This window comes from Pygocentrus nattereri, chromosome 28, assembly GCF_015220715.1.
Source record: "Pygocentrus nattereri isolate fPygNat1 chromosome 28, fPygNat1.pri, whole genome shotgun sequence".
NCBI lineage: Eukaryota > Metazoa > Chordata > Actinopteri > Characiformes > Serrasalmidae > Pygocentrus > Pygocentrus nattereri.
The window spans coordinates 12,004,963-12,118,181 of record NC_051238.1 but is presented as its reverse complement, the minus strand read 5'-3'; the positions used below and the strand labels follow the sequence as shown (position 1 = coordinate 12,118,181).

The following is a 113,219-nucleotide window of genomic DNA, read 5'->3' as shown; positions in this document are numbered from 1 at the left end:
CAGTCCATCGTAGACGTCAAGACTAATGGCTCAGAATTAGATTCAAAATTAAGTGTTCAAAATGAAATGATCATATATAAATTACACAATTTACCTCACCCGCCAGACACGTGCATTGTGCAAACGTTAGTTATTGAGTGCAAAGACAGACTTCTGCATGTGTGATAGCAGGGCTTTAACCCCACACACTGAGTGGCTGTGGTATAATTTTATTCAGCTAACTTCATGGCAGTGACCTGCCATAAACCATGAGTGACTGTTGTTTTGAAATATAGTCTTAGGAATCTGCACTAAGCTTGTGACTGAGAAAAGAAGAGTGTCGTCTTCTACAAATTAGCCTATGTTGGATATGAATTGCGACTAGTAAGAAGTCAGTTTTGGACATCTGGGATTGAATTTAGTCCATAGCAGTTTAACCTCACCCATTCATGCAGAAGTTAGAAGGAGTGTGTCAACCTGGACTGCTTTTTGAATGAGGCAGTGATACAGAACAGTCTATCAGAGTATGTTTATATATATTAGCCTAAAAATAAGTAAAAAAAATAGCCTAAGGGATAAAGAGACATTTCATTCAGTATCATTGCCACAAGCAAGCACCTAGCCATGTGGTCTGCCTTTACAAACACTAGTGAAAAAATGGTTCATTCTAAAGAGCCCACTGAATTCGAGCTTGGTGCTGTAATAGGACGCCACCATTGCAACAAGCCAGTTAGCAAAATTTCTTCCCTGCTAGATCTTCATGATCAACTGTGACTAAAGAATGCAAAGTTACAGAGCGGGTTGCAGAGAAGGCACATAGTGCATCAAAGTCACCAATGCTCTGCTGACTCAATAACACTATTACAGCAATGAGGATGTGTGTATATGTTTAATGAAGCAGTGTGTCATATTAATCTGGGAATCAATTCTAAATGAATGTCCCCATAAAGTAGACTAGGCTCATTATTTTGTCAGTTTCCTGACCTCAACCTCAATAACACCTTTGGGACTAAGTGATGTATGTATGTATATAATCTGATGAATTAAAGAATTTTGTACAAAGTATTGTACAAAACAGCTATTTAAAAACAAAACAGTTCAGTGATTTTTACTCTTCTTATTCTTTTTATTTTTCTTCTCCTTACCACCCTCATCTGCTTTTTTGGTGCCCTCTTCTGGAAGCTGGCTAAATATAGCCCATTTACAACGTCTCCGGTCTACCAGATTTGACTATATCCTTCCTATTATGTTCTATTAATTAATTCAGTGTCTTTTAAAAAATGGTCAGTACTCTATCTCTTCCTTCAAGATGGCTGTCAGAGCCAGGGCCTTTGTGTTATGTCTCCTACACTAAAGTGATTCCACCCCCATTTTCTCAATGTGTTATGCTCCTGTGTGTAGTCAAGGAGTCACTTGAGGACACACCCAGTTAAATAGTCTACACTTTTACTCTCATATCTACCAGAGTTGCATAGACTTTGAATTCCGCTGCAGAAGGTGGGCGTAAGGAAAACAAACAAGGAGAAACCACAAATGGTCATAGAACTAAGTTAAATTTTCCCGGTTGTGTGTGTTATTCGGAATAAGAATGAACAGCCCATGCTGTTTGGCTTACATTGTTTAAGTAGCTGAAGTAACATCAAGCAGCAAGTGACGAAAGTTCAAGAACACGGAGCCCTGCTGGTGACATCCCCTATAAATAACAATAATGCATGGGCGTGGCATAGTAACTCATAGGAACGAGATCTTAATGCATGGCCATGGATTAGTAAGGCATGGGAATGAGATAATTAAGTTGTGGCCACGATTTAGTAAAGTGTGGCAGTGAGATGCCTTATTAAACTGTGGTGAAGGATTAATTATCTCCTTCCTATGCCTTACTAAGCCATGCCGTGCGTGAGGATCTCATTCCATGCCTCCAGGGCTCCATCCAGGACACTTTATGAAGATGTTTTTCATTTCTCTCTGATTCACTTGTCATCAGTAAATTTCACCTCAGCTACAAAGCGTCTGTGTTTTGCCGGGACGCTGCTCGTCAGCGATTGCACCACTGACACCAACACCACCTGCATACCGTGCCCCAGAGGAACGTACATGAGTAAACCCAATGCCCTACACAGGTGTTTTCTGTGTAAAATCTGTAACAAGGGTGAGAATCTTTAATATGAGTGTTTATGTATGTTTTCACATCTTTATTATTATAAACTCACTGAAGCTTTTCTAATGTAATATTTTAGAAGAAGGTCTTTATGATTCACTCCCCTGCACCACAACGAGTGATACACTGTGTGAGATTCTGGATGGCTATCACTGTAAGGAATATTCTGGCAGTGAATGCACTTTTGCCATGAAGCACAGACAGTGTGACCCAGGACAAAACATGAAACTTCCAAGTGGGAACTAATGTTTCAGCCTTGTCCCTGTTCAGGGCCAGGCTTGGACTGTTATTCAGGCTGGGAATGTAGATCCAACCTAGGCCACAAGCACACACACACACACATATATGTATACTTACACATAATGTAAATAAACTATGTACACTAAGGTGAGTACACCCCTCACATTTCTGCAAATATTTTATTATATCTTTTTATGGGACAACACTATAGAAATGAAACTTGAATATAACTGAAAGTAGTCAGTGTACAGCTTGTATAGCAGTAGAGATTTACTGTCCTCTGAAAAAAAAAAGCACAGCCATTAACTTTAAAAATGTCCTTCTTCACAACATAATTTATGAAATGAAATGATGCACTTATATTTGTTCACCATGAAAATAACTAGGAGTGCAAAGGAAACATTTTCTTTAAATTTCTGTATTAAGTCTACGAATATAGGCCTATTTTGCTATCTTATCATGTACTTTTGCACATGAAACAGTAAAGGGGCCATAATTACTCATACTGAAATAATCAGTCTTCTTTGTGGAAAGATTAAAAATAAGAAAAAAAAACAATACACTTTACTTAGAAGTACTGTACCAATACTTCTTTTACCCATCTTTTGCATCTTGACCAAATAAATTTCCAAATAACTAGAAGTTATTTTTAGTAATTGCAAATAAATAGCAGAACTCCTGCAGGACACAGTACATTTATAGCTGCTGTTCGTGCTTCTGTCCACCAGGTGTCACTACAGGCAACGCTTTTTAAACTGAGCGTAATGAACTATTTCCCGATACTGTTTTTTAAAAACGCTTCAGGGCTTCAGAAAGTTTCGGTTTGCCGTTACTGAAACAAAATGAGATTTTTTTTTACATTTAGTGAAATTCATTGATACGTTGTGGTTTTGCAAAAGCACACGCGATCATTTCACCAAGCAAAACGTAGGAACTGTCAGAAGGAGTCTGTGCGCTAGTGGGAGCTTTGTGCGAGTCACTCCAGTTTCAGCGTATCGTGTGTGCTTGGCTGTGAAAAGTCGAGCTAAATAGTAAAGAAAGCCGTAAGTTGCTGTTTTTGTGTGAAGCATGATGTGGAGGTGGTGTTGTGAAGTCGTGTTTGATTGAGTTGGATTCCTGTTCTCCAGCTTCTTGTTCGAATTTCCCCGTTTCGGTAACTGCTGCACCATTTAAGGTGGAACCGGGCAGTTCGGACAAGCAGCGGCTTCTCCGTCTCCGTGTTTCGTCTTCAGCTTCTCCGGGGTTCGGTTTCGGCTTCTCCGGGGTTCGGCTTCAGCTTCTCCGGGGTTCGGCTTCAGCTTCTCCGGGGTTCGGTTTCTCCGGGGTTCGGCTTCGGCTTCTCCGTGTTTCGTCTTCAGCTTCTCCGGGGTTCGGCTTCGGCTTCTCCGGGGTTCGGCTTCGGCTTCTCCGGGGTTCGGCTTCGGCTTCTCCGGGGTTCGGCTTCAGCTTCTCCGGGGTTCGGCTTCGGCTTCTCTGGGGTTCGTGCTTCGGCTTCTCCGGGGTTCGGCTTTAGCTTCTCCGGGTTTCGTCTTCAGCTTCTCCGGGGTTCGGCTTTAGCTTCTCCGGGGTTCGGCTTTAGCTTCTCCGGGTTTCGTCTTCAGCTTCTCCGGGGTTCGGAGTTCGGCTTCTCCGGGGTTCGGCTTTAGCTTCTCCGGGTTTCGTCTTCAGCTTCTCCGGGGTTCGGCTTTAGCTTCTCCGGGTTTCGTCTTCAGCTTCTGCGGGGTTCGGGTTCGGCTTCTCCGGGGTTCGGGTTCGGCTTCTCCGTGTTTCGTCTTCAGCTTCTCCGGGGTTCGGTTTCTCCGGGGTTCGGCTTCGGCTTCTCCGGGGTTCGGGTTCGGTTTCTCCGGGGTTCGGCTTCGGCTTCTCCGGGGTTCGGGTTCAGCTTCTCCGGGGTTCGGCTTCTCCGGGGTTCGGGTTCAGCTTCTCCGGGGTTCGGCTTCTCCGGGGTTCGGGTTCAGCTTCTCCGGGGTTCGGCTTCTCCGGGGTTCGTGCTTCGGCTTCTCCGGGGTTCGTGCTTCGGCTTCTCCGGGGTTCGGCTTTAGCTTCTCCGCGGTTCGTGCTTCGGCTTCTCCGGGGTTCGTGCTTCGGCTTCTCCGGGGTTCGGCTTCAGCTTCTACGGGTTTCGGCTTTAGCTTCTCCGGGGTTCGGCTTTAGCTTCTCCGGGGTTCGGCTTTAGCTTCTCCGGGGTTCGGCTTCGGTTTCTCCGGGGTTCGGCTTCTCTGGCCATCTCCGCTCACTCGGTCAGTCAGGATGAGAGCTGTGACCGGCTGGTTTCACGTTGTGGTGAAATACGTGAATTCGTTCGTTTTCCTTTCAGACAGACGTGAACAGACGAGGCTCTCATGCTGAGAACAGAAGTCCTAAATGCAGTAATTACTCCTGTAGAATTAACGTTTACAGTTGCTCCCAAAACTCGATATGAAATGGTTGCCTGTAGACACCATGTAGACCTACCGCCTCTCACCTTCTGCGCAGTGGTGCTGATAGGAACCAGGGGTCACGATGTCTCCACAACACAAATATAGCCATTTTACTCTGTCAAAACCACCCATGTTAGCCTACTGGTTTAATGCGCAGTGTTGATAATGGTGAAACACTGATAAAATAGGGAAATAAGGTTTCTTTGGGACTGTTTTGCCTTACATGACAATGAAAAGGGTAAGCTTGAAGCTAAAAGCTGATCTTAAGACTGATATTAAAACAGTGCCTCTGGCCTCAGGCAGCATTTGCACAATCATTTCATGTAATAACTTGATGTGAGGGAGCTTCAAGGCATCAGCATCTTACCCCACTGTGTACTGTCTGTTCTGACTGTAAGATTCTCTAGAATACAGCGTTTCACATCAAATCGCTCAGAATTGCTTCTTTAATTATGGAAACATTTAGAAAAATGGGTGGAGTTCCCCTTTTTGTTCTCTTTTTGGAGTCATTTGGTAAAATAAACACCAGAGCTTGAAAGTGAGAGCTGTGAGCATCAGCAGAGCAGTCCAAGCGAAAATAGCGAACTGCTATCCATCACTGATGAGTGGAGCCGCATGTTGGGCCGTTTAATGTCAGTTTATGTGTTTTGAAGGTCCTGATGGATGAGGAGGATGACTGTCCAGAATTGGTTCCTATTGAGGAAAAGAGCACCACACCTGCAGCCCAAATACCAGTGACCATCATCACAGGATACCTGGGTGAGGTTGAGCATGACAGTACTTCACAGTAGCTTTCCAGCAACAGGATCCAATATTAATGATAATTCAGTCTGATGTCGGTGCTTTATGAAAATATGATTGGTCCTTAAGTTCATTTTCATGTCAGGTTTTCTTTTATGGCGTCAGGCTTCATAGCGTTTGCACACATTCACAATAAATCAAGTTTTTGTAATCTTCCTAGTCCGCTGCCGAGATGGGAATGATTTTCATGTGTGGAAGTAAAGTGTGATGTTCAGCTCCTTAAATGGAAGTTCTTGTGCCAGAAAAGTGCTCAAGCTGGTCCTTTCTTATTTGTTGACAATGCAACAGACTTGGCCACATCAAAGTAATGACTAAAACACTTTCACCGCTGAGTAAAAGTCCAGATAAAGCGTGGTATTTCTCTTACTGAAAACCACTTTCAAATCTAAAACCCATTCTTGACTCAACCTGACATTATAAATTTGAATGTTATGTTGACGTTTTGTTGTATCAGGTTCTAACATTAATTTGATCTTCCTGTTTTTCTTAAATATGTGGTTTCTTTTTTACAGGTGCAGGAAAGACAACTCTTTTGAACTACATACTGACGGAGCAGCATAATAAAAGAATAGCAGTCATACTCAATGAATTTGGTGAAGGCAAGTTATCTAACAAATCTGCTGAAGAGTAGAGGATTTGGAATTGTTGATTTCTAGACTGAGAGCAGGGGTCAATGAAAGGAACTAATTTCATAGTAATTGCCATCTGAATTGCTGTTTTTGTCCAGAAGAGGGCAGCCGAGCCCATACTTTCTTCAAAACGGAGTACTCCTTTAGACTGTGTTTTGTTTAGACCTGCAGAGATCTTTGAATGACCTGTGCAGTTAACGTATTATGTGTAATCATCTATTCAGTCCTCTGGATAGTCAAACTTTGCTGTGAACTAGCCATTGCTAGCAGTATAGTTTAATTGCTCTAGTCCTTATTTCTGACATGCGTGTGGTGTTGTACAGGCAGTGCACTGGAGAAATCTCTGGCAGTGAGTCAGGCAGGAGAGCTGTATGAAGAGTGGCTGGAACTCAGGAACGGCTGCCTGTGCTGCTCAGTGAAGTATGAAGTATTCTACTTAAGACATTTTATGAATTAAGTGATGCAGCACATTTTTAAAAGCTTAGAAATGTCAATTATATGCAGAATATACACTGGCACTCAAAAAGAATTGCTCATATGCACATAGACTGAGTTTGTTAGGTACTCCTGTCTCTGTACTTTTGAGTTATTTAGAAGTCTACCTTATAGGTGTGCACTGTGTAATTACAGGCTGATTTTTTTTTCTACCTTATTCATCACTGGTTAGTTTCTGACTAAACTACAGTGCATTAGAAATAATGTTAACACAATAAGTAGTAACCTTGTCTCAGAATGCTGTATATAGTGTTGCTGTATATAGTGTTGCTGTACATACTGTCGCAAAAACCTTTTCCGAAAACATTCTGCGTTACCGTTTCTGCATTTTTAAATGTTTTTCTCTGCAAAATTTGAATCTGAAGACCTTATGAAATCTGACAAGTTTATAAGTATGCATTATATGAACAGAATACTGTGCAAATGTTTTAACCAGATGAGAATATTTATAGGTACAAATTATTTATTTTAGTTAATTACTTAAGTTGCTGTTTTTGGTCAGTGACAATGTATATGCAAAAAAATCTAGCACTAAATAGTAAAAGTACTATGGCTAGCTCTTAAGTTCTTGTGGACTACCAGCCACCCGAACCAGATAATAAGGTCTTTCAATGTTTTTTTGTCATGTTATTTTGTAAGATAATATAAGATAATCCTTTATTAGTCCCACAGCGGGGAATTTCACAGTATTACAGCAGCAGAGTGATAGAAGTAAGGCACTCAGTAATAGAAACAGGAAATAGTATAAACATTATAAATAATAAGTTAAAGTTAAATCTCTAGACTATTTACAACAAAATAAGAATAAAAATAGGAGTTGCATAAGATCTGTGTTGCATTTATGAACATATAAACATTTTTTCATTGTGCAATATTCTGAATATAAGTGTATATTGTATGTGTGTATGGACTACTGGGAGCAGTGTTAGTGTGCTGTGACTAGAGACCTGTGAGAATTGGGTAAAGAACCTCTGTTTTAATGTACTTTAAATGGCACATATTACTTAAATTAACTCCTAATACTTACTTACAGCGTAACAGAAATACTGAAATGAAAATGACATTTATTGTTTTAATATTATTAACAATTAAAATTAACAAATAATATTAACAATATTATTTATTGTTTATGTGGCCTGTTTTCATTTGGAATTCCATGTGCAGGGATAATGGGCTGAAAGCGATTGAAAATCTAATGGAGAAGAAAGGAAAGTTTGACTACATTCTTCTTGAGACAACGGGGTTGGCAGATCCTGGTAATTTACACATTTTTGCACCTTTTTGAATTTACTTATTTATTATTATTTTTCCCGCATATTTTATCTTGCTTGATATTTCAATAAGTTAGTACCCAAAGCCCCGTCATCAAGACAGTGCGTTTATTCTCAGAAACAAAATATTTGTTTACCATGTGCATGTATTGTTGTTTAACTTTTAATTTGTTTTACATATTTTTGCATCATTCTGGTCCAATTATGTGATTGTTAAGGTCTTTTTTGCAAACTAAAAATTAACTGCTTATGGCTGCAACACAACAAGTAGACCCAACTTGTGAGCTCAGAGTAGACCTGTCCCCAACTCTTCAGATGGGTGGTGGTTTGATGGAATAGAAATGAATAGGGAAGTCATAGGGGGCAGCACCTCTGCCACACAGACTGAGCAAATGATTGACAGGCGTCTGGGGCCAACGCCTGGCTAGGTCTAGCAGACAATTTAGCGTCTGAGGCTGACAGAATGTGCTCAGGCCAGGTCTCTTCTCATTGCTGTGGCTTGTCATTGGCTGAGACAGGCCTGTCACTCTGTGGGGGTCTCATGGGAATAAGCCCCTCCCTTTTCCAAAAAAGGTGGTTGTAGCCTAAATGGGTTATGCATCCAATGTCTGTTTAAGAGCATTGCTTTCATTACTAACCTATCAAATATTTATGGCGCTTTCTTATTCTACCCTGACAGCCTGACAAAAGTCCATTATGTGAACAAGATAGGCCCACATTGTCACATGAATCTGTAAAATAACTTAAACCAGAAAAGTTGAATAGCATGGAAACAAGCAAAACGGAGCTTGTAGTTGAAAAAGTCAAACCACCCGTGAAATTCAGTAATGCATTTTAAAGTACACAATACAGTAAGCTTCCAGTTTAAGCCTTTCCTTTTAATATTATACTACAAGGAAATTATTTTTGTTTTGGTTATTTCTGTTTTTATTTCACTTCACCCACAGTGATAACCCAGTACACTGTTATATTAAAAGTGTAGCGGTGATGTTTGAATTATTTGGGTTTTTTTTCTCCATATTAGGCGCTGTTGCCTCTATGTTTTGGGTTGATGCTGAATTAGGAAGTGATCTTTATCTGGATGGTAAGAATTTTGTTCGACAGATGAAGGTCAAAATGAACCTTATTTAGGAAGTTTTTGGAATAAACTGAAACATTTCTTAAAAACTCTGCAAAACTGATAACAAGGAATTAGTCAATCTTGCTTAGAGCCATGAACCATGAGCAGTATCATTTGTTCATGTTGTGTAATGCAATAATGTTATTTTATTATTTTTCATATTTATTTCTACATTATGTAGGGGAGCTACACAAGTATGCATTTCAGTATACTTGTTGCACAAAAGTCTATCTGATCTATCTTTTTCGTTTCCATTTCAGGCATTATTACTGTTATTGATGCAAAATATGGAATGCAGGTGAGTGAAGCACTAATACAAACATGAATTATTTGTAGGTATTACAACTAAGGGTGTTACAGGATGCCAATGAGAGATGGTATGAGTTAAATCTTAAAAAAAAAAACATTTTCTTTAGGGGAATTTTATATTTAAAATGTATTTTAAAAATGTTTTAGGCCAAAGCTATCAAAAAATATTCCCTCAGGCATAAGGCAGTGTGTTCATAAGCATTGAATGTAATAGCTTACTGCTAGAGAGCTTTTAGAGGCATTAAATGCTTTAGACGTCTAGTTAGCATTTCACATTAAACCACTATGAATGTCGTCGTTTACATCTTTATTGTGCAGACATTTATAAAAATCAGTGGAATACACATTTAAGATTTACACACAGACACACGTGTGTGTGTGTATGTATGTATGTATTTATTTATAATACAGAAAACCTTGTTTCCAAAAAAGTTGAGATGCTGTGTAAAATAAAAACAATGCAAAGATGTATCGAAACAGTACAAATACAGCATATCAAATGTTGAAACTGAAATTGTTTTTAGTTTTACAAAAATATATACAATGTTATGTTTTTTTTTTTTTAATTTAATGCCAGTAATACATTTCAGAAAAGTTGGGACATTTTTTACTACCCTAACCCTTGTTACAAACATTTGAATTCATTCTGTAGAGTTCAGATTACCTGGATGGACTACAGCTACTATAAACACTCCCATAAACCTTAACCTACCATCACAGTTCACACAACTGCACTTGAGGAGAGTCTTTGGACAGTGCAGAATTGTTGTGCACACTACGGGTTGAGAATGTTGTGCAGCTGGTAATCATGAATGATGTTACAGTTTTATTTAAAGTTTTATTTTCATTCTTTTCTGAGGGTTTCTCATTTGCCATCTTTGATGCACAAAGTCTCAAATGACTGGGCTTTTTTTAAATTATTTTTTAAAGTTACTCAAAGTTAGCCAAAGCAATCTCAACCAAACCAGTTGGTGTAGTGTGTAAATAGAGCTTTGTGGAATCAAGACATTTCAAATACATGATACTAATGGAAATAGGACAACCTTTTCGAAAAGCTGCGTTGATTCTTGTCTTTTGATTGTGTGAGAAAATTAACAATCACTGATTAATCATGCAGCTGCACACTGTGGCTGCAGTGCTCTTTTAAATTAAGGCCATTTGAACGTGACCTATTGGTATTACTTTAGTCCTATCACCTCTCTTTGTGCCGAAGTGGTGCAGTGTCCATTCTTCAGCGGCCCTCCTCACACCTCGCTTCCTCCAATGCAGTATTGGAGAAGGACAGTGATAGTGACACCTGAATAATAGTGCGTCATTTAAAGGGTGTCAGACCTGGCAGGTCTGCCTGTTTACGGTCCTGCTGGCACCTCAGCCCGTTCAGGCCCTCTGGGGAGCTGAGGGGAGGGAAGAGCGGATAACAACTGAAGAAACTGTGGGAATCAGAGCAGATCACTCTAATGGGCCTGTCACCTTTGCGCCCACCCACACACTGAAGCCTGATGTGCTCATCAGAAAGGGTGAGGTGTGTGCATGTGCTCGTGGTAGGATAGGGGTCAGATGAGACCTGATCTCCCGCTTCTGCTCCATCCAGAGCTGACTGTGGTGGACGTTTTCTGGTTTTATTTCATTGCTGTCATTGAGACTGAGTGCTGGTGTCCAGCGCTCGATGGACAGGCAAGATGGGGTCTCATAGATGACATCAGCCCTGTCCCCAGGGTCAGTGTTATTACAGTTTAAACATAGCCAATGAAATGTCCCCTATCCTCTACTACTTGTCCTCCAAGCCTGAGAGAAAAGCAAGAATAGATTATCTTTTCAATAAGCAAACTGTTTGGAAGTTATGATAGTTTGGTGATTGGACCCCTGCATCAAGTTTGCATCATTCTCTTTTCATTTCAGGCTTGTCACTTTCCTTCAGGTGATGGATAAGGCCTTTGTCAGGAGTCTAGATTGAAATTACCCAGACTTTATTTAAACTGAGCCACAGAAGTGTGGAAAAGCCTATAGAGATAGGAGCACATTACAATTCCAGGAAGAACATAACACCTATCAGGCATAACATTATGTCCTTGTTTCTACGCTCTTTGCCCATTTTATCAGCTCCATTTATTATATGGTAGCACTTTGTAGTTCTACAATTACAGACTGTAGTCCATCTGTTTCTCTGATACTTTGTTAGCCCCCTTGTACCCTGTCCCTCAGTGGTCAGGACCCCCATGCACCCTCACAGAGCAGGTACTATTTGGGTTTTGGATCACACTAACACACCATCACGGCAGTGTTACTGCAGTGCTGAGAATGATCCACCACCTAGTGGAGCTGATAAAATGGACAGTGAGCATAGAAACAGGGAGGTGGTCATAATGTTATGCCTGGTCTGTGTATTTCCTTTTCATTACAACTGTGATAGAAGGAAGATAGGGTCACTAGGGTTGTCAGGATGTCCATTTGTAGTTTGTTTTTCATTACAGTATTTTGTTTGAAAAGCTACAGCCGTGTACAAAAGTTTGGGCACCATAATCAAATGATATATTTAGTTGATTTTAGTGAAATAAGTGAATATATCCTCTACAGAGAACACAGTTCTGCACATTATAATGCACCATTGCTGTTCATTTGCCCAGTTTAGCATAATGGGGATAAAAAAAATGTGACCTGTACAGCGGTTATGGCAGATTGTATATTAGGGCTGGGCAATGTGACAATAATTATTGTGATAAATCATGGATAAAGTCATGGATATCGACAGTACTTACAAAAAACAATTCCCAGGTTTTGATTTGGCACTACTTGATCTATTCCAACTTACAAGATATCAAAAATGTGTGTTGTGAAAAAATCTTGAAATCACAATATTACATTTTAACATATTGGCCATGTTATGTTTTATTCTTTAAAAAAAATATGATTAGCAAACAATTTTATTTGTTTAAGTGTTCAGAAAAGTGCCATAATAAAATCTGTTTTCTGTTGATGAGATGTGAACTTTATTTCACATAGAAAATCAAAAACATGTCCTTTTATGAGAAGAGGGCAATTACTCTTACATATGCTTGGTTAATTATTGTTTACTCAAGAATTTTTGCCCTTTTCAAAAACAGATTACTTCATTAATCGTCCAAATAATCTGTAGATTACTCAATTACAGATATAGTCAGTTGTGCTAGCACTTGTTTTCGCACACTTACAGCTTAAATTTTAATTAGCTCTGGGGCTTATTACTACACAAAGGAAAAATATTATTTTTAGCTGTTTGGATAGTTAAGTATTGATTTGCTCAGAAAAAAACACTAATATTACATTATATGCAAAACGTATTAATTCACAAAGCAGTGATTTTATATCAGTGTGTGTTTAACCATTTTCCCAACTCTCCTCGTGGCAGCCCAGTACTTTTGTAGGTATCATCCAGTATCTGGCTTGGTTAATCAATGTTTCATTAAATTAACTCATGTGTGACAGAAAATCTGTTTACTATCAACTACTTTTTGAAAACAAAAGTGTTGTTGCTTTTTGCTGTATTTATTTTTATTTGTGTTTATCCTACTGTGATGTAGTCTTTTTACTGGGGTTACTGCCAAGATATGTAGTTTTAAGTAATCTGCTTTTGCACAGTACTATATAAGGTAGATTACTCAATTACTTATGTAATAAATGTAAACTTATGTAAGAGCTCCCTGGTGATCTCACACGTACTGATTTCCAGCTTTCCTTTTTATAGCATTTAGTTCTAAGTCACAGTCACTTATAAAGTAATATGTGCAATTTTTGTTGTGTTAATGTACAATTACCATAGGAGTATACATTCATCAAACATATTAAAGCCTTCATTCATTATACATGTTCATTCTTTTCCTGTTTTCACCTCTTTTTTCCTTTTGTCTATTTTGTAGCACCTTACAGAAGAGAAACCAGATGGTCTTATTAATGAAGCTGCAAGGTAAAGGCTATATAATGTTAAAACAGTAGATCAGTCCCTGCAGGGAAGCAAACTGGTCTTGAAAGGAGGTGGTTTGTCAATGTTTCATATAGAGATGGATCTCTTTTTGTCTTACATCACTCATGTGTTAAAGGAGGTGCTGTAATCTATTTTTTATTTGACTCTAAAAGAAAAGCAATCAGATATTTTACTACATCTGCACGTCCCACACCAGACCCCCTTATCAGGGTCATGTAGACATTCCTGAGGTCCTTAGAGGAGTATTTTAGAGCTGTAATATGTGATTAACAATCCATATGTCTTTAACCCTTAGAAGTCTAAAGTTATTGGTGTAGTCTTTTTGTAATATTTCAATGCAATTACACGAACTTTTAAAAGTCTGTAATCACTTGTCATACTTTTAACTGATACAGTGTAGCGTGAAACACTGTTAACTAGACACCAGAAGGTTTTTCAAGATATTTCAAGAAGTTTTTTTGAAAAAGTTGAATCCAAAGTAACTTGCTGTCATTGTTTATCCATTTCCATATGTTATCTGCTGTAAGATTTGATCATATCATAATAGAATAATTTCACGCATATATCTGTAACAGATTTTTGACATTAAAAACAGTGATCCCAATCTATTAAATTTTCATTTCAAACATATGAACACCAGTGTAAATAAATACATAATGGATTGCAGACGTCTTTTTTCAGTTGAGCATGTTAATCTTCTATTATGACATGTTCAACAGGTTTGGCTTCCAGACTTTTTTCTTTTGGTTTCACTCTCAGAAAATGTGAAAACATGGCAAAAAAGGATGCATGTTTTTTCTGCAACACTGTACGAGTTATGAGTAAGAAAATCATAGTGAATTATAACATGTTTATATCACCATTTACTGCAACTTCTAATGGTGAAATGTCCTACTTAAGAAAACAGAAAGAAAACCAAAATCAAGGGTCAGTTATCAGTGTATCACTGTAACACCAGTAGCATTTAGTCTGTCTTGCTTTGAAGTCCCATGTCAAGAGATTTTCCTCTTAGATTCTTACACACTTTAACAAGACTGCATTCCATAACAACTCTGTGATGTCATTAGTGACTGAGTAATTCATAGCAGGCTTTCTTTGTTAAAGTTGGAAGTTTTGACCTTTAACCAGAAAAATGGCAAGCGGTATTTCCCATTAATCACCCATGTGGTTGCTGGAGGCCTGTAAGCATTAAACACCACTTCTGAGCTGTCTGCCTCACCTGCTGTAGCTGGAGTTGTTGGAAGTTTCTGAGGCATGCTGGAATGCTCACAAGTGTCTGAGACTGTTGTCATTGCTTCTGTTCTCTGTTTATGTTTTCCTTCTGAACAAATTGGTCCCTCCTTTTGAGCATGGCTCATCCCATGCCACCCACATAACAGTGAGCTTAACAAAGAATATGTGTTTGTGCTTGTAGACACACACACACACTCTTCTGCACACATTAGTGGATAGAGTTCCTAGCAGAGACCATGAAAAGTGGTCTCTCTCTCTCTCTCATTCACTCACACAATGGCTGAACAATTTATGGAAAATGTATGATGTAAATAAAGTTCCAGGCCAGTTTTTAAATGTAGTGTGCCAGACTGACAGTTAACATGATCTATTAGTTAAGTTTTGCTAATTATAGTTCTGTGGAACAGTATTTGCCTTTAGTGATTTCCTCTATTTTTTGCATATTTGTGGCACTAAATGATTTCAGGTCCTCATACAAAATGATAGACAAGAAGACAGCAAGGAAACAGAAAACACATTTTTATATTATCATTCAATGCATTCTTTTCACTCATGGTAAAAAGTAGTTACTTAGTAGTTGTTCCACTTTTAAACTGCAACCTGATGCTTCCTATATCTTTCACATCACTGTGGAGGAGTTTTGACCTGCTTTTCTTTGCAGAATTATTTGTAATTGAACCACACTGAAGGGCTTTTGGGCATTAACTACCCGTTTATGGTCCTGCCACAGTATCTCAGAGAGGTTTATGGCTTTGTCTAGGCAACTCCAGAACCTTAATTTTGTTTCTTTTGAGCCATTCTGAGGTGGACTTTTGTGCTTTGGATCGTTGTCTTGCTGCATAACCCAGTTGCGCTTGAGCTTCAGATCACAGACTGTAGGGTGTACTTGGGTGACATTGGTTTTGTCCCAATTTAGCAACTTTCAAAATATTTTTCAGAACATTTTGCTGAACATAACATATAATGCAATTTCAGCTGCTAGTCTTTCTGTGTATTTCTGTGGCTCAGTGCTGTATGCTCCACATATTTCTTTAATTCCAAACCATAAATGCCTTATTCGAATACCCAGTTAAAAATAATACTGAGATAAGGTGATAACTTCGTATATTAGAGTAGCTCACAAAACCTAACAAACGCAACCGCTTGAATTCATTTTACAACAACTTTAAAACAGGGTTTTGATTCTCAAGCTGTTAATCCTCTTGCGCAGGGAAGTTTGATGTTTATGACGAACAGCCAGTCACATTAAATGTGATGAGGAGTGGAGTGAATTATTTTTTGAAGAAGGAAAAATAAATCATACCTTGTAAATATGTTAAAAGTAAAAAGCAGTGCTGTCAGCCCTGCTACCATGTTGGTGTTTACTGTGTAATAATTGCTTTGTGTTATTTATATCTATTTGTTTCATTCATATAAAAGCAATATTTTTCAAATGACTGATGGCTCAAACATCACAAAGCAAAAAAAGTGATAACCATCAGAAGGCTGTCCCAGATTGGTCAGGAGCCTGGCCACTATTGCCCTGGAGCAGGTTAGATGTGCAGCATAAGCTGCTATAGTTATGTATCCCAGTAGAAATTGATCCACGGTCATCAGACAGAAAATCCAGGGTAAGAATTAATTAGCTAAGCAAGAAGTCCTGCTTTGTGATAAAGAACCCTGATAAACACATTTAAAGATGCACATACAGGCACAGGAGAAGCATACTGCTTTTGAGCTGCTTGTACTGATACTGCTCTTTCTCTCCTTCAGGCAGATTGCTCTTGCTGATCTAACTATTATAAATAAGACAGATCTGGTTAAAGAGACTGAACTGAGTCAACTCCGAGACACCGTCAGGTACGAAATCAGAGCTTCACCCTCACTGTTTTATTTATGCTTTCATATAAGATAATCTCTATGTTTAGTCGTCATTCATTCCTACCTACAGATTTGGCTCAGTATTAATAAATGGCTTCTAGATTGTCTGATTTTAAGTGTCTACAGAACTTTCACTATTAATAAAAATCTTAAAACTTCATTATGATTAACATGAGTGTCTTCTGTTATCTCTGCTCTCCAGATCCATTAATGGCCTTGTCAGAATTCTGGAAACGCAGAGGTCCAGGTGAGCAGCTCAACAACTGCTAGTGATGTTTGTTCTGCTATGAAACTAAACATTTAAACCTTTACAAGATGTGTGTCTATGGGATGAGGAAAAAAGAGTAGATTTTTTTTTTTTTTATCCTAACCAGTCATTGAAACACCACACACACACCGTTTTCTGTCCTGTCTTGTTCTGGTAAGAAAGATGAAACACATCAAGTGTGATATTACACAAGCAGCTTTATCCATTCATCTTTGCTGCTCCTGACTGCTCAGTGAATCAGCTGGCAGAGCTGACGCTGTCTTCACAGCTGAGCAGTCAGTGTTCTTTTAGAGACAGTGACCTGATGAGCTAACTTGAGTGTTGTTTCACCCTTTTTGTTTTATTCAACAAGCTGTTGTGAAACACTTGGCATGGTGCGATTATTTATTTTAGATTCATTATGATTTTATTCTTAAATAAGTGGCATAAAAGTGTTTTTATTAAAGAAAACAAATTGATATTTCTCTTTCTAGGGTCGATTTGTCTCAGGTATTAGATCTGCATTCCTTCGACACAAAAGATGGCATAAGGTATGTCTGTTTATAGCTTTATTGATCAAATCATTTATATCATTTAGCTTTATTTGAGGGTCTGCAGCATTTTAAGCTGGGTGTTAGTAATTACTAGAAATACTGCAAACCAGGGTACAGTGTAAATACTGGTGTAGTATTTTCTGATGCTGCCATATAAGAATGATGTAATTTGTACATCACGTGCATCATTGTTAAATTAACTTGAAGCATTTTGATGCTTTTTATGTGACAATGTATTATATGTACATATGTTTATCATTCTTAGTAAAAAATCTACATGCTTCATTGGTAATCATATCTGTGTTACTAATGACTAGAAGGAAAAGATTCAGATATTGAGCAGCGAAGAGTTCGGCTCTATAGTTCTATAGATCTATAGTTATATAGTTATATAGAAAAATAACAATATAACAGGTGTACTAGTATTTTTATGTATGTATCGGCCAATGCCAGTACATAAACATTTATAAAATGTAAAAACTGAGATTACATAAACCTGGATTCACGTCACAGAAAAATGTAACACTCGTTTGTATACTGTTACAGGGCCTAAACAAACCTTCTGCTTTTCTGGAATACAATAAATGTCATTAAATGTCAGACTGAAATATCGGTCATATATAAACATCTGTCTCATATTTTTAAGCAAATATCTGTTGATACTAGTATGATTCTGATATGTAGCCCAAACCATATCATACTGTTGTATTGTGACTATCGTGTCAGCTTTTGGCTAATGTGATTAGGGCTACATTAGCTTAGGGCTAATGTAGGCTTGAGGCTCGAGCTGGACACTGTAAAGCACAGCTTTTCTTTGTATAATGCTAAAATGCTTTAATAAACTGAAATTGGAAACTTTACCATATTAATGTTTCAGTTAACATATTAACTGAAAGTCAGTAAGTGAATTATCTTCTGTTTTCATATCTTCATTACTGTAATGTTGATTTTGCATTTGAAACCTCAAGCCAGACCTTCTTTTTGAGCCTGTGTGTGTGATTTTTAATTTAAAGAACACAAAATGTAAACCTACACCTTATAAAATTGTTATTTCAGGTTTTATAGTGACTCACAGCAGCTTACAGGCACCATATTTGAGTGTGTTTTCCTTCTGCCTGGCTATTAATGCTACTTCTTTTAATTTTTTAACAAAAAAACTTTAGTGCAGCTTTAAGCTTTTTTTTTTTTTTTTTTTTTTTGCTTTTGTTTTTTTTTTTTTCTGGGTTTTCTTTTATTCCTCTATGACACTGTATAAAGCAGTCTGTTGCAATGTTTTAAACTGTAGAAATATATTTTACTAATTTTCTAATAAATAGTGTATATTGTTATTAAAGCCACAGAGGGGGTTAAAAATGATCATTAAAATGAAAAAATGTCAGTGTTTAATGGCTTCAACACGGACATGCAGATGTAATAGTTTCGCTTGTGTTATCCGCAACAATGGCAAACTCTGGGAGCAAAAGATAGATTACTTGTTCCTCCCCACAAAGCAGTCCTTTAATGAGATGACCCGCGTTACAACACAAGACAGTCGCTGTACGGTGAGCAGAGTGAAGCGGTGTTAATGTGAATGGGACAGGCCAGCTGCGCAGGATTAAAGCCCTGGCTGCAGAGAAACACCAGAAAGGGGAGGACTCTTCAGACGCGTGTCCACACACACTGCCTTTCAGCCTCACCGTGCCCCATTTGCCCCCTGAGGAGTGGCCGCTTGTCTGAGGCGACCCCCCTCTGCTCCTCTTGTGTGGTACTCCCAGCAGAGAGAATAATCCAGAGGGCAACGTTTACCCTCCCATAGGGGTCATGGACTTATTTCTTTCTCTTTCTTTCTTACTCTCTCACATTCTACTCTTTTTTTCCCCCCACAAAAAAACCTGCTCTGCTTTTCTCTCATCAGCTTGTAGACAGGCGCTAATACAGGCGATTAAATGCCTTTGTAGGGATTTTCCTAAGACTGTACATCTGTAAGAAGGCATTGAGTTTTTGAGGGAATTGAACATCAATCACTACAGTTGCTTCATATTGAAATGTCCCTGAAATCTGGTGTTTTGTGTTATTCAGATTGACGGAGAAGCTGCAGCTAGTGAAAACAAGACAGCCGCATCTTGACAAGGTGAATTGAGCCTCATTTTGTGTGAAGATGTTTGCAACACTCTTTAAAATAAAGATGCTAAAGAGGAGCACGTTAGAGCCACGTCATAGAAGAACCACTCAGACCATTCAAATGAGTTTGAAACATCCATTGAGGGATTGTTTAGTGAACTAACTATTGCATTCTTCCAAATAATCTTTTTAGTGCCTTTATTTTTAAGAGTGTGTTTGAATGCTGTTTTAGAATGGAAATGAACCTCTACATAGACATTTCAGCACTCAATCCTCTGACCTGAATGTCAAATGCTTCTTCATTCCTTGGTCTTGTGGGCCATTCAATGCCTTTGAAAAGGGTCATTTGAGGTACTTTATTATTCTTCAGACTTTTTTGCCCTTGATAAGTGAATATTTGTAAAAAATTGCTTATTTGCCATGTAGGTAAAAAGAACATGGGCAGAATCTCAGAAATGTTACTGGATCAGTCTACCATTGAGGTGGCAAACAGATGTTGATATGTAATTCAGGTGGAAAACATAGTATGTTACATTGAACAACATCACTAAAGTAACACTAACTGTAACTGGCAAACTGTAACGCCACTGACTGTAACACCAGTGACAAAATTAGTCCATATAAATGAGTCTATTAAAATGTTGTTTTATTTTTCCAATATGTGAAACTTGATAAATAAAATAAGCAAGTAAATAGAAATTTATAGAATAATTAATTAACTATTACATTGGAAGTACCTGGAAGCTTCTCTGGGGTTAATTTAAATATGTTAATTTAGGTATACATCCTACTAAAATACATCAGTTAGCATATCATCACACTCCAATGGAAACCATGTATCTCCATTTTTGTTGATTTTTAGTTTTCTACATCATTTCAACACACCAGCCATCCTTTACATTGTGTAAGAATTTCATGATGAATGGGCCAATAGAAATACTTTAAAATCACTTAGAACAAATTCTCTTTACATTCACTTACATTAAATGTTAATATTTTGGAGATACTTGTCTTTCATTGGACAGCGACGATATGTAAACTTTTACAAAATATTATGGGCTAGAATGTTTTATGGGAAATTGTACACTAAAATGTATTAAAATGCAACTTATTTTCACTTAGAAAACAGATTTGAGTGAAAAATGTTTCCCTTTCCAATAGGGGATCTGTTTACTGCATTTAAACTGGAATGTAGCGTAAAACATTTGCTTTGTGCCTGTAAAACAATTTCTCTAAATCACTTCAAAGCTCACTGTAGTGTTGACTCTACTGCAGTTTCAAAGCCACTGATGTTAAACAAGGTGGGGGTGGGTTTGGCTTTTAAAGTAAGGATAATATGCACAACTCAGCTGTGCTTTGCTTCCTCCCTCTGAGCTAGGATTTACTCAAGGTTAAATTTCTTCCATTTCCTTATATCTCCTACCCACATTCACTCTAGGGGCTAATTGCGGGGGGCGTTGGGGTTGTTTTAGTATTAGCATGGGCTCTCTTTTCCCGCATCTAACCTGAACACCCCCTCCCCTCCCCTCACTGAGACGAGCCCCATTGCTCTTTTCATGCAAACGAGTGCTCTGTTTTCTGTTGTTATTCCAGATGAAAAAAGGAAGTGTGTAACTTCAACACTGTTAAACAATGGTTTAAATGTCTGCGAAGTGGCCTTGTAACGCCTCTGGGAAGTTCACAAGTTTGGGGGTGAAGAGAGACAAGTTGGCTCAAGTTTGTGCTAAAGCTGATACTGAGCTCTTGGGGAATTTAACCTTTTTAACACATTTGGTGATAAAACATTAACTGTGTTTGTGGTACAAGATGAAACCCTATTAATATTTCTCCTGCTAATGTTTTGTAATGAATAGTTGTATTTTGGAGGAAAAAATATTTGTAAAACTTTTTATTGCATTTTATTAAACTTTTACTTTTAAGCCCTAAGCTTCTGTAACAGTTCTGTGTTTTTAAGGTATAATGTTGGTCATATCAAAACTGTTTTACTCGTTTTTCATTTCATCATTTGAGTACAGCAGCTCCCCTTTACTTTGTGTAATCATTTGTTTAATAATCATTAACACTAAGAAAACACTAAGAATTTGCTTTTGTAAAAACAGTTGAAATAGTTCAAACATTTTCAACTATTCCAGATGCACTACTTTCAGGCAAATGCATTTTGATTTTGTGTTTGTACTTGTCATTTACAGAGTATACTAACTGTTACGTTTGAAGTACCTGGAAGTGTCTCTGAGGACCATTTAAATGTGTTTATTCAGGTATGAAAACTCCTAATAAAATACATTAATTAGCATTTATAACAAAACTTTACAAAGCATTAAGGGCCAGTTTCCTGGATAGGAATTAAGCCTGGTCATCGACAGTTTTTCTTTTCAATGGAAAATCTCCAGCTGAAATACTTTGTAGCCCAGGACTAGACTTAATCCCTGTCCTGGAAACCGGCCTTATGATATGCTGACTGTTCTGTTGTTCTGTCTGTGTTTTTTCTCTAGAACTTATTATGGGAAAAGATGTTTAAGAACAAGGAAGGACTGGCTATGAACGTCATTCGCTTAAAGGTGAGCATTTGTTGCCTTTCTAATAACAACCCTTGACAACATATTAGTAAGTTAAAGTAAGTTAAATATTATCCACCTTTAATACCTAACCTATCTAATGTACAAATGTATAAGAAACTGCCATTTTGTGTCTGTGCTTAATAGACTACTGGAAATTGGTAGCTACAACAGTTAAGTCATTAAGTCTGATTACTTCAGAATAATACTTTCAAACACTGGACATATTTTTACCAGCTTTTTGCGCTATTCTGTCATCCCATTAAATCCACAAAGTATACTGTGAAATGCTTGATTACACTGATCGCTTAGCACTGTGTGCTGTGCTGTGGCAGGGAATTGTGTCTCTCCAGGGGAAGCAGAAGAAGGCCATACTGCAGGGCGTTCACGAGCTTTACGAGCTGGATGAGACGCCTGAGGCTTGGGCAGATGGTGAGCCGAGTGTCAACCGACTGGTCTTCATCGGTGAGACAACTCTTCCTGCTGTCTGCCAGTACCTCACCATTTTTTATTTGTTCTCATAATCCCAGCTCACTTTTTATGTATTCTCTTCTAAGTTTACCCTCTTCATAGGCTTTGTTCAGTTTTCTGGGATGATTTAGAGCTGGTCTATGGATTGTCTTTGAAAATTGATCAGTCTGTGAAGTTTAATCTTGTTCTTTAAAGACTTATGTAATGTTTTGACTTGCAGTAGTGTTTAGTGTTTTTGTTAGTTTTTTTTAATAAGGATCTGTAAAAACTTTTAACAGTATCAATAATACTGGTTTGTTGACATTTACCATATTAATTACTTTCAGTAGTCAACATTAAATCAATTTTAAAAGAAATATAATTGCCAGTATCAATTCTTAAGAATGTTAAAATAAATACATATAAACATTTTAATTCTAATGTTAGTATTATTTAAACATATAATTGCTTACTGCCCAAATAAATGGGCTTTACAGATTGGTTTCCAAGATGTTCAACAAAATTATGATCCACAACTATATATGTGTCTGTTCTCTTCTTTTTAGGTCGTAATCTGGATGGAGACATTCTGAAGAAAGAATTTCTTTCGCTGGTCTCGAATGAGTAAAGCCTTCTAAAGTGGGAGCGCTGACGTAGGATCTGTGTTTCCCTGCATATCTTTATTTAATACAATAATGGGCAAGGTACAGCTGACCCCAGACCTGCACTGTTACTCTGAGGTGCATTTTGACTGATGTTCAAATCTGGGTTAGTCTGTGGTGTCCTGTGCAGAACTCTGGAACTGCACTCCAGCATTTATGTTCAGGACCATCACAGTGGTGTAAAAGCACATGGCTCACAAGTACAGAAAGGGTGTTGTAATAATGAACTGCAAAGATTACTGATGTACTGATGTTTTAGATTCTGGTGGCTTTGGATGTAAAGTCTAAACATTGTTTACTTACCTCAAATACTGCTGTCTGTCAAACATGCATTCAGCTAGACATCTTACACCAAGATAAACAGTCTGTGAGGCAATGATAGACAGACTGAGCAAAACAAAATTGTTGGATGGATTAATTGTTGGACTGTTCTCTGGACATGATTGTAAAATGTTTCAAAGGTAGCCCGATCCAAACAGTATAAATCACAAATAGACTGTATTTAATTAATAATGTTTGTGTGAGTTTTGTTAATAGTAACATTCACAGTTTGAATTTGAAATTCAGTTTAAGAACGGACGGTTACATCACAGTAAAATAAACTTAAACCTGAGATGGCGTGATTTGTCTTAACGTGTCACATTTTGTGTTTGCTACAGTGGGTGAGATCTTTAGCTCCTTAAAGCAGCCACTTAACACCCAGTTATTTAATATCGGAAAGCAAGAGAGGCTCATTTCTGCATGCAGGACTCTTAAGTATTGTGAACTGAATAAAGGGGGGGACATTTTAAGATCTTGACGTTTGCCAAGATCACTTTTCTGTTTATTGCTCAGCTGCAAACTGTGGGTTCAAGGTGGTTTATATGAGATGCTTTAGCCATAAGCTTGCTTGTGCCTGTTTGATAGTTGGCACAGTTTAACATGTTGGTTCGGGTATGATTCAGGCTTGAATTCACTAGCTTAGTTTTTTTTAATTTATATTTCTCAAATGACTGCATTATTTATTCTGTATATTAACACCTCAGTTAAAATTGATTTGTCAATCAGTATTAACTGAGAGAATATTAGGTGTTAGTTGTTAACACTGTTAAAAGCATGTGTGTTAATGTTTGAACTAAATTGTCTGTGTGGCGTCACAACAGTTACAGAAAGTTAACTGTGTGCGCAGGATACTACTTCATTTGAGGGCTCACAGCCAGCTTAATTTTCCTTAAAAATAAATAAATTCTTAAATATTAAGTATCCACTGAGTAAATCCATTGTTCCATGAGATCAATGCCAAATGGACGTGCTAATTTGATTTTTTTCCCATAGATTCAGTGACATATTGCTATTACCAGAATGCTAATTTACTTTATTTTTATATTTAATTATTTTTATTTTTAGTGAGAATTATAACCCCATCACATTGAACTTGAGAGGGGTTAATATTTCAGACTAAACTGGCTGCCACACTGCCTGTTGTCCTGCTTAGACCTTCTGACATCAGTTTTTCTACATTAGATGACTTTTCTGTCAGTAATGCAAAAAAGCGTAAAATACAGTTTCCTCTGTCTCCATTTTGTGCAGTGGGCTGGACTTGGACAGCCTTGTCAAGAATGAAGAAAACAGATTTCCAATACTGAATTAAACTTGGCAGCTTTTAAACTGCTGCTCTGAAGGCTTAAACGATGGTGTCACTTATTGTGACAGTGCATTATTATTACGGATGCATAAGTCAGCAGGACAGGGTGGAGAGCAAAACTCGAGGGCAGTGTAAAGTAAAAAAAAATTCCTTAAATTATTTTTTTATAATTTTTTAATATTAAATTTATGTGTACTAATAATGTGGAAACATACATTTGAGCATTGCCGTGTTTTTGTTACTACAAATTGTTTTGATATTTGAGGGGAACATACAGCATGACTGTCTAGGAAGATGTAAAAATGCTTGCATTCCTAAAATATTCTTCTGAAAAAATACTTGTAATAATAAAAATAAAACACTAGTTAATGAAGAATTTTGAGTTCCGGTTTCAATCTTGAACAACATTCAGTAGCCCTGGGTTCAAATGATCCTTTCATAGATGTATTATTGTTGTTGTTGTTGTTGTTGTTGTTGTTGTTTGTAATTTAGTAGTACTGTTGTAAATGATTATAAGCGGACAACGAATTGTGTTTCACGGGCGAACTAAATGCTTCATTGGACTCCGTGGTGCGTTTGCATGCCTCGTTCGCTCTGGATCATAAATGTGCATGGAGGCTCCCCCAGGTGAGGAAGCGCTTCTCTCATTTGCAGCTGAGATCAGATCAGTGTTGGTAGCACGTATCCGCGCCCTGCTGAGGCTCTCAGCGTTTCCTCCTCTATTCTCATGCTGATGGAGCCGTTCCGTGGCTCTGAGCTGCTGTGCTGAGGCTCAGCGGGGAGCTCAGTCACGGCCATTTTCACGGCCAGAGCCACCGCCTGCGGGCAGCATCAGCCCCGCCGCCAGCGGGCGCGGCTGAGCAGCACAGCGGGCCAATGGTGTTTAACACGCAGTGCTAATGAGCAAACAAGCTAACAGCGGTTTTTGTGTATAGCATATCTCCTTTAATCTGTCAGTATCGTTTAAACTCAGGATAGTGTCTATATTATTACTACTAATAACGTTTTATTTCAGTAGTGCCTTTATCAAACTCCAGGTCGCTTTACAGACTCCACGTAACAGAATAACAAACACAAAATGGCCTGTTTACTTTCCGTTTTTGATGTGATAACTGTGATAAAACGCTTTAAATGATCAGTTGTCCAGTTCTTCCATAGAACAAGGTACTTTTCTTGAGTTTATCTGACCACAATGAAAGCGAGACCATAATTATTTTCTTTTTAATATGTTTTTCTCCTTGTGCTAATTATTAGCATGTTAGCCTCTAAGCTTTAAGCATAAACGGGCTAACTTTACATACATCAGCTCTTTTAGAAGTCACTGAAGGAAGAAAAGCCGCAGTTTAGTTGTGTTTCATCATAACTAACTGCTACCTGCATTACCTTTAATGGAACCAAAGAAAACAAGCCTGATCTGTTCATCATTAATCGACTCATCGCCAGTGCACCGATTAATCAAGTCCAGTTAATGTTATTAATTGGTTAACATGGTGAATTATAATGGGGAGCCAACAACTTGAGCTGTATGAAGTTACAGCAGGTCAGAAGCCCCCCACACCTGGCTAAAGCTGTGACTCCCTGCGGTGGCTCCGTGCTCCCATTGGCCATTGTGCAGCTGGCTGGGCTGGATGAGCCTCATAAATAGGCCGCCCCTCCAAACTCCTGATAGACCACCAGCCACAGAGCCAACACAACACACAAGCTCAGAAAGGAGCCCGTGTCCCCAACTGGCCTGTGGAATGATGATCCTCTCCACGGACGAAGCAGCCAATTTCTCAGCCGAGGAAGAGTCCAGCATGGCTAGAGGAAACCTAACTGGGGTCTTCGTGGAGGTCTCATCAATGGAGCCCAGTGTGGAAGGAGGCAGCTCTGAAGAGGAGTCTTCTGCTGAAAGTGAGAGTAGCTTTGGCTCAGAGAGCCCAACCTCAGCCGAAAGCCCAAGCCAGCAGAAGAACAGCTCTGTCAAGCCTCCGTACTCTTACATCGCCCTCATCACCATGGCCATCCTCCAGAGCCCAATGAAGAAACTGACCCTGAGTGGCATCTGCCACTTCATCAGCGACAAGTTCCCTTATTACAGGGCCAAATTTCCAGCTTGGCAGAACTCCATCAGGCACAACCTGTCGCTCAATGACTGCTTCATTAAGATCCCAAGGGAACCTGGTAATCCAGGGAAGGGCAACTACTGGTCCCTCGACCCTGCTTCAGAGGACATGTTCGACAACGGCAGTTTCCTGCGCAGAAGGAAGAGGTTTAAGAGGAGCCAGCCAGAATACTCCAAAGATGGACTCTTACTTTACCCAAACATTGGTTATCGACCTTACGGGAGACCTTACTGTATGTCTGGACAGGTGTTAACACATGCTGCCCCCCTTGGATATGTGCCAGCCCAGGATGGAATGGTTTTGCCAACCCAAGACAGTGTGGTCCTGCCACCCCCATATTTTCAGTACCAGAATGTTTCCAACATTAAAGCCAGAGAACTTGGCCTCCCTGAGCAAAGGTCTGAAGGCCAAACTCAGAAGTGCTCTTTCAGTATCGACAGCATTATGGCTAAATCAAGCCCTGCAGGACACAAACCGTCCATCCCCCAACTTCCACCCGAGTACCTCTGTCCACGGCCACCACCATCCTGTGTGGTTCCACAGTGGCTCCCAGGGCCCAGGACTTCTTTTGCTCTAACCACGCTGCCATTTGCAGAAACACTCCGGGTGGCCTACTCCTAACTGCTGGACTGCTGGAAATGTCATTACTGCTGAAAGTCATTTGCTGTTGTACATGTGTGTAGTTTACAAATACAGTGCATTTCTTCTTTGTATCCAAACACATTTGTTTTTAAAACACAGTTTTAATGTAAATAGTTAAAATGATGTTAATATATATGTAAGTGGAACATGTTTTGTAATGCATTTGCATTGTGTTGGTAAAAATGGCTATTCTGTGTCCCCTTAAAATAAATGTGATTATTATATTATTTTTAAAGAATTGTGGATGTGATTGTTTTCACATGTGCTTCATTTGCAACCCAGTTTTACTTGTGTAATTAATTGCAATAGGAGGTCACAACACCCCTCCTCCTGCCTCCCAAAAGCCACAAGAAAGGCTTTTTTTTGGTTGGGGGCGGGGGGGGGGGGGGGGGGCTGTGCTGTGACCTTCTAGCTGTAAATAAATACATTCACAATTTATTTTTCATAACTTGTGAAAGGCACCCATTAAACTTTGTGTTGTGTTTTTTTTTTTTTTTAACTTTTTTTTTTAACAGTGGAGTGTTTTTGAAATGTCCACAAGATGGCGTACAAGCTGAAATTTGCAGTCTATGGGGCAGGAGTGGGGAACAAGCACAGGTTGGTGATGTGATTTCCCTGCTAGCACATCAGCTAAACCAGGTAATTAGTTGAGGAGGCAGGCAGTAATCTGGTGAGTTCACCACCCTGCCACAGAGAAATCATAAAATAATTTGGACAGGGGAGCCCAAGCCTCTTGTTTGTAGGGCCAATGGAATGTTTTTGGTGGGTCAAGGGCCAAAAAGACAAAATAATACATAAATAAAGGCAGGTGGGTTTCAAATCCAGTTTTAAAAAAAATATTCCATATCATTACACTACTGTATATTGTTATATAAAATAAAAAAATATTACAAATGTGGTACAATTTTAAAAGTAGAATAAGAACAAGAATTTTATGTTACACACAGTATAAAAATATCATTGCGTTAGGAGGTGAGGGCTTAATCAAACATTTGCCCACAGGTCACACTTTGGGCAGGACTTGGGGTGTACTGTTTGATATTTATTGGTTTGTGTAATAAAGGAACTGCATTTTCAGATTTTTTTTCAAATTTAATGTTTATTGCATTTTCATTAAGCTACAATCAATATACACAATCTGTGTAGGTTACCTCCTCTGAATGCAGGCCTGTATAACACTGTATAGACCAGCTACACTAAACATGACTCAAATATGTACATTATTTCCACATTAATAAAATATATTACATCAACACAGCTTTGTGTTTCAGTTTACTTACTTTTGGCAATGTGATGTAATACTATTTTAATAATGTGAAATATACACATTTTAATATATGAAAGCAATTCCAGTGTTCAAGTGAATTATTCAATGACCCCATTCAAAAAAGACAACAGTACGTCCACTTAAGACGTTTGTGTGGGTTTATGTGCCAAAAACAGTCACGACCCTTAGACAAATGGCACGTTTTTCACATGTGAAGTGTACAAAAACTACGTTGAAATTCATGGGAATGTTTTATATGCAGTCTAGGCTGAAACACTGCTTATAACTTCAGCGTGAGTGGGTGGGCCTAAAGTGATGACTAGGGAGACATAGCGCATATAAGAAAACACGACATGGTTTGAAAACGTGTGGTTTGGACAGGGGAGTGAACAGTGAATAGACGTTCAGCAGTGTTGACGTGTTTGCAGCAAAGCAGTGATAAAATCTGCCTTCCACGCTGGGAGCCCTTTAAAGTACACAACAGATCAGTCTGTTTTAATAAAAATGGGAGGGGGGGTAAAAATAACTCGTCTCCTTTTCCAGTTCTTTGTTCCTGATGGCTCCAGGTGAGAGTCCTTGAGCTCCATGGACAGTGGAGTCGTCACAGCAGCTGAGCTCCACACACACACACACCGCGCACGCACCTTGGGCTATTTCTGTCAGGGGTGAGGACTGAATGAGTTCTGTAGCCCCCCTGATTTTCCTCCTGACAGAAGACCGTGCCAGACACTGCTCGACAACGCAGGCACCGCTGAGCTCTAACAGACCGTCCTGTCAGACTTCTCTTCATCTTTTGTCTTCAGTTTGACACTTTCATGCACTTTTACGCCGCCCCTGCACATGCGCGCGCCGCTGCACAGTTCTTCATACTTTGGTGAAAACAAGACGCTTCCCCGCGTGCTGTCCGCGCTCGAGCCCCCCTCAGTCAAGCAGCAGCTCTTTTTTCAACAAGAGGAGATTCAGTTCTTTCACAAATCATCATGGAGACCAACCCTATACCCGTGCTGACGGTTCAGACGACCCCTTTCGATGACCAGAGACCCGGGACTAACGGGCTGAGGAAGAAAACGGCCGTGTTTGAGAGCAAAAAGAACTACCTCCAGAATTACATTCAGAGCGTCCTGTCCTCCATCGACCTGAGGGACCGTCAGGGATGTACCATGGTTGTAGGCAGCGACGGAAGATACTTCAGCCGAGCAGCTACTGAAGTTATCGTACAGATGTCTGCTGCCAATGGGGTAAGATTTCACAGAGGGAAGTTTTTAGAAAGTCATAAATACTGCCTGTAGATCAGTTTGTATAAGTTCGAGCTGCCCCTTCTCACTGAGGAAGAGTGTGAGCAGTTCCATCTCCTGCTGAGCTCCATCGCTTCAGTTGACGTCTGCGAACCCTTCATGGCAAAAACTTGGTCAGTCAATTTAGCTCAAACTAGTTTAAGACTTCAGCTATACGTCTATTTACATATGTCCTTTTTATTGTAACAAGCACTAGAGAGCGTTTGTTAGATGACTAATTGTAAATGCTAGCACTTTGCCAGGGCTTGTCAGGTTTTATGTTTAGCTAAAGTGCTGCCTCTGAGGCAGATCTCATTCATAGGTGTTTATATGTGATATTAAAGTGGAATGGCCAAATCACAGGGCATATTTGGCAGTGAAGGTGGTGGCGGCTGTATTTCATGCTTGGCTCATTCGTTTATCAACCAGAAGTCAAGTACAAAAATTCTGAGTTCTTTTACACACCATGGATTGAATTCCCAGTCAAAGATTAAGCCTAACTCTGGACTGTGTTTTCCTTTCAGTGGAGAATCCCCATTCAGAATGCTGTGTGGTCCAAGACTAGGCTTAATCCCTGTCCAGGGAAACTGACCTCACCTTGTAGTACATACATTTGTTCTGTGTGTGTATACTCTTAGCCATGTCAGAGGGGTTTGTTAGAAGCCTCAGTGGAGAGTGTTCATTTGCCTATATTTGGCCTTTTTGGGGCGCATTAGTGAAAAACAGCACAGAAAATGTGAGCATAGCTGAACTTTAATCTTCTATTTGGCAGCAGATCTAACACCATTCAAAATGATCGCATAATTGCAAAGAGTTCTGGGAGAGTACTTATTTTTCTGCTGGTCCAGCTAAGAGCATCATGTCTTATCTTGTGTGCCATCCCTCCTCCAGCCCTTTCCTGCCCACGCACTGCTTCCCTCTGGTTAACCTCCCTGGTCAGACCAGCGGCTGGGGGAAACCCGGAGAGATGGCTGGGAGCCAAGCCACTTTTACCCTTAAACACAGTCCCTCAAAACACATTCAACTGGTCTTAGGAAGTGTTTGTCAAATTTAGTCTGAGCGTTCCAATCCAAGTGCAGTATAATCTCATTTGTCATTTGTTAATCATGAGCATTTATTGTTAGTATGTTTAGCATTTGTGGATGTTACCCAACCACAATCGGCCTGGAATCTTTCTCCCTTTCTCTTTTTCTCTCTCACTCACTCATACATATAAACTCAGTAAGTCTCAGGGGCATGTAGTATTCAGGCTGTGATTTCCCCAGCAGTACGTGTATCCAGATCCAACACCTTATAAGGATACACTTCTCAAAGAGTTTGGTCGAATATTCTTCACGCTTCTCAGGCCCCAATCTGGCCAATACAGGCAGTAAGTTGCAGGCAGCAAGCTAAGCATTTAGCCTAATGAATAGCAGATAAGCTAAGTGTAACAGTGATGGCAGAAGAGTGACAGTGCGCTGGGTCATCATTAAAAATGCTTGCATGATACAGCAGATAACTGACTATTAATAGAAAGTGGCTGCTCTTGTAAAGCTTAATGAGTCAGTGGATTTTTGTGATGTCCATCCTGCTGCAGTCAAATGCTTTATTCAAGCTGTATAGTGTCTAGAAATGTGGTAACAAGCAGTCCTACTGAATGATTCATACCTAGAATTGATCACAAAGAACAGACCTTTGACTAAAATAAGTTCTTGGAGAATGTGCTTCAAAGCAGCTGACATGAGGTCAGGCCTCTCTGGTATCAGACAAGACCATCATCGCTCTGTTCTATGTAAAACACTTTTCTCAGGTCAGTTTAATCCCAGATCCAGAGTGCCAGTGTGTTTTGGGGTATGTGGTGGTCGCTCTGGTATGCAACAGTAGCTGTGGCTGGCGCCTCTGAAGGTTGCAAGTTTTACAGCCTACCTCAGACCCAGTTATGCTTGCTATGATAACCTCTGCATGCCAGGCCAATAGCCCCTTACTCACTGCTTTAGGTTCCTCAGTGTCATCCACTCCATTCCACTGTCTCTTAGCTATCTAGAAGACTCAACCAGTATATTGTTTGGAGACACAATCAGCCAGTATTAAGATTTAATACTGACAAGATAAGGAAAAACCCAAATATTGCACCAGCAATGTCTAGAAATGAATATATTGTATTATACCACATGAAACCTTTTTGTGGTGACTTGTGTATGAGCTCACTTAATTTTTGAGGTGCTTTTGTTAAACAGAACGAATGTAATTTAAATATGCTAATTTTCTAGAGCTCAACATTGTGAGATTTCATGTTATTTACCCATGTTAAGGTGTATATTGCTGCTGTCGGAGCAAAACCTCGTATCTCCATTTTTGTGGTTTTTCAGTTTTTGACCATTTCCTTTCCACTGTGTGTCAATTTCATGGTGAATGGACCGAAAGAAACCATCCAAATTTACTTAAAAAAAACTCTGGTTCCATTGACTTACATTAAAAGTAAAGGATGTTTTTTTCTTCTCCTGTTATCATTTTGGAGATACAAGGTTTTGTTCTGACAGTAGCGACATAAGTTTTTTAAGATTTATATGTGAGTTTCTGCTTTTTATTTGGACAGTTGGGTACTGAGATTCACATTTGCTTTGATCACACATGCATGATCAGTCAGTGAAGCACTGTTTAACTAAAAGTGTTATAAAATTACACTGGCTGTTGTTATTGCTTATCTGAATTTTCTGCTCCTTAAAGTCAGTATAAGCGTCACTGACAACATTTTACTATCAGTTGTGTCCTGCAATCTAAATATGCGTCAACAAATGAAAGCGTATCTAGATTGAAGAATTCTCGCAGTAGATGCTTGCTGGACAATATGTGAAAAAAATATAGCAGATAAATATATTGGTTGGTCAACCTTATAGTAGTAATGATGCTATTAAAACCGTATTATAAACCTGACAACTTCTGATGTCTGTTTCACAGATAGGGCGATTAGTGATTGGACACAATGGCATCCTGTCCACGCCAGCGGTGTCCTGCATCATCAGGAAGATAAAAGCCATTGGTGGGATCATTCTCACAGCCAGTCACAACCCAGGAGGCCCAGCTGGAGACTTTGGCATCAAATTCAATGTGGCTAATGGAGGTGAGAAACTGTTACTCATATATTTAACATGTGGAAGCAGACATTTGAGATCAAACACTTCTTGTTTGGATTAAAAGGTGAAAAATAAAAGCAGTACCAAAAATTACCCAGTGTTTTTGCTGTTCTCATATTTGCTGCCTCTGTGACTCCTGATTTGACTCTCCTGAGTTGATTTAGCTCTCTGAACATGCTATACTGATATAAGCTTTTGAGATATTGTTGTGTGACAAGAAAATTCATGAGGTATAATAACGTCTTTAAATGAGGTGTAATACAATCTTAGAATCGGCTGTCATTTAGAAATATTTCTGGGATCTGAGCACAATAAAGGCCCAGCCACACCCACAGCAGACTTCCTTTAAAAGGATTTTCTTTATCTTATAACCCTAATGGTTATAAAAAAAATTACCTGAAATTTATGTTAAATTTGTAATGGCATTAGACCAGGATGCTTAAGTACAGTCTTGTGAGCTACCTCTCTGGAGAATTCTACAATCTCCTCACTCTAATATTCAGATGTTCCTGAAGCCTGAGTATACTATATTAGAATTTGAACTAATCACTGCACGTTGGTAGATCTTCTGGGCCAGGCTTGAACACCCTTCGTCATTTAATCAGTCCTCATTTTTGGAAACTGTTTTTTATTTAAGTTTACTAAATGTTACTGTAGAGTAACTCTTAAAGGGCCCTTAAAGGGTCATCATACAACAGTTTAGCCTCACTCATTCACACAGAAGTTAGAAGGAGTGTTTCAGCCTGGACTGCTTTTTGAATAAGACACAATACAAGGCAGCTAATCAGTATACAGGTTTCAAAATGGTCATGTAAAAAACTTACAACTCTTTTCAGTACATAAAGCCACACAAGTTTCATAATAAATGAAACGCAAGACAGCTGAAATGTATAGGCCTACATTATTCTATTTAAGGCAGTCAAACATTTTTTATGGAATCTATTGCAGGCCCTTCTCCAGATACAGTGATGGACAGGATTTATCAAGTAAGCCGCACTCTGGAGGAGTACGCCATCTGCCCTGACCTGCACATTGACCTGTCACGTCTGGGGCGCCAGGACTTCGACCTGGAGAACAAGTTCAAGCCCTTCCGAGGTTTGATTTCAAATTTACTCCAAGCTCGTTTCAATTTATTATTTCTTATTAGATTCAGATTTGAGTGTAGATAGAATTTGCAACTGTCTTTTGTTGAGAGTGAAATAAGCAGTCTATATCTTTTTTTGAAGTTGAAATCGTGGATTCAGTTGAGATCTACCTGAACATGCTTCGTGGGATCTTTGATTTTGGTGCTATTAAGAGTCTGCTGACAGGTCCAGAACAGCTAAAGATCCGAATAGATGCAATGAATGGAGGTAAGAGTCTCTGTCACACATTACTTTTATTATGAACAGTCTTAGGTCATGGATAAATGCCAATTACTCCAATATACAGTTTGACCTCCGGAGTGTCTGATATGAAGCCATTGGTGTGTGTTGTTTCAGTGATGGGGCCCTACGTGAGGAGAATTTTGTGTGATGAGCTTGGGGCACCTGCAAACTCTGCGGTAAACTGTGTTCCTTTGGAGGACTTTGGGGGCCAATACCCCAACCCCAACCCTACATTCGCTGTTTCACTGATGGATTCCATGAAGGGCGGAGAGTTTGGTTTTGGTGCAGCGTTTGATGCAGATGGGGTGAGTGTTGTTGACCATCTGACACTGAAAAACATTCATAATTGCTGAATAAGATATTGACAACAGATTTATGAAGCACATTTGCATGCTTTTCTCTTTATCAAAAGGACAATGCAGCGCTAGCCAACACCACTAAACCCCTTTACAGCTTGATCATTGCCAGCTTTCACTTGTTGTGCCGGTTGATTTCGAGCTTTTTCAATGAAACATCTGAGTGTTATTTGATCAGGACGCTCTGTTCATTTTTTGTCATTCCATTGAGTTTTATTGTGGAAAGCCCTGCATTTTTGCCTGGAATTTCGAAAATATGGCTTTTAGAGATAAGTTAAAAATCTCTGGGGAATTGACACAGATTCATAGTATCAACATGTAGTTGCACTTTTTTAATTTAATTGACTAATTTTCATATCTGTCACCTCTTCAATAAAATGTCTACCATTTTATTGATGTTCCTGTATTCAAAACATCACCTTAAGAATTTCCTCTTTCTTCTGAATTTATGGTTCCTCTGTGTGCAGGATCGCTGTATGATCCTTGGTCAGAATGGATTCTTTGTGAACCCATCAGATTCGCTGGCAGTGATGGCTGCCAACTTGTCCTGCGTCCCCTATTTCAGGCAGGTGGGCATTCGTGGTTTTGCCCGCAGCATGCCCACTAGCACGGCCCTGGACAGGTGAGAGAAACTTGGATACTTAAAACCTTTGGCTAGCATCTGTTCAGTTGTTAACAAGTCTTAGAACAAACAGATAACACCAAAAGATAACACTGATTAACAAGGGCCACTGCCAAGACCATGGACTGTTCTAAAAATGTGCTATGTTAGTTTGTTTCCTCAGAAGTCATAAAGTCATAGCCCATCCTTCATTTGCTTGATTTTTATTCAAAATGGCTATAAAGTACAAGTTTTGCATTGTCAGAAAATTACAAAGACACCTCAACAGCTAAAAATATAGAAGGTTTCAGTATTTATTGTGTCAACTTTTTGCCTTTATTACAGCCTCCATTTTTCAGATTTGCTTTTAAGTTTTCTTTTTTCACAAAATCTGTAGATAAATTTTTCTGTGTAAAGACTTCAAGTTCAGTTTTAGAGGTTCATAGCATTTTCTACTTCTCATGATGCAAGTATTCCTAAACTCATGAGGAATGATGTTGAGATCTGGGCTCTGGCGTGGCCAGGCCAATGTTCTGAGAACACCAGCAGCTTATTTGTTTGGTAAGTGCGCCTTGATGTTCTCAGCAGTTTGCTTGCTGCAGAATGAATTTCATTTTTCAATATTGCCAGATATAGATATCAATATCAAGATTGCACTGATCCTCTACTATGTTAAACTGATGGTTGTATACAAGAGTTTTTCATTACTTGGGTAGCGTACATACTGTCTTCTGTTATTTCCAAAGAGCTTAAATTTTGGCTTGTTAGTCCATAAAATTTTAAGGAGGAAAAGGGTGCAGTAGGGTGCAAAAAAGTAAAGAGCGAACAGATTATACAGTAATATATTTTCATGGAATTTTCTGTTAAATATATTTTGCTGGCTTTTTTCCTGACACTAAACACTGCATAATTTGTATTTAATGGCCGTGTTGACTGAAACTTGAAGGAATAAAAGGTGGTCTTTGATTTTTGCACACTGCTGTACATGATAGTATTAATGTTAGCCTAGCACCCATGCAGGAAGAACAGTGGAACGAGCTGGCTCTAATTCATGCATGTGGGTAAGTAGATGTAGGAATGTAGTTACCATAACACCTCCCCCCAGAAAGAACAGTTGTTGAGCTACATCTTTCACTCAGTCTCTTTTGAGCCTTCAATTCTCAAATCAACAGGGAAGAAGTGCACTGGTTGAAAAGTAATGGCGCTGTTCATGAGATGGGAGGTATGAGGTCAATGAACTCATCTAGATAAGATATGTCACAGATTTGTTTTAAAAAGGAATAAAAATTATTCAGTGTGGTGTATGTTTAATCAATCACTCAGCTAGATAGTTCTTTTCAGTTGCGTTTTTCAATGTAAACTCAACTTAATAAATTCATTGATTAACTGACTGTTTGATGTGATGTCTTTGGAGACTAATTTTTGCTAACATGCCCACTGAGTAAAATACACTCAAATAAAAATAAAAAGTTTTAATAATGCTCAAGTAATAATGTCCATTAAGACTATTTCCAAGCATATTTGTGTATTACCAGAGGGTAGCAGCTAAATGGCTCTCTAATCTGGCAGATTTACTGGAATAATGATGGATGGATGGATGGATGGATGGATGGATGGATGGATGGATGGATGGATGGATGGATGGATGGACCATCCCCAGGGACTCTTTGTCCAAAGTGGGCAGTGACTAAAAGACCACTCTCCCAGTTACAGACCAGTAGAAGCAGTCAGAGGGCTTTAGATGCGTGAGATTGTTAGAGGGTGGTTGAAGCAGTCAAATGGCACTAGAGACAGTCTGAGGGCAGCAGAAACAGGGATGGGTCGAGAAGTCATGAAGTGGGGACTCACTCTCTATGAATAACAGAGTTAGCTCATCCCTGCGCTCCTAAACTCACCGCTCACCAGGCTAAAAATAACTCTGAGCTCTATTGCCCCAAAGACAAGCTTATGTAATGTTGCCCAACCCCAAGCTGACAGAAATTATGTGATTTGAGGAACCTTAACATATCCTTGAATGAGATTTGTTAAATAGCGAAAGAGATTTGTTAAAAAGATTGAATGCGAGTACTGTATGTGTCTGGTATATTAGGGCTGGAAACAGGGGGCCATGCTCCTTCAGCTGTAATTTTATTTGCTCTAATGTCCACTGACCCACTTTTCTGTCTCATACAAAAAAGTTTGGCATGTCCACTGATCTGACAGGAAACTGGCTGTAATGGAAGAATGCAACACCCTTATTAATACTGGCAGTTAAATGGGAAGTGATCTTATTCCTAGCCACCCACTCTTGTTGTATGTTAGAGAATTCCCTCCCATGGAATACCTCACTTATGTTTAATAACTCTTGACTAGGTTCAACTTACTATATGCTCAAACATCTTAAAAATATATTCCAGAATGTATACATTCTCTCTACATACCTTCTCTTAAGGAGATTCTTACTTATGTTTAATGATTAATGACTTGGTTCAAGTTACTTATATAGTATATGCTCAAACTTCTCAAAATTGTTTTCCAGAAAATATACATTAAGCCCAAACTTGTTGAAACAGGATTCTGGACAATTTCAAGATTCTCGAAATGGAATTTGGCAAAATCTCAGACTTCTTTAAAAAGGATTTTGGAAAATTGTAGTCCTCTCAAAATGGGTTTCTGGAAAATCTCAGACTTCTTAAAATGGGTTCATGGAAAATTTGCGAATACCAAAATTCTCGAAATGGGATTCTGGAAAATCTCAGACTTCTCAAACTGGGAATATCTTACATATTAGCTTCATAGTAGTTTCCAGATCCTATAGAATAGTTACTGAATTATAACATCTAATGTATAACTGAATAATAAAACTACAATGATAATTGCAGAAAAAATAGGAATAATTTTAGGTAAAATGAACCCAGAATGCCTATGCAGTAATGAACAGAAGCAGACTTCTCTGAGAATGTGCTTTGTCCTGAAGCTGTGATTTCTTGCGTTTCTGTGCATTCCCAAGCTAGAGATTATACAGAAGAGAGGGTTACTAATAAACAAACGTTTTTTTCTTTCTCATTGTGCGCAAAAGGTGTCTTGTTTCCACTCTTACGTCGCATTTTCCACGGGAAGCCAGACTTCTTCACATCAGCCTTAGCTGTCTTTGTAAAGTTAATCCAGCCATTGATTCAAATCAGCTATGTGGGTTCAGTGGCTTGGTGGGTCACCATTGTCCACTAGGGTCTGGAGTCTGTGTGTGGAACTGGACAGTTCCTGTTGCTAATCCCAGGCGGGACATTCACTGGTGCACTGTTGCACTTCTGCTGTGCCCTTGAACAAGGAGCCTAAAATAGAGTTACCCCAGAGGTGATGTAACATAACAAGCTGCTAATATCTTGAAAAAAATAGACTGCCCTGCTTCGGCATTATAAAGGGCAAAAATTACATTAGGAATGAAATTTATAATGTGCATGATTGTAATTTACTTTTAGACAGAAAATAAGTGTAAAGAAAAGAATAATACCTTTGTATAACATGATTCTTCATACTGAGGCACAATATAAGTTAGCTAATCAGAACAGAGCTCATTTACACATTTCAGTATCATTTTATTTGAAGGTTACCAAAGTAGAAACAATCGCAAAAGCATTGAATAACTTCTATGCTTAATAACTTCTATATCAGTACTCGAGTATGTTTGAACCGCTTATGCTATTAATCACAAGGTAACAACATGTTTTATGAAGTAAGTAATAAACTAAAGTGAGAGATATTTTCCATGTATAACACTTATGAAGAATCATTTTCAAATAATGTAACTTATAATGTAACTTATAAGTTTGAAGTGGTGCTATTAAGGCCTGTGTACATAAACAACTAGCTCTTTTTTTCATGTCCACAGCTCCACAGGCCTCCTTAATAGAACTTGTTCATCAAAACAATATAGAGTAATATCTGTAGTAACTCATAGTACAGGGTCATAGTACAGAGTCAAAAGTCACAGGACAGGTTTTTATTTTATTTTATTTTTTCTGTTATTATCAACTTTTATCTCTTGGGTCATCTCAAACAAATTGTGTATGCTGAGAAAATTCGCAACAAACACCACCTTCAGCATCGTGCAGGTTTGTGACAGCACATAAAATAAAACGGTGTCCTTTGACTTTTGACTCACCCTGTACTTTGACTCTTAAATACAATTTAAGTAATATAGGTGGGGAACTTGCACAGCTTTTGTATGGGAATATGTACATTCACACATATTGTAAAATATTCCTTAAGTGTAAGGGCATTGAAATCTTTCATAGACCCAATAAATGGAGTTTTTAACAAGGCCTAGGAGTTTTTAGAGGCTTCATTACTTCTTTACTGGAATGATGCTTCAGAACAATATTTTATCTGTCTGTCATTTTAGTTTAAGGCCCATTCATGTATATTATGTGATTTACTCCATGCATCATCTTGCTGATACTAATATAAGCTATTTATAAATATTCAAATATTTCTTGATAAATACTATGTTCAGTGCTTATGTATGTGCCATGAGGTCCCTATGTAGGTAGCCTCCAGGTGAAGCGTTACCGCATAATTTCACATTAGCCCTACTGTTATTGACCAGAAAATGCCTTGGTAAGCACTGCAAACTCTTCCATGTAAATGTGAAAACTCAATGGTGTAAACACGCTGATCTGTGTCGCTGGTGCTACTCTGATAAAAATTGTTTTATATTTTGAAATGTTTTGTATTGAATGTGCTGTTTTGGCATGCATCTGGCATCTAGGCATCTGGGGATGGAATGGTAAAGCTGTTTAAATCAGTCATCAAAATATTCCCTTAAACTGAAATAATTGCCTGTTGTTTTGAGTTCACTGGTTTTATGAATCATCTGTTCAGGATTGTTCTTAATCTGTAAACTGCATCTTCATTTGTAAAATTTGTGTAATTGATACTGTATGTTGCTGGCTGCTCAGAGGTTCTTTGTGATTCGCTGTTGCAGTCTAGAGGGCATAATACTTGGCTAAAAGTGAGTCGGACTACTTACATGATCTGTTATTCCTCTAAGGGCCCACTCTGTGTTTCTTGTGATTCACAATTGTAGCAGTTTAGCAATCCCTCAGCTGCAGCCCAGTACTACCTTTATGACATGGCCTGTTTATACAAGTACTAAAAAGCCCAGCATGAGAATGAAAAGAAAAAAACTAATAATAATATATAATAATAATATTGATAAATATAATCCATCCATCCATCCATTATCTTCCGCTTCTCCGGGGATTGGGTCACGGGGACAGCATCCTAAGCAATGAGGCCCAGACCTCCCTTTCCACCAGCCACTTCCACTAGCTCCCCGGGGGGATTCCGAGGCGCTCCCAGACCAGCTGGGCAATATAATCACGCCAGCGTGTCCTGGGTCTTCCCTGGGGTCTCCTCCTGGGTGGACTTGCCTGTGACACCTCCCGAGGGTCAGTGACTCTACTCCAAGTCTCTCCCGGATGACTGAACTTCTCACCCTATCTCTAAGGGAGAGTCCAGACACCCTGCAGAGGAAACTCATTTCGGCCGCTTGTATTCGTGATTTTATTCTATCTGTCATTACCCAAAGCTCATGACCATAGGTGAGGGTGGGAACGTAGATCGACTGGTAAATCGAGAGCTTTGCCTTGTGGCTCAGCTCTTTCTTTACCACAACAGACCGGTAAAGAGTCTGCATCACTGCTGACCCAGCACCAATCCGCCTGTCAATCTCCCGCTCCCTTGTACCATCACTCGTGAACAAGACCCCGAGATACTTAAACTCCTCCACTTGAGGCAAGAGCTCATCCTCGACCCAGAGAGGGCTCTCCACCATTTTCCGCGTGAGAACCATGGCCTAGGATTTGGAGGTACTGATTCTCATCCCGGCTGCTTCACATTTGGCTGCAAACCGATCCAGCGAAAGCTGAAGTTCACGGCCTGATGTCCCCAATAGGACCACATCATCTGCAAACAGCAGGGATGTGACCTTAAGGTCACCAAACCGGACACCCTCCATACCCTGACTGCGCCTAGAAATTCTATCCATAAAAATTATGAATAGAATCGGTGACAAAGGGCAGCCCTGACGGAGTCCAACTCTCACTGGGAACGAGTCTGACTTACTGCCGGCCTTGCCGGATCTCATCCACCCCTGGAGCCTTGCCACCAAGGAGCTTTTTAACTACCTTAATGACGTCTGCCTCAGTAATGGACAAGCCTGTTCCCGTGTCCCTAGACTCTGCCTCCTCACTGGAGAAAGTGTCGGAGGGATTGAGAAGGTCCTCAAAGTATTCCTTCCACCGCCCAATGACGTCCTCATTCGAAGTTAGCAGCACAGCATCTCCTCTATATACAGTGCTAGTGGCACACTGCTTTCCCCTTCCAAGTCGCCTGACGGTTTGCCAGAATCTTTTCGGACCCGACTTAAAGTCACTTTCCAAGGCCTCACTGAGCTCCTCCCACACCCGGGTTTTTGCCTTGGTGATGACTGAAGCCGCAGATCGCTTGGCCTGTTGATACCTGCCAGCTGCCTCTGGTGTCCCACAGGCCAACCATGCCCGGTAGGACGCCTTCTTCAGCTTGATGGCATCTCTCACCTGGGGTGTCCACTACCGGGTTCGAGGATTACCGCCCCGAAAGGCACCAACTACATTACGGCCACAGCTACAGTCAGCAGCTTCAACAATGGAGGAGCGGAACATGGCCCATTCTGAGTCAATGTCCCTCACCTCCCCCGATATTTGGTCAAAGTTCTGAGGAAGGTGTGAGTTGAAGATCAATCTGACAGGTTCTTCTGCCAGACGTTCCCAGCAAACCCTCACTATACGTTTGGGTTTGCCTGGTCTGACCGGCATCTTCCCCCACCACCTGATCCAACTCACCACCAGGTGGTGATCAGTTGACAACTCAGTTCCTCTCTTTACCCAAGTGTCCAAAACACATGGCCGCAACAACAGTATGTCTCACCATGACACCCAACTGTAAGCTTAAATATTAACCCCACGAGGGCCAAAACTGTTGAACTTTGCTTTATGAAACTGAATTTGGGTATTCACACTGAAGTTTGAATGGTTTTTGAATGAGGCACAATATAGGGCAACTAATCAGAACAGAGCTCATTTACATGTATCAGTCTTAAAGGCATAGTAACAAAAACAGCCTGTTTGATTCTAAGTTATAAGGAGAAGTTTGAAAATGGTCATGTAAAACTTAATTTTGACCATGTTTGTACATAACACCACACATGTTATGAGAGGACCACAAGCTGGAAAAAATGTAAAAAGAAAAACGTGCGATATGGGCCCTTTAAGAGAGTTTGAATTTTTGGTACTTGGGTGTATGACATGCCCATTTAAACCACCAAATTCACTTCCAAATATTTTAAATTAAAAAAAATAATTGCTTTAAAATCCCAAATTAAATTGATTTTCATTTTTCAAATTCAATTAATTGAATTGAACTGTGTTCCCCGGGGTATTCTGTGGGAGGTGCTTCGGGAGTACGGGGTACATGGCTCTTTGCTACGAGCCATTCAGGCCTTGTACAAACAAAGCAGGAGTTTGGTTCGCATGGCCGGCAGTAAGTCAGACTTTTTCCCAGTGAGAGTTGGACTCCGTCAGGGCTGCCCTTTGTCACCGATTCTATTCATAATTTTTATGGATAGAATTTCTAGGTGCAGTCAGGGGATGGAGGGTGTCCAGTTTGGTGACCTCAGGGTCACATCGCTGCTGTTTGCAGATGATGTGGTCCTATTGGGGACATCAGGCCGTCAACTTCAGCTTTCACTGGATCGGTTTGCAGCCGAGTGTGAAGCGGCTGGGATGAGGATCAGTACCTCCAAATCCGAGGCCATGGTTCTCACGCGGGAAAGGGTGGAGAACCCTCTCTGGGTCGGGGATGAGCTCTTGCCTCAAGTGGAGGAGTTTAAGTATCTCGGGGTCTTGTTCACGAGTGATGGTACAAGGGAGCGGGAGATTGACAGGCGGATTAGTGCTGGGTCAGCAGTGATGCGGGCTCTTTACCGGTCTGTTGTGGTAAAGAAAGAGCTGAGCCATAAGGCAAGGCTCTCGATTTACTGGTCGATCTACGTTCCCACCCTCACCTATGGTCATGAGCTTTGGGTAATGACAGATAGAACGAGATCGCGAATACAAGCGGCTGAAATGAGTTTCCTCCGCAGGGTGGCTGGACTCTCCCTCAGAGATAGGGTGAGAAGTTCGGTCATCCGGGAGAGACTCGGAGTAGAGCCGCTGCTTCTTCACGTCGAGAGGAGCCAGTTGAGGTGGTTCGGGCATCTTGTTAGGATGCCTCCTGGACGCCTCCCTTGGGAGGTGTCACAGGCAAGTCCACCGGGGAGGAGACCCCGGGGAAGACCCAGGACATGCTGACGTGACTATATCGCCCAGCTGGCCTGGGAGCGCCTCGGAATTCCTTCCAGGGAGCTAGTGGAAGTGGCTGGGGAAAGGGAGGTCTGGGCTTCATTGCTCAGGATGCTGCCCCCGCGACCCGAACCCCAGAGAAGCGGAAGATGATGGATGGATGGATGGATGGAAATTCAATTAATTGACCTTCACAGCAAACACATCCAATTTGAATATTAATAATGAATCATTTGTATTAATAATAATGTTTGTCTCTTTTTTACTTCCATACCTCCTAACTTGGGGAGAGTTCCTCAGACTAAGAGTAACCCTAGACTAAAAAGAATTTTCAGTGGAAACTCACTAGTGAGGCTGTAACTTATTTGAAGGCTGGGCTTAAATTGCGTTTCCAAAGCCTGCTCCTAGCATGATTAATCGCTGGAGTGAGAGCTGGCTTGGAGCTTGCTTTGAGGAACAGAAGGTGAGTTTGTGTGTGGAGATTCATGTTGTGTTAGCGTGTGGCCTGCATGGCCTCTCTGCTGCTGGAAGCCTTTTTAGGTGCTGAACAGCCGCTAGCGTAGCTGGGTGTTTTAAACACTCAGCCACTTAACAGTGTGTGTTTATGCAGTGGGGATAAGTGTGTGTGTATCTGTTGTTTGAGAAGATGAGCTTGTATGAGTGTGTGTGCCCATGCAGGCTTGAGAGTGTGTGTAAGTGTTTCTATCAGTGCGTTTCTGAGTATGTTCTTGTGTGCATGTTACTTTGTAGCAGCAGGACCTAGTATTTGATAAGTTGTGTTTATTGAGTGTGCGTGTGTGTGTGTGTGTGTGTGTGCATATGAGGGTGTATGGAGGGGTGAGTGTTATGAGAGGTGAAAATGGAGAGAGGAAACATCTGCCTCTTTGCTCCGGACGGCTGAAGGACTACAATCAGGCCAGCAGTGTGTTCAGGATGAGCTGCTCAGTACAGTTTAGTTTAGATCAGTTTAGTTTAGCTCTGCTGAGTTCATTGGAGTTCAAGTCTGTAATTGTGAGAGACGTTAAGCTGTAGTTCTGCAGATCAAGCCCGAGACTGAGCAAAGAGGGGCTGCTAGATACTGCTGGATATTTTAGAGCCTGAAAATCATTTTGTTGTGGTTTCTTCAAGGAATAGTCCAACATTTTTCAACCTAATGTGCTTTGTCTGAGGTAATTGACCTCAATTATCACAGGCAATGATTTCAAGCATTGTTCTTAGAAAAGACAAGAAAACTCAAATCACACTTGTAATAGAAGGCATTGGGCAGGGCAGTTGCAACAGTTGAAATGCAATACACCAGCAGAACTGAGTTGAGTGATTTTTTTTTTTTAACATTTTGTGTACTTTTACTATGTCTTATAAATCAAGACCAGTTATGTTCCCATGGACTTCCCGCATAGTCAGCAGGGTTAAGCCATAGACAGCCTTGCTACTTGACCTATAACTCCACACCACCTGTCTAAAATCCTTTTTACTGAAATATGCAGTTGGCCAGGGTTTTTCATGTACTGACATTTTGCACTATATGCTAACAAAAGCTTATAGTGATGTAATTTGTCATGGTAATGATGTTATAACCTCATATCTGTAATGTGTAACAGGGGTGAGATGAACGCGGAGGGACAGGCAAATCAGGTTTAATATCCGAAGGCAAAGAGTATGGTCAAAAAACAGGCTAGGGTTGGTATCTGAAATCACAGCAAACACAAAGCATACAATATCTCAGGAATAGACAGAATTCGTAGTCTACAAAAACTTCCAAGTCTAAACAGAGAAAAGCCAAAAACTGCCAGCAAAAGTACAAGAGGGTGAAACTAAAGACGAAGTCGGTATAAACGAGAAAAAAGGGTCATAACATGCAATCATAGGAAATCTAGATAACCGCTCAGTATGTTCTTGGTAGAGAAACAATACCTCGCACCAAACCCTACTATAGCCCAGTCTTAAATAGTGCCTAAGTAGGTCAACCTACACAGGTGCATCTGTTCAATAATTAGGAGACTGTGAGCGCGGGTAGTGACGCAGGTGTTTGTCCCGAGTCATGTGATCTCCCGATGCAGTCTGGGAGATGGAGTCCATCCGAGTTCGCCTGAGGCGTGACAGCATCCGCTACCCCTACATCACACAGACACATAAAGTGCAAATCTGACGATAGATGTGACAACACAATGCCTATGTAGTTGCTTGACCACAATTGGTTTCGACTGCTCAAAAACTAAGGAGTTTCTGTTTTTCACCTAAAAATAAATGAACAAAATTCAAACAATTGGAATGGATGCATTTGAAACATGTTATGCGTTAGCATTCCTCTGCTCCTGGCAACTCTTAGGCAGGGCTGTAGCCATCCTGTCCAGCAACTGTGTTTGTTTATTTGTTTACTCATTTGTCCGCGGTGGTGCATTGAAGAGGGATTACGAGGGAAGGCCATGGCAAACACCGCTGGAATGCACGTCCTCATTTTTGAGATGTTTCCCTGCACTTGGGAGTATTTGGATCTGACAAATGTTTCACAGGACATAAACGAGAACCATCTTAGGGCAATGGAAGAGGAAAGCATTTCCCTGAGAAACATAACAAGGCACAGCACTATTAGTGCACTTATCTGCCCATCTGTCACTTCTGCTATGGCGGTCATGGGCCACAGATCAAGCTCCTTTGCCAGCAGGTCAGAAGCAGCTGCTGCTAGTTCTAAAGAAGTACACCAGCATTTTAGTCTGATCTCTGTCTGCTGCATCTGTAGCATATGGTAGATTTACATGGGTAAAAACATTTCCATGTACCTAGTAAAGAAACAGAAAACCTGTTGGCTCAAAACTCATTTACAATAGGGCAGTGGGCAGATGTTGGAGCAGCTGCCTAGTGACTTATATTATAAGGAGTAATCAGGAGTTTTGTTCTTTTTAAAGTACAGGGACACATAAAAATGATCATACATGGTGATTGACTGTACAATGCAGACGTGGCAGGTAGAGATTAGGCTCAAAAACTTTGGAGTATACCTTTATTCATTCCTTTTTTCAAAGGGAAATTCAAGGAAAAGAAGTGTAAAAACAGGAATTTGCAAACTGGAGTTCAAAACATCATTTAAAAATACAGAGAAAGTGGGATGCTTAACAACCATGCAAGACCTGGTAAACCAATAGAACTTTCATGATCTGTTAAGCAATACTTACATCTTTGAGACAATCAGACTTGCTACAGATCTGAAAGAATGCAAAGGTGTTTTTGTTCATCCTTCCTCTGTGAGAAGACAGCTCAACACTATGGGTCTGAAAGGATGTGTAGCTGTCAAGAAGCCTCACTGAGAAAAATAAATAGACAACAAAGAAGAAAATTTGTTAATCAAATTTGCAAATTACTGGTGTTCTCAGAACAGTGGATGACCATCTCAGAGTCTAGACCTCAACATCACTGAATGCGTTTGGGGTTATTTGAATCTTAAGAAGCAGAGAAGGCAACTCCTAAGCAGTGGCATAACCATGGGTAGGTCTAGATGAGCCTGGGCCTGTACAGATTGGTCACAAGCCTGCCCAAACAGGGGCAGAATATTCATTAAGCCACATTTTTAAGATAATGCAGCAACATTTGTTTGCTGTGACTGCTGTAAATTTATTATGACCAATCGAAACTTCTTTTCCTTGAATTTCCCTTTGAAGAAAGGAATGAATTGAAGGTGATGCTCTCCCCCAAGCTCTGCCTTATTTATTCATCCCTCCAATCACTGCACAGCAATTCTTGCTATCTGCCATTGCATCAAGCCTACAGTTCGTTATCTTCAGCATGCCAATGTTTGAATTCGCAGCTCCTGCTGCAGTTAAAAGATTAGCTGAGAATGTTTAAAGTTGCGATTCTAGCCCATCTGCTCATTTAAAGGCAAAAAATGTTGTCATTGTTTTTCTTTTTAACCAAAAAGACTGAAATAGGCTAGTAAAAGTAACAAACCAAACATCTAATGATGTTACTTCAACTGATCAAAGATCAGGCAAGACGTGTAGACCTTACCCACCATGGCAGTATGTTTTTGGCTTCAGTTATTAGGTTTAGCTTTTTAAATTTGCTGTGTAGTTTTTCCTATAATTTACACATCTAAGCTGTCTGATTTTGTTTCAGACATGTCATCTTCCTCAAGCAAATGTGTCTATGACAAAAAGAAACATGCTTTATGGTCTTTACAGTAAAGGGTGCTTCACTGTTGGTTGTGTTTATGTGAATCCAGTGTTCTTGTTGATATCACAATAGGGAAAAATCATTGGAATAAACATACATATGACTGTACAGCTGTCAGGAACAGGTTATATAGCCTGATATAAAGACATTGTGGGACATTAGCACATTTGGAAATTGTCTTCCAGCCTGGCCTGCCTGCCTTTTTACAGGCCTGCCCAAAAATGTATTTCTGCCTAAGCCACTGCTTCTAAGACTTGGCTTTGGAGATGTGGAAAAACATGAAGAACTGAAGGAAAGTCTTATGTTCACAAAGTACTATATCTATATTTTCAGCTCTTTATACCATCCAAATGCACTTGCACAAACAGACTCTCCTAAATTTTTACTCTCGTTTGTCCTCACTTTTTGTTACTGTCTTACACACAAACACACACACACACATCAAACATTCACATACCCTGAAAACATGAAATATGTCGAAATCCTGTTAAGAAGCATTGGGCGTGCTGCTTGTGTTGGACTGAGACATGCGAATAAATCGTCAACAAGAAGTCAAGGGGTCAGAATTTTTTGTTCGCTGTCCCTGTGCCAAGCTTTCCATTCCAGGCCATGTCCCCCAGTGAATAACTCCGCTTTACTCTTATTTAGTAATTCCACCCAGGAGTAAACAGCTGTGGCCCAGCTCCACTCATTTACTGCTCCCCTCTCTCAGCAGCTCTCTACCCATAATGCCAAATTACAGTGTCTGAAAATAGTTATGCATGTAGCTCAGTATCCAAGAGCAACAAACAGTAGAGGGGATTGGTAATTAGTTTCTTTGACTTGTTCCTGTGCTTGGTTACAGCCAGTTGGGCCTAAATTAATGTAGATGCAGCAAGTGAATATAAATGAAACCGTACATATCATTTTGTGGCTAGTGACGAAAACATAAACTTCCACTTTATTAGAAACAGTTTTGCCTATAGGTCCAGTTTATGTGTACAACTACAGAGTATAGCCCACTTGTTGCAACACAGTTTGTTTGGTCAGGTTTTGATTCCAGAACCTCTATAGACCAGATATTCTTTGGAAGATGTGCTGATCTCAGTATAACAGTGACACTCCCAAGTCACCAGAGTTTAAGAGGCCTGACTACAAGCTTTTCATGTACTGCAGTTTATGCTTAAGCCGCTCTCTGGAATGATCTGGTATAATCAGAGTGTGTCCACTGACATGAATGCAAATTGTCTCAAAGAGAAGGATCAGCAGTTGGATTCGGACAGAGTCTTTCTTCTTTCTCAACAGATTGTTATTTTGCCTCACCTCCCATTCCTTTCTCTCCCTCGCTATTCTCTCTTTCACGCATCTCCTCTCTGGTTCTCCTTCATGTATGGCTCTAACCCTGGACTGAACTCAAAACAAACATTAGCCAAAAGGTTATCCCACTTTGTCCCTGCTCCATTTGCCTTATTAAGCTTGCACATTTGTTACCTGTATTATTGTATTATTCCAAACTCAAAAGGTCAGCTTTTGGTGCGCAACCAAAGATGTTATGTAAAACAGAAATGGCTTGTCCTGGAAAAGAGGATGTGTCTTCAGCCCTTGCTTTCGTGTATGATGTCTGGCAGTGCTCTTTTCATAATTTGTTTGATCGTGTTTGGCATTGTGTCACATTTTTTCTCAGTTTTTTCTTTTTCCTCCTTTTTCCTCCATCATCATCATCTTCTTTCCTTCATCTTCTTTGGTTTCTTCATTTTTCTGTCTTTAACACATGGTTTGTCTCGAGAGCTGTTCAGATTGAATACATTAAAAGGTCAAATATCAGAGAGTGAAGTATCTGAGTAAGCATCAAGCTTGTTGATTAATGATACAGCATTTTTCTCAGCTGAACTATGAGTCATAGATGCAGTTCAAACAGATTACAAACATCGCAACATTTGTTAATGTGGGACAGTGTTGTAACTAAGCCAAACTTCTGCTTAGTTATCAGTGGTTTGTTGTCTAACAAGGAAGGTGATGGTCATGTGTTCTCTTTGTGTACAGAGTGGCCAAGGCCATGAAGGTAGCTCTGTATGAAACTCCTGCAGGCTGGAGGTTCTTTGGGAACCTGATGGACTCGGGGAGGTGTTCTTTCTGTGGAGAAGAAAGCTTTGGAACTGGTGAGTGCTTTTTTCTGAGATGCTGTTAAAAGCACCATTTGAGCTGGATTGTTTTTACCATGGGAGGTTCTGCACTGAAAAAAAGTAATGTATTGATTTGATTTAAGTGTGCACATCATTTCCACATGAATAAAATATCCATCCATCCATCCATCCATCCATTTTCTAAGCCGCTTCTCCGTCAGGGTCGCGGGGGGTGCTGGAGCCTATCCCAGCAGTCTTCGGGCGGAAGGCAGGATACACGAAATATATTATATATATATATATATATATATATATATATATATATATATATATATATATATATATATATATTATATAATGAATAAAATATATTACATAAAATTATTGCCAAAAGTAAGTAAACCGAAAGATAAAATCGTGTCTGTGTAATATGTATGAATTATACAAAGTGATGTATATAATGACATACCACTGTAAGGGGCATTTACTACTGAGTCATATGGGATGCTATTATGCCACAGGTGTCACACTCGCCACACACATGTGGCCGTGTTGATTAGCAGATTTTATTCTTACATTATGAAGTTGTTGAGTATTAATAAAGGTGCTTCAGAGTAGAGAAGGTAATTTGGTGTACAGTTATTACTGTCAAACTGGTAAAAACTATGGACATTTCTGCAGGTTTGCATAGATCTTGTGATTAATCACTTAAATTATAGTATTTCCCCAAATAAAACAAATCCAGCTCATGTATGGCTAAAATATCACAGTGAGTGAGCTTATTCTGTCTTTAGTTTCACCTCTTATTCACTTTCTAAATTTGGTGAGGCCCCACAATAGGGTCTGTAAAGCCCACCAGTAGCTGTGACTGCACTTCTGTCAAAACACTGAACGTCACAGCACCATTGATTCATTCATCATAAGTGGCAGTGCCTCAGACAGCTCTGGCTGTTATGTTTTTAATGTGTGTTAGACTTCAGCTACAGCACAAACCTCTTCCATTCTTCTGCTATAAAAGGAAGACAGGCCAGTGAATCATTTAAGCTCTGGGAGAAAGAGAGAGTGCTCTCTGCTGGCAAACTCCTCCAGACTCCAAAAAACTCCTTTACTGATGAGTCATGAGAGAGCAAGATAGAGAGAGTGGGGAGTTAGTGAGAGAGAAAGAGAGGGAGAGAGTGAAATACAGTCATCGTTTATAGAAAGCTGCAGATTGTGCTTGTCCAAACCCATATATGGCTACCCCAACAAGGGAAATCTCACACAAACAATCATTTGTTTAGACTTCATCATTATTTCTATTTGGAACATTTGGAAGTTCTGTGGTATCAGTCACTGGCCTGTTATTGTTGTCTAGTGAATTACATAAGAATTAAGAAAATACATTTGTTTTTGCAAGTGACATCAGTGATGCTGCAGCAAACATCCTAATTCTGCTACCATGCATCTCTGTCTTCACAGGTTCAGACCACATTCGAGAGAAGGATGGCCTGTGGTCAGTACTAGTATGGCTGTCCATCATAGCTGTACGTAAACAAGGGGTGGAGGAAATAGTGCGGGACCACTGGGCCAAGCTAGGCCGCAACTATTATTGTAGGTAAGGTTGGATTTCTGTCAGACTGGTTAACTTAAAAGTCCATGATATACTGGTCATCTTTTAAGAAGTGGTGTGAAAATTAAAGTGTTAAGTGATACTTTATTAATCCCACAAACGGGGTAATTCAACCTCCGCATTTAACCCATCTGTGAAGTGAAACACCACATACACCCTAGTGAATAGACACACACACTAGGGGCAGTGAGCACACTTACCCAGAGCGGTGGGCAGCCCTATCCACGGCGCCCGGGGAGCAATTGGGGGTTAGGTGTCTTGCTCAAGGACACCTCAGTCATGTGCTGTCGGCCCTGGGGATTGAACCAGCAACCTTCCGGTCACAGGGCCAGTTCCCTAACCTCTAGCCCTCCAGCCTCCAACCTTTAGCATGATTTTTATCATGCTAAAAAATGTAATGCCACAGTTTCTTTAACACTGTTAACACATTTTCCTAGTTTGACTCTTCAGACCATCCATAGTTTGTGCTCAGTTGCAGTGGAGTATTTGGGAATGAGACAGTTTGTCTAAATTCACTTACTGTAAGCCAGTTATCACTAATAGAGAGCGTTTCAGATATTTCCCTCGACTCTGTTTGCAGTCCAATGATTCAAGTCTAGGTTCAGAAATACATCTGCCCTGCGCATTCAGTGTAGGTGAATAGCTGGTTAAAGTATGTTGGAGCAGGGAGAACATCATATAAAGGGGAAGACGCTATTTCTCTAGGAAAGCAAAATATTCCTCCTGAGAAGTGAACAGAAACCTTGCCGTTATCTGCATGCTCTGTTCTAGCTTGGATGATCCTTTATTTAGCTGCTCCCCCATGAGAGAGCCAGCAGAGCCAAGACTCTTCAGATAGCTCCCAATATTCCCTCATATTCATATTCCCCCAGCCAAATTCCCACAGCTCCAGTGACACAGAGTCAAAGGCTAGTGACCTGTTTACCCATCGCAGCTTCTTCCACTAACCCTGCCTACATGACATTGACAAGGTTGCTACATCTGGATAAACAATTCCCAGTTGAAGGTTTGGGGAAGTGAGGTTTTTAAATTTAAATTTAAAATTTAAAGTTTTGGTACGTTGGTATTACTTCTTGAATCAAATGCTTAGAGGGTAGAGCCACATTTTGACTGGATGTATGGCACCTTAAGATATCCTTGTGTTTGTGTGTCTAAAATGCTAGGTTTGATTATGAGGGAGTAGATCCCAGAGCAGCGTATTACCTCATGAGAGATCTGGAGGCTGTAATCACTGACAAGGCCTTTACGAATCAGAAATTTGCTGTGGGAAGCAACGTCTACAGTGTGGAGAAGACTGACAACTTTGAGTACATTGACCCAGTGGATGGGAGTGTTTCACGAAACCAGGTAAGCTCCAGGTTACTGTTTTAATCAATCGGTCAGGAATGCAAGAAATTTTAGCTGAGAAATTTCAAGATAACATTTTGTTCCTAATCTGATTAAAACTATTATTCAGTCACTCCAGGTTTTTCAGTGTTATACTAGTGTACATATATATTATTTTATACAGTCATGTTGCTTATATCTGCGTTGGTGGCTTGAAATCATCTTTCCCCAAAGAACTCAGCACTGGCAGTATTTGCTCATAGAGTTAGGGAGGATAACAACATAGCATGTGCACACAATCTGTGCACAATCAATGTTTATAGACAAAGTTTAAATAAGCATAATTGTTGTAGTAAAACAGGTATTTTCTGACATTTTCATCGGTCTTCCATTTCTCCTCAAACGGTATAATCGCTTATATAAAGAGTTGCCTGGGCTTTGTAAAACTTTACAGGCTTATATTTGTCAATTACATGCTATTCAGAAATGGTATGCTCTCCTTACCTAATTACAGACCACCCAAATGAGAGAGGCTCTTGGACAGAGTGTTATGTTTTAATCTCAAGTTGTAATCTCTAATGTAAAATTGCTGATGTTATGGCCTGAAGATTAAATGCGAATGCTTTGCATAGGTCTGTCACAATCATGACATTTCATTGTATGCATCTATTAAAGTAAAAGCCTGAAGTGGCCAGTTTGGCTGTTTATCTGTCTTGCTTCCTAGCCATAAACACTTCAAATGGCGATGGGCATACTATTTAGTATGGTAGTTTGCAGTTTTGGTTGCAGCTTTAGTGTCTACCAACTGATGACAGACACAGCTCGAGCTTAATAACAAATTACTTGCCGCTGCCCTCTAAGGGTGTTAAAGCACAAGTCAAAAGGTTTTGTCGTTTTTGTAAAACCTGCAATAGGTCTCTATACATGCAATTTCTGCTCATACTGCACGTATAAATGCAGGAAAAATGCTTGGAAAATGAAGCAGCCTGCCACTGACTAGATTTTAGCTACTTGTGCTAAATTGCAACTGTAAATACTGAGTTAATGTGGTATTTTTGTTCAGCACACAAAGTAACAGGGTGTTTAAAAGACACATTTGTTTAAAAGAATGGGTTTTGGATTGTGGAGGCAGTGGTGGAAAGATGTATGCTCAGTCACTAAGGTGGTTTGTGAACTAATAATGAAGTTGCTCTTAAGACGTATTTGCTGTGATCACATTGTTTAGTCACACCCTTTGTTGTTTTATTGGCATTCTGTTCTTTGATCCATGGAGTGGATATGTAGTCGTGTTCTAATACACCCTTTTGATAACAAGCTTATTAGTTGAATATACTTATACACTTTTATACTCATATGAACAACTCAGTAATAAAAAAAATTGTGATGATAAAAGTAACTTTTATGGTACAAAAACGGTCTTCAAGGTAAATCTTCAAGGTAAAATTTTACAGATTGCTACAAACATTACTTTGGGAATTATATTGATAAATAATAATAATAATAATAATAAAAGCCTATTGATAAATAATATTTAATATATTCAATATAAATAAAATTAGATGATGAGATCCTTAAACTGCTATCCAAAGATGAATAACAACCATGCATATTTACTGTTTATTGCATTGGAAACATATTTAGTCTTTTAACCCATGTAATATCATTAAAGGGGAATTCCACCAGTTTTTTTTTAAATTCTTCATAAATGAATGGTTAAGATGTAAACAAAGTCATTCCGAATGATTTGATATGCAATGCCTTATTCCAGAAAAAGAGAAAGAATTTTCACCTTGGTAGTGATAGGAACCAGATGGCTGAAGCATTTAATATGTCTAAAAGTTATTTCGCGAAAATGACATAAAATGGTTATGAATATGCTGCCTTATGCCTTAGACATTGTTTTACCTTAGTTCTGAGATACCATCTTAGCCTAAAACATAGCTTTGAAAAATTATTGCACATATAAAACTGAAGAAGATGAGCATAAGTTCACTAGTTGTTTTGGATAGTAAAAAAATCACATATTTATGTGGTAGATAATGTGACCCCTGGTTCTTTTCACCAATACTGTACAGTAAAATTCCTTAAAATGCAGTGTTTCACATCAGACCACTCTGAATGACTTCATGTTCATATCTCAGTGAGTATTGTAGAAATTTTGGAATATCTGACTTCTGCTTTAATTTGGGAAAAGCAAAAATAATCATACTTCAACAGTCTGCTGCTTTCATGTGTTGATGCAGGACTTACACTAGAATTGTTTTTTTAAATACAAGAAGCACAATACAATTAGAAGCACTAAATTTATTTACTAATTTTTACTAAATGACATTCAAACACACACACACACATTTAGCCTCTACCCCTTGTTTGAATTTATCCAGCTGACTCCCTCTGTTTCATCCAGGAATGTGTGGAAGTCCCCACCCAACCCTTCTGTAACATAACTGACAGCTCCCTCTCAGAAACATGCCTTCACTGATTCCCTCACTCTGTCACTACAGACAGTTTAGTGACTCTGACCCTTCACCTACACAATACACTTACCAGACCCTCAACTTCTGATCCCTGACCTCCGACCCCTGATCCTACACTGCCCCTTGTTCACATCACACATCATTTTGACTGAAATGGACCATGACACCCTCATTAGTATTGTGCTGTATAGGCAAGAACTAATATAGCAAACTGTATTAGGGATTGCTAGTTACTAGTGGTTTTGCTGAATGATGGGCAGAGTAGGATCTTTGTTTTTAACTGTACAAACTGCTGTTCGTGTAGTTTCTCCAGAGAGTGAAGAGAATCTGATACGTTTTGTTACGAGAGACTTGTAGTGATGTACATTGTTCACTAGAATTTATGAGTGTGTTTTGGGAGACTATAGTGCTCTCAGAATCATTCTGGAATTTGTACATATACACATAATGCCACCCTAAAATGCAGTTAGGATCCATTTCAGTCACAGACTTTCAAAAGAGTGATGTCTGTGAAGAACATACATTTGTATTTAAGGACATCAAACTCCGAATGACTGATCTGCCACTTCATGATTTGACAAAGTGACAACAGCAAGTCATGCACAAGTACTGTGGTATTACACACACACACACGCACGCACGCACACATACACACTCACACACACACACACACACAAACACACACACAGAGTAGCTTGGCCTTTGAGGTCGTACAGCCCAAATGTGCAGGCGTCTCAACACCTCGGCACGTACTGTATTATTCCAACAGACATTCCACTCCAGGCCGGATTGTGTCAGCTGTCCCAGCCCAGCGCCAGTGGGGGGCCAGCAAAGAGGCACTCAGCTGTTAGAGACAGCCACCCACACACACACACACACACAGTAGAAATGGGGCAATTACCATTTTTAATGATATACAACAACATAAAACTCTATTATAGTCATACCATTTCAAATATAATAATTTCAATAATGATTGCTATTTTAAAAAGACACAATGAAAGCAGCCTGCTGCTGTCGTTGCCCTGCAAAGCACATAACAGTATAATGAATGTTTACATATAACCTAGACAGATATTGGTAATGCTAACGATAGTTTTAAACTTACCCAAGTTGGGATTTTTTTTGGCTGTTATATGAAACGTTAAATTGTTCAAAACAAGTCAGTAAATATGACAGGGATATGCATTTCAGTCAAATTTGATATTCAAATTCATTACAAAAAAGTATAGGACTCTTTAGCCTATAGGATCACACTGAACATAACAGTGACATAACTCTTATAACTACTATTACATTACTGTAATAAAACATCTGTAACACTTTGCTGTAGGGTATTGTTCATAAGGCAGCATCATGACGACTAACACAACCCTACGTAAATGTTTTTAAAAGCTTGGATCAAGCATCATTTAATATATATTTGCCTGTTTTAATCAGTTACCTGAAGTTGTCATTATTCCTACTGGAATAAGCATTTATAAACATTTTTTAGTTATGTCAGTTGTCATGACAAGCTCATGTTTGTGTCATGTAGCCTTATGAACGGTGATGCTGAAGTCTAGATTGACTAACCCTGACAAAATGGCAGATCACCCATGAGACACTGCCTCATGACATCACATTCCCAAGCCCTATAGCTCAGAATCCCTGGCAGCACTTTGAACTATCTGCTGACGTTACCTGGTGCCAGAAACCCTATAGGATGGAGCTCCTCATCTGCTGTACAGTACCTTTAGCCCTCTACATGTAAGAAATTCTGACCAAAATGTAAGACACAGGTTCTGCATTGCTCTCAAGTGGAGTGTAGAGTTCATGGTTCTTCAATACATCGTATAAGGCTGGAGTGAAGCTAATTAGCATGTTAAAATTTTTAATTTCCTATTTGACTTTTTAAACTTTCGTGACTATTTCAGTATTCCACAATTTGACAAATTCCTACAAAATAATACTTTTAGTGAAACAACATCAAAATGTAGTAAAATTGGTGAAAACCATTATCATTTTGGTATAGTATATTTTCATGTCATCCCATTCCTAGGACATTAACACACTGCTGGTCTGGTGGATGCAATCTACGGCCCTGTTGGTACATCTTTCACTCTACACCAGCACTCAACAGCACTTACTAGCCGTCTGTCTATATGCTTGCCTTCTACTGACATCTAGTGGAGCATCTTCCCAACTGCACAACAGGAGTCTTTTTGATAATCAGATGTTAATTTGATTGGAACCAAAAGCTAAAATTAGCTTAGATTACGCTTAGTTTTAATCATTTCATTTCATTCACAGGGTTTATGTAGCTTATTTTGTATATTAAAATGTGCACAATTTAGGCTTATATTTAAACATTCAGATATTGCAACAGTCAGGTTTGCCAATTTTTCTCAGATAAGACTGTCACAAATTTTGTCATGATATTCATCAGAATAAACCTAGTTAGTCTGTTTATTAGTTTTCTGCTTTTTCTTTACACACACTCACACTATATATATATATATATTTGAAATGGTCAGATGTGCCCTCATGCGTACATCTTAGTGCCTTTAATCAGGGAACATAATTGTACCATAATACATTTTTTAAGTTGTACTGACTCATCATGTTTCAAAACATTAGTTTGTTTTTTGTTTTTTTTAAAAGACTTTCATGGTCGTTGTGCAATGAAATGTACTTTTATGTTGACTGCTACGTGATCAAGATTTTTCACAAAAAAAAAAACCAACATAAATCAGTGGTTAAGATGTGAACAAAGTCATTCAGAGTTGTTCACTGTGAAAGTCACAAATAAATGTAAATATATATATATATATATATATATATATATATATATATATATATATATATATATATATATAGTACTGTGCAAAAGACACATTTTCAAAATCTGTTTATTTGTGTAGTGTGTGTTTATTTGCTGAGAAAAGTGTTAATATTTGAATAAACTAAATTTACAGAATATTAAGGAAAATAGTCAGAAAAGGGTGGAATGCTCTGTCCAGGTTGGGAGTGAAGTCTTGACCCAAGTGGAGGAGTTTAAATATCTTGGGATTTTGTTCACGAGTGAAGGAAGGATGGAGCGAGAAGTTGACAGGCGGATTGGTGCGGCGTCTGCAGTAATGCAGACCCTATACCGGTCCGTCATGGTGAAGAGAGTGCTGAGTCAGAAGGCGAAGCTGTCAATTTATGACGGTGAATCTATGTTCTGACTGTCACCTATGGTCACGAGGTCTTTGGGTAGTAACCAAAAGAACGAGATCGCGGATACAAGCGGCCGAAATGAGCTTTCTCTGCAAGGTCGCTGGGCTCTCCCTTAGAGATAGGGTGAGAAGCTCAGCGATTCGGGAGAGGCTCGGAGTAGAGCCGCTGCTCCTCCACGTTCAGAGAAGCCAGTTGAGGTGGTTCAGGCATCTGGTAAGGATGGCCTCTGGACACCTCCCTAGGGAGGTGTTCCAGACATGTCCGACAGGGAGGAGACCCTGGGGAAAGACCCAGGACACGTTGGAGGGATTATATCTCTCAGTGCTTCATTAAATTGTTCTCATGATGTAATTGATGATATTAATAAGAAATTCTTGTTACTTTTTATTGTTTTTGTTTATTTGAATTATGAATATGACTTTATTCTAATGCATATTGTGATAAACTCACTGAGGTAAATTGTTTAAAAATTTGCTTAGATGCCTCAAACTTTCACACAGTACTGTATATATATCTATATGTCTTACAGGGTCTGAGGATCATCTTCACAGACTCGTCCCGCATTGTGTTCCGGCTAAGTGGTTCTGGAGCTGGAGTGGGGACTACCATCCGCATCTATGCTGAGAGCTACGAGAGAGATCCCGAGAGACATAGTAGAGAGACGCAGGTAACATGCATACACACTCATACCTCATGAACTGTTTCTTTGCTTTTGTAGCAACAAATATAGCAAGCTAATGATGACATTTTGTAAGTTGTTATGGTGATGCTCTTTGACAGCCCCCTTATATAAACAACATTGAGCAATCTTAAGCAGTCAGACCTTTATCACTACCGTAATATAATAAAGAACATGCTTTGATGTATGCTATCAGTGCTAATGACTGTTAATGATGGGGTGTCTTTTCAACACACAGCATGCAGTGCATATCAGTATGTGATAAGTATTTTTCTTGAGTATCTTTTTTACATCATGGTGTTATGTATTCATATCTTTACTGATACAGAGAACACATTTTAATACATGATTACTGTTCATTTGCTGAATTTAGTATAATGAAAAACATCATAAAATGTGGCGCTTGCAAAAGTTATGGCACATTTTATATTTTATGTTTTTCCAACATGTTAAATTCAGCAAAGAAATTAGAAATGTGCACTAAAATTATGATGCCATATTTAAGTGTGTTCCCTGTAGAGGATGTGTTACCTTATTTTCACTTCAAAATCAACAAAACGTAAATATTAAATCATGAATTAAATTGTAATCCAGCATTGCACCATATAGTACTGTGCAAAATGCATTTACTATTAAAAACTCTATATGATATATACAAATTATATACAATAAATACAAATTAAAACAAGCAGAATGAAGTTTATGAATTAAGAATTCTTACTGATTAGAAGAACACAGGTTAGTTTCCAGACATAACCTTCATGACCCCTATTTGTACTATTCCACAATAAACAAATCTGATTTACTGTAATGATGCACTCATTAAGCAACCAGTTATTAGACGCTAACTACACATATAATCAGGCTGTCATAAGGGGAGGTTTTGAAGTGTTTAAATAAACACATCAACATACATAAAATTACTATTTGTTGTATTGATGTTATTTCTGTTTATTCTAATATGCATGATTTTCTGAGTAAATAATGCCCAATTAAATAACCTTTCAAACAAAATTTCTAGGTGCCTAACATTACATGCAAACTTTTAGGCCAGTTGGGAAAATTATGTTTTCCATGCAGTGGCTGATGGGAAAAAACATGGAAGAGAAAATGAACCAAACCTGTTTTCTTCTGTAGTTTTTTAATCAATGCATTCTTGTTACATGAATGTAGAAAATACTTAAATTGCCCTCTTTTAAAGTCACGTAATTCTCTTACTCATCATGATCCAAATGTCAACAGGATCAACAGGCAGTTAAGTACAAATTACAAATTTATCTAAAATCATGAAAAATCTAGAAACATACAGTGCTGTGCAAAGGTTTTAGACACCTAATCACATTGTAGAAAATCTCTTTTCTTTGTGTCACATGTGTAAAACACCACACATCATCAGAAAAACACAGAGGAAATGGAAATGGTTAAACAATTTTTTGTATACAAATTGTTAAATATTATTTGTTTTTATTCTGATGTTAGTGCTTTACTGTGCAAATAAATGCTTAATTCTAATTTTCTCAAGTATGTAAAACCTTTGCACTGTACACAAAAGCCTCAACAGCTACATTTTTTTATTTAGTAGGTAGCGTTTTATTAACATTGTATTAAGTATTTAGCATGTCCACCTTTTTGCTTTATTACTTCCATTTTTTTGAGAGACTTCAAGGAAATTTGTAAGGATGTTTGTCCACCAGAGCCTCCACTTCAGTCTTAGAAGTTGCATTTTGCATTTTCTCCTTCTCACAATCAAGGTAATTCCAAAAACATTACTCATCGTCATCTATGTGTTTACATTTCTTTTACACTCAGACTTAAACAGACTGAACTGTAAGCCTTCTCAGAATCATGATGTGGACAGCTTCACAGACTCATGCAAGAAGGATTTTTAAAGTTATTCCCAGAAGTTTTAAACATTGTTTCTGCTTTTCATTAAAAAAAGCTTCTGCCCTGCATCCAAGCTTCTGAGTTTGGATGCTCAGATTAGTTCACAGGTAAAGACTGAGGTTGTAATGAATAACATTCCAATAAGATAAAATACAGTCATATATAATATCAGGAAGGACCATTAGGTGATAAACAGTGGAAGATAAAGGTTGTTGGTGACTTGTGAAAGAGTTAAGAAGCAGATACGTATCTCACTTTTATTTGTTATTTATTATTATTAACTGTTGCACAGACCTCTGCAGTCTATTATGAGCAGTTCTGCCTGAGAGTGGTTTTATACAAGATACAATATTTCATCAATATTATTCATTTGATGTGAATGTTTCATTAATTTTATGTGGTAAAAACCCAAGGGAAGTCATTGACTGCTTGTTTGGCGTATTGTTTGTCAGCCTGTTTTTTTTTGGCCTCCACTAAACCCCAACCAGCCATTAAATTATGCCTGCAGCCAGCATAAACCAGGATGATTGAAGAATAACCCTGAGCTTTTCTGTGACTGTGGTATGACTAAGCAATCAAAGGGCAATACCTAGTAGACACTTCTTGGCGATGTGTTTATAACTTCTATGTAGGTTAAACTGAGAGTCCTTACGCAGGGTCGACGATCTGAAGATAAAGATTAACTGTGTCTTTGTTATGAAGACTTTAATGATCCTGTTTTTCTTCTCACTTGAGTTTGAGTGTGTCTCGGGTACACACCGACATTCCTTTATTGTTAGTGCATTCTGACTAATAAAAAGAGAAATACAGAACAACCAGTTAAAAGGGCATGAATGAGTGTGTGCGATTCAGTATATTCACTTCTACACAGTGTGCAAAATACTCACTGATATTCGAGAGGTCTCATGTTAGCTAGTGAAAAAATAGGCATTTCTAAAACTGTATTTATATATTATATTTTATATATATATATATATATATATATATATATGTTACTAAAAGTTATTGAAACAGTGAGAACAGCCATGCAAGATCAGATCAGAGTTTCAACAGTTACCATCTCATCTCAATGTATCAAAGTTCAAAAATTTCAGACCTAGGAAAATTAATTCATGCATTTATCTCTAGCAGCCTGGACTACTGAAGTGATCTTTTTACTGGCCTTTCCAAGGCCATAGTCAGACATCATCATCATCTTCGTCATCGTCGTTAACCGCTTAATCCAGATAGGGTCGCAGTAGCAGTTGAGAGAGCAGAGAATCCCAGATGCACAGGCAGTGGGAGATTGCAGGGGGGCCCTTGGCGGCCTAGGCCCTTGTGCCTGAAACTGGCACAGTCAGACAGCTACAGCTTATTCAAAATGCAGCTGCTAGAATACTTACAAGAACTAAGAGATCCAAGCACGTTACTCCAATCCTCAAGACCTGACAAACAGAATTGATGTTAAAGTGCTCCTAATTATATTTAAACTGCTAAATGGCCTTGGATCAAAATATGTTACTGAGCTGCTTGAACCAGTCAGTTAGCAGTGCCTAGAATCAGAAACAAATCGGGTGAGACAACATTCAGTCATTATGCTGCCAACTGCTGGAACAAACTCTGGATATGCTCCAAATGTAGCTGTCTAAGTCCGTCTTGCTTTTAGGTTTTCTTTTTTTATTATATTTTATATCATTTTTATTGTCTCTTTTTGTCTGTGAGGTGTACTGTATGAAGCAAGTCTTCTTCTTATTATTATTTTTATTATTAGACCTTCTATTTTTTAGAGATAGGATAGTCAAACTCTGCTGTTGCTTCAGATCTTAATAAACACAAAAAAAAAATGCTGTTATTCAGAAAAAGACATTAAAAAAAGCAAAATTAAGAAAGTTTCCAAATCAAGTTCAGAAGCTGTTGGTGATCTCAGAACAATTAACTATTTACTATTTAAAATGGAGCCAACTTCTGAGAATGAACTTTGGAAGTGTGAGGAAATAACTGCAGATTTCTTTGAAAAACAAAGATTTTATGAAGTTAGTGGAAGCTGAGGCAGAGGTAAAGGCAGAGGGTGAACGCACTAAATACTGAAAATTGTTACTATATTTAGTTACTGAGCTTGTAATTTTGTTAAATATATTTTCTTTTTTTAATGCTGGAGAGGAAATAACTTTTACCTAATGGCTGTTTTGACTGGAAAGTAAATAAATGATGCAAGGTCTCTGACTTTTGCACAGTACTGCACAATACGGTAATAACCGTTTTACTGCAACACTGTAGATTCTACCTGACCACTCTACCTCATTACAGGTTGTGCTGGGTCCCCTCATTGCCATCGCTCTAAAGATTTCAGACATCCACGAGCGGACGGGACGCAGGGGCCCCACTGTGATCACCTGAGCTGGGCGCAGCGACGCACACCAGGGGCCAAAGCACCAGAAAGCCTTTCCTCTAGGATCTGGTCTCCACCATTTTCTTTACAGTCTTTCATAACCTAGCCATCACTTTCCCCATCCTGCAGCCATGACTGTGTACTTTTAGTCTGCAGAATGTCTCACTGTCCTATTTACACTGTTTATGATTCTGCTGCTGTTTCACAAACTAAACAACATCTCTTTCTTTGTCTTTCTATTTTTATCACTCCTTTATTTCCATGCCTCCTTTTCCCTTCAACTCTTTAGTCTCTCTAGCTCTCTCTTTAAGGATTGACCTATATGTTGCACAGTTGTATGTGAACCACAAAAATATCCAAAGGGAGCAGAAGGATTACGGTATAGTATTTGCCCACAATGCCTCTTTCACACTGCATTTTTCAGCCATGGTGTGCCATTGGTCCAGAGTTCATCAGAGCACTATGAGGTGAAAGGATTTCAGAATTTTTTTCAAATACTCTGTTTACACATTCACCATGATTGCACTCAAACATTTACTGCTGTTGTGTATTACTTTAGTATTTATTAAAATGTACTACTATTGCCTATAAACATTTACCACTGAAAACAATTATGATAATAATTATGATAATGCCAATATGATAAAGTGACCTGTCATTTAGAGCTCTGTTTGTGAATTTGAGGATGGGTCTGCAAAGCCTCCCATTAGTTTAGCAAATGGAGTAGCAGAATCTCCACTGCTGTTCCAAAACAATCACACAGTGCACCTTTCATTTTAAAGCGCAGCTTCATAAGAATGCATTTCTAAAACATTCAAGCGAAGAGTAAAAGTTTTGAGTGGTTGATCATGTAGTGTGAAAGGGGCATTCTCAGTAATGATAATGATGTGCACAACTGCAGCCAACGGATTGGATCAGTTTGATATATATGAGGTCAAAATATTTAGGGATGCACTATATCAGGAAAAATATCAATTATTTCACCAAATCTAAGTTGATGTAGTCCTAATATCTACATTTTATAAATGTAGAAGTTTGAAAACCCTGGTCACATTGCATATTTTGTTGATTTTCTAACTGAAAATAAGTCAACATATGCCATGTGCCTTATAATTGACAGTCTATTCATTTAAATTTTCTGCAGAGAATTTTACATATTTTAACTTAGAAAATCAACAAAACTAATAAAATCATGCCCAAATTTTTGTCATCACCATTGACAAATAAATGTGCATGAATGTGCATCCTTAAAAATATTGGCATATCTCCCTGTAAAGTAACTAGTTGTTACTGGAAAACTGCATTCAGTTGATATAAGGGAGCAAATTCATTCAGTCACTCCATGTGTATGAGCATATTTTAATACAATATTATAAGAAATATTGCAGAATCTAGAATTACGGTCCAAAATGCAAAGTGTTGTGTATGAAGCATGTTTTTTTTGACGATATATTACAGCTTGTGGCCTGCTAACACTGGTTTTGTTTTGCAAGTCTTTTTTAAAGACTACCACTACCACTTTTTGAAATGTGAAGTCTTGAACAATAGAACCATCTTTACAGATGGAAACTCCAAATAATCATTACTTCTGATCCAGTTTAGGAGATTTAAGTTTAACAACCGGAAAGAAACAGAGTTCAAATAGCAATGCCAATATATTTAATTTTGTATGCTATGTTTTACTTAAATAAACTGTCTTTTGTGTGACTTGGAATGCGGTATTGAGATGCATTAGATGCCTAGATTGTTTCAGAGGGAATTTCTTAAATGATGACTAAAGAAAAATGGTTTTCAAAGGTAATTTCCCATTGACGTGCAGTTTAATCCAAGATTGGTGCTTACTCTTCATCTACAAAGCCAATCCCAAATGCTGATATTAGATTTATTTACAGTGGTGGTGATAAGTACTAGGGGGTACTTCATTAAGGAGAACTTCTCAGTTAGTCAGCTAACTTAAGCTTCAAATAATATTAGCTCTGTTTTAATTGGACAAGCTTAACTCCAGGCTTAAGTTCAAATCATATCAAGTCAAATTTATTTGTATAGCAATTTTTACAACTGATGTTGTCACAAAACAGCTTCACAGAATTCCAGTAAAGACAAAGTTTTAACATGAAATGTAAAAACCCCCAGGTGAGCAAGACAATGGCAAGGAAAAACTCCCTCAGAGCTGAGGAAGAAACCTTGGGAGGAACCAAGTCGCACAAGGGCGGGGGACCTATCCTTCTCTGGTCAAGCTACCTACAAAGTTATTATACTACTAATATTAATAGTAGTAGTATTAGTAGTTAATAGCTAGGAGTCCATGAAAACTTCAATATAGTACCAAGTTAAACTGAAAAAGTCTGCTTTGTGAAATACACCCCAAGGTCATATGTTTCCAGTGCAAATGTAACCATTTTATTCACTATGCAAAATGGCCATGGAACATACAACTTTCATCTGAGCTTTCATATTACACACACACATGATGTTGATAATGGATGTAAATCTGGAAAAACTAGTTTTCTTTGGGTAATATTCTGATATACAATACCCTGCATGTAACATACCACCATGTATGTATTTAAAATATATTTTAGGCCAGAAGCTAAAATATATTTTAGGCCAGAAAACAATATATACTGCAGTGTGTTCTCAACCATTTCTTTGTGATAGCTTTCAAAGACATTAAACTCTTCAGATGTCTAGTTCCTATCACCATCACTTTAAACATTTATGACTCTGTCACTTTCTTTAGGACAAAGCATTTCACAGTAAACAGCTCTGAATGACTTTGTTCATATCTTAACCACTGATTTATGTTGAAAATCCCCCCCTAAATCTTGAACACATAACAGTAAATGTAAAAGCGCATTTGATTACACAACGACCATGAAAGTCTTATTGTAATTCTTTATTAATACCAACATATAAAACATGCTAGCTTGACCTATCAGTAAAGTTTGGGTACACTTTTATGTCTGTTTCAGCTGTTCGGTTTGACCAGTTCAGCTTCAAACATTTTTCATATATGTACAGATCATAAATTAGTAATCATTGTTTCACTGTTCAAACTGATACTTTACAACCTTAAAAATGAAGGTTCCTAAATGGCTGTTGGATAAAAGGATAATTAATTTAAATCTTTACATTATGTACATAATTTTTACATTCACATCTTGTTTAGGAAGTCAAGGAATCAAAAGTACTTCTTCTATGGCAGGGGTGTCCAAACATTATTAAAGGAGGCCATATTGGATTAATTCAATGTAATAGAGGAATCATGTAAAATATTAAATGTGCAAAAGTTAATGTTAGTTATATTTATTTTTTTGAAACAGATAGAAATTGTGAACTATAGTTTACAGGAAATGAGACATTTATGTATGTGACCTGTAGAGGATGTGTTAAATTATTTTCGATTAAAATAAATGAATAAATAAAATATAATCTGTTCAGGTGTATTCCAACTTTTGCATACTACCGTACTTGTTGTACACTGTACACTACTGTCTCAAATTATTATTTATAAAATATAAAAAAACAAGCATTCATTATAAGGAAAACACATAGAACAAACATTTATTGAACTGATAACAAACGTCGAGTATTCATTGTAAAATATATATTTTATTTCAGAATCTCTTTGGTATTAAATTCCTTATGGTTGCCATATGAGGCACACAATGCTGTGGCTTCTGATGAAAAGGTGTTCTGAGTTCCACTTCTCTTGAAATTCTCATTGTCACCTTTGTGCTTTTTGGCCTTCATCATGACTAAACATTATGAAGTATATTAAATTGTAGGTCTAGTCTGGAAGCTCTTACATTTAGCTAACTTTTTTAACGCAGTGTGGTGCAACACACTGTAAGTTTTGCGGCTCTGATACCACCCTGAACTGAAGCACACTGCCTGGCAGGCCACCTGTAATACATTGTAAGAGAGAAGCCACAGGCCAAATACAATCTGTCCGCAGGGCATGTTTTTGCCCGGGAGCCGGACCTTGGACACCCCTGTTCCATAGCACTCCAAATAACCCTACCACCATTGTGCTTTGATGCTTTGAAAACCAGGCCTAGAGCAATTACACAGACTGATCACATCATGTTCCTAGACAAAAACTATCCTCTTCTGGACCCTCAATACAACTACTGACTATGACAGCGTCCAGTCTTTTTCTCATCAGCAGTGGGTCTTATTTTCATGGTTGTTCAGAAGCAGTGCTACCACTTTCTTGCCCACATTCACTGCATCACACAGTCTGCATTTTCTCCAGTCTCTCCTCACAGACTGTTAAAATATCTCATACTTTTCAGTCATCATCCCAGAACAGGATGACTTTTCTGAATCGCATCACTCCTAAGGCAGCGAGGTGTGAAGCATCTTCTTCACTCACTTGGTGTGCTTCTCTCTCAATCCAGTCCAGAGAGAGCAACGTCTCACAGTGGCTCTGCAGAGCTGTTTGTTGGTAGACAGGTGGTTTGTGGAGCAGCTGGGCTATGGAGAACAGCTTGCTGGTATGTAGGTGGTTCTTCATAGCTGAAATTTTCAGTGCAAATCTCTAAGCTGCTCTCAGTGTACACTGGAGGGGCTAAGCCCAGCCATCGCCGAACAGTCCCCTCTTCAGCGTTATTTCTGACCTCGGATTCTTCATATGATGGAGGAAAGGTGCATGGCCTGAGAAACAAAGACAAAGTTTATATCATCCATTTTTTTCTTTTACTTCCACATTAATAATATCTAACATCAACAATTCTTTCTTCTATTTCTTAGTTTTGGCAACAATTGTGTTTATATAATGTATGTATTTATGTGTAAAAGATGTACCAATACAACATCGTTCATAGTCTGGTCAATTCTTTAGGTTTAATACCTTGCACTTGGAATTATTAGTACTGCTTGAAACAATCGTTTAGATAACGTGAGAAAAAATGAGTAATGGAAAGAATTTATGGATTCGTCATTGTGGATTCATCTTAACAGATTGCCGTTATCAACTAATATTGAATGTCAATTAGCTATCTGTGCCAACGCAAGACAGGGTTCTTCTAGACCAGTCCTGATATGGATATACCCAGGTATGGATACGTTATGCGCATTGCTCATTGTACTATGTCATTGTCGTCTATCTAAAATGATTCAAGCAGCGCAGGGAGTTTGGTTGATGGAATGTTTCATTCTACAAAATCCACTGAGATTAAAATTAAACTCTATCTGCTGCATTTGTTGAATTTAAAATACAATCCAGTGCCGAAAACACTGGATTATTCGTTTAACCCCTTGAATGGACAGGGCCCGCGGACAGGCCCAAAGTTTTATTACACACTTCTATAACCAAAGAATTGCTCAGCCAGTTTCCGCCGAAGTCTCTGTAGTTACTGCTTAATCAGCCTTAGTTTGTAGTAAGCCTGGGATTTTAATATAATATAGTGGCTGCATATATTCAATATATTGGATTAATGTAAAATCATATAAACCATGGAAAGTTTCAGCAGAATTCAGCTAGCTTTCCTGAGCTGTAGGAAGATTATTTAGACTGCACCGACTACTATAGCTGAGTTTATATGCTGTTTTTGTGCTCCACCACCACTCACTGCTGTTCGCAGCAAGATCAGGGGTACCAGATTTGGTACACTCTTAAAAAAGTGCTCAAGTGAGGTTTCTGCTTGGTGAAAGTTTAATTACAGTTTATAGTTTAATTCTATAAGCTAAGAATCACTCAATCCATTTGTACTGAAGTCCCTGTTGTCACTGAATAAGGCTTAGTATGTAAGTCTTGGCGTTTGGGTGATTAATAAATCTTTTAGAGTTCATGGTTCTATGTAGAACTATTGTTATCAACAAAGAACCCTTGTAAGCCCTTTTTTTTAAGAGGGAAAGATCCAGGCATGCAGTGAGAAATGAACATTTTAGGACTACAACTGCCAAAAACAATCATACAGATCTCTGAACTTTTTAATAATATAAGCTCAGCGAAAAGTAGTTTGTATTTTTTCATTTTTATTTATATATTTTCAACATCTTCAGTATCTGCACTGCAAGCCGAATCGCTTCCCTTGTCAAGAGCTGGCTGCTTTGTGGCTGCTGGTTGCTAAAACATACACAGGTTAGTGTGCAAAGAGAGAATATGTGTGCAGAACTGGAGGCAGTTCTGAACTCCAGAGCAGCATAATACTGTTTTTAAACTATTAAATAATCATCTAACGCAATAATAACATTTAACAACCATTGTATCTCCTGCTCATTGTGCATGCTTACTGCATGATTCTGGGTAGGACACAATTAGTTACTGCGCCACACATCAACAATCTGATTGGTCATCATTTCATTTCATTTGCAAAACGTTTGTTGAGAAAGAGAGCAGAAAATGATCAGTGCATTAGCATTCTGATGTGTCAGTTATATGTATATGTTGTTCTCTCTCGCCTCGTTTTACTGCAGTATGACACATTTTGTTTGATGTAAAGTATCAAAATTAAATTCAAATGGAAAAAAAATATTTGGCAAATATTTTAGCATGATGTCATTGTGCACATATATGTCACAATGTATGCTGCTTAAAAATTGCAGCAGCCTTAACTTAAAACATTCAATTAACCTTTAACTTAACTTTTAACTTAACTTTTCTATTCAATTATTACAATTAAATTTGTTTTTTTTATTATTATTATTATAGAATATAAAAATGCTTGAGGTGATATTGGACAGAATATTTGAAAATGAAAATATTAGGCAGTTGCAGCCCTAATTATTACCAATATTAACAGTTTAGAGCAGTAGTTCTTAACTGTGTAGAGCAATTCTCAAACTGCTCCTTACTGCCCCACAGGTCCACATTTTGGTTTCTCCCCAGCTCCAAGCACCTGTACCAGGTGTTCATTGTTTTTAATAGCTTACTTGCTGGGACAGAGGAAAAACACGAACCGTCCAGTGGGCTCTGAGGAACAGTTTGTGGTTTAGATCAGCTTTTAAGAGCCAACGCCGATGCTGCACATTAGTACATCTATTTATAGTCTAGTATTTTGTACACATGATTGTATTCGCCCTGCCGGTTTGGAACATATTTGCAAAATCGGCATCTAAAGCTGTTCTGAAATATGAGTTATATAAATTATATCCCTACATCAAAAGTGCATCTCCTATAGTTTCTGGAAAAACATATAGCAGTGAAAATCCAAGCCTACCTGTCTACAGTAAAAACATGGACATCATTGTTTTGGGTCCTCCTCCCCGACCACTTGACCAGCGCATTCTTCATTCCATGGCCAACAGACCACAGCAATCCGAAAACAAGGAAAATGAGGCCCAAGATGATGAGAATGTAAGTGAAGACATCTATTAGTGTCTTCACCTCTTCATTGTCGATGGATTTTATGTAGGCACCCACACAGATGAGACTTAAGCCAGTAGCAGGCATCACCAGGCGGGCTGCAGCCAGCAGGTATTTCCTTTTACACATGGTGTCAGTTAAATCTCTGTAAGGCTGAAGAGCAATGACAGGCAAGAACAACAACTGCAGAAGTTCCCGTGCTGGAGCAGCTGGCATCTGAATTTGAGGTTCTCTAGATCAGGGCTTATTAAGAACAGACTGAAGTTTGACCTCCCTGACGTGTCTCTATGGTAAGAGACACAAATCTGTGAATTAAGCAACACATTTCATTGCAGTGTTAGGAAGTTGTGTTGTGATAAAGCCTGTGTTAAGAGCCTGTGATAAGGCTTGTGTAAAAAAATAAGGTCTCACCCATGTCGGGTAATCTCCACCTCATCTTCAACTCTGTGCCAGCAGACTGACTACGTCATTCCAAAGGTGCCCAGACGCTTTTGTACCCACACGCTGTAGTGCTTTGGCCAAACGTTCCGAGAACATAATCTCATTAATGACATTATACTCATGCATAGTACAACTGGAAAAAATGATGGAGGGAAATGGATGGAAAAAGACAAAGGTCATGTTTTGTCTGCGCAGTTTAATTTTCAGTGTTACTGTGGTTAACCATTTGCATGAGTGCTGTATTACTCTCCTAAAAAAAGACATTTAATAAAACTTTGATAAGACTCTGTTTTATAAAGAAAATATTACATATACCGTCTACACTCTGTGCAATATAATTATTATTGTAAAAATGTACGATTGCAAGTTGTCCCTTTTGGAGTCTATACATACACTTTATCTTGACCTCTTGAGACTTTTTTATCTTATTTTTATTTTTCAAAAAGTTAAGACAAGTAAAAGTAAGGTCAGATCTTCATTCAACTAACAATATATAAATGGAATTAAACAAATAACACAAAAATTATATTGTTACTTAATTCATTTTTGCACTAGTAAGCTAATTGTCGGCAAAAATATGTGAACCTCTGGAAACTGATTTGACCCCTTCGAGCAATAGTGACTTTAACCAAATGATTCCTAAAACCATCAATCATCTCTGCACATTGAAATGAATCTGGGCCCATTCCTGTTTACAGAACTGCTTCAACTCTGTTATGTTGGCGTACTTTCTTGCATGAATGCCACACCTTAGTTTCTGTCTTAACATTTCTATTGTATTATGGTCTGGACTTTGACTAAGGTTGTTGTCTTTCTGCAGGACCCACCTGCTGTTGAGATTCAGTTCATGTATAGATGTCCTAAAATTGTAGGTTGATACAATCCAGAATTCATAGCTCCGTCAAATGATGGCACGCTGTCCTGGTCCGACAGCATTCCAATTCATCTCGAAGTGACTGGATGGGGTTTTAGATGAGGATTTTGTGCAGGCACCTGGAGTTCCTCCACAACAAACTTGTCAGTTCCTTCACTGGAACTAAGGGCCGAGCAAAACCCCTGAGAAACGCCATTATCCCTCGTCCGCCATAGTTTAATGTTGGCTCTGTGCATTCCAGTAGTGTTCTCCTGGCGCCTGTCACACTCAGATTTCCAGACAGAGATGTATGATTAATCATTCCAGGGAACATTTCCACTGCTCCGGAGTCCAAGGGCGGTATGGTTTAAACCACTCCAGTCAATGTTTGGCACTGTGCATAGTGATTTTAGGCTTTTGTGCAGCTGCCATGACCACAAGCCTAAGATGGCATGGCAACCCATTTCATGAAGCTCCCAGCGCACAGTCTTGTGCTGATGTTACTTCCAGAGGCAGTTTGGAACTCTAATGCACTTTTTGAAGCTATGAGCTTCAGAGCTCGGTGGCTATACTCTGTGAGTTTGTCTGGTCTGCTTCTTCGTGGCTGAATTGTGGTTGCTCCTAGATTTTTCCATTTCACAATAATAGCACTTACAGTTGACCAGGGCAGATCTAGCAGGGCAGGGCAAGACTGAATTGTGGTGAAGGTGACATCCTATGACAGCACCATGTTTAAAGTCACTGAGCTCCTCAGTATGAAACATTTTACTGCCAATATTTGTCTATGGAGATTGCATGGCTGTGTGCTTGATTTTATATATCTGTTAGTAACAGGCTTCAACAGTAACAGTATGGCTTCAAACTAGATCTGTAGTAGTAAACTCTGTGTAGGAAAGTGAATGTACACTACAATTTAAGCAATTTGCTTGATACCAAGTAAATATAGATAGGACATAGTAAACATAGCAAGATGACTAATAAGCCAATCTGGCCTTTTTGCTTGTACTTTAAGTGAATAGAATGAACAATTAAATTGTTAATCACAATCATTTATATGGCAAATTATTTGCTAAAAGTTTATGACTGTACATTATTGTGATAAATTTGATACATTTGACCCAAAATTTGATCAGATCTTCATTTAGGAAATTAAATAAATAACACAAAAAGTAAATTGCTTTTCATTAATTTATTGCAATAAGTAATCTAACATTATATGTCTATGGCAAAAAGTTGGCAAAAGTTGTGAACCGCTGCTTTCAGGAACTGGAAACCAAACAGCTCCTGTCGCCATTGATCAGCCCTGCCCATTAACTTGGATGAATGTTGGCCTGTTACTCTGTAGAACTGCTTCAGTTTTGTTATATTGGCATGCTTTCTTGTGTGAATGCCACACCTTATGTCTGCCTCAACATTTCTATTGGATTAAGGTCTGGACTTCGGACTCAGTTGTTCCAAAATATAACATTTCTTCTGCTGTAGTCATTCTTTGTCGGCTAACTATTGTTTTTAGGGTTGTTGTCTTTCTGCAGTTTCTTATGTTGAGGTTCAGTTCATTCTCCTGTAGAATTTCTTGATACAAATCAGAATTCATTGCTCTGTCAAATGATAGCACACTGTCCTGGTTCAATAGCAGCAAAATAGCTCCAAACCGTGATACTGCCACCACCAGGTTTCACAGTTGGAATTCTTGGAGATTCTTATGCTGGAATGCAGTGTTTGGTTCTGACAAACATAGCATCTGTCATTTAAGCCATAAAGATCCATTTTAAATTTATTTCAGCAGTCATCTGGAAGGGTAACAATGGTGTTGCATTTCCTCCATTTGTACACTAGTCTGACAGTAGATCAGTGAAGTCCAAACACTTCCAGCTTCATGAGCATTGGAAAATGTCCTCAGAAAACTCATTTGACTAAATAGGAAAGGTTCAGCCACACTCATACCTGACTGTCATCCAGTTGACTGAACCTATTGACACTATCACCTGTATCATACTGACAATTCTAGAGATTCACATACTTTTGTCACCAAAAACATTTAATGTTGTATCACTTTGTTCAATAAATGGATAAAAACTATATAATTGTTTGTGTTATTTATTTTATTGGATTCTTTTTTGCCTGTTTTGTCTTAAATGAAGATCTGATTGAATTTTAGGTCGCATGTAAAAATTGAGAAAATGATGAAGGGTTCACAAACTTTCAAGCAGCATTGTACCTTTAAGATACAGAAGGAACTTTCAGCAGACAACAAATACTGCCACGTGTTAAATGGTGCTCCTATCTTATTTGGCAGGTGGAGATCTTGTGAATGAACATCACATGACTAAAGTTTGTAAATGATTTATAAATGGTTTGTATTTGAACGTCAATGATCTTTGCTTTGGAATGAATGATCAGGCAACATGCACAGGGAGATCTTGTCTGATCTTGTGTAAATGCTGAGTTAACAATATGGTTTATGACTTTATCAAGATGCTCTAATCTTTTCATGGCTGATCCTTTGCTTTATCTTCACAAGTCCAGGAGATTCAGCACAATGAACTTTCAAACCAGCGAGCTACGAGTTTTTTGTCAAAATTCAACTGAATGTAAATTGCATTTTGTTTGTTTGTGACTCTGTAAGAAGGGCATGGGAATACACTGGAAATCTGAAACTGTCTACACGGTTTCTGCCATATGCTTCGAGAAATTTTGCCCACTCCTCCACACAGAATTATTGTTTTATTGTATTATTGTTGAGAGGTTTATTGCACGTACAGCCCGTTTCAAATCCCTCCCCACAGCATTTCAATAGGATTCAGATCTGAGCTCTGTCTAGGCCATTCCACAACCCTCCAAAGTTTGAGTCATTCCTTTGTGGATTTACTTGTATGTTTGTGTTCTTTGTTTTTTTCCTCAATCCTCAAGCACTCTCAGAGACTACAAAGATGATTCTCTGAGAATTCATAGTCAATTCTACAACAGCAAGTTGGCCAGGCACTGAGACATCACTTCCCATGTAGGACACCAGTTACCTGAGACAGACACGCACACACACACACACACACATACACATACACACACACACACACACATATATGTATATAGCAATATATATATATATATATATATATATATATATATATATATATAGCTATATACATATGTGTGTATATGTATGTATATATATATATATATATATATATATATATGCATACACATATACACATAGATAGATAGATAGATAGATAGATAGATAGATAGATAGATAGATAGATAGATAGATAGATAGATATGTATATATATGCATATAGATACACACTATTTCCAAAAGTATTCACTCATCTGCCTTCACACGCATATGAACTTGAGTGGCATCCCATTCTTAATCCATGTCGGCCCACCCTTACAAACTTGCACAGCTTCAACTCCTCTGGGAAGGCTTTCCACAAGGTTTAGGAGTGTGTTTATGGGAATTTTTGGCCGTTCTTCCAGAAGTGCACCTGTGGCCATGGAAGTGATTGAATTTCAGGAACACCTGAATTCGATGATTTGGATGGGTGAGTGAACACTTTTGGTGCGTGTACTTATATGTGTGTGTGTGTGTGTGTGTACAGTATGTCACAAAAGTGAGTACGCCCCCGGCATTGCTGCATGGGACAACACCTCAACACACATCATACATATATCATATATATATATATATATATATATATATATATATATATATATATATATATATATATATAACAAAATTGCATTTGTTTATTTGAATAAATAAAGAATAACAAACATTTTAAGTGTCATATAATGAAATTTTCTGGAGATGACAACATGCACATGTCTGTGCAAAAGTGTTAGGCCGTCTGAGAATATGACTGACTGTATTTGTGTTCATTTATGTTTTTACAGGCAAAAACAAACTTTCATCCAAGATAAATATCTTTATGGCTGCTTATGACTTTTGTACAGACCTTTATATGTTCACATAACAGCATCTGTAAACTAAATATAATTTTTTTCAATAAAATGTAACAATTACATTAATGCTGCATTTCTGAAGACATAACATCAATCATCTTCCTTTATCTCTTGAGTAAAAAACACATTAAAAACTATCCACCACATATTTGATGTTCCAGATAAACTGAAACCTGAAACCATCTGACCAGAGGAAGCTGATAAAACAGGTTTATGACAGCTTTCAGCTGAAACACAGTAGACAAAAAACCTTTCAGAACAAAATGTCTGGTGAAATGTCTGTTGTCTGCACCAAAGCACTGAAACTCTTTACCAAAAAGAAAAAAAAAATTAGGCTGGTTATGGTTTTATTATCAATCGCTTTCTTCCTTAGGTATATTATGTTTTATTGATAACTACAATTTAAAATACTTCTTTATTTAGTTTTTTCTTTTTATTTTATTTCATTGTTTCTATTTAATGCTTTTATTCCTATTTGTTATGCACATTCTTATTATTTTTACTGTTTTATTATTAAAACTATCTGCAGACTGTTTTAATTATACCTTTTTCCATTTTACAAACCTAAATTTGTCATGTTCCATTATTTCATTTCTTTATTTATTTATAAATAACTGCATTGTATCTATAGAACAGGGATTCTGTGACTACTTCAGCTGAAGTAGTATATGATAGGAAATAGAAATACAAACAAAGCAAATGGATATTATACAAAATCTAATAAAATATAAACCCAGTATGTTGGAAATTGAAATTCTCATATTGTCCTACTTCAATTTGGCTGAAAGTGCCTTGTGTGGTCCTTACCCTCTTAGTGATATGGAGGTTCAGGAAAATGCCATACTACATACTAAAAAACATACTAAAACGGATACCTGTACTCAGAGCAGCATGTGAGCAGGGAATGTAGGGGTGCAGCAGTACTGGATAGCCTGCCAGTGTATTCTGTATACAAGTATACTGCCCTCAAGTGGATAGAATGGGCTTTAAACACCAAGAATGTCCAATTTGCAAACCTTTTCTTCCCTCCAGACCTCACTGGCAAAGGACTACACTATTCTAGCACCATTTGGATAAATATTTATCAGCGTTTAGTAGCCTGATGAAAGCAGAATGCATATTTGCATAACTGTAACCCAGCCAACCTCCCTGACTGTATAATCGTCCTCCAAACCACAGTGCTTATTTACAGCATATACTGTTTGTCATCCTATAATGTACTGTAAATAATAGTTTTTTTTTTCCTCAAACCGTACATATTGTCGCTGTCCAATGAAAAACAAGTATCTCCAAAATATTAACTTTACAGGAGAAGGCAAAAACACTCTTACGTTTCAATGTAATGCAATGTAAAGAGATTTTGTTCCAAGTGATTTTAGAGCATTTTTATTGGTCCATTCATCATGATATGTTTACACAATGGAAAGGACGGCTGGTGTGTTGAAATGATGTTGAAAACTAAAAATCAACAAAAAGGGAGGTACAACCCCAATTCCAATGAAGTTGGGATGTTGTGTAAAACATAAATACAAACAGAATACGATAATTTGCAAATCCTTTTCAACCTATATTCAATTGAATACACTACAATAACAATATATTTAATGTTCAAATGGATAAACTTTATTGTTTTTTGCAAATATTCACTTATTTTGAATTTGATGCCTGCAACACGGAAAAACATGGAAAAGTTGAGTGCTCAAAAAACACCTGTTTGGAACATTCCCCAGGTGAACAGGTTAATTAGAAACAGGTGAGTGTCAAGATTGGGTATAAAGGGAGCATCCCTGAAAGAGAACATCCACTTTGTGAGCAACTGCATGAGCAAATAGTCCAACAGTTTAAGAACAACGTTTCTCAACGTGCAATTTCAAGGAATTTAGGGATTTCATCATCTACAGTCCATAATATCATCAAAAGATTCAGAGAATCTGGAGAAATCTCTGCAAGTAAGCTGCTAGGCAGAAAACCAACATTGAATGCCCGTGACCTTCGATCCCTCAGGCGGCACTGCATTAAAAACCGTCATCATTCTGTAACGGATATTACCACATGGGCTCAGGAACACTTCAGAAAACCACTGTCAGTGAACACAGTTCGTCGATCCATCTACAAGTGCAAGTTAAAACTCTGCCATGCAAAGCGAAAGCCATATATCAACAACACCCAGAAAACGCCACCGTCTTCTCTGGGCCCGAGCTCATCTGAGATGGACTGACGCAAAGTGGAAAGTGTCCTGTGGTCTGACGAGTCCACATTTCAAATTGTTTTTGGAAATCATGGATGTTGTGTCCTCCGGGCCAAAGAGGAAAAGTCCGGATTGTTATCAGCGCAAAGTTCAAAGCCAGCATCTCTGATGGTCTGGGGGTGTGTTGGTGCCCATGGCATGGGTAACTTGCACATTTGTGAAGGCACCATTAATGCTGAAAGGTACATACAGGTTTTGGAGCAACATATGCTGCCATCCAAGACCACCAATGACAACATATAGCATATAACATATTTGAACTTATACAGTTATGTTTAACTCTCTAACATGCAACGTGTGACGTTTATTTATTTATAAATGTATTATTATTATTATTATTATTATTATTATTATTATCCATCCATCCAATTTCCATGCCGCTTCTCCGTCAGGGTCACGGGGGGGTGCTGGGGCCTATGCCAGCAGTCATGGTCGCCAGTTCATTGCAGGGCAATTTTATTATTATTATTATTATTGTTATTATTGCTGTTGTTGTTTATAATGTTGTTACAGTATAATTAGTATTATTAACTGCATCATCATAATAATTATTAGTAGTAATTATTATTGTTGTTGCTATTGTTGATTTAAGTGTTGTTAGCAGTTGAATTAGCATTAGACTTTCTTGTACTGCATTGGCATGTGCACACTTACTACAGGCTATTATCTGTTATCTACCTAAGTAAAAAAACGAAAAAGAAATAAACACGGGCTCATTTTTGAAACTAAAAGTCTGTCTAGTGGTCGGACTGAGCAGTAAAAAACTACAACTACCAGCATCACACGTCGGGACGACGCTTCACTTCCGCCTTCATTGTGAGTGTAGCTGACTGGCGTTAAGCGGCGAGTCACTCACGAAAACACGGTTCAGTTTTAATTCCTAAGGTTGGTATGGTTTCCTTTAAACTGATAGCCATTGTCTTGCACTTTAGCACCAGGTCGCATATATAGGGCTGTGCTAGGCGGTACAGAAAACCACCATTTAATCCGAGCAGAACTAAATTAGCCAGCATGCTAAAGTTAGCTAAATAAAGTTATGCTAGTTAGTGGATCAGAGGAGGGTGCTTTAAAAAGGGCGTGTGCGTCACCTGATCGGTGTAGCAGTGCTTCTTTAAATTGATTAACTCCGTTTTAAGCTTATAAGAAGTCGTGCTATGAATCAGCTGAAAGAATCTGCCTGACAAAGCGCAGCACTAACACGTCTAACGAGCTGGCTTAGCTAACTAGCTAACGAGTAGAGTTGTAGGTGGGCTCTGAGTGCATTTTCCAGCTAGTCTGCGCCTTCACGGCGGTCAGATTTCTCAGATGGCATGTCTATTTATGATGTTTTCCATACATTAACGCAAGTTTGACGAAATTCAGACAGTATTTTAATGATAGATAACCAAATTTGTATTAGATGCTACTGTGCTGCCCCGCTTTGCTCCGTCACCTTAGGTTATACTGGAACAGGGGCTACTGAGTTTACCGTTACACCGGTAGACACAGCAGAACAGCGGCTATATATATATATATATATATATATATATATATATATATATATATATATATATATATATATATATATATATGCGATGTAATACGTTGTAATAAAAATAGTTGTATATAAAAAGGCTTTTTTTCCCGGATGTACACAACTTATCCTTGTATCGACCTTTTAAACCGACGCGGACAGTGGAGCTTTGACACTTTTTGTTTGTTCTTGGGTTGTCACCTGTTCTGCACACCTCTATCAGTAGTGCCACTTAAAAAAATTCTATCACAACCTATGAGTAGACTGATTTTTATTCAGCGCCACATTCTGCACTGCACCAAATCCTGATAAACATGGCTAACTACTGATTATGCACTCTGTTGGACAGTCCTGAACATTGAACTCAAGTTATTTGGCTAAATGAGAAATCCTGTTATGTAAAATAACCCCAGTCCAATCTGGAATAACGTTTCAGTAAGATGCTGTACAGCCTTTAAGAAGTTTAACCCTTGTCGTTGTTCTAAAGTCCTCTATTCGTATCAATTTCTTGCCCTTCATCCCCACCCAAGCGAAGGAAATCGTCCAACATAATGTAGTATAAGTGTCTAAAGAATTTTTTGAGAAAGAATTAACATGGATTCAAATGTAAAATTTTACAGTCATTCATGATTTACCTTGTGTGATGTACTCCAAAAAGTAAAAAGAGAAGACAACAAATTCAATTTCAAATAGGAAAATTGTTGGATTTAATAGGAAATGAAGTTTTCATGGTTACAGGAACATAGGAGGAATTAACATAATGAAGATATAGACATTTTAATGATAATGGATAGAATTGTTAAGTGAAGGGCCAATAATAATAAATAAAAACACTACACTTCAACATAACCACACATCTCCAAGTAAAGCTTTTCGATTGATCTTATAGCAAGTGATACTCACTGAGCTGCTAGAATCCCTGATGTTGAATTAGCTCTTGATCATTCTTTTAAAGTTTGTTGCTCCAGTTGCATTCTGCTACATGATGTATATTTTTTTAATCTTTCAGTCTTTCACTGGGATGGGTCCTAACTCTGGAAGGCTACTTGTGTAAGCCTGTCTACATAAAGGGGTTGAAGCATCTGACCTCAACAATTATAAGCCTGTCTCCAAGTGAAGATGCTTAGCAAAAAATACCAGAATCTGTAGTAAATAATGAGCTTAAATCATTCATCTCAGCAGTCTATTCTGAGCTTAGTCTGGTTTTTTAAATGACATTTTTTTTCTTTAGCTAAAAAGAAGCTTTTTGCAGTCCTTTTTAAGGATCTTTCAATAGCATTTGATACAGTGGATCGCTTGTTACTTTTAAGAAGATCTCTTAGGAGTGGATTTGATCTATTTGCTTACAAATGGTTTGAGAGTTCCCTCAAGGCTCAATTCTGAGGCCTGTTCTATTTACACTATGTTAATGGAACTGTTTCTTCTGTAACCAGGTGTAATGTAAATCTTTACGCTGACGGTAGTCTTGTACTGTTCTGCAGATGCTGTACATTCTGTTGTTAATTTCCTTCAGCACTGCTTAAATGCCTTACAGAGACAGAAATATTGACTGTGATGACATCTCAACAACCTCAACATCTCTACCAAAAGTGTAACAATTATTGAAAGAGTCACAAGTGTCTTGGAATATGGATTGATGAGAAGATGTACTTTAAATATCTCAATCTTGTGAGCAAATTAACAGAAAAAATGAGTTTGTTTTATGAGAATAAAACATGCTTCCTACTACATTGTAGAGGAATGCTTATTGAGGCAACTTGACCTTTCTGTCTTGGACTACAGTGACATACATGCATGCTTCAATTTAGACTCTTAATGGTAATCATACCATTTAACTAAGTTTCGTATTTGTGCTATTTAATGGCTAATTTTGCGATTTTAATTTTTTACTCAGCTATACTGTAAATGAGGCCTTTACCTTAATATATTTCTCATTTTAAGTAAAGGTTGAATGAGTGAATGAAGGAAAGATTTAACTAGGGTAAAAAGACGTGTGTACTGGCACATAAGCCACTGCTGTGTGTACTGGCTCTCGGGCCATACTTCTAGTGTTGGTGTGACTGAACAAAGGGGGATGTCACAGCAACATCTGGGCTACAACCAACTCTCAGTTTCGCTGTAGATTGTATTTTATTGGTTTGATTTTAACTGCTTTATGGTATGTTTGTTTAGTGCTGTATAATTGATGCACGTTTACCAATTTTTTTCCTTCAACTTATTTTAGCATTTTTATTGGACGTCGGCACTCATCAGAAGATGATCGATATCAAAGCCTGGGCAGAGTATGTAGTGGAGTGGGCAGCTAAAGACCCATATGGCTTCCTCACTACGGTCATCCTGGCCTTGACCCCACTGTTCATCGCTAGTGCTCTGCTTTCCTGGAAACTTGCGAAGATGATTGAGGCCAGGGACCGTGAGCAGAAAAAGAAGCAGAAGCGGCAGGAGAACATAGCAAAGGCCAAGAGAGCCAAGAAGGACTGAACTGAAATGTCATGGGATGCAGAGGGATCTACTCATGTGTTCCCGTGTCTAACAAGGCCCCACTCTCAGCTGTGTCAGAGCCCAGTCCAGCTCTCGCAGGGCCGGGGTAAAACAGGGCTTAACAGCAGCCTTATCAAGTGCTTGGAGAGTGCATGTCGTGTGGGCTGATTAATCGAGTACTCAATGGCCAGACTGCAGTGTTTTTCTGGAAAATGATCCATACTTTGGAAAATTCACTTCAATATCATTATATGATTGCAGCACTCAGCATTCCAGTTATGATGTTTTTCCACCTCCAATCCACTGAAGTTTTTTTTATTATGATTATTAAAAAAAAAAAAAATCTTAACCTTTGAGATTTGTGGCTCCTTATTAATAAAAAGGATTTGTATTACAAATAGAAGTTTAAAGACAAACATTGAGACTGCAAGGTATATAAACAATTTCAGTTTTTATTTTTTAAATAAGGTGCAAATACATCTGATTTTGCTTCTCTATTAATCATTACTGTCACTTAGCCTGGAGATCTACTTTCCTGCAGGGTTTAGTTCCAACCTACATCTAACATGTAGTCTCCTCCTTACCTACACTAATGCAGCTGATTTAGCCAATCAAGAACTTCTGAAGATGTTAACTAGCTGGAGCAGGTGTGGCTGAACAAGATTTCACAGGAAAGTATATCTCCAGGACCAGGGTTGGTGACCATTGTTGTAGCATCACATAAGAAAACACAAACTTCTCTCAATCATAGCTTAATTCCTGTTTCTTACTGAAATATGAAAAACATTCAAATGAAGGTAATGGACAGAGGAAGTAACTAATCTTCAAGTTTATAATATGCTGTAAAATGACCATGTTAACACAGGACTTGGAGTTTGGTACTTGTTTAAGAACTTTCTAAAAGCCAGCTTTTCATTAAGTGATGGACAGTTTGCAGTTTCTAAGTCACAGCAAAGAGCAATACACTCACCATTCAAAGTGACAGTCCTGCACTTGAGTGACCGTAAGGTTCGGAAAGGTCCTATTTTTTGGGCGGTGCCCATGATCCAGGTTGGAACGTATTGGCAGTACTAACAGGATCCTCACTGATATCTGGTTGTCCATACTGCGTGGCAGCAGCATGACCTGTGATCTGGGTCTGTAAAGGTCGAGCAACTAGTCCCTCCTCATACTCTTTGGCTTGCAGTGCCATGTCCTTTGCTTCAGCCTCCTTGGCTTTGATTTTGATTTGTTCTCTGTAACATTCGTTCTTTAGCAGCTCCTTCACAGAATAAACAAGGTAATCAAAATCAAATGTGGCATATCTTTGTCATAATCATCTGTCTATTTAATAAGGAACTTCAGTATAATGTTTAGTTACCCTGATAAAGTACTAATAAACAGAAAATACTGTCCTTCGTTATACCCATGCCCGTTTTAGAATGCCAGGTTTTAAGCATATTTTAGTGCTACAAAATTAAAAAAATCATACCTCTATAGTAGGTGGATCCTTTCGTCTACCTCTAATCCAAGCTGCAAGAAACAAAGCAAATAAATTTGTATCACATTAGATCTAACAAAGCATATCATTTGAGCCATATGAAAACCATGTGTCTGCCCTTATTTCACCATTGCATCATAAATGAACCAGAAATGTTACAAAATTACCTAGAAGTGAAGAACATTTTTCCCTTCTCCTGTGAAGTTAAATTTTATAGGTATATGGTTGTTTTATATATATATATATATATATATATATATATATAAACACACACATATATTCATAGCCAAATTCTGTATGGGTCAGGTTCCAGGACAAGGATTAAGGGGAAATTCCACCAGTTTTTCTGCAAACTTGAGACCACCAAAATGTAAATGTCATTCAGAGTGCTTTGAAATGATGCATTGAAGACAAACTTACCGACTCAGATTTCTTTACTGTGGTGGTGACGATCCAGAACTCACAATGTGTACTGTACAATTTATACTCTGCATCCAAAACCACATACTTTACAGATTATGCTACTGAAAGCACTTCTAATAGTGATATACTAGTTTTGACATACTATTTAGTATGGAAATATTCTGTTAGGTTTTTTTTTTACTATCAAAATGACCAGTGAAGCTACATGTGTTATCTGATGTTTTATATGCAATGTTTATAATATTAAAATTGTGGTAAATCTGAAAAAAGTCGTTTTCTTTGGGGAATTTTTTTGCCTCACCACACCGTGTGTGCTTTCCTTTATGAATGGATTTTTTAAAATACTTTTTAGATCAAAATCATACATGAGAACTTGTCTCAGGAATTAGGAAGGCTGCATATTGGTAACAATTTCACGTAATAACTTTCTGTTGGGTAGCGTTTAGAGGCGTTGAACGTTGGGTCCTCTAAACAATTCTGTTTCTTGGTTAAGTTCTTGGTTATCGCTGCATTTTCCACCAAACCAAACAAATCTGAATGACTGTTTACATATCAACCATACAGACTTTTTGAAAAATCTGAGGGATTCCCTGGTCTTAGTCTACACAAAATTCTGAAAGGAGATTTCCCACTGAAAATAGAAAAATGAAAATGCAGTCCAGGACCCGGCTTAATCCCTGTCCAGGGACACTATATGTGAATATCCAAATGCATTACCATCCCATTCAGAGGGAATGTGTCCTTCCATGTACTCAAACTCTGATGGATTGGAGGCTTCCACCAACCGTCTAGCCCGAACAACCCGCCCTTAAATTTATCAAGAGAAACAACACAATTAAACCTCATTTAATTTGTACTCATTCGTCTTGCCATGCCATTTGTGAAATATAGAACTAATATTGAAAATGACGAAGGGAATAATCAGATATTGAAGATGTCGACCAATTATCAATGACTACACTGGAAAAATTGACTGAATTATGTGGCAGGGCATTAAACCATGGCACTGATTTCACCAGTATACTGGAAATGTCAAGGGCAGTAAGCAGTAATCCTACTATCACTAGACACTGTTACTGTCAGATTAGACGTAATGTTCCGACCATGGAAAATAAGTATATTATGCTTTTATAACAAGCACATAATTAGCAAGTCGTAAAGCACAGTCTAACACTTCACTTTAAAGCAAGCTAGGGCAGTGTGTTTCTCAGCCCTGGTCCTGCAGGCCCATGCCCTGCACTTTGAAGTGTTTTCCCTGCTCCCAACACGCCCGATCCAAGCAAGCTCCTTAGCAGCCCATCATTCAGTTAAAGTGGCTGTGTTAAAGTGGAAAAGGCACTAAAATAGGCAGGAAAGTAGATCTCCACGACCAGGGATGAGAAACACTGAGCTTGGAGACTCTAGCTAGCATAGGTCAAAGTTTCTAGAAAGGTGCAGAACCTACCCGTCCATGTCTTCTGCTCGGGTATGTAGTAATATTTATTTCCAAAATGGTCTGTTCCGACATGCTCTCTCACTGCTCCAAACGTTCTCCGCAGAAGAGAGGCGAAACGGCTCATTATAACAATTTATAGCAGCAGTTTTGATGCCAACGTTTTGACTTTAGCCACGTTCAAGCCCTACTGGCGGCGCCACACACTGGGAAGGTTTTTGCGCAAAGGTTTCGCAGAAAAAGAAGCCGTAATGTGATTGGCTCTCGGAATCGCTCGAACCAATCAGAAATCAGATTATAAACCTGTTGACATACGTAACCTAACAACCTAACAACAGGACAGCGACTTTCACCGACGTTACAAAACAATGAATGCATTAACAGAACTGAAGCAGCTTTAGTGCTCTGCGATATTTAAGATATTATGATTTTAAGTAATATTATTAACAGAAACGTTACATCACAAAAGTTTCACCGGCCCAGGAAACGGCGTGGGATATCTAGTTAGCGTTTCAAGAGGCTGGCTAGCCAACTGGCTAGGGCTAATTAGCCAACCAGTTCTCCAAAAAAGCTACAATAGTGCTATAAGTTGAATTAAATGGCTGTATATAAAACTTTACCAGCATGCTGAGTTTTCTTATAGCCCGACAAACGGGTGTCGACGAGCCAGTTCGCCTGAGACGAGCAGAGTCAACAAGAAGGTAAGATTTGTTGCATTTTTGTATTGAAGCAAATAAAACTATAGTAGCTAATATAACCTACATGAATAAATTTGCTAGTGGGATATACATAACTGCACAGAAATCCTGAAGTGTATGCATACATGCTTTAACAGTTTTAATAGCTTTTTTTTAGAGAGGGCTGTATTAATTCAATATAGTGTTCCATCTCCTTTTCAAAGGCAACAGAAGTGGGCCTTTTGCCTGACAGTATACACTTGTATCATAAATACAAAAGCACAATACATGTTTCCACAATAAACAATACTTCTCATCAGTATTATGAACAAAAGCACTGAAGTTTTGCCAAAATTGTTGTGCATATCAATAATGCCAAAATAAAAAAACGTCTGTCTCTGGGTACTTGAGATTTTTTAGTAATTTTTAGATTTGTTGCATTTTATTCAGGCACGGCAACGTGTCTTTATATGTAACTTAAAAGCAACCCCGGCCAAATGAACACAGATTTACATCTGTTGTAAACATGTCTACTGCTCTTCCTACATCAGTTCTGCAGTAGTCACTAGAATGCCTAGAAGAAGATTTCCCCTTGTATTGAAAAAGCCCATTCTTATGAAATATTTTGAATATGAAATGATTTATTCCTTTAACAAAAATGACTATATGTATTTAGTGCTGTATAACTAATGCTAAGTAGCAGATGTATTTTTAACCTCTGGATCTGTGGCTGGCAGTCAGGATTTGTTGAGCAACGGTTGCTGGACAAAAACACGAAAGTGTTCTGAACTGTGTCAAACCAGTGAGGCTCAGGGGTGATGTACAAAATTTTACATAACATAACAAATAACTCATTAAATGCTCATTTTAGGCTGGATTGTCCTTTTAATAGAAGGCAAACACTTGCCAGTCCCCATAATAAGAACATAGTTATTACTTTTCATGACTGAATGAACATTTTCTGATGATGGTGCTAACATAAGAAATGTTGTCCTTGTAGGGTGCTGAGTTTGGAGTTGAATCATGACAGAGATGTGGAATGTATTCATGGGAATGGAATCAACACTATTGACATCGAGGTCATTGAAGGCAGATAGTAAGTCATGTTCATGGAATATTTGCTTGCAAGTGAATTTTGTATTGCTAGTCCAGTGATGTTTCACTCCTTCTCATGGATTCGCACTGTACAATTTTGTAATTTTACTACTCCAACAGCCTTTTATAACAAATGAATAGGTTGAGTTATGCATTTGGGATCATGGAAAAACATTCAATTATGTAGTGCAGAAGTTCATGATGACCAGAGCTATGTGTAACCAAATTTCTATTTTGTAGTATGTTGTCAGGAGGCTCAGATGGAGTAATTGTGATCTACGACCTGGAAAACAACAGCAAGAAGCCACATTACACATGCAAAGCAGTTTGTACTGTGGGCAGGTAGGGCTGCTGTGCTTGTGTCTTCTGATTAATGATCACCAGGTGCCAGTATTTCCCTCAGTCATAAGTGGCACATAGCACTGTTTTTGCTGTGAAGTGAATTGTTTTATTGATAATATGCAGTACCGTGCAGCAGTCACACCCTTTTGTTTAAGCAGCACGTTCCTTTTCATTGTCAGAAAGCAAGCAGTTTAACAGTATGTTAAGTATGTTTAACAGAAAATTACACAGAATCCACCAACACTAATATAATATCAAATCTATCAGCATTTAAGTAGTTCACTCTTTACTTTTGCGCATCAACCAGTTAAAGCCAGTTACCAACCAGTTACTAGTGTCCTCCCAAAAAAAGCTATTCCCAAAGGAGTCACTGACATCTGTCATTTTTTTTTCTCATGTACATCTAACATGGCTAAAAGAATTTCCAAAACTAGAGTTCAAAAATTATTATAGAGAAAATGGTACTCCTAACAAGCATGCAAGAGCTGGTAGACCACCCAAACTGTTACCATCAGATTAACAGTACCTAAAGCTTTCATCTTTGAGAGATAGGAGATATCAAGCTTCATGCCTCCACTGTTAGAAGAAAGTGCTGTGGGTCTAAAAGGATTTGCAGGTGAGAAAAGGAAAGGCAAAAAATACCCAAAAACATTTGCACTAGACTCCTGACAAAGGAATGTCTGGAAATGTGCAGTAAGATTTCATGGACTGTTGAATCTAAATTTGTATTGGTCATTTCTCAGAACATGAGAAACCAAGAATGCAACCAATTTCTAAGACCGAACTTTGGAAGTCTGAAAAATATCCCTGCAAAAAACTAAAATCAAGTCTAAAAACAGTAAATTCTGAAAATTATATTATGTGTGGTTTTTGAGTGTCCTGTGTTAGTTTATGTTGGGTGTATATTTTCTGCTTTTTTGACACAAATGAGTAATGTCTGGTTTTGACTGGAAATTAAATGATTCATTTTGTTTGTTTGTATTTAGGTCAAGTCGTTATGTGCACAAGTTCAGTGTGGAGACAGTCCAGTGGTACCCTCATGACACTGGCATGTTTGTGTCCAGCTCATTTGACAAAACCATGAAAGTTTGGGACACAGAAACTTTGAAGGTCTGTTGTTTTTCTCTTTAGAACTCTGCCCCCTGTTTTAATCTGGCATGCTACTCGTTCTAGTTTAGGCATAGATATAGACATTTAAAGTACACAGTACATTGTTTGAAGAAACATTGTAATCCTCTGTAGAGTTGATACAGTAATACTGCACTTGTTTAAAAATGAGGCACCACTCAACAAGTTAAATTACCATCACGATGATGGCTTGTTGTTCAAACAGTGCCTGCCATAGAAGTGTCAGATGTCTCTTATCTTCAGCCTGTGCGTAATGAGGCCACTAGTGTTTGATTTGTTACCGGCATTGTAACCAACGAACAGATGTAAATATATTCATGGGTTCACTTCTGGAATCTTATGCATTGTCTGTCCAGTTGTAATTTTGTTTGTCATAATACTACTATTAACGCTTTACAGTGTAATGTGTCTTTTTAGGTAAAGAAAAAGGGTTAATAAATATTCTGCATGTTTTGTTTAGCCAGCTGAAGTGTTCCAGTTTGAAGGGAATGTCTACTGCCACCATATGTCACCTATTGCCAGGAAACATGGTCTAATAGCAGGTGTGGTTATTTAGCGTTCACTATGTTTTCTGTCTGCTTGTTGTCACAGAGCTAAGCATCCAGTGGCTGATAGATATTAAAAAATTATATGCTTTTCTAAGAATGAACTACACATTTGAAAAATGGTTCTTCAAGGGTTCTTTAGTAAAGGTAATCACTCTATTTAGAATCATGATCCACTTTAAGTTTAAATGGTTTGTTAGTGAAATGGTTCTAAACTTATTGGAGAATGTGTTGTATATAGAATATTTTTTAAAATGGTTCTCCATAGAACCAAAAGGGGTTCTGCCATTGTTATAGTGTCAAACTTGTTACAAAAGACAAACCCTTGAAGAACCATCTTTTTTCAGAGTGTAGTTTATGACTTCCACTCTCAGCTTTAGAGACAGACAGAGAAGCTTAGTAAGAGCAGGCTTCATGCTAACTGATAGTGTGCATTTACACTGCACTGATATGGTTTTATTAGTAGCACTAATGTTAAGGTTTTTTTTTTTTTACATCTGCATTCAAAATATAGAATATATGTTTAATCTCTGATGTAACAAAACCCTGTGTCTCTCCAAAATAGCGATGGTTATAAGAGACACTCTTTAAAATGATGTAGTAATATAAAAAGAAACATGAAATGAATGTAAAACCAAATTTTTGCTTTTTTGACTTTAAATTAAAATGAATTAAAATTTAAGCCTTATTAAAAGTTTCAAAACATACCGTTCACTCCCAAGCCCATATATGGAAAATAAAAACTTGTTTTGGATTAATTATTTTATTTCTTAGTTTTTATGATGTCACAAAACCAGTGAATTTACCTGTTCAGTCCACAGCATGTTAGACCTGCCCATTCATATTGAATTTACAAGGAGGGTTTTAGCCTGGTCTGCTTTTTGAATGAGGCCAAATACAGCGCAATAAATCAGAACAGAGCTCAAAAAAAGAATAAATAAAAGAAAGAAAGCATAGAATATGAACCTGTTAAATGTATGCGTCTAATGGAGCACAGATCCACCCAGCCTGTGCACTTCTGAATCAAAGATAGAACGGAAGAATGCCGCAGAGGTACGAGAGATACGAGAAGAACTCAGCCACCAGCCTCCATGCCAGAGCGGGAGGAGCTAGTTATAAACACCTGTGTAGCTTTATTTCTCTCCTTCTCAGTTTTCACTTGTGTACGTTGCATTCATGTTATCAGGAAAAGTAGCTTGCCAGAGTAATTAAAGTTTGTCATGTCAATTTAATTTTTAATTATAATATAAAGTTAAATTTTAATTCATTTTTGTGAAATTATTACAGTTACAATAAACTGGAAAAAGGCTTGAATTCTTATCAATGAAAAATGAAATCTTACAAACTAAAATATAATTCCATCAATCCATCCATCAATTTTCTATATAAATAGAATAAAATTATATAAATATAATTCCTAAAATGTTATATATCATTCAAGTTTAATTTTAAGATTTTAAGAGTTTTCTTAGAGAAAAAGAGAAAAAAATAGTTTTATTTGTTTCTTCTCTTTTCTTTGCTTTATTTTGCTGGCCAACTGGACCTCCACTTGGCATAGGTCATTTAATATATATGACCTTATTTGCTTGTGAAAATACCACAGCGTTTACTCTTTTACTCCTCTTTCTCTTGTGTCACTTTATTTTACAGAGCAACACATGGGGAACATTTTTAGCCTTTGGCATTTCCTGACATATTCACTGATTACATATTATAATATGTAATGCTGGCTTTCCACACACAGATTAATCGAAACTGTCCTTGAGTTCCATCTGTTTATAAAATCAGGCCTTAGAGTAAACTCAGTGTTTTAGCTCATATTTCTCATTTTTATTCCCTAATGCATTTCTGCTAACTCCAACAAACTAGACAAGCAGGTTTGTTTTTCAGGAACAGAGATGCCACTAAGCATTTTAAACAATAGGTTTTATTGTGCTCCACCTGCTCTTGTAGGTGTTGTTACACAGTTGTTTTTGTAAATTCAGAATTTACTTAGATGGTTATTACAAAATTATTCATACATTCATACAGAAGTTGTGCATATGCGTTCCTTTACTCTTGTTTTTTAGTATTTTGAATGATTACTTATGGTTTAAAGCCACAGTCAAGGACTTAAGAGTAGCAAAGTGGCATTACTTTCAGTACACTTAAGAAGGCACATGTTCTCCACTGAAAATGACTTAATTATATAAAGAAATAAATAAAGGGCCCATATCTTGGAAATATTTTTCTCACTTTTTGGAAAAATATGAGTTATTGATATGCTGCTGCAAAAACAATTAATTTTTAACTCTTTTCATTTATATCTCTCAGTCTTCAGTACACAGAAACACAAGTCAATTTAACTAATTGGGCAATGGTTATTGTTATTATTGGTTAATTAATAGTTGTTATTATTATTTATTCAACTGTCATTTAAAAAATGAATGATGACCATTTTCAATAGAAAAAACATCAAACATCGTAAGTGTGCCTGGGTGGAAAAATAAAAACCAACAGAAATGCAGGAAAGGCTTCCTGAATCATTAAAACAATGACAATCACTAAATCATTTGTATTATTCACACTTTTTGTCTCATGTTTGGAGGTTTTAATTTTTTACAGTTAATATTTGATGTAAGCAAAATTAGCTGTACAAATCTATACTGGATTGGTTAATTTAGAGTATTTATGAGGCTTTTGTCTGTTAGGATTGAGATTGTCTTGTTCTGCTAAAGACTCTCAATTGTCTCCATTGTGCTGTGTGTTGGCAGTTGGTACCAAAGACCCTAAAGTCCAGCTGTGTGATCTGAAGTCTGGCTCCCGTATTCACATCCTTCAGGGTGAGTAATGCACTCTGAGGCTGGAGACAACATGATGTAGGATCATGTTTGTGCATATAATGCTTTCAAATGGCAAAAATTGACTCTACTTAACCACAGCGTTTGTCAATATTTGTGTCTTCATTTTTTCCCATTTTACAAAAAATACATTGTTTCTAGGCCTTGCAGTTTACTGAGGGTAGTCTAAGGATGCTCTGTTTAAAGCACAAACATCTGTAACATCACTCACAAACAAAATGTTGTAAAAAAAGAAATGTACTGTATTTGCTGGAAATTTTATGAGGAGGTTTGTGTTATAATTTGTCTGGTCAGGTCACAGAGGGGAAGTTCTTTCTGTCAAGTGGTCCCCACGCTATGAGCACATCCTGGCCACTGCTAGGTAAGGCCGGTCACCCATACACAAAGGAAAAAAAGAGTTCAAAGAAAAAACACTTGCACTGCTCACCCACAGCAAGAAATACAGTGTACTAAGTGGCAGCACTCAGTGTTCTATAAACATGATTTTCTAGACGTTGTGAGAAAGATTGGTCAAATCTAAGCTTTGTGTTGTAATGTGTATGTCAAAATACTGTTTAATGGTTTATGCTCAGTGAAAGTGACTTTACACATTTGGCATTGCAACTTAAATTGTAGTATCTGTTTTACATGCTTATTCTGCAAAAGGGTAGTTTGAAGGTTTTGATGCTAAATTAAGTGCTGAATTAGAGTGCATATACAGATCACCTAGTGGTTAAGGAGCTCATCTGCTTGCTAGCAAAAGAAATGGCTAATTAGTCCTTTGAGAGTATGACAATGTCTAACCTGCTTGAAAAACAATTAAGCAAACATGGCATCATCCTCTGTCACAGGATTGCAGCACTTACTTGTTTGAGTTTTTTTGTCCAAAGATAATTATTAAGTAAATAAGATGAATACAAACACTTAATAGGACATCACATATTTCTCTGTTTTTACTTGTTGTTATTGTTATTATCATCAGTACTGATAGTCATAATGTAACGTAATTAATGATGATGTATTAAACAAGGATTGTGGGTAAATTAGTTTGTGCCTTGTGTCTCTGTGTCTCAGTACTGATAGCAGGGTGCGTGTATGGGATGTGCGACGGGCCTCTGGAAGCCTCTTTACTTTAGACCAGCACAACGGCGACAAGTCTAAGGCCTCTTCTGAATCAGGTAGGTCCAGTCACAATAGCTGTGATGGATTAGTTAACTACATGTACTGTACCATAGAGTTTTCATATGAGCCTCGCTGCAGTGATTTTTTTAGTACTTAACTGTAGTTAAAGGTTGACCAGTTAAGATTTTCCAACCTTTTTCCAGGGCCTGCTGTTTTTGATAATATGAGCAGAACTTGTGCACAGAAACATGTTTGACCCGTCAGTCATGGACCATGTCAGGGCAAATGTGTCAGCTGAAAAAAAACAGTATGGTACCTGTTTTACATATTTGACAAGAACCTCATAAACCTGCTGTAGAAATAATAACAAGCTGCTGTGATGCTTGGGTGCTTGTCAGGTCGTTACTCAGGTAGCATTTTATGCTCACAAAAGATTCAGGATGATCCATTAATGAAATATAAATGTAGTGATCTTAATTCTTGTTCTTTTGTTTTGTTAAGTGTGCTGTTATTGTTATTGCATAATACATGTTCCCAACATTAAGCAGAACTGAGTGGAGACAGAAGGAAATGACTTGGAGTATTCAAAGTTTTGCCTGATGCGTGATTGCGTGTGAATGAATGCTGTTCTGATTGGCTGTATACTAGAATTTTTAATTTCATAGCTTTGCTTTAATAGATGTTTATATTCTTTTTGTGACTCTCACCTCTCTTCTCAGTGAACACAGCCCATGATGGACGTGTCAATGGCCTGTGCTTCACCGATGACGGCCTTTATCTCCTCACCGCAGGCACGGACGACCGCATGAGGCTGTGGAACAGCGCCACTGGCGAGAATACACTGGTAGGCAGCAAAACATGAGCACTGTAGGTACAATCAAATTGTGCTTTGCTACACAAATTGTTCTACTCCGAACCAGGAGACCTCTGGCTGAACTTGAGGCACAAAGCTTTTCTCTTTTGGACTTTTGTAAACATTCTGTCAGAGTCTGAATTTGAAGTTCATAAAAAAGAAGTGTTGTTGCTTCACTTCTCTCGCAAAGGTCATTGTCTTTAAGGGAGAGAGAGTCTGTCATTCTTCTGTCAGCTGAGATGGCATCTGAAGAATTCTGTGTGGCTCCTTGTGACAGAAAAATATGAAGAAGATATTCAAGTTGAACACATTTATGAAATGTCTTAGAATAACTAAGATGATGTAGAGTTGGCCTAACACTAAAATGTTAATGCGTACAGTGCCATGGAACAAGTACTTGCCAAGTCCTAATTTTCTATGTTTTTGCATAATTGTCACACTAAATGTAATATACAAAAATTTAATACAAGAGAAGGAGAACACAAGGAAACCAAAACACAGTTTAAATGATAAAAACATTTTGCAATACAGAACCATGAATTCTGTTCACTAACAGAAAATACTTCACAAGAGTGTTGGGTCATCGGCTTTTAATATGAAGCTCTAGTGCAATTGTGTTATGCAGCAAGACAACAATCCAAAGCTGTCAGGTGGCAGTTCCTTGTCTGAATTGCCACCTGAGCTTAATAGCTGGTCTTTCACATCCCTGTGGAGGAATTTTGTCCCACTGTTCTTTGCAGAATAGCTTTAATTCAGTAACATTTGAGGGCTTTTGAGCTTAAACTGCCTGTTTAAGGCCCTAACATAGCATCTTGATGCAGTTCAAGTCAGGACTTTGACTAGGCCACTCTTAATTTTGTTTCTTTTGAGCCATTCTCAGGTGGGCTTTTGTGCTTTGGATTGTTGTCTTGCTGCATAACACAATTGCACTAGAGTTTCAGATTATAAACCAATGACCCAACATTCTTGTGAAGTATTTTCTGTTAGTGAGCAGAATTCATGGTTCTGTCATTTATAGCAATTCAGCCAGGCCCTGAAACAGTAAACATCACCAAAACACTACCACCACAGCTGACTATCGGAATGGTGTTCTTATTATGGAATGCTGTTTTAGCTCCATGTCACATGTAATGGGACCCCTGTCTTCCATAAAGTTCCAAGTTTGACTCAGCAGGCCTCAAAGCATTATTGCAAAAAGGCTTGGGGTCTATCAAAGTGTTTTTTGGCAAATGTAAAACAAGCCATTGTGTTTCTATTAGTAAACAGTGGGTTTCACCTTGCCTCTCTCTTAGGGCTACCATATTTTCCAGGCTCTGTCTAATGATGGAATTATGAACGCTGATCCTAATCTGAGCCAAGCAACACCTGCAGTTCCATAAATGTGTATCTTGCTTCTTTTGTGACTTCCTGAATGTACTGACATCTTATCTTTTATGAATTACTTATGATTGCAGCATAGTGTTCTGTTTGTTAAGACATTTTTAGCCTTCTTCACATTGCTGAAAAGGTTCTATTTAAGCAGTGTTTATATTCAACAGAGCTGGCAGTAGTCAAGCCTCTGTGTGTCCAATTGAATTGATCCCACTTAACATTTAAATTAGGTTAATTGGTTGATTGCATAACAGATATTTTTTATTTTTATTTTTTTACATGGGACCAATTAATGATGAATGACTCTTATTCCTTCAGAAAGTCCTTTTCTTTTGTCCTATATAAAATTTTGTTTGAAAACCATGAAACAATTAAGTGTGACAAATAGGCAAAAATAAAAGAAATTGAGTGCAAATACTTTTTCACAGTGCTGTACATCAGGTCTCCCTGCTCTATACTCCCTACTTCAGACTTTACACTGTTAAGAAGAAAAGGCACTGAAACTCACTATCACATTTCACATTTGCTCTTCTACATGCTATAATCTAATATCTCATGTTAATTCATAAGAGTGTAAAAACACGTTCAGCCCACGATTTGATTCATGATACTGGATTCACAGTTCAGCATTCTCTTGAATTTTTTAATACAATTTGAATGAAGAAAAATTATGAAAATGATTAAATGATGATTTATCATTACTATCACAAACTTAATATCTACAGTAGTGTTGGGCAGCAGGAGGATTGTGAGTCATTGTTGTTTGATGCTGGTTACTTGTGAACTTTGGTTCTACTAGTTTGTTTGTGTTTTTTCAACTCATTAACCTTCAGAAATGTCTCACGATTATTTTTGTCAGGTAAACTATGGGAAGGTGGTTAACGAGAGCCGGAAAGGTGTGAAGTTCACTGTGTCAAGAGGCTGCAGCCCAGAGTTTGTCTTTGTGCCATGTGGCAGCTCTGTGGCCATGTATGGCCTTCACACCGGTGAACTGGTCACCATGCTGAGGGGACATTACAATAATGTGGACTGCTGTGAGTTCCACCCAGACTATCAGGTAACAGGAGCATTTCTGAGTGAATAGATGGGCAATTATTTTTTGTATTACAGTAGGCACACTGAATGTTCTATTTAAATATTGTTTATGTAAAGGTCCTGTGCATTTAAAGGCGCAGTACTTAAATTACTTACACTTTTAAAAAGATGTTACAGTGTGCTGGTGACAGTCCAATCATTGTTAAGAGCAAGGAACAGGGAAGTGTAGTGTAATGGTTTCTTAAATCGCTTTAAACACCTGCTACCTCTTTGTTTGTTTGCTGTATTGAATATCAGGTAACAGAGTCTGTTGGGCTGAACTTCAACTCTGTATCAATGCCTACTATTTTTTTTTTTTGCCTTTTCCCATGAAATAAAATTTTATCCAGGAACACACATTAGCAACTCGTCTCCAGGGATTACACTGTACAAAGACACTGTAACCAAACGCGAACCAGAGAAAACACTTGCTCATTATACTGCTATGTCTCTTGTGTGCATGGTCCTCAGGAGCTCTACAGTGGTGGGAAGGACTGTAACATCTTGGCATGGGTGCCTGTGCTACGTCATCCCGACACTGAGGATGAGGGGGCTGGCTCTGTAAAGGTAGGATGGCTTGCAGACAAAGAACCAAACCCCTAGGGATCTCAAACCTGTGAGACAGTCATGTATTGTAGAGTTAGAGGTGGCTTCTAGGTTGGGTGCAAACACCTATTGATTCCTGCTGCATATTTATCTTGTAGATAAGATGAACTCTCTAGTGGCAGAGGATGCTAGCCTTTAAAAAGACAACAGATTAACTGAAACATACCTTGCCTCTTGGGTGAAGTCAAAATGTTCTGAATACGACCTTGTCATTACTGATTTGATTCACTTTGACAGCTAATGATTCAAGCCAATATTTTGCTTAAACATGTAAATCCAGCAAGGTGTAAAAAAATTTAACGATGTCCTATTTGACTAGTATGAATTAGTCAGGGATCACGCAGCAAAAATTACATTTTGCTTTCTGTTTGGAGAAAGACTCTAGACAATTATTTAGCACTTTCTTTACCTTATGGACTGCTTTAGACTAAGATTAAGACCAACAGACTTTTCTCTTTGAGAAAGTTCCCAACTGAAGCAAAGCATTTGCTTTTGAATGGCTTTTAAAGTGATATCTAAAGCAATTTCAGTAGACTATGCTGGATAGGACTTTCAGAAGACCTGTGGATAAATAATGGGCTGCAAACTAAGAAAAGCAGCATCAAAGTGAAAAGTTACAATTCCCTCGAGAGCCTCTCAGAGCCAGCACTGAGACACATTGAATGGGGGCATGTAAAATTCTGATGGGGCAGTGATAATTTGAGTAAAACATACTTTGCAACTGTGCAGGTTAGTTCCTCGAGCTGAACATAGACTGTACTTGCATGTGCGGTTAAATCAAGTGGTCCATCCACAAAGATATTTAAGCAAACCAACAATAAAGATTTGATGAGGTCTATATCAATACGTAACTAAAGTACCTGACCACTGATGATAAAAGTCTTTGGAAATAATAATCTAGTGTGTAACGGTGAAAGTAAACTACACTAATGTTTAAAATCAGTTTGTCCAAAACTGAGGGGGCATGACAACCTTGTTGAGTCTTTTGCCCCCACTGTGGCAGCGGGCCTGGAGAATCCAGAAACAAGACAAAATCGAGAGTGAGGGACTACAATTAGTAGTTGTATGGCTGCATTTTAATTTTGGCTTTTAACTCTCAAAAAACATAACAGTAAATTTTTTTTTCTTTACCAAAAAAAAGTTAGCTTGAGACAAGAATCAGCTGTTTATTTCTGGAATGGGATATTAAACTAAATAAATAAAAGCTTGTTATATTTTTCACAATGCTGTGCATGTCACTGTAAGAACGTAGGTGAAAAGAAGAGTTCAGATCAGATTCAGAGTATAGCTGGTAGTCATGACGCACAGGGGGGCACCTGCAGATAAACCGGTTGTCGCGGTGCATACTTCACAGGTCACTTTTCCTTTCTGTTCATCAGGCGTAGAGTTAAGATCACTGAAGCAATCCAGCAGATCCAGCTATACCTGTTGTGCTAAAAAAAAAAAAAAAAAAAAAAAAAAATCAGCCACGTACTGAAATCACACATACTGTATCATACATACTGTTTAACTATTATCCTACATCTTTTGGATAATGCTATTAATAAGACATACATTGGTGGTTTTGGAGTACTTGAATGTGGAGTATCAGACTAATGGCATTTCTTCACAGGGTGGGGCCCAAACTTCGGTTAATCCTGCTTTCGAAGATGCCTGGAGCAGCGATGAAGATTAAATGAGCTAATCACAGTTTGAATATTGCAATACTGAACAGTCACACTACAGTGCAATATGCTGGAGCTTTCTTTCAGAGGGGAACCAGCCTCAAAGACTCTGTTATACCACAACTGAATGTACTGTATTATTGTATCATGCCAAACATCTCTGTGTCCACTTTTGTTTACAAGCCTGTGTTTTTTTTTTTTTTGTTTTTTTTTGCCAATGTAACATGTTTTGTTATACATATTCCTTTTTGCATACCTCTACATCAATGACCCTGTCTAGTGAAACAGGATTTAATAGATGCTACTTAATATACTTAGTGTGGGTCAGGCGTGTTAGATTAGGGTTGGAACTAAACAGGGCAGTCTACAGTGGCCCCAAAAATTAATCAAAACTTGTGTTAACTGATGACATCATGAACTCAGAAGAGTACAAATCCAATGTTGGATGCAAACCAGCAGACGTCTGCAAACAACATCACAAACATAAAACACAAAAATATAACATTCTGTAACTGCCTTTTGAGAGAGAATTACAGTCTTGAAATGGCAGATTTAAAATGGATAACAGTTGGTGTGACATTTTGTTGCACAATATGAGTTATACAGTTTTATGTATGGCACAAATGTCCAAATAGTTTTAGTACCACTGTATCTGTGTGAGTAGATTTGGGAATTTCTACTCTACCTGAAAATGATTGTGACTGCCATATGTGTGCTGTCAGAAACTGGGTCTCATTTTTCTCCTTCATTTGCATGATGTGGCCAGGTGTGATGACCACACCTCTAGTATGACTTATGGTCCAAATAGGTCAAAGGCAAAAGTCATAAGTTTTTCAAGGCATAACGCAAGTGAGAGATTTGGATGGTGTGCATAGATGCTGATAATGATTTTTTTCACTGCCAATAAATGGATTTTTTATTGTGATGAATACTCTGTGTCCAACTGTTTCTAAACGTAGCAGTTACGAGCAAGAAAGGAAAGTGTGTTTAAAGACCGTGTTACTTCAGTTCCATGCAAAACAAAGAACTTTTGCTTGAGTTGACACTTGGCCAATCACAGTCGCTTGTTAGAGACTCGCACTGGAGACCCCGCCTACTGCTGGCCACGCCCAGTTGAGGCTTAATTAACGAAGTGAGGTGAATCAGCGCCATAGTGGGGAAACTTCGAGAGGGAAATGCTGGAGGACCTGAGGCGAGTCTAGCAGGTAGGAGCAAAGCGGATACTAACCAGTGCCTGGCTGTGTTTTGCTTTTCGAGGGATGGAAATACAAGGAGCTCAAGTCTGTCCTGCTCTAACCTGTCAAATGGCTGTTTATTCAGAATATTTTGGGGGTGAAAACACTGGTGGAAGCTGTCACATTTTCTCTGCTACTGATGCTATCAAGAAGCGCGACTCCAACAATTGTGGGTGCAGTTCATGAAATGGTGTTACCCAGAGCATTTTTCCCTCTCATCCTAATCTTAAGAGTCCTCTCTGTATCAGAATCACATGTCAACTCATCAGGTCATTAACTACCTTTTCCCGAGGTGGAAATGTGTGTTAACTAGATAAAGAAAAGCCCTGACGTGTGGAGAGAATATGAGCTACGAGCGCAGGACTTGGGGAACACTGGCTGCGTTCTAATATGCATGCTTGGGTTCTAACTTGCTCCATTTTACTATTCGTTCAGAATTTTGCGCATTAGCTAAGCGTTCTGGCCAGAACGCAAATTGGAACGCAGCCACTTCTGTCAAACCGTTCTAACTCCTTAAGACGCACCTGTGCGAAGTGAAGTCCGACCTTCTATTACGCTGTTAACCTGTTTGGCTCACGGGACTTGAACCGGCGTGTCGCAGCTTGTTTGCTTGCACTGGCTTTACGTTCATTGTTATTACAAATAACCAGGCATTTGTCTTCAACGAGTAGCCCATAAAATGCCCATCTAATAACACATTGAATCGTTTCTCATTTGAATTGTTGTCTGTTGGGTGTGTGCATTGTTTTCACTATGGTTGTGAGGGGGTCCTGAGTAAATGTGTGTTATAAATCTGTAGTAACTGATTCCAAGCAATCAAATCAAACATTGATAATGTTCAGTGGATCAAAGAAGGATGAATTTTTAGTTAATTTGGTTGAAGTGATAAGAGCGTTTAGCTTTGTCCTTAGGCTATGTGAGGACTTCTGAATGGGGATGGTTTATTCAGAGAGTTTCCCAATGAAAATGCCATATACTGGACTGACATAAGCAGCTTCTGCTGACCTTTTGTTGTTTCCCTTGACATTTGTTCTGCATCCATAATGCTCCAAAAACACAGCCGCTGGTGTTCTGTCCTGCTCCTCCAGTCATGGATCAAATCCGGCCGTCTGGAATACAGAGAGCGGCCATCAAAGTAGCCCTGAGTTATGAATGAGCAGATGTTGGAATTCCCTGTGTTCTTCCTTTGTTTGTGGTGCATGCAAATTTTGATAGATATCGTTTTGATCGTTTTCATAAATGTTTTTGCCAGTGAGACATATTTGCTTAATAATCTGCATAAATACTTATTTATTGTTGGTTTATTTATTTATTTATCGGGCACTCCAGAGAGTAAAAGTGCTGTCCTAAGCAGGGCACGCTTAGCATAAACTGACTGCTGGTCATTGTGTCCTAACACTCAGTCCCTTGTTCGTCTTGAAGCTTGGTGGGAAGAATGGAGAGTGGTAGGATCGCTGGGTTTTGCTTATGTGTGTACAATACAACCTTTCTTCAAGTTCACCATAAGCGAGTCGTTCACTCCCATTCACCTCACTGTGTGGTATCACTACTGAATGCTTGTGGTCTTCAGTTCTGCTGGTTATGCATTTTGTTGCATCTTTTGGATGATGGAAAATTGCATCATCACAACATTGTCCACTTGTTGATGGAAAAAAAAATAATGAAATTTGCCTTTGTGCCTGGGTACTGAAGTTTAATACTTTCATAATACTGACTAAATTAACTCAATACTACACAGTATCAAAAACTGTAATTTAATACCAAATTTCAGTACTTAAGTGCTTCATAATTTTCCAAGTTTGCTTGTTTCAAAATCTAGTCTGCTGATCGGCTGTCTATAATACATTTGTCAGCACTTCTTGATAAGTCTGCAGTTCTTTCTCGGTCTGTAAACATACCCACTTCCAGCACCTCACACTCACTTCTGGCCACACACCTCTTTTTGGAACCTCTTCCAGCACCTCACACTCACTTCTGGCCACACATCTCTTTTGGAATCTGTACCAAAGTCAAAGTCTGTTTCAGGTTTAAAAATGGTCTTCTTGAAAATATTTTTAGGTGTTATCATATTATTACATGATTTACCATTATTGCTGTTAATTTGAGAACTAAATGTAATTTTGTTTATTTACAGCTTCGTATTCTGAGGTGTATGCATCTTAACCCATTTCTCATATTCTCCAGGCTCTAGTTTGAGGAAGAGATGGCACTTACAGAGCTTACCTCCTCTGCTGTACGGATATATGACGAGTGGATGAAGGTTGCAGGTAAAAAGCTACAATAAGTGGAAATATAATAAAAACGAAGTACTCTGCATCATGCTTACATTAATTACATTAATGTAGAGAAACCAGTGAGGATGTGTCCATGGGACAGTAATGGGCAAAATGACTGTAAGGGTAGTTACATTCTGTTCCAATATTATTACAAGCAAGTCAGCTGCGTGTGACTGGACTAAATTTATGTTAATTGTGAAGGTTAAAGCAATGATGTAGCCAAAAATCTGTTTCCCACAGGTTTCTGCTTAGCCTAAATATAGTTAATCTGCAGAGACTAGTGTTTTTAGTGTTATGTATAGGGATGCACCAGTATCTTACAAGGTTTATTTGTTTGTTTCTTTATTTGGTTTATTTACACCTCATATACATGTCTACTGATGCCAGTACATAATTTATAAAATGTAAAAAGGGGGAATAAATTCAACTGGATTAGCATTACAGAGAAATGTAACAACTTATTTCTCTAGAGTTACGATAGTTGGGGCAGTCATGGGCTGGAGGTTAGGGAACCAGCCCCGTGACTGGAAGGTCGCCGGTTTGATCCCCAGAGCCGACAACACATGACTGAGGTGTCCTTGAGCAAGACACCTAACCCCCAACTGCTCCCCGGGCACTGTGGATTGGGCTGCCCACCGCTCCGGGCAAGTGTGCTCACTGCCCCCTAGTGTGTGTGTGTGCTCACTAGTGTGTATGTGATGTTTCGCTTCACGGATGGGTTAAATGCGGAGGTGAAATTTCCCCGTTGTGGGACTAATAAGGGTCACTTAATCTTAATCTTAGTTGCCGTAAAATGAGTAAAATGCAGATATTTTTGCTCAGTAGCAATAGCAAACACTTTAGCAAACTTGTCTTCCTGATTGACTATATTTGGGATAAGGGAGAAACTATGGTCAAAAGGTCACTTTGAGTCTCTTATTGGTGTGATACAATTTCTCAGTGTTTTAGTGTACTCTCAAGTAACTCCCAGTTACAAGAGCACTCTCTATGCCCAGTATTATCAATATAAGTAATACATTAAATAATATTGCTTTGAAATCTAATAGCACTGCTATACTTTAGACCCAAGGACAGAAGACTGGCTGCTTATGTCGTCTCCACTGCCTCAGACCATTATAATCGCCTCCTATATATACTTTGTGATGTCGCTGGGGCCCAGGCTAATGGAGAACAGGAAATCGTTTGATCTGAAGAGGGTCCTCGTAGTCTACAACTTCAGTGTGGTGGCCCTTTCTCTCTACATGTCTTATGAGGTAAGTGGTCTAAAGGGCAGTTGAATGGTGCAGATAGCCAGTATATTTTCACTGGCTGATTTAGTTGTGTAACGATCAAAACAAGAAAATCGCAAGAAATGTCCTTCACCAAGTGCAGTTGGAGAGGGGCGTGAATGAAGTGTCTACTATTGTCGTCTCATCCCATCCATCATATAATATTGATTTCATATTTGAGACCTAAACATTAGGGTTGATGTTCTTTTTGATTCTGTGTGTGATGTTAATGCATAAAGACGTTCTATGTGGTCCAAAAAACTGCTGTGAAATGCGACCCTTCACAGTTTAAAAAAAAAAAAAGAATGTGTATGGAGCTATAGAATGTGTGGATATGTGTATGTGCTCATGCTAAGTCCCTGCAACATGTGTGAAGCTCCAATCTCAAGGTGAATTTGTTACATGTTAATAGCCAGTCTATGTGTGTTAATGGCAATAAAGTTAAAAAAAAAAAAAGAAATGCAACCTTTCACCTTTGACTTTGGAAGATGGCAAAATTTAAATGAATAAATTATTTTAAAATTTCCGCTCATACATACAGTTGAAAATGAAAGTTCAAATTCAATAATTTCATTTCCATTTGCCATTTGGTGCACCAATATAGGCATTTCATTTACATATAGATTTTGGTTCTTTATGAGCTTTATTTAAATCAAAATGCAGTTGCAGAACTGCACCAAATGGCAAATGTAAATATGAGCTATTGAATTTGAATTTTCAGTTTGCACACGGACATGTATTTTGTGCATGTATGAGTGGAGAATTTAAAATAATTTTGCATATTACATTTTCATTTTAATGTTGATACTGATATGCTTCCATAGACTCGCAGCAGCATGCACACATGATATTTTAGCATGGTGATTTTTTTTCCCCTCTTTTCCACTCCCTCTCTCCTCCTGACTCAGTAATGCTATTTTTTTCTATTTTAACAACAAAAATCTTACACAATGCAGATTTAAAGTTAATGCAAACTGTCCAATTTAAGTAAGTTGTGATGTACTGCTAATTACTTTTAAATGCTGCAGTAAAATTGGCTCATTTTTAGTATGTGCCTGGTATGAATACGTTTTGTTACTGGACAGCCTTTTCAGATCACAGTCTTGAAAATGCTACTTTCATCTGACATTTGCCAAATTTTCACTTTAGGCATTCAAAGCTTTGTGGCTGGTTTAACAAATCTGCAGTCAAACCACTACAATTGTAGATATTACAAAACTACTACATAACTACTTTTTTTGTCTCGATACTTGAATGCAGAAAAGAGTACCAGACTGCCTGTTTGTTGTAGATGTGTTGTCATATACACAGCATATGGGTGTTGCTTTTAATAGGTTTAACTCAGTTGTGTGTTATCAGTTCAGTGTCTCCACCTTAAGCTTGTTAAGGCAGTGTTAATGCAGTTCATGATTAAAATTTCAGCTCTTGCGATTGTAAAATTGCTCTCTTTCAAATTGTTGTTCCATTGTAAAAACAATTACTCATTCAGTCATACACTGTAAACTTTTACACTGCTTTTAAATTTCTAAAAATGTAAGCCTGGAAACTTGACCGGGCGTATTCAGCAGAAGATTCTGAGGCATGATATTTAGTTTTATGCGCATATGTCATTATGGGGCGGAATTAATGGTACATGGCTGTTTCTCAGCATCCGTACATCCGATCAAGCTGAAACTTTGCAAGTACCAACTGTTGGCCAGACTATAAGCGAGTCCATAAGGACAATTTGATTAATTGAAATACACTCACTGGCCACTTTATTAAGTACACCTGTTCAGTTGCTTGTTTACACAAATAGCTGATCAGCCAGTCGCACGGCCACAACTCAGTGCATTTAGGCAGGTAGAGGTGGTCAAGACAACTTGCTGAAGTGCAGACTGAGCATCAGAATGGGGAAGAAAGGGGATTTAAGTGACTTTGAACATGGCGTGGTTGTTGGTGCCAGACGGGCTGGTCTGAGTATTTCAGAAACTGCTGATCTACTGGGATTTTCACGCACAACCATCTCTAGGGTTTACAGAGAACGGTCCAAAAAAGAGGAAATATCCAGTTAGCGTCGGTTGTGTGGATGAAAATGCCTTGTTGATGTAAGAGGTCAGAGGAGAGTGGGCAGACTGGTTCGAGATGATAGAAAGGCAAGAGTAACTCAAATAACCAACCAAAATCTCTGAGGAACGTTTCCAACACCTTGTTGAAAGTATGCCACGAAGAATTAAGGCAGTTCTGAAGGCAAAAGGGGGTCCAACCTTTTACTAGCAAGGTGTACCTAATAAGGTGGCCGGTGAGTGTATATGGTCACCATCGGCCAATCAGCATTTAGCAAGCTTTTAACAGGCTTAACATTGACCAATCATCGTGAAACTTGAAAGATGTCTACATGTAGCCATGTCCTAACAATCAGTCAATTTTCAAAAGATTTGACCACTGGGGGGGGGTGCTATTCATAAAAATAAACCTATGGCCATAAAAATAAGGCCATGGCATTGCTACCTTGATTTGCTGTAACTCAACAGTCATTGGTCAGGTTATCTATAAATTTTAAGCATTTTTGCATATTTAGACTCTAATGATGTGTGCCACTTTAGGTCCAGATTAATCTTTAGGGGGTGCTTTAGCATTCAAAAACACTCAAAAAATTATATTTAATTATTATATTATTATTAATAATTTAAAAAGCTGTTACAATGTTATTACAAGGTTGATAGATAAGCGGTGCCGTGTGCCTCAGCTCAATCACTTGAATAACTTTCAATGACTTGAATAATTACATATGTCAGAAATTGTACTGTTTGGTATTTTGGCTTATTCTTTCAAAGACTACATTATGCAAAGGCTTATTGTACAAAGGTCAAAAGGTCAGTCTGACCAAAACTTGGTAAATGTATTTGGATATGGTCCCTGATCAAACATCCTTCCATATTTGAGGCCTTTTGACAAATTCTTACCCATTTTTTCTGACCTTCTCTACACCAAAAGTGCCCCTTTTAAGTACATTAGGCCTCACTATGGCCTACATCAAATCTAAGGGTTAAATGTAGAACCAATCCACTGTGCATGTGCTACTATGTGAGAAATGCTTCCATTATTCATGTAGTTTTGCCAATTGACAGCCTCTTGGATGTGACAGCCTCTTGGATGTTCTGCAAATCAGTGTAGATCAGTACATATGAATGTAAACCTATGTTCTGTTTAAACGACCTCTGCTTGTTGTTTATGGCAACTGAAAGCCTTTTGATGAACTGAGTTCCTTTCAGTTCTATTCATTCTGCCTATGAAAAAGACCCAAAGGGCTTGAGGCTAAACAGGCTACAGGCTAAACAGCCTAACAGGCTAAACCTGCAGAAGAGCCCATACTGCTGTTGCGTTCTTGAACCTGTTCATTGCTGCTTACATGGCCAGGCACTGTATTTAAATTTGTTCCTAAACTTGCCACTCATCACTCAAATTAGGTGCCTTCCTGCCCATTCATAACACTTAAGGGTACTTTTAGACAGGCAGCACTAACATTCTATTTATTTATCAGTATTTTTTTAAATCAGTGTAGATGTAAAATGTAGTCATTTTATTTTGTCTCAGTGTTTCTCTTTCTGCCATTAATGTCTTGTTCTGTTTACTTATATAGAATCTTTCTGGTTTTCTGTTAACTTGTAACTTTTGTGCTCTTTATAACATAGTATTTTCTTTGTGTGTGCAGTTTGTAATGTCTGGCTGGGGCACGGGCTACTCTTTTGGTTGTGACTTGGTGGATTACTCACGATCTCCACAGGCTATGAGGGTAAGTGCAGAGGAGGGGAATGTAACTCTACCTGTTGTGCAGGAACTGAAAGACTTTATCTTTACCTTGCTGTTACAGATACAGGTTGTCAGTGTCAGCAGGAAGCTGGCTGTGGGCGTGTGTCGTGTGATGGTTATCTGGCAGGTCATAATACCTAAAGCATGTAGTGCTTGATGTGATTTATATCTGGTCCCTGCGGTGGGTTAAGCGCCATGCAGACTGTCTTGTGTTACATCAAGCTTTCGTCTTCTGGATAAATGAGCGTCTGTGCAAATATGTAACATCCTCGTTCTGTTCTTTGCTAGATGGCAAGCACCTGCTGGCTGTATTACTTTTCCAAATTTATAGAGTTGTTGGACACAGTAAGTAAGCTGCAAATTGCTCCCTCGTCTATGCTAAAAGTCCACAGTAGCGAGTTATGGCTAGAAATGTTACTGTAGCCTGTCTGCTCTGTTTACTGATGGTTTGTTCATGCCCCTCCTAACCAGGTGTTCTTTGTGCTGAGGAAAAAGAACAACCAGATCACCTTCCTGCATGTCTACCATCACTCCATAATGCCATATACCTGGTGGTTAGGGGTAAAGTTTGCTCCAGGTACATTGTCCTCTGCCATTCCTTTGCTCCATATCTGCATATGAATCAATGATATGATGATATAGGCGAATGATATGATTAACATATTAAATAAAGTAATAAAACATCACATCATTCTGCAATACCTCCTTTATGTCAGTACATACACAGATCAGGCATAACATTATGACCACCTCCTTGTTTCTCTACATACTTTGTTAGCACCCTTTTACCATATTCTTCAGTGGTCAGGACCCCCATGGACCCTCACAGACCAGGTACTATTTGGATGGTGGATCATTCTCAGCACTGCAGTGACACTGACGTGGTGGTGGTGTGTTTGTTCTGCTGGTCTGAGTGGATCAGACACAGCAGTGCTGCTGGAGTTTTTAAGCACCTCAGTGTCACTGCTGGACTGAGAATAGTACACCAGCCAAAAATATCCAGCCAACACCGTCCTGTGGGCAGCGTTCAGTGAGAATAGCTAACTATGCTGGCACACATGAGCTGCTGTCTTCAACTTTACGTCTGCAAAGTTGTCCAACAAAGTAATGGTGTGGACAGTAAGTGGACACAGTGTTTAAAAACTCCAGGAGCTTGTGCTGTGTCTGATCCAGTCGTTATGCCTGATCAGTGTATTTAGTGCATCAAAATAAAATTCATTTTAGGATCTTATTTCTCAAAAAAAGTCATGTTGTTGATGTTAAGTACCAAGAAAAAGACCATATACATTTTAAGTAGTGCTAAATAACATTTGAAATATCATTTTTGTTCATGTGTGGTTGCACCACCTCATGTTCTCTAAGTGGTAAAATTGAATGTTCTGCTTAAAGTTATAAAGTCTATGAGACAAATATCAACACACATTGAATAGATTGTTACAGATACAAAAATGCACATCATTTTTTTTAAATCTTTATAAAAAAAACAGAAGTTGTCTGATTTTACGTTTGATTAGAAGGAAGCAAGCTCTAATCATGTTCAAAATGTCTTTTATTTCAGGTGGTCTGGGGACTTTTCATGCCTTTCTGAACTGTATTGTCCATGTCATCATGTATACCTACTATGGCCTTTCTGCTTTGGGTCCTGCCTATCAGAAGTTTCTGTGGTGGAAGAAGCACCTCACATCTGTACAACTAGTATGTACAGTGTAGTTAACAATGTCTAGGGCATGTGTCAGGCTCCAGTCCTCACGGGCCACAGCATTGCAGATGTCAGCGCACTGCCTCATTAAACACACCTGATTCAGCTTTCAGGGCATTCATGAACTGAATTCAGAGCTTCAGAAGAGGGTAGATGCTAATCTGCTAACCACTTTGGCCTAGGAGGTCCCTAGTTTGACATGCCTGGTCTAGGGTCTGAGTTCAATGTTGCCAAATCTTGTCACATAATACATTTGACATATGATATTTGAATATTCAGAATGTTAGCTGATGTTTGAAAGAGAATCTATTTCTTGATAAAATTCTGTTTCTCTGTGTCCTCAGCTCCAGTTTGTGATCGTCACCTGTCACATTGGCCAGTACTTCTTCATGAAGGATTGCCCCTACCCGTACCCTGTCTTTATCTACATCATTGCTATCTATGGTGTGGTATTTCTCCTCCTCTTCCTCAACTTCTGGTATCACGCATACACCAAAGGCAAGAGGCTCCCCAAAGGTCTTCATACCGCAGGCCAAGTGCAGAACAATAACAATGGAGTTCACCACGGCAAACGGGACTAGCTGGTCTTTCTGAGGAACACTCAAATGGCAATCCTTCTAGCATGGAGTTCTCCCTGGGTCTGCTGTTCATTGGCATACTGTGCACTGACTTTTATATCAGATATTTATATTTATGTAAGATGTTTCATAGGGCTAAGACAAATTTGTCACATGGTACTGTCAGTTTTGGGTATGTCTAGACAGCAGGTGCTATACTAAGAACTGAGATAAAACACCGATCAGATGTGATGTGTATCATACATTTGGACTGAGGAATCGTGTTTGACTGCCTGTCTAAATGTAGCCTCACATAATAGCTGAAGAAAACTCTTCTCTTTTCTTTAACTATTGAGCTATACCTCGTAATGATTATGACTTTTCTGCTGCCTGTTGGCACAGTGTTCATGTACTGTACTTAAATGCAGGGAGGAGACAAACTCTTCCTCAGCATCTCGCACCGGTAGGACCTTCCCACCAAGCCTGTGGATTCCTGGAGCTTCAGCTTTAACTGGCGAGTCTCTTTTCTTTTTTTTTTTTTTGATTGGCTAAATGTTTTAATTTGTTTAGTTGTTTATGCTTTTTTACGTAAAATTAAATTTACCAAATTAAAGTGTCAGAAGCTGTTAAAAGAATTGTTACATATTAAATTTCCCACACCTTGTAGTGCCTTAACTGTTTTCTCTCCTGCATTTCCCAGCCTTCCCATCAACTTTAACATGGTTATATACCATATAGCAACTGTACTGGCTTTAATTTTCTACACCAGTACTTACAGTGCATCCGGAAAGTATTCACAGCGCTTCACTTTTTCCACATTTTGTTTTGTTACAGCCTTATTCCAAATTTAATTATATTAATCTTTTTCCTCAAAATTCTACACAAAATACCCCATTGTGACCATGTGAAAAAAGTTTTCTCGAGAGTTTTGAAAATGTATTAAAATTAAAAAACAAAGAAATCATATTTACATAAGTATTCACAGCCTTTGCCATGAAGCTCAAAATTGAGCTCAGGTGCATCCTGTTTCCACTGATCATCCTTGAGATGTTTCTACAGCTTAAATGGAGTCCACCTGTGGTTGATTGGACATGATTTGGAAAGGCACACACCTGTCTATATAAGGTCCCACAGTTGACTGCATGTCAGAGCGCAAACACCAAGCATGAAGTCAAAGGAATTGTCTGTAGACCTCCGAGACAAAATTGTCTCGAGGCACAAATCTGGGGAAGGATACAGAAAAATTACTGCTGCGTTGAAGGTCCCAATGAGCACAGTGGCCTCCATCATTCGTAAATGGAAGAAGTTCGGAACCACCAGGACTCTTCCTAGAGCTGGCCGGCCGTCTAAATTGAGCGATCGGGGGAGAAGGGCCTTGGTCAGGGAGGTGACCAAGAACCCAATGATCACTCTGTCAGAGCTCCAGCGTTCCTCCGTGGAGAGAGGAGAACCTTGCAGAAGGACAACCATCTCTGCAGCAATCCACCAATCAGGCCTGTATGGCAGAGTGGCCAGGCGAAAGCCACTCCTTAGTAAAAGGCACAAGGCAGCCCGTCTGGAATTTGCAAAAAGGCACCTGAAGGACTCTCAGACCATGAGAAACAAAATTCTCTGGTCTGATGAGACAAAGATTGAACTCTTTGGTGTGAATGCCAGGCGTCATGTTTGGAGGAAACCAGGCACTGCTCATCACGAGGCCAATACCATCCCTACAGTCAAGCATGGTGGTGGCAGCATCATGCTATGGGGATGTTTCTCAGCAGCAGGAACTGGCAGACTAGTCAGGATAGAGGGAAAGATGAATGCCGCAATGTACAGAGACATCCTGGATAAAAACCTGCTCCAGAGCGCTCTTGACCTCAGACTGGGGCAACGGTTCATTTTTCAGCAGGACAACGATCCGAAGCACACAGCCAAGATCTCAAAGCAGTGGCTTCAGGACCACTCTGTGAATGTCCTGGAGTGGCCCAGCCAGAGCCCAGACTTGAATCCGATTGAACATCTCTGGAGAGATCTGAAAATGGCTGTGCACAGACGTCTCCCATCCAACCTGATGGAGCTTCAGAGGTACTGCAAAGAAGAATGGGCAAAACTGCCTAAAGATAGGTGTGCCAAGCTTGTGGCATCATATTCAAAAAGACTTGAGGCTGTAGTTGCTGCCAAAGGTGGTTCTACAAAGTATTAAGCAAAGGCTGTGAATACTTATGTAAATATGATTTCTTTGTTTTTTAATTTTAATAAATTTTCAAAACTCTCGAGAAAACGTTTTTCACATGGTCACAATGGGGTATTTTGTGTAGAATTTAGAGGAAAAAGATTAATTTAATTCAATTTGGAATAAAGCTGTAACATAACAAAATGTGGAAAAAGTGAAGCGCTGTGAATACTTTCCGGATGCACTGTATGCACCACTTAAGTTCCTAATTTCTTAGTATATAACACTTATAAGAAGGGAGAGGTCAAGTGTAGTATGAATGTCCTTGGAGGAGCCTGTGCACTTATCTGGACCCCATATGCTGTAATATCAAGCTTTTCAGATTACGTACTGGTCTTGGATCAGCTCTTATCTGACTATATGATCAATTTCATCTGGATATGAAGGAGAAATGCTGATCCATGGTCAAGGCCTGTATTCTGTCAGGTTTGATGCATATTTACGCAGGTCCAGACTTCACTGCACTACTGGGGATTTGGGACAGGAGTAATATTTGAAATGGCATAGATTTTATCATGTCACCTAATGCTTTAAGCATGATGTAGATGCTTTGTAGGTTAATTTCATTTTCTTTTAGTGCTGTAATGAATGTCCTTGGTTATTTTTGTCCAAGGCAGGAGCCTACGTCAGTTTTTATATGTGGAAACATTTTGATATGTTGAATAACTTTTAAATATGTATTTATAAAAAAATAAAGGCTGTATGCACTGTTTATCTGATGTTTGAGTTGTTTGTCTTAATAGTTTATATACTTTAGCCTTATGTTTAATTGTTTTGCATGTGGAAAGTGCCGTTGGACTGCTGCTCAATTTCGTTGTAAACTGTGCGATGACAATAAAGGCATCCTATCTTAGTTTTCATTCATACTGGTATAATAGGGGATCTTAGCGCCCCCATGTGGATTGAGGCTGTTAATGCATCGGTTAATATTTTCAAGCTGTGAGACGAAGCAACATTGACACTTTAAAAAGTTGTTACTTCAGTGGGTCTTTAGGGAAGTCAGTAGTTCTATTTAAAACCATGAGTTTTATGTAAAGCCATATGCATGCTTAAATGGTTCATTGCATGGTGAAATGGTTCGTCAGATTAATGGAGAATGTGTTGTTTATGGTTCTATGTATAACCTATTTGAAAATACTAAAAAAGGTTCAGCTATTATTACAATGCCAAGC

At 38.5% G+C, this 113,219-nt stretch overlaps 8 protein-coding genes across 8 annotated transcripts; 6 read left to right on the top strand and 2 right to left on the bottom strand.

Annotated features, from left to right (window-relative positions):
• The first annotated feature begins 2,941 nt into the window (after positions 1-2,941).
• cbwd (COBW domain containing) lies at positions 2,942-23,664 on the top strand. The gene is made up of 16 exons (XM_017723359.2): positions 2,942-3,420; positions 5,451-5,556; positions 6,111-6,197; positions 6,551-6,647; positions 7,887-7,978; positions 9,018-9,077; positions 9,374-9,411; positions 13,316-13,362; positions 16,366-16,452; positions 16,676-16,720; positions 17,215-17,271; positions 19,333-19,384; positions 21,564-21,632; positions 21,867-21,932; positions 22,265-22,394; positions 22,946-23,664. The coding sequence occupies exons 2-16, from the start codon at positions 5,457-5,459 to the stop codon at positions 23,005-23,007; spliced, it is 1,089 nt and encodes a 362-aa protein (XP_017578848.1). The 5' UTR covers positions 2,942-3,420; positions 5,451-5,456; the 3' UTR covers positions 23,008-23,664.
• Positions 23,665-26,407: 2,743 nt separating this feature from the next.
• Positions 26,408-27,391, top strand: foxd5 (forkhead box D5). Its single transcript, XM_017723343.2, has one exon. The coding sequence runs from the start codon at positions 26,408-26,410 to the stop codon at positions 27,389-27,391; it is 984 nt and encodes a 327-aa protein (XP_017578832.2).
• Positions 27,392-29,355: 1,964 nt separating this feature from the next.
• pgm5 (phosphoglucomutase 5) lies at positions 29,356-65,277 on the top strand. The gene is made up of 11 exons (XM_017723360.2): positions 29,356-29,917; positions 32,891-33,053; positions 34,015-34,161; positions 34,293-34,418; positions 34,548-34,738; positions 35,257-35,411; positions 49,940-50,055; positions 51,478-51,613; positions 52,792-52,975; positions 59,162-59,299; positions 63,482-65,277. Exons 1-11 carry the CDS (start codon positions 29,660-29,662, stop codon positions 63,569-63,571), a joined length of 1,704 nt encoding a protein of 567 aa, XP_017578849.1. The 5' UTR covers positions 29,356-29,659; the 3' UTR covers positions 63,572-65,277.
• A 1,167-nt stretch (positions 65,278-66,444) lies between these two features.
• LOC108442999 (transmembrane protein 252) lies at positions 66,445-72,770 on the bottom strand. Its single transcript, XM_037535884.1, has 3 exons — positions 71,287-72,770; positions 70,730-71,180; positions 66,445-68,222 (listed from the first exon to the last, which is right to left on the bottom strand). Exons 2-3 carry the CDS (start codon positions 71,089-71,091, stop codon positions 67,985-67,987), a joined length of 600 nt encoding a protein of 199 aa, XP_037391781.1. The 5' UTR covers positions 71,092-71,180; positions 71,287-72,770; the 3' UTR covers positions 66,445-67,984.
• A 6,402-nt stretch (positions 72,771-79,172) lies between these two features.
• On the top strand, positions 79,173-82,728 carry smim15 (small integral membrane protein 15). Its single transcript, XM_017723365.2, has 2 exons — positions 79,173-79,265; positions 82,118-82,728. The coding sequence occupies exon 2, from the start codon at positions 82,150-82,152 to the stop codon at positions 82,372-82,374; it is 225 nt and encodes a 74-aa protein (XP_017578854.1). The 5' UTR covers positions 79,173-79,265; positions 82,118-82,149; the 3' UTR covers positions 82,375-82,728.
• Positions 82,729-82,806: 78 nt separating this feature from the next.
• Positions 82,807-85,924, bottom strand: ndufaf2 (NADH:ubiquinone oxidoreductase complex assembly factor 2). Its single transcript, XM_017723364.2, has 4 exons — positions 85,722-85,924; positions 84,995-85,084; positions 83,846-83,886; positions 82,807-83,635 (listed from the first exon to the last, which is right to left on the bottom strand). Exons 1-4 carry the CDS (start codon positions 85,834-85,836, stop codon positions 83,396-83,398), a joined length of 486 nt encoding a protein of 161 aa, XP_017578853.1. The 5' UTR covers positions 85,837-85,924; the 3' UTR covers positions 82,807-83,395.
• A 107-nt stretch (positions 85,925-86,031) lies between these two features.
• Positions 86,032-99,934, top strand: ercc8 (excision repair cross-complementation group 8). Its single transcript, XM_017723344.2, has 12 exons — positions 86,032-86,410; positions 87,387-87,482; positions 87,722-87,823; positions 88,810-88,933; positions 89,412-89,493; positions 92,250-92,318; positions 92,631-92,697; positions 93,390-93,493; positions 94,157-94,281; positions 96,521-96,718; positions 97,207-97,302; positions 98,954-99,934. The coding sequence occupies exons 1-12, from the start codon at positions 86,334-86,336 to the stop codon at positions 99,014-99,016; spliced, it is 1,203 nt and encodes a 400-aa protein (XP_017578833.1). The 5' UTR covers positions 86,032-86,333; the 3' UTR covers positions 99,017-99,934.
• Positions 99,935-100,127: 193 nt separating this feature from the next.
• On the top strand, positions 100,128-110,601 carry elovl7a (ELOVL fatty acid elongase 7a). Its single transcript, XM_017723366.2, has 8 exons — positions 100,128-100,210; positions 102,425-102,507; positions 103,579-103,769; positions 107,479-107,559; positions 107,865-107,921; positions 108,048-108,153; positions 109,135-109,271; positions 109,620-110,601. Exons 2-8 carry the CDS (start codon positions 102,444-102,446, stop codon positions 109,854-109,856), a joined length of 873 nt encoding a protein of 290 aa, XP_017578855.1. The 5' UTR covers positions 100,128-100,210; positions 102,425-102,443; the 3' UTR covers positions 109,857-110,601.
• The last annotated feature ends 2,618 nt before the right edge of the window (positions 110,602-113,219 follow it).

What these genes read in the sequence shown, in the direction of transcription:
- cbwd (XM_017723359.2), top strand. Translation starts at nt 5,457, where the DNA reads ATGGATGAGGAGGATGACTGTCCAGAATTGGTTCCTATTGAGGAAAAG. An exon ending in CTGGAAACGCAGAGGTCCAG is followed by an intron (nt 16,721 to 17,214) that starts GTGAGCAGCTCA and finishes TTCTCTTTCTAG; the next exon opens with GGTCGATTTGTCTCAGGTAT. An exon ending in TGAACGTCATTCGCTTAAAG is followed by an intron (nt 21,933 to 22,264) that starts GTGAGCATTTGT and finishes GTGCTGTGGCAG; the next exon opens with GGAATTGTGTCTCTCCAGGG.
- foxd5 (XM_017723343.2), top strand. Translation starts at nt 26,408, where the DNA reads ATGATCCTCTCCACGGACGAAGCAGCCAATTTCTCAGCCGAGGAAGAG.
- pgm5 (XM_017723360.2), top strand. Translation starts at nt 29,660, where the DNA reads ATGGAGACCAACCCTATACCCGTGCTGACGGTTCAGACGACCCCTTTC. An exon ending in ACTAGCACGGCCCTGGACAG is followed by an intron (nt 35,412 to 49,939) that starts GTGAGAGAAACT and finishes CTTTGTGTACAG; the next exon opens with AGTGGCCAAGGCCATGAAGG. An exon ending in GGAGTGTTTCACGAAACCAG is followed by an intron (nt 52,976 to 59,161) that starts GTAAGCTCCAGG and finishes TATGTCTTACAG; the next exon opens with GGTCTGAGGATCATCTTCAC.
- LOC108442999 (XM_037535884.1), bottom strand. Translation starts at nt 71,091, where the DNA reads ATGCCAGCTGCTCCAGCACGGGAACTTCTGCAGTTGTTGTTCTTGCCT. An exon ending in CATGTTTTTACTGTAGACAG is followed by an intron (nt 68,223 to 70,729) that starts GTAGGCTTGGAT and finishes TTTGTTTCTCAG; the next exon opens with GCCATGCACCTTTCCTCCAT.
- smim15 (XM_017723365.2), top strand. Translation starts at nt 82,150, where the DNA reads ATGATCGATATCAAAGCCTGGGCAGAGTATGTAGTGGAGTGGGCAGCT.
- ndufaf2 (XM_017723364.2), bottom strand. Translation starts at nt 85,836, where the DNA reads ATGAGCCGTTTCGCCTCTCTTCTGCGGAGAACGTTTGGAGCAGTGAGA. An exon ending in CGAGCAGAAGACATGGACGG is followed by an intron (nt 85,085 to 85,721) that starts GTAGGTTCTGCA and finishes GATAAATTTAAG; the next exon opens with GGCGGGTTGTTCGGGCTAGA. An exon ending in AGGATCCACCTACTATAGAG is followed by an intron (nt 83,636 to 83,845) that starts GTATGATTTTTT and finishes TATTCTGTGAAG; the next exon opens with GAGCTGCTAAAGAACGAATG.
- ercc8 (XM_017723344.2), top strand. Translation starts at nt 86,334, where the DNA reads ATGCTGAGTTTTCTTATAGCCCGACAAACGGGTGTCGACGAGCCAGTT. An exon ending in GCAGTTTGTACTGTGGGCAG is followed by an intron (nt 87,824 to 88,809) that starts GTAGGGCTGCTG and finishes GTTTGTATTTAG; the next exon opens with GTCAAGTCGTTATGTGCACA. An exon ending in GGGACACAGAAACTTTGAAG is followed by an intron (nt 88,934 to 89,411) that starts GTCTGTTGTTTT and finishes TGTTTTGTTTAG; the next exon opens with CCAGCTGAAGTGTTCCAGTT.
- elovl7a (XM_017723366.2), top strand. Translation starts at nt 102,444, where the DNA reads ATGGCACTTACAGAGCTTACCTCCTCTGCTGTACGGATATATGACGAG. An exon ending in CTCTCTACATGTCTTATGAG is followed by an intron (nt 103,770 to 107,478) that starts GTAAGTGGTCTA and finishes TTGTGTGTGCAG; the next exon opens with TTTGTAATGTCTGGCTGGGG. An exon ending in ACCTCACATCTGTACAACTA is followed by an intron (nt 109,272 to 109,619) that starts GTATGTACAGTG and finishes CTGTGTCCTCAG; the next exon opens with CTCCAGTTTGTGATCGTCAC.